The sequence below is a fragment of the Hyaena hyaena genome, unplaced genomic scaffold (assembly GCF_003009895.1).
Source record: "Hyaena hyaena isolate Hyena2069 unplaced genomic scaffold, ASM300989v1 scaffold_114, whole genome shotgun sequence".
Classification (NCBI taxonomy): domain Eukaryota; kingdom Metazoa; phylum Chordata; class Mammalia; order Carnivora; family Hyaenidae; genus Hyaena; species Hyaena hyaena.
Genome location: NW_024080746.1, coordinates 1549270 through 1693448, shown reverse-complemented (window position 1 = coordinate 1693448; position 144179 = coordinate 1549270). Strand labels below are relative to the sequence as shown.

The 144179-nt window shown below is 46.0% G+C and overlaps 1 protein-coding gene across 2 annotated transcripts; it reads left to right on the top strand.

Moving 5' to 3' along the window:
• The first annotated feature begins 38863 nt into the window (after nucleotides 1-38863).
• SEL1L3 (SEL1L family member 3) lies at nucleotides 38864-143734 on the top strand. 2 transcript variants are annotated; one of them, XM_039236671.1, is made up of 24 exons: nucleotides 38864-39067; nucleotides 52633-53203; nucleotides 63757-63883; nucleotides 65540-65661; nucleotides 66014-66129; nucleotides 68902-68960; nucleotides 76791-76923; nucleotides 78715-78847; nucleotides 80362-80502; nucleotides 94099-94310; nucleotides 95517-95696; nucleotides 104097-104216; nucleotides 105950-106090; nucleotides 110046-110108; nucleotides 112160-112336; nucleotides 115919-116046; nucleotides 118366-118449; nucleotides 125674-125764; nucleotides 125897-125981; nucleotides 127129-127238; nucleotides 132774-132901; nucleotides 133515-133617; nucleotides 133708-133780; nucleotides 142566-143734. In XM_039236671.1, the coding sequence occupies exons 1-24, from the start codon at nucleotides 38897-38899 to the stop codon at nucleotides 142703-142705; spliced, it is 3408 nt and encodes a 1135-aa protein (XP_039092602.1). In that variant the 5' UTR covers nucleotides 38864-38896; the 3' UTR covers nucleotides 142706-143734. The 2 variants fall into 2 exon arrangements, with proteins under 2 accessions (XP_039092602.1, XP_039092601.1); XM_039236670.1 differs by having other exon boundaries at nucleotides 63739-63883.
• The last annotated feature ends 445 nt before the right edge of the window (nucleotides 143735-144179 follow it).

Below are 144179 nucleotides of genomic sequence, written 5' to 3'. Positions count from 1 at the left end.
CTGACCATTCCCTGCCCATGTATGCACCATTCTCGAAGGACATCACCTTTGAATGGTGGCCACCGTCTTGGACATAACAGAGCAAGTGTGTCGTCGATACTTCGAAGACGTAATTATAAGGCCTGTACACACCTTGGGAATTATAAATGTATGTGACTGCTCAGCCAACATTCTCAACTCTTTATAGTTGATTCTTCTTGCTTTAGGTACATTCCTGAGCCCCTGGAAGGGTATGACGAAGGCAGGCTGGGTCTAAGGACCCAGAGGAGGTCCTATAGGACTAGCCAAGAGGGTCCTGGGCTTCACACAGGATAGAGATCAGAGGTGAGCCAGGAGGGGATGATAGAGAATAGCCGACGGAGTGTCTGGGAGACTCAGAAAAGCAGTGAGTCTCTCTATCATTCAGGGTTTGGGGTTATGTTGGACCCGAGTGGTCCAGGGTACCTGTTCTTTCAGACCTTCAAGGTAAGGTCCGATCAAAAACAAGTGTCCGCAGTGTGGAGGTTCCTCAAAAGATTAACGATAGAACTCCCCTATGACGCAGCAATAGCACCGCTAGGAATTTACCCAAGGGATATAGAAATGCTGATGCATAGGAGTACATGTACCCCAATGTTCATAGCAGCACTCTCAACAAAAGCTAAAACATGGAAAGAGCCTAAGTGTCCATCAACAGACGAATGGATCAAGAAGATGTGGTTTATCTATACGATAGAATACTACATGGCAATGAGAAAGAATGAAATCTGGCCATGTGTAGCACCATGGATGGACCTTGAGGGTATTATGCTGAGCGAAATAAGTCAGACAGAGAAGGACAAATATCATATGTTTGCACGTATAGGAGGATTGGGAGGAACTTAATGGAGGACCATGGGGGAGAAGAAGGGAGGAAATGGTGGGGGAGAGGGAGAGAGGCAAACCATGAGAGACTCTTGAATGCTGAGAACAAACTGAGGACTCATGGGTGTGGGGGGTAAGGGGGGAAATGGGCATGGAGGAGGGCACTTGTGGGGATGAGCACTGGGTGTTATATGGCAACCAACTTGACAATAAACTATCTGTAAAAAAAGACAAAAACAAAAACAAAAACAGAAAAACCAAGTGTCTGGTGCTATTCCCTGAATCACTGAAGGTAGGGGGTATTGGCAGCAATGTCCACCCAAGTTTGTTTGAAGCCAATGTCCTGGAACATGCCTGGGATCCAGTTCTTCTGAGATGTTATCAGGTGTGTAGGGGCCGAGGACAAAACTCAGAGAATGATGAGCTTTCTTGCCTTCCCCTGGGAATAGGAGTGTAACTTCTTTGGTTTAGTCAGATGCAAGGTGAGACACAGAACACAAGTAAAGGGGGCCTCACAGACAAACAGCAGGAACGGAGCCTTTCTCAAATGGAGTCTCTTCCATCTCCCCATCTCAGGAAACAGGGTACATCAGTCTCTAAAAATGCTGCCTTGAGGCCTTAGAAAGTGTGAAATGATGGAACTCTGCCAAAGAATAGAGGAACCCATTCTGAAAACACCAACAACTTGTGTAGTAAGGTCGATAAATGTCATCGGGTCATATCAAAGGCAATATTATCTATCGTGGAAGTTAGTCCTACTGAATATCTTTTCTCCTCCACTCGCACCATCACCGCATTCCACACCGCAGCCAGGACTAGCCTTTAGAAATTAAAATCAGGTTCTACGTCCCCTTGCTAGGGCACTCCAAATGCTTCCCAGTCACTTGGAATAATATCCAAGACATCCAAACATCTTCCCATGCCCCAGAAAGTTCTAGATTATTTGTGCCTGCCCACCTCTTACACCTCATCTCCCTCCATTCTCCCACATGAACTGGGGTCTTTCCATAATGAGTTTCCAGTTTGTTCTCGAACACATCACATCTGATGTGGCCTCCGGGCCTTTGCACTTGCATCTCCTTCCATCTGAAATGCCTGGAATCCAGCTCTTGGCTTGGCTTTGTTTGTTAACTCAAGTATCTGTTCAGATGGCTCTGCCTCCAAGTGCTCTCTGCAATCATGTAGTTTCCAGTAGCTTTCATTGTCCTTCTCAGCCTCATCTGTCTTCAGCCTCCCTTCCCAGGTTAATCCTCGCTCTCTAGAATGCAAGCACCAGGAGAGCAAGAGCTTTGCCCTCCTTGCTGTGTCTCCAGCCTTCTGGAATATTTGGCACATAGTAAATGCTCAATAAACATTTGTCAACTGACTGGTGATACCAATTTTTTACATTTCCCAGGCATTTTAGAGACACTGTTGCATGGGGAAGATATCTGGAAACCGAATCTCTCTTACGAAGGCAAGGAAAAGCCTTGCTTCTCTTTAATTATTTAATTATCTTCAAAGCTTGGGGTTTCGGGAAGATTTAAAATCTTGCTTATTCCAGTGCTTGGGCCTCAGCATGGCACCTGTGACTGTCACGCCGCTAGCTGGTGTCTGGGCTTGGAGTAAGATCGGCACAGCAAGAAAGCCTCCTCAGACTGCTACCGCTGGCATCTTTTGAGCTTTTAATTAACAGAGTATTTTTTGTTTCTTTCTCATTCACTGTCAGGATTCGGATTAACTTCTAAGTGGGAGCTTTGTTACTTAGAGGAGGCAGGAGGGGGTGCCGAGGGCTGACGGAGGCCGGGGAGGCCCTCAGCCGCTGGCGAATGAATCAGCTGTGTTCTGGCTGCCTGACCCCAGATCTGAGCTGTCCACACCCCGCGTGGGAGGGCAGGGAGGCACCGTGTACGGGCGCCGTGTGTCAGTGCACTTGCTGAGATACTGTGCTTTACCAGACATTGCGGTCTGTCTACAGCATCTTGATGGACTTGAGGGCCCCCAAGTTTTCAGCAGGGGTGGCCAGCAGGCAGCAGCTCAGTGGCGTTTTGTCACTTGGGCACCTTCAGCTCAGCATTTGGGTTGCATCCAGGCTGCCTCAGCACTTCTGAACGACCGAGGTCTGCACATAGTTCATCCACCGAGCTGGCTGGCCAGGCGAAGGCTTCTCAGCCCAGCGGGGGCGCGGCCCTGACTGCCCTCCACTCCGCACCCTGAGGTCCAGCCCTGGCTTCTCGTTGCCACCTGCTCTGGAACTTTCAGAGCCGAGTGAGGTCCGGGGAGATGTTGGGTGTTTAGATGTAGCACTGCAGTGAGACAGGTATGGGTTTGAGTCTTATCCAATGTAGCTAACCCTCCGAGGCTCAATATCTTTACGTAAAACGTTAACCATCATTTTACAGGCTTTCTGAGAGGGTTCAATGAAGCACCGTGTGCAGTGTTCCAACAGTAGATGTCAGCTGTTATTTTTTGGGTCCCAGTCTGTGTATAGCGCCTTACCAAGCTAATTCAACTCTCTGGGCCTCACTTGCCTCATCTATAAAATGGGGGTAATGCCTCATGGTTGTATGACCATGAAATGAGAGTGTGAGATACATCGTCCAGCGCTATGCAGATGTCTGCTAGTTTCATCAATGAGCCGTTTCATTCACATCCACTTCAGCCACGAAGTTAAGTTGACTTTTTCACAAAACCCTCAACATGAATTTGTCATCTGTCTTATCCAATTAAAAAATATGGGGCGCCTGGGTGGCTCCATCACTTGAGCATCCAACTTCAGCTCGGGTCATAATCTCACGGTTCGTGGGTGCAAGCCCCATGTCAGGCTCTGAGCCTGCTTTGGATTCTGTGTCTCCCTCTCTCTCTGCCCCCCCCCCCACACTTGTGCTCTGTCTCTCTGAGTCTCTCATTTAAAAAAATGTAGAAGTATAGGATAGGGAAGCTTGTATGCAAACGGTGGGAAGTTAAAAAGAAGAAAAAAAAAGCAGCAGCAGCAGCAGCAAATAGCATTAAAATAATTATTGCATGAGTGGCTGGACTATTGTTCCTCAGGGGAAAATATTTCCCAGTTTGCTTACAATAGCAAAAAGAGAGGGAAAAAAAGGTTTGATGGTTATTTCTAATCTGTCTCCCCCAGGGAAATTAGACCTGAGTTATGGGGCATTTTTGATAAAGCCAGAGTCCGGTAGAAAACTAGCAAATAAGAAACTACTATGGGGCGCCTGGGTGGCTCAGTCCATTAAGCGTCCGACTCTTGATTCCAGCTCAGGTCATGATCTCACACTTCCTGGGATCCCGTCCCACATCTGGCTCTGCGCTGACAGCGCGGAGCCTGCTTCGGATTCTCTCTCTCCCTCTCTCTCTCTGACCTTCCCCCATTCGGATGCATGCTCTCTCATTCTCAAAATAAAAAAGTAAACTTAAAAAAAAAAAGAAAGAAAGAATACCACTATGAGGTGAGCCAAAGTGGATTCGGATAGGGCTCTCCTTAGCACAGGGATGCCTGGGTTCACCATCAATGGTGCCTTGGAACTTCCTATTCCTCCCGCTCCCCTCCCCCCACCCTGACCTTGGCATGCTTGGGATTAGTTACCCCAGCTGCTGTGTTCTCTCTCCCTTGCAAGAGTCCCAGGTTGACAGGCCCCCTTAGCCCACACCGTTCCCACCGGCGCTCCTCACCCCCAGCAGTGATTCTGGCTGTCACGAGGCCACCAAGGCAGCTGGGCATTTTTGTATTGAAACAGCATGTCTCCAGCACCTCTTCCTGAAGGAGAGTCCTCTTCTCTGTCCAGAGCCTAGTGCACAGGAGGCTACCTCTGCCCTTCCCCATTCACATGTCCCGGAACTGGTCAATCCACGTATCCTATGCTACTGGCTATCGTGACTAGTTCCCATGATCCAGATCAAGCAAACCAGAACCTTCCTTGGATTTTTTTCCCGTGTTGTTATCAGCAGAAGCCATATCTTGTCCTCTGGGGTTGTTAGGCTGGGAGGGTTTCCGTCTGAGCTTGCTGGAGGCCACGGAAGAAGGGCCTGTTTGAGAGGCAGGAGGTCCAAGATAGCACTGTTTGTGCACTGGATCCAGCCATGCCTGAAACCACTCTACTAGGGCATTATGTGAGCTAGTAGGTACCCACCATGCTGCTTCTTTTTGAATGGGCTTCTGTCACTGGCAACCGAAAACATCTTGATTGATACTTAGATAAGCCTTGTGTTTTGAAAATCTTGACGAATTTATATGGTGAAATGAATGTGGTATAAAGTAATGTGAAATAGAGAGTAATGTGTAGGATTAAGTCTGCAATATCCTTTTGAAAATAACACCTCCTGGGGTGCCTGGGTAGCTCAGTCGGTTAGGTGTTCAACTCTTGATTTCGGCTCAGGTCATGATCTCATGTGACTTTGAGCCCCCACTCGGGCTGTGTGCTGATAGTTTTGAGTCTGCTTGGGATTCTCTCTCTACCTTTCTCTCTGACCCTTCCTTGCTCATATGCTCTCTCTCTCTCAAAATAAATAAGTAAATAAAGTTAAGATTTTTTTTAAAAATCATTTAAAATAACACCTCCCATTTACTGAACACCTACTATGTGCCAGGCATTCTAATATACTCTATCTCCTTGGCTTCTTACCACCGTCCTGCATGGCATATTATACCCATTTTAGAGAGAAGAAAATTGAGGCTCAGAGGAACTAAGAGATTTATCAAAGACTACTCAGGGAGGAAAGGAGTAGTGGAGCCAGGGTTTTGCACTCAGGTTTTTGGTCAAATAATCCACCTATACAGATCTAAGACTAAGACTATTGCTTACTCCTTCGTTCAGCACTCATTGGACCTTAGCATTTTGCCAGATATGGGGTAGGCACTGAGGATATGAAATGAATAAGCTAGTGCTCATTTTTCAGCTGTCCAGTGAGGGAGACCTCCACTAAGGTCATTATTATGAGTTGAATTGTATCCCCCTCAAGGATATCTTGAAGTCATAACCTATGGTACCTATGAATGCAAGCTGCTGTGGGAATAGGGTCTATGCAGATATAATCAAGGGAAGGTGAAATCATTAGCACGGAGCCTAATTCAATATGCCTGGTGGCCTTAGGAGAGGGAGATTTATTTATTTATTTATTCTTAAATTGTTTATTGTCAAGTTGGCTTCCATATACTACCCAGAGCTCATCCCCACAAGTGCCCCCCTCCGTGCCCATCACCCCTCTTCCCCTCCCCCCACCCCCATCAGCTCTCAGTTTGTTCTCAGCATTCAAGAGTCTCATGGTTTGCCTCCCTCCTTCTCCCCAACTATTTTCCCCTTCTCCTCCCCCATGGTCCTCTGTTAAGTTCCTCCTAATCCACCTGTACGTGCAAACATATGGCATCTGTCCTCTGCCTGACTTATTTCGAGGAGAGGGAGATTTAGACACAGAGGCACACAGGGAGAGCGCCACGTGAAGACTGAGGCAGAGACTGGAGTCATCCTTCTATAAGCCCCGGAACACTGAGCACCGCCCTCTTCCACCAGAAGCCCAGAGAGCGGCTGGAAAGGTTCTCCCCCCGAGCTCTCGGAAGGAATCCATGTTGCCAACACCTTGATTTAGGCCTTCCAGCCTCCAGACACAGTCACCCAGGGCTCCACTCCCAGGACCCTCTGGTCCTTTGAATCTGGCCTGAGACAGCTCTGCCTGCTGTCCACCCAACAGCCGCCCCGCGACAAGCAGCCAGTGTCCCACCCTCTCCATCACTGCACTGGGACCCACCCTCTAGGACAACTCTGCACCTGCCCTCTAAACAAACTCTGGTCCCAAAGGCTAGCAGGGGCCCAGTGTTTGCTTTGGACAGGAAAGTGCATGGTGGCAGCGGCCAGCTAATCCCAGGCATCACACATCCTTTGTATTTCCAGCCTGTCTGTTTCCAGGATACAGATCTCGTGGTTTCTCCTTTGTGATTAATGCTGAAACCATTTCTTGATGTAGTGTCTTAATAACGTGGTGAAGGCACACAGGCTTTGGTGGTGAAATGCGACAGCACTTTTGTCTGACCAGCCCTCCCCCCAGCCCATTCCTGGGAGTCAGGTAGGCATCAGAGAAGTGAAAGAAGAAAAGATGAGGGGAAATAAAGTGGGAATTAATCAGCGATTTGCCTAGGGTAGTGATTAACTATGATTTGGAACTGCTGTCTAGCATTTTAAGCATTGGCTCAAATTCCTTGGTTTTCAACTTTTTCGCCACCCTGACAGAACTCTTCTAATATCATGCACTCACCTGCTGATGTGTTTGGAGGGCAAAATACCAACTCATTAAAAATGGTGAAGTCCCTATGAGCTAAAGCTTTCCCTGTGGGTAAGCTTAAACTTTCCATACTCGTGAGGAAGGGGGCAATGTCGGTCATAATTGTCTGCAAGTGGGTGTCCTATCAACCCCTCACGGTTCAGGCCCCAGTTTTGCGTTCTTTTTGTACCTTTAAGAATGTCTAGGGGCGCCTGGGTGGCTTAGTCGGTTAGGCGTCCGACTTTCGATTAGGTCGTGATCTCACGGTTCGTGGGTTCGAGCCCCGCGTCGGGCTCTGTGCTGACTGCCAGCTCAGAGCCTGGAGCCTGTTTGAGTGTTTTACCCTCTCTCTCTGACCCTCCCCTGCTCACGCTGTCTCTCTCTCTCCTAGAAATAAATAAAAAACATTAAAAAAAAAAAAAGAATGTCTAATAGGGTGGGTGCTTCTGGCCTGCCAGTAGACTTGGCTAAGTACGGAGACTGAATTCAGGCCATGGTGTCTCTAGTAGGCTTTTATTAGGTACGGTGGTTAAGACTTTAGGCTTTGGGGGTTGGGGGTTAGATTGCCTAGATTAGAATGCTAACTGGCTGTGTGACTTCGGGATGGTCAGTTAACCTCTCTGAGCTCCTTTTAGTCTCTCATCTGTAAAATGAATTGTTAGAATACATCAATGAGATTCTACACCTGAAGTGCTTGGCATTCAGTAAAAAGGCCAGCCATAGTATTAACTGGTGACTGGCGGAGCACTGACCAGCAGGTTCATCTGGCTCCAGAGCCCAGGCCGGTGTCCATCTTGAAAGTTCAGCATGACTTCCATTGGAACTGCTCTCCACCATGGGGTGGTTTGTCACAACCAGATGCAGGACAGGCAGCCACATGCTGTAAGAGCCACACTGGACATGGCTAAATCTTTTCCACAGATGCATGAGCAGAGGGCCCTATGCCCCCCAAACTCACAGCCAAGAGCCCTCATACTCCCAGCCTAGCTCCCAGAAATCTAGGGAATGTCCTTGCCACTTTGGGGGCAGAAATAGTTGCTCACCGGCGATCCATCTGTATTCCTTTCTTAGGGCTGCCTTAACTCACGTACCAAACGCTGGATGGCTTACAACAGGCATGCATTGCCTCATAGATCTAGAAGCTAGAAATCCAAAATCAAGGTGCTGACAGGGCCAGACTCTCTGTGATGGCTCTAGGGGAGAATCTTCCTATGCCTCTTTCAGCTTCGGGCATTGCTGAGAGTCTGTGGCCTTCTTTGGCTTATGCCAACATCAAGGCCAATTGCATGGCCACCTTCTCCCCATGACTCCACATGGTCTTCTCTCTGAGTGTGTCTGTCCACGTGTCCTGGTTTCGTCCTTTTATAGGGACACCAGTCATGTTGGATCAGGGCCCATCTTAATGACCTTATTTTAGGTTGATTACCTCTGAAATGATTCTTTCCCGAAGATGTTCAGATTCTGAGGTCTTGGGGGTTAGGACTTCAATCTAAGTTGGGAGACAGTTCAATTCATAACACCATCTGTGATGGTTAATTTTATATGTCAGCCTAATTAGGCCACTGTAACCAGATATTTGGTCCCACGCCATTCTAGATGTTTCTGTGAAGGCATTTTTTTTAGAAGAGACTAATGTTTAAATCAGTGGACGTTGAGTAAAGCTGATTACTCTCTGTCCAGTCAGTTGAAGGCCTTAAGAGGAAAGGACTGACCTCCCTAGAAGGAGAGGATACTGTGCCTGAAGAGTACCTCTGGACTCCAACAGAAATCCTTCCCCCGATCTTCCAGCCTATCCTGGAAGACTTTGGACTGGTCAACCCTCCACAATCATGTGAGCCAATTCCTTAGAATAAATTCTCTCTCTCTCTCTCTCTCTACACACACACACACACACACACACACACACACACATATACACATCCACACACATATATAAAAATATATACATACATGTGTGTATATAGAGATAAATCTCTGTATATATTTGACATATATACATATATTTGTATATCCATCTGTGTATATATACATATATATATGTGTGTATATATATTATATATATGTATGTATAATATATATATATATAATGAGAGTTGGCTCTGTTTCTCTGCTGGTTCTGTTTCTCTGAAGAAATCTGGAGGACCCTAATAGCCCATCCAAGGATCCCTGTAATCAGAGGTTCTCCTTTCGGCCCCAGGATTTGGCGATGGTACCACAGTTGTGGCAAGGCTGGGAATGCCCTACCCTTGCAGCAGAAAATGCCGGAACTGTCCCTCAACCCACCCCGCTGATAGACAAACTCTCAGTCAACCATTGAAAGAGCATTTCTGAGCCTTCAGTTTTTATTATTCCCTAGTAAAGGAAGGTTGGACAGTTCGGTCTCAGCATGAATTGCTATAAGAGATGATGGGGAAGAAATTAGAAGAAATTTCTTAGCTTTACAAGATAACACTGTGCTGGAAGGCTCCGTTCTATACAGGAACTTAGAGCAGAATCTCCGTTTTAAAATAAGGCACAAAATTTTAAAGTCTATCCCTTGGTTCATTGTTTCATTGCCTATTGCTGAGTAACAAACTGCTCCCGAATTTGGTGGCTTAAAATTGTAACTATGTTATTTGTCTCTGACCCTGAGGTCAGCAGTTCATGCTGGGCTCAGCGGGGTGGCTCTTCTGCCTCATCTCTACAGAAGTCTGTTAGCTCAGGCTGCTAACTGCTGTAGACCTTGTGGCTTAAACCACAGAACTTTATTTCTCACTGTTCTGGAGCCTGGGAAGCCCAAGATTAAGGTGCCAACCAATTCACTTCCTGATGAGTATCCTCTTCCTGGTGGCAGAGGGAACTCCTTCTTGCTGTGTCCTTTCACGGGAGACACAGAGATGATCGTCTCTTTCGTGGTCTTCTTATAAGGGCACTACTCCCATTACAAGGGCCCCACCCTCCTGTCCGAATTACCTCCCAGAGGCCCTACCTCCTAATAGCATCACCCTGGGGGTTAGGACTTGCACATATGAATGGGTGGGAGGCACAAATATTCAGTCTGCAGCACCAAGTCTAGATGTTTCAAGATGGCTTCATTCACACATCTGGCAATTGGGACCAACTGTTGGCAAGGCTTCTCTTCCCCTCGAAACTCTTATTTTCAAGGTCGTTAGCCAGCACTCCTTTATCTAATGGTTCTGTGTTCTATGGTGACAGTGTAGGCTTTAAGGTCCCTTAAGGCCTAGGCTCAGAAGTCACCAGAACATGACTTCCACTGTATTCCTTTGGCCAAAGCAAGTTACAAAGCCTTCCTGTGTTCAAGGCAATTGGGAACAGACGTGTCCCCTTGGCAGAAGGTGGTGCAAAGTGATGTTGCAAAAGGCTGTGTGTGCACCAATGTGAGGTTTCCCTCCGGCCAACTTTGCAAATGACCTCCCACGTTCACTAAACACTTGAAACTGGCGAATGCAAAGGGTGGGTTGTGTCTGGATACATCAGGGAAGGTGAAAGCCTGATAGTGATCAGAACCAGAGATCAGAGGGGCATCTTGGATGTGCAAGGACATTGCCATTTATTATGCCATTTGATTGAGAACCCGGCATGGAAGTTTTCTGGACTCTGCCTGACTTAAAGTCTAGTCTCTAAATTTTTTCCTATGAAATGAGATAGTTGCCTCAGCTCTGCAACTGCACAGCCAGAAGCATCCGGTTGAGCCTGCTAACTTCTGTTCTTAGATTTTCCTTGGAAGAAATTAATTTTTTTCTTAAGAATTTTTTTTCTTTCTCTAGGCTGAGTCTTTGGGTTAATACTGGGATCCACAATTCATAATTTTGTTCCTCTTGGTTCATTGTTTCAAAATGAGACTTTTAATAGATTCCCAAGACTTAATAAAAGTGCTGCCTAGTCACATAATGAAGTTACTGTGCACGTGGCTGATAGGTAGTAATTTATTATTATCTTTGTCCTCGATACGAGTCATGCCATGCACAGTGGGTGCCTAATAAATATTAGCTATAACAACACAAGCGATGGAAGAAAGTTTGTCCCTTTGTATCTCAGCCAACTGTTCATAATGCATCTTTCTCTTGCCACCGTGTCTAATTTCTGTTAATTTTATCAATTATATGTCGAGGGGAACTATAGCCGGGTGTCTTTATTATTGTTACTTTAAATGTCCTAATTTATCCCACCACCGTGTTTTGCTTAGCATAGCAAATCACACTATTTTTCTGTCCCTGCAGTGAATGCCTGCAGTAAGTTCATCTCTCGCTAACAAGAGATAATTATTAGCTTCCTTGAGAACGTTACCACACATGCACTGCTAAGTGTTCCAGAAAGATTCATATTTCTATGAGTTTTGGAGAAGAGGAGGTGGCGGCCAAGAAAGATAGGGCTATTTTAATATTTGTCCTGGCTCCATTTGCATAGCCATCACCGGTAATTTGCTAATGCGTGTATTTCAGTCTGCAGTCACTCGGAGAATTAACACACTTCTCCCAATTCCACAGTGAGAAGTAGACAAGTCAGAACCCTGGACGACTCTGACAGTCACAGGATTTGCATTTGGGAACAACTTCTGCGCAGGGCGATGCTTTTCTGAAAAGTCGGCTGTTGGCACTTTTGCATTCAACGGTTCATCGATGTTCAAGGGTATCTTCCTTCCTCACATTAGCAGAGCTATTCTGGCACTTGGAATTGCATTGGTTTGTTTTTTTTTTTTCTTTTCTTTTTTGGGAGGGGGGTGCTTATTTTTTTGTTTTTATTGTTGTTGGGAGCAGGCAGAGGAAGACGAAGGGGTTTCAAATTCAGCAGAGCATTGTTGATAGAGGTCAGCAGGGCTGGGAAGTTTTTGCCAAGCGAAGGGTCCAGAGGAAATGGAAACCTTCTGAAGTGTTTGAGCCTGCACATAACTCAGTTCCACTAGACACCCTAACCAGACTGCATATTCATATGTATTAAAAACATAGAAATCTTTAAAGGCATTTCTAATTTTTTTAATGTTTTTATTTATTTTTGAGAGCGAGAGCATGAGTAGTGGCGGGGGGGGCGGGGAAGCAGGGGGAGGCAGACACACACACACACACACACACAGAATCTGAAGTAGGCTCCAGACCCCGAGCTGTCAGCCCAGAGCCCGACATGGGGCTTGAACCTGTGAACCATGATATCGTGACCTGACCTAAAGTCCGACACTCAACTGACTGAGCCACCCAGGCACCCCAAAGACATTTCCTGTAAATTCTCCTCTTGGGGATAACTTCAGATAACCTGCAAGTAGGCAAATGTTGATCTCTTCACTTGAAGTTGGAATTTGGCCGTCACGATTAAGCATCTGTGACATACCTAGTTCAGTAACTCACTGGCTCATTTAATCAACTAACAGATCATTGCAGAAGGTCTTCTATGAGTCAGATGCATGATGGGCTTTGGGGATTCTAGAGGGTTTGCAGTCTAGACATGGGGAAAGACAAGCAGATCGGCGGTTTCAATAGGATGGAATTTATGGTCCGGGTCAGCACACAGGGCCGTGTGCGCACAGAGATGCCCGGCCCAATGTAGGGGGTCTGGGTGGGGCTCTCTGGAGGGCATATTCTCTCCGGAGGGGTAAGCAGTGCTAGGTGCGTGGGAATCAGACCCACGTGGCAGGGTGTGGCAGGCTGGAAGCATGGAAAGCTTTAAGAAAGGAAGGGGCAGGACCAGGCTGAGGTGTTCAGGGCTACCCTGCTTGTAGGGAGGAGGGTGGCACAAGCTGTTGCCCAGAGGGGAGGCTTTGAAGGGCTTCTTGGGCACGCGCTTCCCTGAGGGATGCTCACGGGTGAAAACTGGAGAGGTGTGACACACCCCGGCAGAGGGCAGGCAGAGATGTGGCCTAGCCTCAGCCTCATCCCATGGCGGCTCAGCCTCGGGCCTCATTCTCGGCAGGGCTGTGGGCTGTCTGCAGATGGGAGGCAAAACCGCGCAAGGCAAGTCTTGGGACAAGGGAACAGGCGTGAGCCGCTGGCCACCCCGGTCCGGGGACAGGGAGGGGAACCAGAAGCATCTATTTCCAGAGGGACGGTAAGCAGGATCGGGGCCCTCAATTGCCACCCCCTGGGAGAGACTGTGGCATACCTTTGCTGGAAAGGAAAAGGCGAATCCGTTCTTCTAATGGAAAATGCATTAGGCTTTCTAGAGAGAGCCACTGAGTACGAGGCAAGAACTATAGGACATTACCGGCGGTTTGGCTGAGGGCGAGACCTGGGAGTGTGTATCCATCAATCACAAAGAAAAGAGGCCCACAATTCAGAATTAATCGGAAGTAAAGGGAGTGGGATTTGAGTACCGTTGAGGTATATATGTCGGGCAAGGCAGGGATGGGGTCATGCGAACGTTTGAAAATAAATACTTCTCCTGTTTCGATCAGAGACGCTCGAGGTAATTTGCAAACATTTGCAGGCCAGTTTTCACATGGCTGAACTGCAGGCAAAGCTCCCACGGACTTCACAGGGAGCTCTCAGGGGACGCACAGCAACATGAGGCCTTGGTTCTGGGTAATTAAGACTTAGGGCACCCTGGTTGGTGCAGAAACCCGGGTCGCATCATTGAAATGCAGCGGCCCTTCTGCCCGGTAGCTTCTCAGTGGCCAGCGGCTGTGAGAAACCCACTCAGGCCCTCATTAATTTTGCTCTCCTTCACTTTCTGAAATCAGAGGATGATATCACTTTGATTAAGAACAGTCACATTACAATCAGTGGAGTCAGCCTGTGTTAGTCTCAGGGTCATCTACTGATGGTCGGGTCTTCCATGGGATGGCAGGAAATAGGAGTTGGCAGTGATAGACCCAAACTCCACATCGCTTCTGAGCCGGTGAAATTCTCCCCAGACACCCTACCTGCGCTTCTTTCTCACATTACTGTCCCCTTCTCTAAGACACCGAGGTGCTCATAGGTGGTCAGGCCTGGACAGGAAAAAATGTCTCTAGAACATTCTTCCTATCCCTGCTCTAGAGCAGGGTGGAGGAGGGATGGGGTAAATGAATTAGCAGGAGTCTATCAGGTTTCACCATGTGTAAGGGCTGTGCTGACAGCTAGGAAGGGGGCTGAGAATTCAGAAGAGGCACATCTCTACCCGGAGAAAGACACCTACAAACTAGGCTTAGCAGGACAACTTTGGAAACAAAGCCCGAGTTTGAATCCCGGCTCTGCCACACTGGCTCTGTGACCCTAGGCAAGATATATGAACCCTCTGTGCCTTAGTTTTCTCATCTGTAAAATAGGAATAACGATAATACCTGCTTCATAGAATCACTGTGAGGTATAGACATATTAAGGAAAGGGCTCAAAACACGGTCATTACTCAATAAATGTGGACAGAGCAACCAACATTTATAGAGTATTCACTGTGCTGAGTGCTTTATACCCTTGATCTCATCTAATCTCTAAATAGCATATGATGCGCACACCATCATTTTCCCTACTTTACCAACAAGGAAGTAGAGACTCTGAGAAGTTTAGTCACTCGTACAAAGCCACAAAGCTAGAAAGTGACCGAGCTGGGATTTGTACCCAGAACCAAGGCACTTAGCCATCAGTCTAGAATGTGTCTCCTATGAGAAAATCAATGAGGGCCAAATGCTTTCATTACTCACAGAACCAAGAACTCTCTGGAAACCGGGATGGTCAATGGAGGTTACTACCGAGTCTTCCGCTGGGATGCAGGAAGTTAGTTATTTGTTCGGCTGATATTTATTGGGCACCCGATGCAATCAGGCACAAAGCTGGAGACATCGTGTGTAATGCATGGTTCCTACCGGCAGTCTAAAGGGGAAGAAGTAGGGTGCCTGGGCGGCTCAGTCAGTTAAGCATCTGACTCTTGATCTTGGCTCAAAGCATGATCTCACTGTTCATGAGTTCGAGCCCCATGTCAGGCTCTGCACTAATGGCGTGGCCTGCTTGGGAATCTGTCTCTCCCTCTCTCTTCCCCTCCCCCACGCATGTTTTCTCTTTCTCTCTGAATAAATAAATGAACTTTAAAAAAAGATAAAGGGGAAGAAGGAAACCATCAAATGCTACAGCAGCAGGGATGGGCTCTGTAAGGGTCACAGTAGGATCTTAAGGGGGGTGGACAAATCCTCAGGATGAGATAAGAAGGAAGAAGGGAGAGCATAGGAGGGGAGTCCCAAAGAGGTAAAGGCTTATTGTACCCTGGGAGCAGAGGCTCAGAGGGGTGAAACAGCTAAAGGAAACCATTTCCTAAGTGTTTACTTGGCTGAAGGCAAGGGTGAAAGTACGTATGATGGTAAGAAATAATTATAATAACTAACATCCTTTGAATACTCATAGTGTGTTAAGCACATTGAACTTTTCTTTTACTTTTCCCTTGAAGTGGGCAAACTGTGCCCCCTGGGCCATGTGGGCCAAATCCAGCTCACACCTGTGTTTGTTTTCAGTCCACAAGTTGAGACTGATTTTTACAGGTAAACATTTACAGTAGATTTTGTTAATAGGGAACACTAACTTTGAACCTTAATTAACTTTCCCCCTTCAATAATTCCACTGTTCTCATTAGCAGACCTGTATTGTTAAAAATTGTCCTTAATTATTATATTTTGAGCTTCATCAATAATATATATTGTGGAAATGTATTTTCTCTCTAGTTCTAAAAGTACCTATGTAATACCCTTAATTTTGTATTTTGACCTAAGAAACCTGAAATATTCACGACCTTGCCCTTTCTAGGAAAAGCCTGCTAGCCCCTGCTCTTTCCAAATGCCCATGAGGCATCATTTTAAGGATAAGGAGACTGAGGCACAGGGGATCAATTGACAAGACTCATGTCACAGAGCTAAAATGGGGTGCAGGTAGGATTTGAACTCAGGTGATCTTGTCCCCCACACTCTGACTCCTGTCTCCTCCTCCTGCTGGGAGAGTTCTGGGAAAGGAAATTAGCACCTGAACTACCAGCAAAGGGAGAGGGAATGGAGGGGGACAAAGTTGCCCAGGTTTGGGGACCAGGAAGAAGGAGCAGGTGCCCCTGTCTGAGCTGATGTGCATGGGCCTGCACTCAGGCTGTGCGCACGGCAGGAGGTGAAAGCAAGCCTCGGTTCCCAGAAGAAAATTTCTGATCAGGGCATCGGATTTCTCTCCAGAATGACTGGGCTCTCTGGAATGACAATTTGTAGGAAGTGCGGGGGGGGGGGGGGGGGGGGGGGGGGGGGGGGGAAGGCGGCAGAGCAGGATGGGACAGAGGGGGTGTTTGGCTCAGACAAGTGGAGCTGGAGATGGCTGGGAGATAAATGTATGCAGATGCCCAGGAGGAGGGTGGGTCTCAGGGGTCAAGGGTAGAGTTGGGGGTTGTTAGCAATGGGGGTTGAAGCCTCAGAGAATCAGAATTCACATACACAGGGAAGAAATTACTCCCTCTGTTAACAGGAACTGAAAAGTCTGCCTTCTCAAAATGGAAACAAGGACAGAACACTTTTTCATTTTCGAAGCCCTGGGGTGGAGGGGAGTGGGGGTTATGTTTCTGGGTTCAGTGGATCTGGGGGAAGGACATAAGGCTCTTTTTATTTTATTTAAAAATTTTTTAATGTTTTTAATTTATTTCTGAGAAATAGAGTGAACAGGGGTGGGTCAGAGAGAGAGGGAGACACAGAATCTGAAACAGGCTCTAGGCTCTGAGCTAGCTGTCAGCACAGAGCCCGACACGGGGCTCGAACCCATGAGCTGTGGGATCATGACCTGAGCCAAAGTCGGACACCCAACCGACTGAGCCACCCAGGCACTCCCATAAGGCTCTTTTTTAAAAAGATGTTTATTTGTTTGTTTATTTGTTTATAATCCCAAGCAGGCTAGACTCCTTGCTGTCAGTGTGGAGCCCGATGCAGGGCTCAATCCCACGAACTGTGAGATCATGACCTGAGCCAAAATCAAGTTGGTGTTTAACCAACTGAGCCACCCAGACGCCCTGACAAGGCTCTTTCTGAAATAGGTTATCTATGTTACCGTACGATAGCTCAGGTCACATACACACACTCCAAAAGATCTTAAAAGACATATTTAAAAAAAAAAAACTCCAGTGTATATATTCATTTAGATGGAATTATCTGATTAACTTCAGAGGCTGCTGACTTGAGCATGAAGATTTATTTCCAAGTAAAAGCAGAGAGAAAATGCTCAGTGTGATCGAGGACACAAGGAGAATTTCCTTCCAGTGAAGTTTCAAAACACAAAGGAAGGAGCAGCCTCTGATTACATAAAATTCCTACCTGGAAAAGTAAAAATCTTTGATTATCTATTTATGCCCTGCCATACTCAGGGCCCAGAGGAAATCAGGCAAACCTAAGAGAAACTAATTTCCACCCCTTCTCCCTTCCCTCTCTCTTGCTTCGTGGCCTCCGTAACCTTGCCGAGCTGGCACCAGGCTGCTGCTCCTTCACCAAGGGACAGAGCAGGATAAAGGGACCCGGGGCTGGGCTGAGTCTACCTTGCCTGCAGAGGGGGTTCTTACAGACCTAATGTTTCCCCAAGAATTTGGGGGGCAAATAGGGAGAAAACTACGAGGCCGTGTGACGTTTTAGAAGAAGAGGTTTATCGAGGTCAGGATGTGCCCAGATTTTGCGATGTTTGCACTGGTTTGCCTTGAGGTGGGTTCTGGTCTGTAAGGCACCGGGGTGCAAATTGTAAACAGGTAGCCCCGCTGCCCCGGGCCGCTACCCTGGAGCAAGCCCGAGCCTAGGACAAATGCCAGGGAAGGCAGAGGAGGCCCCTCTTGCCTTCTTGCAAGAACATGGAGACAGCACGGGAGCGTGTGTGGCCCCCGGTCCTGTGGGCCGCGTCTATTCATTTGCAGAAAGAGCAGCATCTGGAAAGGGGTGCTGCGGTGACATCTCCAGCACCGATTCGTCCTTTTCCATGGAAAGCCGACCAAGGCACGCCTGGGGGCACCTGTCATTTCTGGAGCCCCATTCGCCCCTGCATTTAACCCTCTGAGGCACCTTGAAAACCTGCAGCCGCACTTGAAGCTGGTGTCCCACTGAATAAATGATCACTCTGGCGTTGTAAATGGAACTGGAGATCAACTCAGCAAATCTAGGAAACGGAGTAAAAGAAAGAAAAAAAATGATGCAACTTGGCGGTCCTTTATCTAACCCAAGAATGAGGTTTTCACAAGGTGTCTTTCAAAGAGAAAATGCATGTGCATAAATACACAACAGCTGTGTGAACTAAAGCCATTACCTCTCCTGATTTGAAGGCAGCATCTAATGTAGGTGGAGAAGGCACTTATATGTTTACTTGCGAACCTGATTTGGTTTTAATATCACTCTGTCATTTATGAATAGTTCTCAAGTGCCTTCAGGAAGAGTCGTTTACGGAGCCACTGAAGGTATCTCAGAAAAATAGCAGACAGCGAAAACTGTGAATCATTCCACGGAACCCCGGTGGCCCACCGCTTTTGGCACTGAGCTGAGTTGTGCAAGTGCGCTTTCCGTGGTGGTCAGTGCTTAACCTCAGGCGAAGGAAGTGACAGCCCAGTGCGGAAGGAGCAATCAGACGTTTAAAATACCATACAAGCTAAAGTTAAACATTAGAGATCAATTAGAAGCAAACTGACGCTGTTTTGATGAAGTATCGGTTTGTCTAGCGTGTGACGGGAACAAAGAGTGAGTCACCCCACCTAAGGGTGCCAGGGAGATGACAAGGCAGAGACACCTGAATGAGGTGTTCAAGGATGAGTGTGGGTTTGAAAGTGGCACGGGGAGTCTCAGCACGGGCAACGGTTTGGAGACGTGACTGCATGCAGCTAACAAGGACGTAGCAAGGAGCGTGCATGGCTGAACGGGTCCATGCATGCGAGAGTGACAAAGAACGACACTGGGAAAGAAAACAGGTGACCGGGCCAGCCCAACTGTGAATGAGCCCCGAAGTTTTCCAGGCTGAGAAAAGCACATGCAGATTGGTGTTGTAGATGGACTCTTTAAAAAATAAAAATTTAATGTTTATTTTTGAGAGAGAGAGAGAACAAGCGAGGGAGAGGCAGAGAGAGAGAGACACAGAATTTGAGGGAGGCTCCAGGCTCTGAGCTGTCAGCACAGAGCCCAAAGCAGGGCTCGAACTCACAAACCGTGAAATCATGATCTGGGCCAAAGTCAGCCACTTAACCAACTGAGCCACCCAGGTGCCGCATAGATGGGCTCTTCTCACAGGCTCCCATCTGCAGAGCAGAGGCTTCCAATGACATCCACCGGGTGGATGGTGTCATTTTTTTTTTAATGTTTTATTTATTTCAGAGAGAGAGAGAGGCAGCATGAGCAGGGGAGAGTCAGAGAGAGAGGGAGATACAGAATCCAAAGTAGGCTCTGGGCTCCGAGCTGTCAGCACAGAGCCCAATACGGGGCTCGAACTCACAAACTGTGAGATCATGACCTGAGCTGCAGTCAGATGTTTAACCGACTGAGCCACCCAGGCACCCCAGATGGTGTCATTTTTAAGGCATTTTATGGCAGAATACCAGGTGATAGTGTCATTTTTCTCATTGACTCAAGCAATTAATTCATTTCCTAAAGTTTTTGGCTCAGTCCCAAGGGATGTGTATACCCTAAAACAGGCTGCAAACCATGGCCTGGGGTTCTTATCCGGCCAGCCACTGCTTTTTATAAATAAAGTTTTATTGGAACACAGCTGCAGCATTTCATTCTGAATTGTCTATGGCTGCCTTTGCATGATGGCTGATTTTGAGGCAGAGCTCAGTGGTTGCAACAGATGACCTATAGGCCTGAAATACTTACGATTTGGTGCTTACAGAGAAAACCTGCTGACCCTTGTCCTGAACGGAGTCTTTCCCATCTCTCCCGTCAGACCAGGAACTTCGGAGATAACCCAAAGGGTTTGCCTTATTACCTTTTGCTCCATTTACCTCTGCCTTTGTCAAGTGGCCAAATTCAATTGCCAGTAGTGGGAAAGGAGTGGAGAATCACATACAGAAGAAGCGGCAAGACAGTGAGCATCAGGAAGCAGGCAAGTCTGGCCAAGCCACTCCATTTCTTCTCTGCATGGTCCCCAAGGATGAGCTCCACCTGCCATTGACACCAGGTATATTGATTGCAGCAGAGTTAGAAAACCTTTCACGATGTCCCTGTGGGCAGGAAAGAACCAGTTTAAGTGCTTGTATTGATGGTCAAAAACTGGTCCCCAATGGCCCCCAAACGTCCAGTCTACTGTGCCGCCATCAATCTTGAGGAGATCTCTTACGTGTTCTGGCAAGACTGGACTTACTCCTGTCCTGTTAAGCATGTTTATAGGTATACATAAATCAGAAGCCATGTTATCAATGTGGAGTCTGCCCAGAACTGGGGGCTGGGGGCCAACCAATAACTGGCACTGATATGTCAGCATCAGGGTTCCAAATAATTCTTGAAACGCTTGAGCAGTGACCAACATGTGCCGTCTGCCATGGAGGCCATTTCTCCTAAGTGAGGAATAGGAGGCTGTAACAGGTCCACCCCTAACATTCATGATGTCGCGGCAAGACTCCAGTGGAGGCCAGCATGCCATATGTCCAAATATTTAGAAGTTATAAATCAAGCTAACAGAGAGCTAGACACAATGTATTCTGTCCTCCTACCTTGATAAATATACCTCCTTCACCACCCAGAAGTCCAGATTCAAATTCAGAATTCTCTGACTCTTCGGGGTTTTAATGCCAGAGCAGGGCAGCCTGGGGAGAAACAGCAAGGGCCCCCAACCCCTCAGTCCTTGACGCATCTTCTCCTCTCTCGCCTGCCCCTGGAGTCGTCCACAACGTGTCTCCGGTGTCTCCTTCTTTGCTGCCTCACCAGTGATATCTGTCACTTGGTGTCATTTATCTGGCTCTGCCCTCTGGCTTCTACACTTAGACCGATTCCTGCCCCCACTGCTGATTAATCTGTTTGCAGTCTCTTCAGGTAACCCTAGTTTAGTGCTTACATTTGGCACAATTCCCAGGCAATAGCGTTCCTTACGGATTTTTTCCCAGGGCTGGGAAACAGAACCTGGCCAACCTTCTCCTGTCTTCCGGCTCCCAGATCTTATATGATAAGATGGGGATCCCCTGCCACCACCCATGCCAATGCCCCTTGAGCTTAATGACGAAGGATGACCATATGCTCCAGCAAATCTGGGACTGCTGGGGGTGGGAGGCAGCCCCTCCCACAAGTAACATATTTATTTGAATGCTAGTGTTTTTATTTTCAAAGGGTCACATGCTTTAAGAACAGGCTTAGGTGTAACATACTTTCCAAAAAGTACACAAAACAAGTATACAGCTTAATGAATTATCACAGGGCATCTGACCACCAGGTAAACAAATGCCCCAGCAGCCCCCACCTCTTTGTGCCTCATTATCTTCTTCCCAATGGAAACCAGCCATTGTTCTGACCACTGATGCTATTTTTCAGTTTGCCTGTTTGGGGAATTTATGTCAATAGAATCAAACACTACTTACCCTTTATGTAGATCTTAGTGCACACAACATGTTTTGGGGGTTCACCAGTGATTCTCCATGTAGCTCTCATGTGCTCATTTTAATTGCCATGTGTCCATTATGTGTGTATACCACACACTGCGGATGGGCATTTCAGCTGCATCCAGTTGGTTATTATGACGGATACTGCCATGAATAGCCTTGTAAATATCTGTTGCTGCACCTGAGCACGAATTTGGGACTGTATGCGTCTAGAAGTGAATTGCTGAATCATGCAGTTTGCATATCTTAGTACCTCCAAACAGTCTTCCAGGGCGGTTGAACCAATCTGTACTCCCACCATCAGTCCACAAGAGCTCTTGCGGATTCACATGTTCATAAGGTTTATTGTTACTGATGGTGTTGTTGCTGTTCTCCTTCTTCTCCATGATATAGCCATGTTGAAAAGTCTTTCCATTTTATGCCCCAAAGGGGGAAATGATGCTTTTGGACAATGTACCACGTTTGTCCTGTGGCTTCACCTGTCCAAGTTGGAGGAGTTAAGCTGTATATTAACCAAGCTGACTTCTTAGAGGTTCTTCACTCAGCGTTTGGACCTTCTGGTCTTTCATTAAATTGTTTCATATTCACAGAACAGCTTCCCCCCTCTGCCCTGCATAGCACCTGAGTCACATTGGCTGAATGTGAAGAGGATTTGCTGCTGACCTTCAATCCATTTTGCCAAGATGGTATTTATCTGAATAATCTTATTTTGATTACAGGTCCATCTATTTGTCACTTAGATTAGCTTCTAAGTCCTTTCAAGGAAATGGACCATATATTTCCTTAATACATACCTTTCTCATCGACAAGAATTCTTGGGACCCCATGGGGAGCAATCAGTATTTGCTAACCGACTGACTGGCTCAGTGTAGCTTAAAATCCATCTTTATTTTTATATGAGAGTTTAAGTGATTTAATGAGTGGCTGTCACTGGCAAGGCACTTGGGGACTGTGCATAAAATGACACAATAATATAAAAATAAAGCTTTGCTCAGAGACTAACACATAGCACTGCCTTCCATGTACACATGGATCTTGATACTAAAGGAGGCAATTTCTCCTTTGGCCAAGTGCAGTAGTTTTCATTGATAAAAGTAAGTAAGTAAATCCACATTCCCTTCTACTGCCTTATTTGAATACCTCCCAAATCAGGAATCATATATAATATTCATTTCAGCAATGAATATGCAGGAAGTGCCGCATCTCTTTATTTAGGGATTTTAAACATTGCAGTCATGTTCATCATGGTGACTGTAGGCTTTTATATCTAAGATGGACTCGTTTCTCAAAGTCATATTTAAATACCTCAAATGGTACTGTTGGCCTCCTGGGTATTGCACAACTTACAACCGAAGAAGGAAGGTTGACTTCACCGAAAAATATGTAAAGAAATGGCACAGCTGTGAGTATTTCACGTTGAAGAAGCAGTGGGATGAGGGAAAAGAAGAAAAGAGAATTCTAGGGAAGCTAAGTTTGCAAGGAGAATCTGGATGTTGGTACCATCTTAGAGCAGGGTGTGGGAGTTGTTCTCTAACTTAATGATGCTCCAAGTGAAGTGTACACTTTTTTTTCTTTCGTTTGCATGTTTTGTAGGCAAGGCTTCTTGTCTGCTCCTTTCAATAATCTGAATACCAAATACTGACGGTCCAGATGCCACATGTACAGTTTCATACCTATGGCTTTGCTCTTAGTTTCAGATCTTAAGATTGTTTCATTCATTCATTCATTCATTCATTCACTTGTTCATTTGTTTAATTAGATGGTCAGGCAAGAAATATCCACCACCTACTATTTGCCAAGTGTTGTGGTTAGTGCTCCGGGTACAGTGATCTGACATCTGGACACTATTCATATAATTGTAAAACTGCGTCAAGTGTGAATACCTTGAAGAAGGAACATGGTACAATGGATGGAAATGTGTATTAGAAGGATTTGACTTAGAGAGGTCCATGAAGCATCCTTGAGAAAGTGAGGCCTAGGCTGATATCTGTTAAATGAGCAGGTGAGTTAATTAGGTGGAGTCAGGGGAGGGGAGAGCAGCTTGAGGAAACGAGAACAGCTTGTGCAAAGGCCCTGTGGTGGGAGAGAATATGACTTACAAAAGGACTTAGAATGAAGGTCAGTGTGGCAGGAGTGGAGTAAGCAAAGAGTGTGGGCAGGACCCTGTGGATCTTAAAGGGGCTTTGCCCTTAAGAGCAAAGCTGATACATGGGGAAGGACAGGTGGAGGAAGGGAAGAGATCCAATGTTACAGTGTGGGCTGTGGGACTCAGAGGTATACGAGGAAGAGGGTTTTAGAAGTTCTTGTTCTTGCCTTTACACAGTCCCCGCTCAGCAGCTTGACTCAATTACAGGTGTCCCCCCACAGCTGTGAGCTGTCAGGCAGACTGGTCTCCCAGGCCTGAGTGGATAACAGGAACGATGCTCAGGGGTGGCAGAGGGACACGCTCCAGTGGTCCGGAGCTGCTCTCTCCTCTGCGCACAATGAGCCATTTGGGCAGGAAGCTTATGCTCGCTGCTCGCAGATCTGAATGTGTTTAACTGTAACGGCCTGACGGGAAGCCTGGTTTCAACTTTAAGAGAACACAAGGCACCCGAACAACTGGCATAATCTCCCCTCGGAAAGGTACTGTGTGGCCTTTGTGTGCTGGGGCTTCAATTTACATCCGAGATGAAATAGAGATAAATTCAAAATAGAGGCGTTTTGACTCCATTTATAAGGCTAATCATAAAATGAATCCCAGTAACATTTGCATAGTCCACGTATTCAACATTTGGAGATTTAAAAGATCTGAGAAAATGTGTTTGGTTCAAGTTATTACAATGCCTAGCAGCCTAAGACAATGATAAATCTTGGAGGGGCGGGATTCTGGGCCGGGGTAAGGAAAGGGAAAGGCAACTAACTACTTCCTGAACTTTGACGGTGACTGTCACAGAGCCGGATTTCTCAACCTTGGCGCTATTGACATTTGGGGCCGGGTCCTTCTTTATTGTGGTGAGCTGTCCCGTGTGTTATGTGTTTGACATCATCCCTGGCCTCTTTCCACATTAGACACCAGCAGCACACCACCCTGTCTCTCTCCCAGTTGTGACCACCAAAAATGTCTTTGGGGACTGTCAAATATCCCCTGGGGAGCAAAGTCCTCCCCCTACTTTGATTCATAGTAATGGAGGACTCATAATGAATACACTTAGTGTAGAGGGTTTTGTGAAATAACCGTAAACGTGGCCCCAAATTTGAAGACTTATATACAATTTCAAAAAATTTTATATACAGTATGGTTAGAGGTTTTTCAACCTAAAAATCGCTTTTATTTCTCAAGTTATTTAGACACACAGGATGACCGCACTCAAGCTCTCCTCACAACTCCCAACGGCGGGGCAGAGCCTTTCTTATTCCTTGAGGGAAGCTGAGCTTGTGATTCTACAAGTCAACTTTTAAAATTTAAGTTTGAGGTGCACAGACGACTTTCCCATTTCTTTCTTTGCAGAGGAATTAAAAAAAAATAAAAAGGAAGCAGTTGTTCGATTTCTGTGTTCTTGAGACCTTAAATCTCTCTCCCCATCTCAGTTTTGGTGGGAGATGGAAAGGTATTAAAAACTATAATATGGGGCGCCTGGGTGGCTCAATCAGTTAAGCATCTGACTTCGAGTTCAGGTCATGATCTCACGGTTCGTGGGTTTGTGCTGACAGCTAGCTCAGAGCCTGGAGCCTGTCTTTGGATTCTGTATCTCCCTCTCTCTCTGACCCTCCCCTACTCACGCTGTCTCTATCTCTCTCAAAAATAAACAAAACATTAAAAAACCTATAATATGATCATTCACATGCTTAACTGTAGTCTAGAAGAATTAGAAAAGCTTGGTAAAATTTCCCAAAAGGATGGCATGTGCTGTCAGGTGCCGGATGCACCCCCCCTCACTGCCCCCTGACACCCCCGGGATACACCCCACTCTGCCGCAGCCGACCATAGGTGTTGGGCTAACAGCCTCTTTACCATGCTGTACACGAGTGACCTTGAAAATGGGCTACATCTCCTTGGATCTCCACTGTCCTTTCTTTGAAAATAAAAGCAGTCACTGAATCCCTCATCCTCATGTTGTAAGGCTTAATGAGATCACAGTTGGGGGACCGGGCGTTATCATTTGAAGGGTGTTACTTCTCACCTTAAGGCTGCCAGGTTTTCTCGGTACTTTGCTACTTCGTTTTCTTAAATTGGGCAGGCAGATGTTTCTTTTATATAATTGGAGATGCAGGATTTAGAAATACCACAGAAGTACCTGTTAACCACCCTAAACTTAAATCTGGTGAGTTGGGATTAGACATACCAAAGTTTAAACTTATTTTGTGTACATAAAAAGTACATAAATTACACAAACTTATATATACAAAAGAAGTTTAAGGTCGTCTCTAACATGTGTCACGGCTCTGTATACATAATATGTAAAACAGATTCAAACCATATAGGTATGTATGTTACAGATACAACTATCCTTGAATAGATTCACAGTATACAATAATGAAATACTACCTAAAAATATCAGTGATGCCATGGCTTACACAATTTGAAAAAGCCTTTGGTATTTTAGATTAGAAGGTATAAGCAATAGGTACGAAACATGTGAATGGAGTTAGAAGAATTTAGTTGGCATGAATAAAGGAAAGCTCTAGATAGAAGTCACTGCAGGCAGCCTGTCTGTTTATCTTGTGGAAGGAGAATTTATCTACAGCCCCTGGAGGAATATGAAGAGAGGGCTTGTTTTCTTGTCTTCTGGTGTGTTTTGTGGTCTCTGCTGCCGGAAGGAGGGGGATCAGGCAGGAAAATGTTAGTTCCTTTACGGGAGAGCTAAAGACTGATCTCTGATTAATGTTGAAACTAAGCAGATAAACTGAGGTTAGTCCAAGGGGGAAAGCGAATAATAAAGTGAGAAAAACATGTCTGAAATGGAGCATGATTTTGGAACATCCCAGGGGCAGCAGCATGGGATGTTTGTCTTGTGGAAGGGGGTGGGAGGCGAGACCTGCGAGTTTTCAACCCTGACTTTGCAAGTGTGTGCCCTGATCAGAAGACTCTTCTCCCTGTCCAAACTGATGCTAATGACCCCACATTTGTGTACTTTGCAAAGCACTTCCCCTGCCGCCATTTCATTTAATCCTCAGGACAATCCTGAGAGTGGCTGTCATCATTTTCAACGACGAAGAGCCCATTTAGGCTCAGGCTGTCAAGGGACTGTCTCAAAGGCCCTTATTTGGACCCACACTCCAAGTTGCTTCTCAGGAAGGGAGGAAGGAAGGGAGGGAGGGAGGGAAGGAGGGAGAAAGAGAGAATGAGAGAAAGGGAGAAAGAGAGAAAGGAAGGGAGGGAGGGAGGAGGGGAGCCTGGGTGGCTCAGTTGGTTAAGCATCTGACTCTTGAGTTCGGCTCAGGTCGTGATCTGACACTTTATGGTCTGTGACTGCACAGAGGTTGGAGTTCTTACTCTCTCCCTCTCTCTGCCCCTGCCCATCTCACATTCTCTCTTTCTCTCTCTCTCTCTCTGTCTCTCTGTCTTTCTCTATCAAAATAAAAATAAACTTAAAAACAAAGGAAAGAAGATGGATGGGAAAGAAGAAAGATAAACTCTCTTTAAAAAGAAGGTAAATTAAAATAAAAATTGAAAGCTATCAGGGCTCCAAGTAGAGTCTGGAATCAATAGAGTGCTTTTGTTCCTCTTTAAAAACGTTTCTTCCTGAAGGGCGGAAATGGTGGGGGAAAGGGAGAGAGGCAAACCATGAGAGACTCTTGAATGCTGACAAAAACTGAGGACTGATGGATGTGGGGGGGAGGGGGGGATGGGCATGGAGGAGGGCACTTTGGGGATGAGCACTGAGTGTTATGTAGAAACTAATTTGACAATAAACTATTTGTAAAAAAAAAAAAAAAAAAAAAAAAAGTTTCTTCCTGAAACCGATTTGACCATAAATTGTATTTTTAAAAAAAGTTTCTTCCCTTAAACTCACCACCTTTCCCTTTGACTCACCACCCTTCCCTTTTTTATTTTAGTATCCTGCCTGCGGTCTTGTAAGCAAGGATCTTTCATTTTAAAAAGGCAAGGAGGCCAGTCTTATTATCACAATCTCTTTCCCACACTGCAACTTCCCACAGATCAGTCGGCCAAATCTCAACCTTGGCTGCCAGGTGCCGCGCTGCCCGGCCATAGGTACATGAACAAATGCATGTTGTGGATTTTAATGACCATGACCTCTCCAAGGACCACGTCTGTTCTCCTGCGCGGGTGTATTCCAATTGACTAGTTTTAAGACGCCATAAACAGAAGTCTGTTTCCTGTCCAGCACCAAGAGTGCTGGACCCGAGAAGGCACGAATCTTCCGGTGCCCCCTCAGCCATGCTCACTGCCTTTGAGCAGCTGCCATTTTCACTTCTTGTTTTGTTCTTTGTGTTTTATAATTCCCTAAGCTTTTTGCTTGTTTTTGCCCTCCCCTGTTCTGGCAGATACATTTATATTTTCCAAAGAAATGTTTAAACCACTTGTGCTAAAGTTTTGTGTTTTTTTTTAATTTTTTTAATAATGTCCTGTCAACGATGCATTGAGGATGTAATTTCAGGAAGACAACATCTGTTTAAACGCAACTTACTCAATGCTACTGTGCTACATTTGGCCTCTGGCTTTTGCGATTTTATTTTACTTAATGCCATGTTCAGTGTTCTTGGTTCAAAATACTTCCTAAGTTTTTTGTCTTGAAGGCAGTCTTTTATTAAAAGATGCATTCCATTGGACTTTTCTTCTAATAGCATCCTTCCTCAAAATATACTGGATTTCTACATATTAGTTTGCGTGTCTGCCTGTTTGTCTTTCTCTGTATCATCATTTATCTGTATAAAAAAATGCTGCTTATTCTGGAAGGGGGGGCAGATCACCATAGTACCCATAGTTAACCCCCAGAAGAGGTCTTTTGTTACATCGTTTCTGTTTGGGGCAGGGGGTGGATCACAGAAGATCACCTCTTCAAAGGGACACACATCCATCACTCAACAACCCGCTGGTCCTTTTCCAGAGTAATTTTGCTCCTTTTTCGCTCAGATTTCAGGAAGTTAATTATTTAATATGTTTGCAAAGCACATTGGTTTCCCTAGAGAAAGTGTGCCACATAAATATATATAAATGAATAATTAATTAAAGTTTAAGCAGATTACTTGGTGAGTTCTTCCTTAACTGCCCCATTTTCCTAACGAGGTGTTTTGAAGTTACAATCTCCTTTCAGTTTCCCGCCCCTCCCCCTCTCTAGCACCTTCTCCTTCTTCCTCTTCTTAATTTCCTTCTGTTTAATTCTTTTTCCCTTTGTCAATTCTATTGGTGCCTACCATATTGTGGGTACTCGGTCAATCACAGCAATTTAGCGCCAGATCCACAGGTAAAAGCCTTCATTAACTTCAACGGGTGTCATAAACTCCTCAGAACTCTAGGGTGAGATTAAGAATTAGATAATGATTCTAATGCACTGTGAAAATGAGAAGCCAGCCTCATGAAATGCTGAGCACGGCCTGGTGATCAGTAGTGGAGAAAACCCTTGTTTACTGACCCCTTTTCCCTGATCTGTTTCAAGTGAAACAAGAGATCCCTGATACTCTAAAAATTAATATAAATCAAATCAAATCCCTCCTGCAATCCCGACTCCTCTCACGGTCTAGAACAAAGCAAGGAGGTTGCAATTGAAGAGCACGGTTTGCAGGTCCCTTGGATTCTATTTGAGGGAACAGCAGACTAATTTAGATTGTGTTTGAAGGAGTGCCACAATTGCTTATTGAACGTCGACGTCCAGATCCTCGTTATTCCTTTACCAGAGATTAAGGGGAATTAGAGAACAGTTCACCTCCATCCTGCTAAACCTGACCCAGTTTATTTACACCATAATCTTACTACAGAGCACGAGAGGTAAAATGAGCTGCTCTTATCAGTTAATAGCTGGAGAAAAATTTAGATTTCAAGTTCAACATAAGAGCTATTTATTCTAAAGCACTACAGAAATGAAGAGGGCCTCCCTGTAATGCAGGAGGGAGGGGCTTTGGGCGGGCGGGAGCTCCGAAGAGAATTTTTTTTCCCCTTTCCTTCTTAAGAGTTTGAATTACTGTGCAATCTTAGATTTTCTAGTGACCCGTGTTAAAGCCCCGGGGCTAGAGCAGACCCATAATGGATCTATTTCTGAATTGTTCAGCAGTATTGGAGTTTAAGACAGCAGTCATGGTACATGCATATAATGAGGCCAGTGCTTCTTCCTGCATCCAGGAGGGCACTGGTCACAGCCCTCCGCTGCCGCTCAAAGTACAGAAGTGAGCAATCTCTTCCTCAGCCCCGTCCAGAAGTCTCCAAGGGAGCCATTCTATCCTGAGCAGACACCGAAGTTGCTTTAAGCATAGCAGATACGAGGTCCATGCAAGACCCTACCCTTGCCCCCAGGTCCCCCTGTCCTGCTTTGCCCCCACCCCCCAAACTTCAGTCCCACACTCCCCGATCAGAAATTCACTCCTCTGGGTTAAGACATTGTTTCACATTCAAATACCTCTGGGAGGTAGAACACATTCTCGTTACCAGTGATTGATAATTTAGTGTTCATTCGACAAACATTTGTTGTTTGTTGAATTTATTCATAACGTGAATTAATCAGAGTCAGAGAGTGAGAAGATGTGTTGGGAGTTCAAAGCTGCCTTTTCCCGGGTAGCGTGACCCCTCCCAACATCAGGTGGTGCACCTGGAACGCCGAGGGGCTGGATCGGGTCTCCCAAGCTGCCTCCAGCCCCAGCGCTGCCTGCCTCTCAGACAGTTGTGGGAATGGGCACAGACCGGACGGTGGTGACGGATGGGCGTGGGGGTGTGGGTGCCTGGGCGTGGGGGTGCTGGGGGAGAGCCTGAGACATAACCGAATGAGCACAGAAACTCATCAGAGGGCTCAGGTCTTTGATTTGCTTTATAACAACCTGTAGCTTCGGGTCTGGGTTCTAGAGCTCAGCACAGAGTCTGGTACACGGTAGGTGTCCAATAACTTTGCATTAAAAAATACAGGAAGGGGCGCCTGGGTGGCTCAGTTGGTTAAGCGTCCAACTTCAGCTCAGGTCATGATCTCACCATTTGTGGGTTCAAGCCCTGCATCGGGCTCTGTACTGACAGCTAGTTCAGAGCCTGGAGCCTGCTTCAGATTCTGTGTCTTCCTCTCTCTCTGACCCTCCCCTGCTCAAGCTTTCTCTCTCTCTCATTCAGAAATAAATAAAGCATTTAAAAAAATACAGGAAAATGACAACACTTATCTATTAGTTTTTGAGAGCTGCTGGAACAAAGTGCCCTAAACTGGGTGGCTTGAAGCCATAGAAATGTGTTGTTTCACAGTTCTAGAAGGTAGAAGTCCAAAATCAAGCCACTGGCAACGTCACGGTCCCTCTGAAGCCACTAGACAAGGATGCTTCCTTGTCTCTTCTCTCTTCTGGTGGCCCCAGACATTCCTTGGCTGTGGCCACGTGGCTCTGAATTCCGCCTCTGTCCTCATATGACTCTTCCTTCTGTGTCTTCACATTGTCACCCCTCAGCGCATGTCTATGAGCAAATTTCCATCTTCTTGTAAGGACACTGGTCATATTGGATGAGGACCCACCCAACGATCTCATCTTCACTTGATTACATCTGCGGAGACCCTATTTGCAAGTAAGGTCATATTTGCAGGTACCGGGGGTTAGGACTCCCAACATATCCCTTTAGAGAACACAACTCAACCCCTGACAAGGTCATCTCATCCCCTAGGATTCCATGGGAATTGTTGAGACAGTGACCTGAAATACGAATGTGAAACATATTGGTGATTTGAAAGTATTTACGCAAATGTGGTATAAGGAACTCAGGTAGGATTTGAGAGTGGTCCCCTCTGCTAACCTGCAGGCTGTCCACAGAGAGGTTCACTATGAGGAGTCGGAAGTCCAGTTTAGGGGTGCGAAGGCAAATGTGGGGGCAGAGTACAGAAAACGAGGTCAAGGACACAAGGTCAAAGTTTCCCTTCACAGGGTTGCCTGGGCCTCATTCAGATTCTAGGCAAGCGAGGTGACCTCACATACCCCATGTGCTAACCATCCTTCCCAGGATGGGACCCACAGGCAGGTAATACCTGTTCGCCAAGGTCACACTAGAGAGAACAGAAATCACTGATTCACACTCAGCTTTATGTGTTTCATTATCGCAGACTCGGAAGGTCACTTAATGAAGACAAGCTTTAATAAGCATCATAAGGCATGAAGCGTTGCACTACCCAGAACACAGATATGGTTCCCGACCTCCCAGAGCATGGGTTCGAAAGGCTGCCATGGAAGTACGTTACGTGTTTGTTTCCTTTCCCTTCTGGGGGTGAGTGTCAGGGAAGCGTTGCATTCTTAGGAACCACAGATCTAATTTCCAATTCTGGGCTGAAGAGTAATTTTTCCTGAAGGTTTGAATAAATCATCCAATCTGCTTCAGTTTCGACTATTTTCAGCATTTCTATTTTAATCATTAATTTTGGCTGCGGAGGACCCCAGAGACGCTGAGCCTGTTTGTGACTTCATTTGGGGTGAGGACGAGGCAGAAGAGGTGCTGAAAACCAAACAGGAGAGAACAGGCTTGAGCTCCCGTCTGCAAGAGTCGGGCCAGATGCAAGGAACATTTTGCTGTTAGTGACAACTGCAATTCTCTGGTTTGCTCTCGCAACGCAGATGATAGAATCTGCACAACCGTGATTTTCGTCAAGACGGGAGAGATTCTAATGTAAAGAAGGTTGTTTAATTTTCATTCTGATTGGACCACAAGGAGATGAGTCAGATGAAATATCCATTCAGGCAAATCATAATACTCAGGATAACAAAAAGTGCATATAATCCATCTGGCTTCCCTTTTCGCTTTGAATGCCAGGAAGCTCAAAGTGAGCTACACTGTTCAGTTAAAACATAATATTAGCCCAGGACACTGTTTCAGTTACCTATTGCTGTCAACAAACTACCCCTAAACTTAGTGGCTTGGAACAATTTATTTTTGCCTTTCATGGGTCGGTGAGTTGACAGCACTTGGCTGGGCAGTTCTTACTTAGAGATTCTGAGGCAGTTTCAGCCAAATGGTGGCTGGGTTCGAGTCCTTTAAAGGCTCAACAGGGGCAAATGTTCAGGATGACTCGCTCATTCGCAGCTCGGGCCCACACGGTGGCCAGGACGTCTGTCTGGAGGCCGGCTGAGCATCTGTCTCCCATCACATGGCTAGCTTGCTGCTGGTGGAAGTTGACACACAGCAGCTGGCACCCCACCCCCACCCCAGTGGGGGGTGGGAGGGAAACAGGGAAATACCTTCCTCTCTCCAGGCTTATAAGGGAAGTGTGCTTCATGGGTGGGGTCATCCTTGACCCCTTGACAGGCGATTTATTTATTTTCCATGTTTCATAAACTTATAAGGGATATACCTTTCTTTGTGAGCCTTTTTTGGAGGTTGGAGACTGAGGTTCAAAAAGGTTTCGTGACCCGGCAAAGGTCACACGGCTAGGGAGTGGTGGGGTGGCCCGGGACAGATGTGTCTGACACGGCAGTGTACGTTCTCAGGCACCATGGAGCCCGGACACACACCTAAGTTTCACACCCAGGTGCAACCCTGGGCATGCCTCACGCACTTGCTTGCCTCCCCACCACCTGCTGTCACTGCGGGAGTTTCGTGTTGTCGTGGAAGCTCCGGTCCCTGAGCAAAGCTGCTTGGAGCCAGGCCAGCTCTGCCGCCGGGCGATGACCCTGGACCTGGGATCTTTCAAATGACTCAGGTCCTTCATCTGTAAAATGACGCTGCTGCTGCTGTTGCTGTCATGAGGATTAAGTGAATTAGTGCATCAAAGTAAGACTTGATAAGAACTTTAAAAAGAAATCTCTCAGCGAAAAACTACAGAGATAAGTAGCTATTAAGAGAACCTGGTCCAGCTTCCTCTTCTCCAGGCTACTCTCGGTTTTGTATGGACCTTACTAAGTGTCCACACAAGTACAGCTCATCTTGACATTTCATTTTACTTGATATTGTTTACTACCGGATACACTAAAAGCCCTAAGTCGATGTTAATGCCTGTCTAAGCATCGCGATTTCAGCTGCAGGATGCAGTTATAAAATACTGTCAGGACTTGCAGATACAATCCGCTTTCCCCAAGGTCTCAGGTGTACTCACTGTCTCTCTTCAATTATTTACACTGACACTGTCTCCCTGGGTGCAGTCGCTATCCCTCCTCGCTGTCTGTCCCGTGTGGATCTGCACACTCACAGCCAACCTCCCTCCACTCAACCCCTTTTCACACATATGTTCTCAACATGCTCCCCCAAAGATATTCTTCTAACTGCATGCCCTTGACCTTCTGCATCCCAGGGTCCTTCCTTCCTCAGACCCTCAGTATATAGATATTTCTGTCCTCGCTGAGCTGAAAATGTCCCTCCTCTGTCCCAGGTCCCCTGAGAATGTTAAGAAAAGTTTTGGCAGCCATGCCCAGTGGGGCAGGTTGCAGACCTATGTCTGTATGAATGAGGAGGCTCCGGATACCTGGCTGCACCTGCCCTGCCCGGGGCTGTTCAGCTCGCAAGGGTCTCCATCAGTCGTCTGGGGGGCCAGGGAGTGGACTTCCCCGCTGCTCCCCTGGCCACAGCATAAACTGCGGCCCTGCGGAACCCTTGTGATATCTGCTGCTTAACAAGGCAACTGCTCCTGACTTGAGAGGAGGCTTGGCTGAGGGAAGCTGCCTGCTTTTTCCCAGCTCAGGGTCGGGGGTGGGGGTGGGGGGTGCAGAATTGAGCTGAATATGCACCTATTCGGAAGGGCAAAGAGCCAAAAATAACTGGGAGCAACAGCATTTCATCTGACAGGCCCAGAAATAGAGCTCGTTTCGGAGCGCGCCAGGGCTACAGACTGGGTGATTCTGAGACCTTCCGCATTCCCACAGAACGACACGGAAGCCTCCCAGCTTTCACAAACCCTTCCATCCTCTCTTCACACGACTTCTCGAAGCGAGGGCCCTGTGGCCCAGGGGAAAGGGGTCTGCAGAGTCAGAGGGACTGGAGGCTCAAAAGATGGGGTCGGGAGACCAGGGGATGAGGATGGTACCTGGTGGAATATTCTAAGGGAGGAAGAAACAGGAAATAATCAGTAAATACGGAGGATTCAAAAAAGGAAGAACAGGGATAGGGAAGGTAAAGCCTAGGCTTTCTCTTTTTTTTTTTTTTTCATGAGAAAAATGGAAGCAGTGCGTGTTAAAAATGGCCTGCAGGATTCAACTGGATCCCGAAGGTCGAAGGTCGTCCTTGGCAGGAAAAAGGTCACAGTTTTCCAACGGGGATTGGAAATGTGTGGTCTGACAGCAATCTTCTCTTCTAGTTTTGTCTTCTTCTCTTGTATTTTGATGTAAAAGGCAAATGTCACAGTTCATTTATCTTTATTCCGCATATCTGAAGTTGCAGAATGGATGGTATAGAATTCCCTGCCCCAGGGTGAAGAGCTGTGTGCTAACAGGAAGGAGATGGAGGAGACGACAATGAATGTAAAAGGTAATAAGGGGGCAAGAAGGAAAAGACAGACGGAAAGGAAAAAATGAAAAAGGAAGGTGATGAAGTCATTTTTATTGAGCGACTATGTCCGAGAACCTTCTATGTACGAGGCATGGGGGCTGGGCCCAGAGCTGAGAGAACAGGTCTACAAACCGACCAGAATATGAAGCAGGATTAGCCAGTTGCCACACGGGGTGACAGGCAATGCTCGCTGGGGACAGAGGGAAACTACCAGTTGATTTTTGACCCGAGGTCACAAGGGATGTTTTTGTAGAGCTGGTGGCATTTGTCTGGGTCCCAGAGGCTTATTAGGAGGGCGCTTTCCGCACTGCTCTGCCGTGCCCTCCCTCCCCCTCCTGTGGCTCAGAGAGCAGGGGCTTATCAGGAGCAGACCTCAAGGCGGGTCCCAACACATCCTCAGCACCTAGACGTGCGGTTTCCCTGCGCGGCCTGGGACAGCCTGAAAAAAATAAGACCGTGACAAGTCTGGAGTTTCTCCCAAATTATATTCAGTTTAAAGAACTGTCTTTTATGATGATATGAGAGCCTTCCTAATTGTTTGATGGTAAAAATCTTTTGGATGAAATAATGTTGATAAAAACAGGATACTGGGGTTTTTTTGGGGGTTTTGTTTTAAATACTCTTACTTGGCAAAGTGGATAGGTAGCCGACTGCATGGGTCCCTTGGGATTGTACAGACGTTAAATCATTTCGGATTCTGAGAACACCCTTCTGCCTCGAACGCCATTCTGTGCTCACAGAGGCAAGCATTTTCAGTGAAGGTTATGCCTTTTTCCTGCGGCCCCCGACCTGACCCCGTCCAGGCCTCTGGATGCTTCTCCTCGTAAGCCTTGCAGAGAGAGGCTACCACCCTGCTGGACTCTTTTTCTGTGTCGAGGTGTGGAATTGTTCTCTCCCTGTCTGTCGGAGGGGATGGGATAAACCGACTCACATGGAGGCAGTGATGAGTGATACCAGACACAGTCCCCGGGGACCTTCACAGTTTAGTGGAGCAGTAAAACTTAATTCGAGCCAATAAATTGTAAAGGTGGGAAAGAGCAGTATTTTAAAATGAAGGGTCCTCTTCTGTAATCAGTCCACACCCTTCAAATTACTGACACAGATGGCAAGAGAGGACGCAAGGGCAGCGACTGATTCTGTCTTCCGGATCAAAATGTCACAGTCCACTGTGAATAGAGATCTTGGCCTTCTCTTTTTCTTCCCCTCGCCGGTAGAGAATTAATCCGTCAATCCTGCCGCGCCGCTGCCCTGGGCCACAGAGCAACCTGAACGTCCCGTTTTGAGGACCAAATAGTCTCATGGTCAATTCTCTGCCTGCCTGTCTGCCAGTCCTAATGGAAAGGGATGCCTTCTCACCTCTGGATTTTGAGGTGTTGTACTGGCACACAGTAGGGGCACAACAGAAGCCTAGGCAATAAGGGATGTGATAAAAATAGCTCCGTGCCCTTATCGGGTGCCTCTGCAATGACTACAGTTAGGTAAATTCAAACTCATAAGGCTTCTCAAGCTTGGATTCCATGAATCCTGATTACAAACAACCTAAGGGAGCCATTTAGTTCCCTGAAGACCAACCGAATCTGTGTGCAATGAAGTGGGAGAGAACTCCAGAGAAAGGCCCGGAAGACAGGTGGAAATTCCAGAAATATTGGGGAGCCCCATTTTCTGGACCGGGACAACAATTTTCCTTCCATATACATTAAAAAGTATAGCCTATACTTTGGCCTGACCAAAAAAATTATATATGTATGTGGACACGATCTGGGACAAAGCCACCAAATCCTTCCTCCCCTTGGACACTCAATAGAATACGTGATTTTCCGCATCACACAGGAATTTTAAGGGCTTTGGGGCTTTGGAAGTGGGGCAGGGTGCTGGAGACATCTGTCAAACAAAGACACTCTCAGATGCTTCAGTGCGGTGCCTGCTGGATGAGACAGGCGCTGAAAGACCCTTTCTACAAGGCACTGGTTTTGGAAATGGGGTCTGTGGGCCAGCAGCAGCAGCACGGCCTGGAAGCTTGCTGGAAAAGCAGCTTCTCAAGCCTCACCCAGGGCCAACTGGACCTGAAATTCCGGTGGGGTTGTCCGGCAAGGTGTGTTTCAGTAAGCCCTCCCAGGGATTCGCGTGCCGGCTGAAGTTTGAGAACCAGTGACAGAAGCCATTACCTTGGAGTGAGTGACTGGGAGCCAAGCACCTGACCCAAGGCCACAGCCCTCAGGTGACCTAAAAAAAGAAAGGGATGACTCAGCTGCATTGCTGAGTGTGGCCAGGCCTGTACTGAGATGGCCGAGGGCACACCCGGGCACAACCCTGGGGACTCCATCTTTACGGCCAGACTCTCCTGCAGCCTGCCACGACTTGACCTACAGGGCAAGGGCCGTGTCCTCCCAGACGCCCAATTATTGTTAGTTCCAATACGCACGATCCACCAGTGCCAAAGGGAAGCTTCTGAGAACTTTCGGAGATGGGTTAACTATTTCAGAGCCGCAGCCACCTGCCCAAGCAGTTGTCTGAGCCGCTAGACACAGCCCAGCGCTTCCCAGAGCACCAGGCCCCGCAAGCTGGAGGTCTCAGAGGGCCAGCCCAGCCCCTCCTAACGCGTATCCTCGAACAGCCAGTCCCAGCCTGGGTCCCCAAGGCCGAGGCTGTGCCCGGATGTATTCTAAAAAGTGTGTGTGCGCTTCACGAGCCTCACCCTTTCGTTTAGGGCTTCAGTACAATTGCATTGACCTAATTAATTCGTTTTCCCTTCGGTCCGAAGTGGAAGCCGGGGCACAGGGCTGCAAATCCGATGCAAACCCGCTTTGGGCGCCGATACTCTGGACAATTAAAACAAAGAGCGCGGCGGCGGCGGCGGCGGCGGCACCGCACAAAACCCTCGGGAAACATCCAGAACGTGCAGCGAACCAGCCGGCAGGGCGGGGCGCAACCGGGTTAAAAATGTGCCGGCAAGGAGGCGGCCCCACCCCTGCAGGTGGACAGGTGGAGGTTGGCAGGGGTCAAAATCCATCCTGAAAGGACTAGAAGCTGGGCCGCTGCGTGGCGCAGCTGCAGGGCGCACGGTCGCCCTGCGCCCGGCGGGAATGGCGCCCTCGCCAAAAAAAAGCCACGAAACAAAACCCATTGCACCGGCGGGAACTGGGCTGCGGGACCCGCGCAGCAGTGGACGGGCGCAGTAGCATGCGGGAGCGGGGAAGCGGGGGCAGGGGAGGGAGGGGAGGCAGAAAGTGGAAGAAAGAGGGGGTCAGGACGAGAAAGGTGCGAGTAGAAGCTGGGAGGCAGGGGAAAGGGGGAGCGGAGGGAGGGGAGACAGGGCTCGCGGACAGGAAGCGCGCCGAAGGGGGGCGGGGGAGGAACGCGGAGAAAGGGAAGGGGGGGTCGGACCGGGCACCGAGGGAACTGGGCGGGGGGCGGCGGCCAGGGGGCGGGCCCGGGTCGGTCCGCACCTGCGGGGGCTCCGGCCGCCGGGAGAGGTGGGAGCCGGGTCGGAGGCAGCCGCTGGGAGGCGGGCTGGGCAGGGAGGCAGAGGGGAGGGAGGGGAGGGAGGGGACGGGCCCTGGGAGGCGGGGAGGAGCCGGCGCGCGGCTGGGGCTGCGGGGGCGGCGACGGCGGGAGCGGCTGTGGCGGCGGCGGCGGGTCCGGCGGCGGCGGCGGCAGGTGGCCCCGCGCGCGGCGGCCGGCCCGGCCGGGGGCGGGCGGGAAGGTGGCGCCTCGGGCGGGGGCCGGTCCCTGCACCAGGTGACCTGTTCCGGCCCGGATCCGGACGGCCTCGCCATGCAGCGGCGTGGCGCGGGGCTCGGGTGGCCGCGGCGGCAGCAGCAGCAGCAGCAGCCCCCGCCGCCCGCGGTCGGTCCCCCGGCCGCAGCCATGGCCCCCCCGAGCGGCGGCGTCCCCCCGGGCCTCGGCGGCCGCCCTGCCTGCGCGCTGCTCCTGTTCTGCTACCTGGTGAGCGCCGGACCCTGCCCGGGTCCTCCCCTCCGCGCGGGGCCCCGGGGACGCGGGCGGGGGCGGCCGGGGACCTCCGCCTGGCGGGGCGGTACGGCGCCGCTAGTTTTCTGGCTTCCGCGCCGCTGCGCCCCGGGCGCGCCCGGCACCTGGGATGGGTACGCGCGGCGCGGAGAGGGGTGCGTGGACCGGACTTGCGGCGCTCTCGCTCGTGTCGCTTCCTCTCCCTGCGAGACGCGCCCCACCCCCGGGCGAGGTTCCCCTGGGGACCCCCTCCTGTGCCCCCACTCCACCCGGGAACCTCGCCGGCCGCGTTTCCACCCTGCCCGTGGCGCGCGGCTCTCCGGCCCCCTCCCTCCCGGTCCTGGGCTCCCCTCACAGTCTCGCAGCTCCGTTCCTTCCCGTGCCCAACTTCGCCTCTTTCTCGCGGCCGACGCCACCCGCCTCGAGCCTCCTTTCGGTTGCCCCCGGGGCCCCCTGGCCCGGACTGCTTTCTGCCAACGCACCGGCGAGGAACCTAGCGTTTGCAGCGCTCGTCAACTCCTCCGTGGTCACTCCGGCCAAGTTGCGGATGCCAGAGAGAGATCTCGTTCTTTGTAACACGCTTACCGCCCGAGTGGGGACTTTAGCTGCGTCTTGAACATTGTCCTTTCAGAGAATACGTTTGGCTCATGCACGTCAGTTTACAGTTTGCACTCGTTTTGGCTTCTGTTTCAGTCATCAACTAAATGGCAGTAACCTATTTTTCAAAACTAGCTCATTTAAAATACCAGGGTAATTTAAACCCTCAGAACAAGGTGGGGGAAATATTCCTCAGTTCCTTTGATGCCTTGCTTGCTTCTCCTTTGAATTCTCCTAAACAATAGTAAATTTACAGAAGGTGACACCCTTCCTGTCCAGCCCACCTGATGTTCCAGGATCTGGCAGAAACCTTGGGTTATCTCGCCATATATTACTGTAAATAAATGAAATTGAAAATGCTGAATCATGAAACTGATGTAATAGGAAATTCACAGAACGCTTAAAATTGAGCAATGTCATTGTCCAAAATTATTTTCATTTACGTTCGATTGCCGTTATTCAGAGTCTGTCTTCTCAGAAACTAAAAACTGCTTAGGAGACGTTGTCAGGCATTAGAATTGGATTCCAAAGAAATTGCCACCCAGCCCAAGTTTCTTTTAACACTCTTTACTTCTTGGCTGTTGCATTTCTTGAAGCAAGAGGGTGTAAAAATGCAAATTGTAATTCTGCTTTAGAATCTACCTGTTGAGCAATCCATGCTTTTCCTCATATTTTAAAGTACCGAATTTCATGGTTGGAGGTACTTGATATTTTCATGAGAAGTTGTCAGTTAACCCGAATGAGGTGTTTTTTTAAAAGATTTTGCACCCGAGAGATACTATTATTTAATATTTATGCCACAGGGTTACAGCACACAAGCTCATAAATAAAACTGCCAAAACAAGTGACAGGGCTTCAGTTTATTTTTTTTATTTATTTTTTAAAATGTTTTATTTATTTCTGAGAGAGAGGGAGGCAGCGTGAGCAGGGGAGGGTCAGAGAGAGAGGGAGACACAGAATCCAAAGCAGGCTCCAGGCTCTGAGCTCGCTGTCAGCACAGAGCCTGACGCGGGGCTCGAACCCACGAACCGTGAGATCATGACCTGAGCCGAAGTCAGACGCCCAACCGACTGCGCCACCCAGGCGACCCCAGGGTTTCAGTATAAACAGATGATCCCCGTCCACAAGGCACTGGTTACCCACAGAGGCAGAAATGATGTAGTAGAGTCGTGTGTGAAACATGAATGTACAGGTGGTCTGGAAAGTTCCGTGTGGAAACCCGAGGACCTGGCGAGGAGAGACCACTTCTTGTCAGTTCCGAGAAATCAGAGGAACAAGAGCAAAGCCTAAAGACCTAGTGGCCTGTGGGAACAGAGGTGGATGATGGAGCAGGTACAGAGTTCTGTTTGGACCCGGGGGGGATGTAAGAGAACAGGTCACAGAGAGGGGAAAGAGACGCTATGCATGGAGTGAGAGAGTGAAGTCATGAGGTAGGGCTCCGAAGAGAGATTATAGAAAATACTGTAATGTGGGAACTAACTGGAGTGTGGATGAGTATCTTGGCAGACAGAAGGATGGGATTTTGGAACGATCACGAAGAGGGAAATGTCAGTGCTTCCAGTCGATGTATGTCTCCTTCAGCTGGGCTTCAGATAGGCTACTGTACAGGAAAGACTCGGAGAGACAAGCAAGCCCTTTTGCAACTGAGTGAGGTTTTGTCAAAACCCAGGAAAGCCAAAGTGTGATTTGGAAGATGGGTTTCCCCTTTTGTTCTAAAGGTCTAGCCGGCTGGCTTGGGATTCTGCTCTAGAGCTATGTGCTCCCTGAGCCACCACTAAAAGGTAAGCCTTCCTGACCTTGGAGAAATTCAGTGCGCAAGGTCGGGGAAAACGTAAACATTTGCGCGGAACACATGAGATCCAGATAAACAACAGAAAACAACAGCGTATTTGTATCCGTTCTGCTTGTCAAGGAATGCTTTGTAGAGGAAGAGATGGGTCAGGGGAGGGGAGGCCAGCCGCAGAGGGTACAAGTGCAGTAGAATAATGAGGCATGATCTCTCAGGAATGTGTAGGCACTAGAGGAGAAAAGCTATCCCATAATGTGGGAGTGTAAATAATAACAATAGTAATAATAATAGTTTGCATTATAGTAAGTCCTTTATGTCCATTATCCAGTATTAATTTTAACAACAACCTGGTGATGTAGGAGCTGTTATGATCCTCATTCAGGTTAGGTGACTGAGACTCAGAGAGGTTAAGTAAGTTGCCCAAGGCCACACAGGTAGTCCAAGAGAGCAACCCAAGTCCGTCTACTTCCAGAGCCTCAGTACTGACCCTGCTGACCTATTGCTTTCTGGATTTTACGCCTTAGAACCCATTCCTCTCACGCATAGACATGTGCATGGGCCATTAGCAAAGCTCTTACAATTAGCAGCCACTGTGCAATTGGCCAGGATGTGAGGTCATGTCTAAAGTAGCCTAAAATATACAAAGCAGGAAGCACAGGCCACAGAATAGAAGCAGGATGTTAAAAAAAAAAATAGGTGAAACCAGAAAATATTTGCCCTCCTTGATGGAGAAGTTAAAGACAGGGTTTTTCTGTGTTCCAGAGGCAACTGGTGGGGTTTAGCACTTGAATTTGAACAAATGTGTGTGTCCAGGTGTAGAGCGAGTGTGCCTTGGAATGCATTCCAAAGCTAAGTCATCCCCACCTCTTCGCTCGTCCGCAAGGACTGGAGGGTGAGAGTGGTTTTCTGAGCAGAAGCCTTTAAGCCCTTGCCCTCGTGGGGAGCATGCTTCCCGGAGCCAGGGTCCTGAGGCAGCCGGTGCCTTTCTTCCCCATTGGCTGGGACAGAGTAACCTTCAGTCGCAGCCCAAGAACAGTACTGTGACTGTAGCTAGGATACTGCCAAAGTATGAATAATTGTGACGAGGCCTGAAAGATAAGTCACGGAACGATGCCAGGCAGATTTCGGAGAAGATGATCCCTGGTTCCAGCAGCTGCCAGAAAATTCTAAGGTTGCCAAAGGTCAAGATGCAAAGAGCCTCCTCAGAGAAGGTGAGGGCCTCAAAGGTAAAAGGTGAGAGCATCGCTTCCACTGAGGTCACTGGTGCCGAGTGGTGTGGTCCATGTAGGACCCGCCAACAGACCCCCTTGCCAGTCCCTTACATCATTACTTTACTAAGGTTACTCTTACCTTCCTCCAGACTTGGCTAGACCAGCTGAGGCTGCCCCAGCCACATCAGTGGCACTTATAGAAGGCATTTCTGTCCATTCCGAACTCTGGTCTCGAATGTATAATTTTTTCTTAAATGAGAAAAACAGAGCTCACAATGGCCAGTATGGATGTCAGCTGTAGAGCCGAAATATTCAGAGTGGACATTTGCACTTGTTAGACAATCCGAGGACAAAGAAATAAGAGGGCATTAGTGGCACAGATGTATGTGGGGATCGTTAGCAGACGGTGGCTGCGACAGAATTCTCCATCAGTGGCCACAGACCATCGGTTATCCCTCTAGAAGTATTCATTAACCCCTTACTCTGTGTGGAACATGGGGCCTGGGAAGATCAAAATGAGGCTCAGAGAACTCTCAATTATCTCGCTTGCCCAAGAGTGAAAATGAATGTCTGAAATAGAGATCACCTTCAATCACCCAATCAGCCAATAGAGTCTACATTCACTGTGACCAGAGCTCCCACGATCTCCCAAGCAATGGTGTTTGCCTCTTTCATTCTCTTCCTTCTATGCCTGTTGGCACGTGTGCGGGAGTCATGAAGTGGCTGATGGAGGCAGCTGGAGGAAAGGTAGACGAGAAGGCTGAAAGAACCCGGGCAGTTCACAAAGATGGATAGACTTGAGTAGACCATAAATGGCCTCAAGTGAATTCCAGTTACCCCATTTCTTGGCTCATCCTATTCCCCTGAGGAAGGAACTGAGGGGCAGGAGGGCTGTGCAGCTTCTGAGGAATTGTTGGAGACACTCTATTTGGACTGCCCTTACTTGTCTGACATCCGCATCCACAGAAGGGCTCACCTTAGTTGGGGAGCTGGCTTGGTTCAGGGTGTGTGTTTGTAAGGCAATACCTCCCCCCCCCCCACAAGCCGTAGTGACGTGGTAGGAATTTAGCCCCCGCGCATCCCCACCCCGACTTCAGGATGAGAGTGAGTTAAGTCTCACCTTTCCCCCACCTGTAGCCAGAAAGTGGTACAGGTGTAGAGGTAAGCTGGTGAGTGGTGGGCCTCATTTTGGGTGTTACTGGAAGGCAAGAAGGATACTATCGCTGGCTTTGGAGTCAGATAGGAATTTGAATTTTGGTTCTGTTTTTTAGTAGCTGGTTGGCCTTGGGCGAGTTACTTACCCTCTCTGAACCCATTCCATTTTCTCAGCTGTAAAACTGGAATGCTGTGGCCCTCCCCAGAGCTGTGGTGAAGGTTAGTTTTGAAGGGAGATGCTCTATGAAGGATGGGGTTAGAAGTGAGTGAGGAGAGGGACTTTCCACACCTGTCCCAATGCCCAGCACAGAGTAGGCACTGAATGAAATCAAACCGAAGCGAACCTCGGTTACCATCTTACGATTTAAGTTAAAAAGAAATAGCATATCAAATAGAAGGAAGGAGGGGGGGCGGTGAGGCAACACAACTAGACGTATTGATCATTGTGATGGTGTTTCTCTAGCCAGCTCTCCATTTTGGGAAGGCATATTAGTAAACTGGGAAGTATTTCCCAGAGTACATCTCGATTTTGGAGTCCATATTGACATCACTGCCCATTCTGTTTAATTGCATGCTTTGTTGATATAAACAGGATTTTTGCTTCTTTCTGGTCAGCAGAAATTGGAAAAGTAGGCATTTTAAGCCAATGCAATTACCTTTTGACTTATGGAAAGTTTGATCTAGCCAGTTTGGAGGGAAAGTGCACTCATGAGCCAAGATTTCCTCGGGTGACTGATGGGATGGAATAGGCAGGAATGAGAAGAACAGACACCTAGTTATTGTTTGTATATCACACGAACCCACATACACGTGTTAGTGTAAATAAACTTCCCATCAACAAGACATGAATGACTGAAGACTTTGCAATCTCTCTGTCCCTTCCTTAAATGACATGTGGACCATATGGAGAAAAGAGCCGAGTTTTCTCAGCTTTTTAGAGCAAGGAAGAGTATTTGAATAGAATTTCTTCTTATTGATTTTGTTTAAAGGCATCAGATGCAGTCATCCTAAAAGAAGTTTAGGCAGAATTGATAGCTTTTTTTTTTTCATCCAGAAGATACATAAATTCATCTGTTTCTCAATTCCCAGGCTGAACCGAATGCATTTTGATCTCCAATTTGGGGTCTTTTATCATGAACACAATGTTAGCTGACCCTTTTCTTTCCTTAAAACAAATTTACAATACATCCTCAATTACAGAAACACAAGGGAATCTATGTTTTGTGAGTGTGTGTGACATTGTCAGATTTGACTTTGATTAAGGCTTACTTCTGGTGTAAACAGATGTTGGAGGGCTCAGCATCTTTCAGAGCCCAGCGCCATTGTGTACAGAACAAATCAGTAGCTTCCGAGATGGAACAGCTCTGTAACTGCCTAAATGGCATAATTTAAGGGGCACAGAAATGCCCCCTCGCCCCCAGAATCTTGCTTATAGCCACAGTGCATTTAGGCTTTGCTTTTAAGGCATTATCTTCACCAGGCTGGCCCAGAACTGTAGATATGTGACATTACTGCAGTACTGTTTTCATTATCACATTAACATGGATGAACTTGCCCAATGAGCAGGGGAATCCAACAGAGAGTAGAGGGATAGGGGATTTTAAAATTTTCATTCGTATTTTAGGTGTGGAGAAATGGAAAGTTCTAGAATGTAGGGAGGTTGTCTGGAGGGACTTGAGAGCTGAGAGAAATCCACCCTAAATGGGTGAGGTAAGTGTCAGAGTGCCACCTCCCCTGACCTCGCAGTCTGCCTTGTCAGCCCTGACCCCCCAGGGGCCCAATGAGATGCTAAAGAGTAAGGGTTCTTTACAAGGAAATAAGTGAGGCTGGATGGGAATGGAGAAGTGTAGAGGGCCCCATCACAAAAGGCCTTGTGAATGTCAGGAATGGGAGGCAGGGACTCAAGACCGGATGAAGTCCTCTCCCTTATATACAGTGTCCCCCCTCCCCCACTGGGACAGACCACAGAGGGTCTTGGCAGAAATAGTCCCGCCCACTACTTTAGTTGAGCAGGAAGCACTTAACCAAAATCCGACTGTCAGCCTCCCTGTATTTCAGAAGCCAGAGACATAACAATGAATAAGACATGGACTCTGACCTCATAATTTCTAAAGAAAGAACGTTGGGGGTAATTTTTTGCTTCTGCTAATGCAAGCTGGCATGTGAAAATACCTATGAAGGTTGGACATGTGTCATGCCTGTAGCTGAAACTCTTCAAGTTAATTGCCTTATTTTCCTGGCAGGAAACAGCTCATAAGCACACACGTGACTTGAGCCAGGAAATCAGCTTCAGCTTAATCAATATTTAGAGTGTGATGTGTTGCTAATCGGTGTTGGTTTTGTACATAGCAGAGGTAGCCACAACTCATGGTGTAGCATCTGCCCACTGGGTCTGCTCCCGGCCACAAAATGCCAGCCTCCTACATTGCAGGGGTGTCCAAAGGACTGGAGACCGTAGCGCCTTCTTGCGTGATTTAGATCTTGCCCCTAAAGCCACATTCGATGATGTCAGGGTCCCCTCTGGGGCCGGCACACCCCCATCCAATGAAGAAAACAATTGTCCAGCCCTGAAACTGTTCTTCCGTTTTACTAATGCTTCTCCCACTTCTCAAATCATCTTTGTCAGTCCATGAAATTTTCCAGTCCTGAAATGTTTAGCCTCGCTCCAACTTCTCATCCTACTTGGATCATTACTGAAAGAAACAATAGGAAGATGTCAGCACCGCCGCCCGGGAACCTTAGCAAAATAACAAATCAAGCGCCATCAACCGCACGTATAAGAAATTATACCTAATTGCCCAGTCTCAGTTCTTTGATATGATCATTCCTTCAAAATACATGTTTTCTGTCATCTTGTGTTTTCCTAAATTCTAAATCTAGGATAAAAGCTTAATAATCTGAGAACAGGAGTCAGCAAACTATGCCCCACGGGCCCAGCCAGCCAGCCAGCCGCCTGTTTTTGTAGACAAAGCTGTGCTGGACCACAGCCGTGCTCATTTGCTTCTGAGTTAGCTGTCTTGATAGCACAGCAGAGCCGAGTAGGTTTCATGGACGCCAAGTGGGCTACCAAACCTAAAATACTCACCATGTGGCCCTTTTTGAGAGGCAGAGTCTGTGCTCACTTCAAATCTAAAATCGCACCATCCAGGAGAAATGTGACGTAAGCCACAGAGGTTAGCCACATTTAGGTAGTTTCAAATTTTCTAAAAGCCACATTTAAAAAGTAAACAGGAACAGGTGAAATTAATTTTAGTAACATAGTCTATTTAGCTCACTGTATCTCAGTATGCTCGTTTCAGTATATAATCGGCATAAGAAATAGTAATGAGATATTTTGGATTAAAAAAAATTGTCTTTGAGACCCAGTGTATATTTTGCACATAGAGCAACAGCTCAGTGTGGACCAGCCACATTACCAGTGCTTCATGTGAGCTGTGGCTACCGTTTCAGGTCGCATGCATCTAGAACCCGTAAACCTTGGATTTCGTTTTACCGCACTTGAGACTTTGAAGTATGTGAAAATAAAATAATCTTCATATGCATATATAGAGATTCCTTTAAAATAGAATTTTGAGGAAAGCGCCTGGAGAGAGTACATCGTCGGGTGTCCTATACCTTCTTCATTTTCATCTGTCACCACTGCCCTCCGCAGTGATGAGCCCGATGTGCGGAAAGTCATGGGTCATCAAGCAAAGCTGAAACCAGTTTCTCCATGCTGTGCTGATTCACCTGGGAAAGTGGACTGTGCATGTTTAGCGCTAAGATGTAGAATAATGGACGTTGTTACTAACTGCACTTTGCGATGAAATCCAGTGGTATCGAATAGTCTTTCCTCCAGAATTTTGTTTAAAAGAAGTATTCACTAGAGTTCAAGGCATCAGCAATAAAAACATGATTAGGGGCGCCTGGGTATCTCAGTCAGTTGAGCGTCTGACTCTTGGTTTCCGCTCATGTCCTGATCTCGTGGTTTGTTGAGTTTGAGCCCTGGGTCAGGCTCTGCACTGACAGCGAGGAGTCTGCTTGGGATTCTCAGTCTCTCTCTCTCTCTCTCTCTCTGCCCCTCCCCCACTCAGTCTCTGCCTCTCAAAGTAAATTTAAAAAATTAAAAAACAAACATGATTCAAAAGAGAAATTGAAGTGGGCCGGGCACCTGGGTGGCTCAGTCAGTTGAGCATCAGACTCTTGATTTCAGCTCAGGTCGTGATCTCACGGTTGCGGGATGGAGCCCAGAGTCGGGCTCTGTACTGACAGCAAGGAGCCTGCTTGGGAGTGTCAGTCTCTCCCTCTCTCTCTGCCCCTCCACCGCTTACGTGCTCTCTTGCTCTCTCTCAAAACAAATACATACTTTAAAAAAAATTGAAGTGGGAGAAGAGGGCTGGGGTGAGTTTTTAAGGACTACAGAAGAGGAATGAGGAAGAGGTTTAAGGTCCTCCTTTGAAAAAGAACACAAGGTAATATTTAATATACCACAGCATGTGCTGGACTTTCCTCTCTGTTGCCTCACTAACTGGGCAGATGTCTTCCTCCCGGGGAACTGAGCGAGGGCCGCGTTAGGGGCACCTGGTATGAGGGGCACCAGCCACCATGGTCTGCAGTGCTGTCCGGCCTCCTTCTGCACCAGCGGCCTCTGTCTTCAGCCGCCCTCTGCTCAACACCTGAGTCCCGTCTTGAGCGGCGGGCCACACCCGCACACACCTGCCAAACCGCTGCGTATGGACAGATGCTGGGGGTATCTCTCATTCACAGGGAAGCGGAGTTCAGCCTGGCAGCTCTGCAGTCTTGCTGTTGTGTGCTGTGGGGTATAGACAGGGGAGAGGCAGTGAAAACGGGGCCCCCGTCTTCAGGGTTTGCCTCTGCTAAGCCACCAGCCAGGCTTTTTGTCGGAGAACATCACCTCTCAGTGACCACTTCTTTGTTGGAAAAATGGGGTGGGCTGGCTCATGGCCAAGGGCTCATCGGCTCTAACAGTCGTCACTTCTCATTATAAGATTATTTTTATATTTGTTTGCCCCCCTGTAATTTGGAAGAATAAATGAGAACATAAAACAATTAAACTTCTCACTGTGGGGGCAGACAGTGTGGACTGTACCTGCCTCTTTACATATTTCTTCCCACACCTTTCCCATGACTAATGAAAAGGAATGGCCATTCTGTTCTCACTGCGCCACTTGGAAAAACTACATTTTTTATTTTCATCTTTAGGACAGTTGTTTTTCTCCCTCTGCCCTACTCTGTTTGGTTTTGTTTTCTGGAATATTCATGGAATACAGAATTCAAGATATAAATAAGAATATGCAGCCAGCGTTCTGCTCTTACCCTGTCTTCCAGTCACTTTATCCTTCTCTGTGCGAGCAACGAGTGCTATGTGGATTAAAGCGAATATGTATATATTTTTCCTTTATAAAGAAAACTCAAATGGTACTTCTGAATCTGTTTTAAAAATAACCTTAAACTTTGGAGATCATTTCACTATCTGTACATGAAGCTCTTTTGAATAGCTGTATAGTACTCCAGGAATGGATGTCCTATCATTTATTGAAACAGAGGTTTCTCTCTCTCTTTGTTTTAATGTTTATTTACTTTTGAGAGAGAAAGAGAGAGAGACAGAGCATGAGCAAGGGAAGGGCAGAGAGAGAAGGAGACAGAATCTGAAGCAGGCTCCAGGCTCCGAGCTGTCAGCACAGAGCCCAACGTGAGGCTTGAACTTGACAACTGCAAGATCATGACCTGGGCTGAAGTTGGATGCTTAGCTGACTGAGCCACCCAGGCACCCCCAAAATTTTTTAATTTATTTATTTTTAACTTAATTATAAACTAAAAATTTTTTAGTTTATTTATTTTTGAAAGAGAGACAGAGTGTGAGCAGAGCCAGAGTTGGACACTCAACAGACTGAGCCACCGACGCACGTGAACCAGTGCTCTCTTGATGGACATTTAGTTTTCCATCTTTTGCTGTTACAAACAGTGCTGCAGAGAAAACATGTACGTACATCATTTTGCACCAATTTTGAGAGTTATGTGTAGGGTAAAATCCTAGAGGAGGAATTACTGGACCGGAGGGTTTTTTTATACTTTTGATGGATATTGCCTGACCACCATCCACAGAGATCATTCTCACCAGCAATACCTAAGAGGCCTGTCTGGCCGCTACGGTGCGTTTATCGGACTTTTTTGATGTCTGTGTACCTAGCAAGTTCAAACTGATATTTTCAGTGTCACTTCCGTGTGCCTTTCCTTTACTATCAGTGGGAATGTACTAATTGATGAATGATGTCATTTTGCTCATTTTTCTTGATTGTTAGCTTCGTCTCTAATTGACTGTCAGTGCTTTTAAAATAGAAACACTATTTCCTTTTACAGAAACTTTCATTGACTCTTCATTGTTAATGGAATGAGATTCCACATTTCCTTGGGCTGCAATTCAGTGTCCTCCCTTCAGAGTGAGAACCCTGTCTTTCCTTTTTCAACCTCATGTCCCTAAGTCCTTTTGTGTCTTTCCCTTTCTTCTGTTCCCTGGTCAAACCAATCTGCCATCTTTCTAGTCCTCATGTACATCTGTGTTTCCCTGCCTTCTTGCCCCTGCTAATGCTGTTCAAACCACTTGCAGTATTTTCCCTTCACCTTTCCACCTACAGAACTTCTCGTCATCCCTCAAAGCCCAACTGAAATACCATTCTTTCCATGTAGGCTGCTCTAGAACTCCCAGGAAGAATGACCCTCACCTGGGATTGTGTGTCTTTAGGGGTTGCTTATAGTTTGACTAGAGCACTGGCACGTTCTGCCTTGTGTCACTGCTGTTTATAAACACGATTTCCTGAGACCCAGCGTTGTGTCTTAGCCCCCTCTGCGTCTCCTACAACCCTCAGCCAGAACTGAAGAAAGGTCCTTATTTCTTCCTCCTTTAGAAAAGACCACAGTGACCTTCTTCTGTAAACTTGTAAAAATATTCACAGCACAAAATTTACCGTCTTAACCACTTTCAAGTGTACAGTGCAGGGCCGTTAAGTGCATTCACACTATTGTGCAGCCATCACCACATCCATCTCTGGGACTCTTTTCATCTTGTAAAACTGCGACTCTGTGCCCATTAAACACTCCCTCCCCGTGGTCTTCTCCCCACAGCCCCTGGCAACTACCATCCTTTCTGTCTCTACGAATCTGACTGCTTGCAGGAACCTCATCCAGGTAGAATCCTGCAGTATTTGTTCCTTGTGACTGGCTTATTTCCCTTTGGATAATGTCCTCAAAGTTCATCCATATTGTCGCATGCGTCAGACTTTCTTTTTCAAGCTGAATCATATTCTGTTATGTGTATATCGCATTTTGCATATCCGTTTATTCATCGAGGTCATTTCTACCTCTCGGCTATTGTAAATAATGCTGCTGCGCACATGGGTGTGTGTCTGTGAACACATCTCTTCGAGCCCCTGTTTTCAACTGTTTGGGGTATATCGCCAGAATCGGCATTGCTGGGTCATGTGGTAATTCCGTGTTTCACTTTTTTGAGGAACTGCTACACTGTTTTCCTCAGTGGCTGTGCCATTTTACCTTCCCACCAGCCACGTACAAGGATTCCAGTTTGTCGGGGTGCCTGGGTGGCTCATGGGGCGCCTGGGTGGCTCAGTCGGTTAAGCGTCCGACTTCAGCTCAGGTCATGATCTCTCAGTTTGTTGGTTCGAGCCCCATGTCGGGCTCTGTGCTGACAGCTCAGAGCCTGGAGCCTGCTTCGGATTCTGTGTCTCCCTCTCTCTCTGACCCTCCCCTGTTCACACTGCCTCTCTCTCTCTCAGAAATAAGTAAAACATTAAAAAATTAAAAAAAAAAAAAAAGGATTTCAGTTGGTCTACGTCCTCTCCAGTGGTTGTTAGTTTTGTTTTGCTTTTTGTTTTTGGATAATGGTCATACGAATGGTGTGAAGCGCTCCAAAGTCATCTTTTTGCTATTGCATCTTGGATGCCTGAATCACAAAGTCATATTCAGAAGAGCTCTTAGCGCCTATCCACCAGCGCCTTATGCCCGAAACATTGCCTTGATCTCGTGACCAGCTTCTGAGATTTCTTCTGGAAGGAATGTCCATTTTAAGAGGTCTTCGTCATTTAAAGGACTAGGTAAATACACACGTGGCTAAAATCCTTCTTGGCACACGGAACACCATCCATGGTGAAAGAATCAGACAACGCAGCCTGTGGTCTGAGCCCGGGCTGTGTGTGATTTGGAGCAGCGAACCCTCCCGCTGGTCCGTCCGTCACGCATGCTTGTCCTGGCTCAGAACTTACGGGGGAAAAAGAGGCCAGGTTGGCATCCCTGTCACGCTCCCTCTCGAGTGCACTTTGAACTCTTCTTCCACCCTTTGATTTGCCTGAGTCTGATCACCATTTGAAGTCAGGACAATAGTTTGGAAATGTGTGAAGCTGGCTCATCCCTTTTTTCCACGCCAAGGCAGGTTCGCACCTACTGGATTTGTTGCAAACTAGCTCCTCCATATGGAAACCAACTCTGGAATGATTGCCACGGAGCTTTGAAAGACACATTTTGATCAGCAGATGCTACTGAGTCCGGGGAGAGAGTTTAATGTGGCCTAATCTTCATTCGTGTGTGTGTGTTGGTTTTTCTCTAATTGTTCAGTAACGGTTTTGCCATCTTTTATGTCCCACGTTCTCTGCTTTATGTAGACGGATATTTTTGTATCCCAGGAAAATGATTCACATATCTGTTAATATGATGATTTTTTAAACTTTCTGTATTTCTTTCTTCTGTTTTTTTTTTTTTTTTTTTTTTTTCCTTTTCAGAACGTTGTGCCGTCTTTGGGCAGGCAGACGTCTCTGACGACATCGGTAACACCCAAAGCTGAACAGAGCTTGGCTTACAAAGACTTTATTTATTTCGCCGCCTTTGAAGGGAACGTCCGCAATGTTTCTGAAGTCTCGGTTGAGTATTTATGCTCTCAGCCTTGTGTTGTGAATCTGGAAGCTGTTGTCTCATCCGAGTTCAGAAGTAGCATCCCCGTGTACAAAAAGAGGTGGAAAAATGAAAAGCATCTTCACACCAGCAGGACACAAATAGTGCATGTGAAATTTCCAAGCATCATGGTTTACAGAGATGATTATTTCATCAGACACTCCATTTCGGTATCCGCGGTGATACTACGCGCCTGGATTACTCACAAATATAGTGGTGGAGACTTGAATGTTAAATGGGAGGAAAATTTGCTACATGCTGTAGCTAAGAATTATACTCTTCTGAAGACGGTCCCGCCTTTCGAACGCCCTTTCAAAGACCATCAAGTGTGCCTTGAGTGGAACATGGATTATATTTGGAACCTTCGGGCAAACAAGATTCCCCAGTGTCCTCTTGAAAACGGTAGGTCATTTGCCTTGCAAGGAACCTAATGCTTGTTTCTTCAGATGGTGTGTATCATGCACAAGAGGATGGCAGGAGAAGGTTCTCATACCAGCAGTGGGGGGAGGCGAGGAAAATGGCGGGCACACTGAGGCTGTAGTTTAGGACTTCGGGGAGAAAGAGGGAGGGAGTAAAACGGTGAAGAGAGGGGATTAGTAGGAGAGAAGAGACTGCACTGGAGGGTCACAGAGGTCATGGAGGGACCTTGAGAGACTTGGGTCTGAAGTTGGAAAGGAACGTTATTACCACCGAAACAGGCTCTGGGAAGGTCTTCCTCCCTCTCTCCCCTCATGAACCCTTCGAGTATCAGTTATTTTTAGGTGGAGTGTTTTCTTCCTGGAGGAGATGAGAACCAAAAGAGCCTTTGTGTCAGGCAAGAAGTCACACGGGAGTTTTCGGCCCAGCGTAACTGGGTTCAACTCCTCACTCTGCCACTTTGTGCCTGAGTAGCCTTGGAATTCTGGGAGCCTCAGTTTTCTTACCTGTAAAACCGGGATAATAAGGAACAATTCCCTCAGAGCAGTGCTGCGAAAGTTAAATGAGACGTAATTGGGTTAACACACAACCAGCCCTCAGCAAAATTAGCCGTCATGATGATACAGTCCAAACTCTGCATTTTATCCTAAATGTTACATGGTCATAGCCACCGAAAGACCAACACAGGAGATTCCCGTGCCTGTCCTTAAGCGCCGGGGTTGGAGATCTCTGGCTCTGGAGAGAACTTAGAAGTTCTCTCCATTGGTAAGAGAGGCACCTTTCTGTGTGGATACTGGCTGCCTGCCAGCCCTTCTGCGCATCCTATAATGGGGAGCCAACCTGGGCATGCCCCCAGCACTCATCTGGAGCCTGGCAGTGCATCCTGAAGTGTGGCCCTAGGACCAGTTGCCACACAGTCACCCAGGGCTCTTGTAAATGCAGATTTCCAGGCCGTATCCATCTCCTGCTCAGTCGGGATCTGTGGGGCGCAGGGCCCTGAAATCAGCATTTTAAACACACTCCCGTGACTCTGATGTATCTTAAAGCTTGGGGGCCTCTAAAGCAGCAGCAGGGCAGTAGGACTTTGATCTAGAGTAACTGTGGCCCAACCCCCAGGTGGGCTTGGAGGGCGAAGAGCACCCATGGGCCTGTGACCACACACCCTTCCTCGGTAGGTGCCTGACCACTCCTTGTCTGGTTGAAGGCAAGATGACTTCAGAACACTGAGAAGACAATGGCCATGAATATGTCCCGGGGCCACCCCCAAACAGCCCTGCATATAATGACAACTTAAAGCATCTATGCAACCATATAGTTGTTCAGAGGCTACTTACCATAGACTGAACACATTAGCCATTAAAAATATCTCTTTCTTTTGAAATAATTCTAGATTTGCAAGAAGTTGCAAAAATGGTAGAGAGTCCTGTGTATCCGGCTTCCCCCTAAGGGTGACGTCTATCCTAACTGTAGCGCGACATCCAGCCCTCGAGACTGATGTGGATCTAGTACTGTTGAACTAGACTGCAGACCTTATTCAGAACCCACCAGTTTTTACATGCGCTTTTGCGTGTATTTAGTTCCATGCAATCTTATCCTGCGTTCTGTCTGATTAGCCTTGTTCTCTGTCTGCCTTATTCCTATTCCATGCCTCGGTGGTGTTTTTAAATACAGATAATGGAGAAGAAGAAGGCAGATTCCTTTTCTGTGCGTATGCGGGTTGGGGGTAGGGCTGGGTGGGTAATTAACCAGTCGAGCTGCCTGCATTTTGATGATCAGTGTGCATCCTTCTTCCAGGCAGAACCCCATGCTAGCATCTTTCTGGAATGCCTTCCGCAGGGACACCTAATTTATTAAGGAGAAGGAAGCACCAGGCGCATACAGCCGGTTTTGATTTGCCTCCGATTTCGTCAGGGCGTAATGATTCCATTTCATGTTTGGCAAATCACATATTTCTCATTGAACAATGACTAAATTGCAAGCTGGAAGTTTTTAAATGAAGTCATTTATGGACTGGCCGAGGTCTTAGGGCGCCCGAACCTACCCTTAACGTGTGAGCTGCCTTTTCTTTCTTTCGTTGTTCCTTCCCACAGTCACGGCGCTTTGGAAGAGCGCAATGGGATTTTTCTCCCCACCTTCTTCCGAGCATTACTTTTGGGGTGAGAACAAATCCAACAGAAGCATAATGCAGAGGAAAATCTTTTCTAATAATTGAAGTCACCAAAAACGGGGGGAAGGGGCTCCAGTCACTCTCAGACCGGCTCTGTGGGCATGGCTGTGATTTCTCCACCAGAAAGGGGAACATTTCCTCTCTCTCTCTTTAAAAGAGGAATCAAAAGAGCCTCTGCGGCAGCCCCGTGGAAAGTGTCCACGACCTTAGTTCTTGATATGGCTGTGCGAGGGAAGGGGGCCAGGCCTCTGGCTCATTCTTAGCAGGGGCTTCTTTATTCGGCTCTGGGTGAACAAGAGTCAAGTCAGAACAACAAGATGGCATTAGGGAGCCGCGGGGGGGCCTTTCATGTCTGTTCCCCTCGCAGTCCGCAGCCAGCACTGGCGTGGGGTGAGGGGGGCCGTTTTCTGTGTCGAGTGCCTGGTGTGCTACACAGGGCTCCATGTCTGAACTGAAGTGCCCCCTGACTTGCTTTCATTTTCTTTCTCCTTTACAAAGAGAGAGCAAGCCAAGGTCCCCATGCACGGCTGCTCTGTGAGTGCAGCTGAGTGCCTCTCCACCTAAGGCTTAGGTTAGGCTCCCGAGGGGAGGGCTGTGTGCACCCAGACATACCTCCCGTCCCGCTCCTCCCTCCCCCCGAAGCTATCTCCTTTGCCAGGACCGTGCCAAGCCAGGCCGGTGATCTGACGTTTGGTGGATGGGCGGGTAGACTTTTGTCCGGCCCTGCCGAGAAAACCTTGCCCGGATCAGGAGTCAGCAGCCTTGCAGCGCACGTGTGTGCCAAGGCTTGGCCACGTGCCCTCCCGGTGCACCTGCTCCAGCTGCATTCTGGGCCTGTGGGCCATAGGTGGCCAGGCTCACCACACCTGCGGCTCTGCTCGCTATTGTCCGTTTCCTGTGGGGAGGAGACCAGGCGTGAGCAGTCATCCCTCAGCAGTTACACGTGTGCCTGACTCATGCATGATCATCGAGAAAAATTTGCAGCACAGGCAGGAACCCTAGGCCCCCTCGGACTTCTCTTCGTTCCCATCCTGCCATGAGAGGTGACGGGTCCGCTGGTCCTGTGACCCCGTCTTCAGACGAGGGTGCAGATTCAATCGCTGCTCGACATGTTTATGGCTGTCCTGCTGGCCTGTGTTACAGCCTGGCTTTGCCCTCATTGCAGCTGGTGCAAGTGGGTCACACCGCCCCCCACAGGCGGTCCCTCCCATTACAGTGAGGAAGAGCCTGCCCAAGACCCTTCCCATGGCCCCTGCAAGGTGTCCCCGACCTCTTCCCGTACCCTTGCTGCCACCTCTCTTGCCACGCCCCCCTCTGTCCACCTGCTTCGGCCACACGAGCCTGATTGCCCTCCTTGAGCTTCCCAAGTTCATTGTCCCTTTGGGACATTTATGTCCCTGCTCCCTTCCCCCACGTGGCTTGCTCCCTTGTGTCAGGCCTCTGTGCTCATGTCATCTCAGAAGAGAAGACTCTCCTGACCACTTTATCTATGATGGCAGCCCTGCCCCTTCCGCTCCCACCCCATCGTCATCTATCTTTATTTTCCTTCTCTGCCTTATCGTCACCAGACATTGTAACTAAATATGCGTCATTGCTTTTTTGCCTGTTGAGTGTCTCTGTCTGGTAGGCAAGCTTCGTAATGCCAAGGTCCTGGCTTGTTTTGTGCGGAGCCCACCGCAGCCCCTACACGCACCGGGCATGCGGTGACTATTTGTGAATTGAGTGATGAATGCTCTTGGCCACGGGGCAAGGACCTTTTTCTCGTCTGGCTGTGTGTGACCATCACACTGTGACATCCTCGCACAGCTGTGTTGTCACATTAGGGAGCATGCAGGGGTAGTGGGCGGCTGTGTGCCGTCCCTAGGCTCACACACACCCTCACACACACCCCACAGCTGCTGGGACAGAGTCCCTCTGGGCGGTGCTGGTTAAGGATGCAACCTCTTGGTCAGTGATGCTTCTTGACGACCACACGTGAGCTCACCTTTGCCCTGCCCTCGTGGTTTGAGTCTGCGATTCCTCACCTCCTGCCTTGACTAAATCAGTTTCTTTTATGGGGGGTGGGGAAGAAGGAATAGCCCTCCCCACTGCCCCCCAATACCTCCTCCCCTCTGCCACACCAGTGGCAAAAATCATACCCATATTTCGGGTAGCCAGCTCAAATTCTCCCTCCTCCCCCGCCCCTGCCCTGAACGTTGTTTTTCTTTTCTTTTTTTCACCCCCGACACCAGACATTAATTCTCCACCCTCTGATTTCCCTAGCCTTCTGTTGGTACTTGTTTCCCCACACAAGGTGCCTCATGTGCAGGTCAGCCAAACAAAGAATGACTGAGCACCTACTGTATATCAATTTCTTTCCTTCCTCAAAGATGCAGACATGGCCCCTCTGTCTATAGGTGCTTAACGGGGCCGGAAAACCAGCTGCCAGTAGTGGCAGCCATTTTCCGTTCCTGAGTACTCACTGTGTGGTAGGCATCGTGCTAAGCACTTTATGTATCTCATTTAATCTGCTCAGCGCCCTCCTGTCACGTTTGCAGAGGAGGCAACTGACTCAGAGACGTAGAGTGACTTGGCTCAGGTCACAGTGCTCCTCACGACGGCGCAGAGATTGGAACGCAGGTAGTCGGGTTCCCAACCCCCACACATAACTATTAGTCTCTACCACGGAGGGACGTCATGAGACTATTGACTTTAAGTCATTCGTTCACTGAAGACGTTACTGAGCCGTCTCCATGCGTGCAGAACGTTGCTTGGCTTCTTCACAGAGGAGGTGCCATTTGAACAGAGACTTGAAGGATGACTGGAGTTTTCATAGTCAGGAAAAGAGGAGAGGGAACGGCCTCCAGGGAGGGCGTGAACGAGGAGTGCAGCCGGGCGGCGGAATGGCTGCGAGCCTGCCTCTCTGGATGTGAGGGCCGGCAAGCAGGTTTTATCTTGCACGCCAGCTCTGAGTGTTGGGGGTGGCCACCTAGGCCTGTGTGTTGGAGGATTCTGAGACCTAGTCTGGGCCTAGTGAGAGGGGCGTGTGGACCGTTACCGGTGTCTGCCAAGGGGTGGCGATGTGGAGTAGCAGCTTCCTGCTCTGTGTCTGTTCACCGAGGTAGAGGAGTCTCAGGTGTGAGTTGGGCAATTCAGGAAATTGCACCAGAATAGCAGGTTGGGGCCACACTCTGAAGGTTCATAAACGCCATGCTAAGGTGTGTTAAGCATTCCGCCCTACTGTCTGTCTGTGTGAACATTTTTCTGATCTTCCCTTTCAGGACAAAGATTGGGGACCGTGGCAGTTTCCTTCTTTTCCATTCTCTTTTCCTTTTGCTAAAGAGTCCAGTCTCATCTTCAGATCCAAAGGATTAGAAGTGTGATTTCTTATAACAAAATTCCATTACAACAAAGTAATGGAAAGACTGAGTCAGATATTGGAGCCAGGCTTTACCTGTCTCTGTGAAAAATACCAGTTTATGCAGTGAGAGTATTTAAGTCAATGACATGATGATAATGTTTATAACTATGAGAACTATGTATTTGGCACTTTTATTAAAAAAAAGAGAGAGAGACTTATTTCTCTCCCCCCCCCCCGCATTAATCATGGTATCTGAATTTCTCAGTAATAATGCTAATTAATGCCTAGCATCTGCCTTGCCCTTTATGATTTTCAGAATACTTTTTCTGTGCACATTGTCTCATTTAATCCTCATAATAGTCCCATGAGAAAGAGTATTATTCTCATGCTTTCTTTTCAGAGGAGAAAACCACAGCTCAGCTGGTTTAACAGGAGCCCAAGCTTCCTGATTCCTTCGACTTTCTATGCCGCCTCTCTGAAATATGCTAATACAGCCCTAACCCAGGTTCTAAATTAGAAGGAATACTCTTTTTTTAAGTTGAATTTTTACTGATGTGAATCATCCTGTTTTCCTCACCCACTGGACTTTGTCTCTTTGAAGCAGATTGAATAGCCGCAGAGGCCCAGGGCGGGGAGGCCTCCGAATGTGTCTGTCCCCCTCTCCCTGCCTGCGTGGAAATGCTCAGACTTTGTTCTCTGCCTTTTTAGCCTAAAAAGGAATACACGCACCTGGTAAAAAATTCATATAGCGTAAAAGGGGTTGGAAGGAGAGCGAGTTCCCACCCACTCTGTGTTCAAGTCCTTTTCCTAAAGGCACACTCACTAACACTGGTTTCTGCATATCCTTCCAGAAATTTTCTCTGCTCTTATGAGCATTAAGTTGATGGCCTGTCTCCTCATACACACATGGGAAGATACTATAAACTCCGTCCTATGCTCATTAACAATACAGCAGAGAATTTTCTATACACTGCATATTACACGACCTCAAGTTTTTCGATAGCTGCTTAGCAAATCCTGTTACCTGACAGCCCATAATTTACTTAATCTGTCCCCTGCCGATGGTCACGCAGGTCATTTCCAGTACTTTACTATTGACAACAAGGTTTCACAGAACATCCCTATACATGTATCTTTGTACACACCTACAAGTATGTTCGGAGGATAAATTCCTGGGAGTGGAACTTATTTTATTCTTAACACTCCTACTATTGAATATTCCAGACTTCCCTACTCGCCCACTTCACTGCCTGGTATCCTTTGGAGGGAAGTTCTGACCTAAATCATACTTGCTAGAAAATTGAGTTTTAGTTCTCAGGCTTTGCTTTTAAAGAAAATGAGACACTTAAACACTCCTGCCTTTTAATGTCCTGTGTTTGGAAAGGACCGTTGACTTAACTGTACTCTAGCTTGCCTTCTCCCGCTCGGAAAATCTTAACTTCTTTTCCTCCTGTTTCCACTTACAGACTTTTAGCTGGTTATTTTTTGCCTCAAGATTATCTCTAACTTCTCCACAAACGGGGTGAGGGCTTCCCTGTGTCACTGTGGTGGTGTTTGAAGTATGTCCTCAGGAGGGTTTTGTTATGTGGAAATGGGACCGTCTCCAGAGCAGGTGTCCATGCCGGGGCTCTGATCACCCTGTTGGACTGGAGAATGGGCTATATGACCAACCCCAGCCACTGCAGTCAGATTAGATGGGGGTCCTGGTCAGTCTCCGCAGGCGCTAGCCGTAGTGCTGAAGAAGGATGGTGCTGGAGGCTTTTGCTGAGCCAAGCTGTACCCTGAAGGAGAGCCTGGGTGGTAGTAGTGGTGAGGCCCTGGAGGGTCAACGCAGCACCCATCCTCTAACCAATATAGGCTTATTTCAGTGTTTTAGCCACTAGTGAGGCTGCATAGGGGCAAGCCAGCTGACCCCCAGCATGAGTTCTCTTTGATAAGGCCTTTGGGATACGATGTGGTGTAATAAGAAGTCCATTGGGTTGGTAGTGGGAGACCAGCTTTGAGTCATACCTGCATCTCTTATTAGCCATAAAGCCTTCAATGAGACACTTAACACTTTCCTTGTCTCCAAATGAAGGATTTTGTTCCATACAAAATCTAATGCTTCTTCTTGCTCTAAAGTTTGAGGAAATAAAACAAGCAAAACAGTCAAGGTGGTGGGTTCCAAACTTGAATTGTTTTCCTGGTATTTTATGTTTATGGGGGAAGGGTCTGCAAACAGAGAGACTGTGATCGGATTTGGGAAATATGGGGCACGTTATAGATTTGTGAAACATGTTGAGCAAGAGAGAGGCAGGTTTAAATCCTGACCTGGCCACACTGTGTTCATCTGTCCATTCATCCATTCATTCATTCACTCCCTCAGCATCTGTGGAGAGTCACGTGGTGGGTGCTGTTCTGGGCTCCAGGGATGGGGTCATGATTGAAGTAATGTCCCTGATCTCTTGGGAGTTATAGTCTAGAGGAAACTGGGCAAGCCACTTACCTCTTTGGACCTAAATTTTCGACTTAAGTTTTTCTACCTGTAAACTTTTTAATGGGGAATGTCACTGGTACTCTTCAGTCTAGTGCCCATGACAGCCATCACCAGTCAAGCATCCCACTCCAAGCAGCCACAACCAGTTCATAGAAAACAAGCCTATATGTTATCCTAGCATCCTAACTCCAGAATTTCATTCTTAGTATCTCTAAGTAAATGGGAAGACAGTATTATACTGAAGAAAAAATTGCAGTAGAATTCCAAAATAGAACTATTGAAGCTGCAGATCTTACAGGAAAACCACGATCGCTTTGGTTTTTGTTGGATACGAAAGGTATGTGTTTTTGTAAAATTATCTTAGATCTTTCAGTCTCAGATTTTTCCATCCACATCTTTTGCTGCAAGTTCTCCTGCTCAGCCCACTTTACTTTGATCCCTGGATAAAGGAGAGGTGCATCAGCATTGACTTTTAACTCCTTTCACTTTGGAAACCTCTTTATGAAGCCTCCTTTTCCTGGAGTCAGGTTGGGCAGAATCAAATCCTGCTCCTTTTGATAAATGTTTCTAGTGCACACAAGGTAGCTCAACGGCAATCACTAGCAGAAGGCCTCCTACGGGCTAACGTGGCCATCTGGCCTTTTATGTTCCACTCCACGTGGTGGAAGCCAAACCAAGGTTGGGCTGACAGCAACGTCTTGGTGATTTTCCCCTCAGATTCCAAAGACAGCTTTGCAGTATTTCCATTTGTATTCCCCACTTCCCGTCCCCATAATCAACCAGCAAGTCCACTGCACCCAAGGGGCTCAAATTGTGAAGAAAAAAAACTTGCATTGTTTCCGTTGGAATTGACACTTTCTGAGTTTTCAGATGCCTCTCTACCTCTCACAAAACAGGGAGGTGTGTACTGGGGACAACTTGGCTCTATTTTACTTAATTCTATTAGATATACTCACAGGGGTCGGAGATTATGAACACTTGGCTCTTGTGATTTCTAAGTTGTTTTTTTTTTAATTTTTAATGTTTGTTTTTTTTTTAATTTTGAGAAAGATAGAGGGGCAGAGCACAAGGGGGGAGGGGCAGAGACAGAGGGAGAAACAGAATCCGAAGCAGGCTCCAGGCTCTGAGCTGTCAGCACAGAGCCCGACATGGGGCTAGAGCTCACGAACTGCGAGATCATGACCTGAGCTGAAGTCGGATGCTTAACCGACTGAGCCACCCAGGAGCCCCTCTAAGTTTTAATGAACCAGAGGTACCTCTCTCTATAATAAAACATTTCTCTCCACTGAGGATTGAGAGCTGGGTCTCCAGTATCCCAGGCTGAGGCTCCCGTAGTCTGTAATCTTTGTCATATAGCCATTTGGTAATCGGCACTGAATTTACCTCTATCCTTTTCAATGTAAGAAACCCAGGAGAATAGGTGGTGTCCACCATTTAATCATGGACCTTTCAACCAAAGAGTGTTTTAAGAAAGAGGACAGGGATCTTTATTCCTCAGCTGAATTCAGTGATATTTTTTTCTTTGAGGGGGGATGGGTATGGAAATTAAAAAAAAAAAAGCATTCTGGCCTTGTTTAAAGCAGTAGGTATTAAATATAGATAAGTCAGTTCTCCTTTTAAGACTTGTTAAGGACATCCCTGTCTTCTCCAGAGCCACGGAATTCTCCCACATTTGCAAAATGAAGTGGAAGGCTCTCTAGTTTTAAGGGCTTTGGTTAGTCACTTTTGCAGAGCGTAATGTGTGGAGTATATTGGAAAGCCTGCACAGACTCAAAAAACCTGTGCGCTCTTGAGGGCCTGGATTCTGAAACCCAACTGCTTGTGTTTGAATCTCAGCTCCCCCTCTTATTATTTAATCCTCTCTAGGGCTCAGTTTTTTCATCTGTTGAATGAGGATAATAATAGAACCCACTTCATAGACTGTTGTGAAATTAAATGAGATTATTCCTGGGACGGTACGCGTGGCACATTGCCTGGCGTATTCTGTGTTATATAAACGTTAGCTAACCATTTTGGCAGTTGCGCCACCATTTCCTCATCTGTAGAATGGGGATAATAATGAGGAGTCGATGAATCTCTCTATATAGTTGGCTGGCTAGGTGAGATGTAGATACATTACAGCAGCGTGGACCCTAGCAAATGCTACTCATGTGATAATTGTCACTGTTGTTACACAAACTCCAAATGCTTTCTGTATCGTTGGAAGGGCGGCATGTAAAATGGTTAAGAACCCAAGCTCTGAGTCTACCACTTATTTATTAGCCGTAACCTTAGGCAAGTCATTTTGCCTCTATGCCTCAGGCTTTTCATCTGTGTATTGGGGCCAGTAATACAATCTCCTTTATAGGGTTTACTATGAAAATGAATTGAGACTGCTCTCTGTCAAGTACTTAGCAAGCGCTCGACATGTAGTCAGCATTCCATAAATGATTGCTCTTATTTTCAGTTGTTTTAACTGTTTGATTGGAGCTAGGAAGAGGGTTCCGGGAAGAATGTGCTTTGGGAAACAGTGCTTTCTGGAGATAATTGAAAGGCAGCCATCTTGCTGTTTGCAGATGTGGTCACCCTCCTGGGCTTTCTCTATGCCTCCAGCGGAGAAAACACAGGCATTGTGAAGAAGTTCCCGAGGTTTCACAACCGAGAGCTGGAGGCCACCCGACGCCAGCGGATAGATTACCCAGTGTAAGAATGGGCAGATGATGGGCCGGGGGAAGGGCGGGGTGGTGTGGAAGGGAGGGGGGGCAGTACCGTTTTTATCCGAGGACCAGTGCAGGCTAGTGGAATCCCTTAGGAGGACATATCTTTCTAACGTATTTTGGAAAACTGTTGCGATCCACACAGCTTAGACAGAATTTGTGGCCCAAAGCGGTCTTGAATTATTCTCGCGATTAGCAGTCCTCAGTTTGCCTTAGACTTTCTGTGTCGGTCCCAGGAATGACATGAGCAGGCGCGCAAGGTGTGGGGGCCTGAGGCCTTCCAAGCTTTCGGGTGCAGCCAGCCGCAGCGGGCACACATTGCCACCTTAGCTTTGCCTTTTCTGTCTTGGAAGATTGGATGAGCCGCTTGAAATCTCACAACTTCTGATCTCCTCCATTGATTTCAGCAAAACCCAGATATATTTTTTTCCTTCTGCTGAATTGAAGATGCTGAAAATGGTTCCTGGTTCACCTCAGACCGGATGGATTTAGCAGAGTGATTTAATTCTTCCCATGCTGCTGGCTGTAGAAAGATCTTGAGTCACTTTACTGAGCGTATGTTCTTGCTAAGCTTCCTTGTAATAACTTATCTTCATGAGCTTGCTCAGCTGGGTGGGTCAGGAGGGAGCTGTGTGGCACCATCTGTTTGCATATCTTACCACTGATTTCCGAGGCCAGATTATAAAGCCCAGAAAATTCTAAAGGACTTGTTTGCATATATCCCCCAAAGAACCCGGGGCCATTGCCACTTCAACCCAAACTGTGAATTGCTTACCGAGGTAATGGCAAGAGCTCTGTACATTGGTTTTGACCTTGGTTCCTGCAAAATGCAGCTGTCCCCAGCTCCTTGTCTTTGAACTGCTGGTCCCCAGCACAGTGCAGGGCATCAAGCAAGTGCTCCGCAAATATTTGCTGAGTGATGGATGGATCACACGTCTTGGCTAAATGTGGCCTAGTTAAGTTGGCTACTCTTATTTTATTCTCACTCCACAAATCACAGATGTACAATACGTGTTTCCAACTAAAATAGCCCCGGTCCAGAAATGGAACAATTAGATTAGTCGTTCCATATGGGTCAGCCAGAACTGTGATCCTGCACAACCTAATGTGTGCATTAAAATAGTGTCGATGTGTCCCAATTAACGCAGAGAGATGCCACTTGCAGATTGTGACATTTTTCTACCTTAAGGCTTTTATCTGGGAAGGAAACAAAATTGCTCAAAAAGCCCTGATTGTGTTTTTTTTCTTTGACTCATTGAAATTAGAATAGCTTCTCATCAAATCACCTCTTATTAAAATCCAGATTTTTATTTTATGTCTGGCTTTCTAAACTCTAATCAAGAATTCAGACGGCAGGCGTGTGAGATTCTCAAAGAGGCACGGGACACAGAGTTTTGGGTGCGAGGCGCACTCTCTGCCCGCTTTGGACAATGACTCTTAACTCCTGTCTTTTGCAGTTACTATAACCACCTACTTTGTCTCAAAAATCAAGCTTTGCAAGCTGATCTCCCATGATGAACATGAAGGCAAATTCATCCCTTCTTTGGAAAGAAAACAATTTACTTGGTCATTGTTAACTGTAATTACCTGTTCGTGGATGATATCAATCTGCAGAATTTTTTATTTCTCCTCACTCTCGTAGGTTCACTGTTTCACTGTGGCTTTATTTACTCCATTATTGCAAGGCCAATCTCTGTGGGATTCTCTACTTTGTTGATTCTAATGAGATGTACGGCACACCATCTGTATTTCTTACCGAAGAGGGTAAGTATGAAGCAGAGCCTTTAAACCGATGTTGTCGTTCTCTTGTGCTCTATTGACAGGTACGTCTGCAATTAAGAAGGTGTTGTCAACGTGGCAGCTCAGCGGAAGTGATGGTTTTCAAACGCGGGCTTCACGGGAAACTCTTTTTTGCTGGCAGCTTAAACAAATGCCTTCCTTACGAAGGAATTCACTTGTGTGTTCTTTTGTTTGCTCTGGTTTTGTTTAAAGGAAGGAGGAGCGCGTTCTAGCTGGGTAGCTGCTTAGGACAGTTGTTTGACAAGGCGCACCCGCTTCCTGCACTTCTAAGTGATAATTTTTTTGTGGTTTTCACGAGCTTTAATTTTCCTTGCAGGCCACTTGCATATTCAGATGCATCTTGTCAAAGGGGAAGATCTTGCTGTAAAAACGAAATTCACCATGCCTTTGAAGGAGTGGTTTCGGCTGGATATCTCTTTTAATGGAGGCCAGGTAACTGCATGCACACCCCATGAACCATCAACATCATCACTGATAACATCAAGTGTTGCTGTAAAGTCAGGGACCAGGATACCCACAACAGCGAATTTGTGGTACATGATAAACTCTTTACAGCTACACACTTTTTCAATCAAACTTTTATAGATGGAAGTTTAAATCATAAGAATCCTGTCCCATTTAATTAACTTTTAAAGTGCTGCTTTCGACCATATTGTGAATGAGTAAATAATATAGCCAGCTATATGACCACAATTATCTGAGCAATTCAGTTTTTCCCTCCCCGAGGGAGATAGGCTTTGTGGAGATAAATGTTAAAAGAGCATCGACCGTGTTTATACAGTGTTATCAGATCTACAACTTTTTTTTTTTTTTACAGGAAATTTATTGGTTAGTTCAGGCAAGAAGTGGTTTCCCTGTTTCTGGCAGTTATACAATTGCTTATGTTGGCATTAAACAGACAAATAATATCCAACAAACGTAAATGATGATTCTGGTGGGACAGAGGGTCTTTATCTACTTTGTACTATAAAACAGTGCACATAACTGCTTCAAACTCTCATAGCCCAGACTTTATGGATTCTGGCAAGTCTGTTGTTATAATTGAAGACTAGTCCCTTTCTTGATATACGTGATGCAATTATCCTTTCTTTTTCTCATCAGCTTTTCTTATTGATTTGTGATTTTCCAGTAACAAAAGTAGAAGAGACATTTTGTTTGTCTTGTGTATTAGAGATAATACACAGGCTTCCCTTGGTGTTTAGGTTTATCACATTTCCTTTTCCTGAAGAGAAAAGAAATCAGGTCACTCCTGTTGCCTTCCTAAGGAGAGTCTGTAAGAGGTTAGCTGGGATTGTGTGTGTGTGTGTGTGTGTGTGTGTGTGTGTGTTTATTTATTTCCTTAACAATGTTAGGTGACAGACTTGTGTTCCATGGTCTGGCTTCCCATTTCCATGAAGATTATGATGGCATTATAGCTTGGTTGCTGCTTTCTCCTAAGGAGGTCAACTCGGCACTTTGTATCCCTTAAATGGGTATCAAATCATCAGAGCAAATCACAGATTTTATTTTGTACCTTATGTATGCAAGGCACTTGGCTCAAGGAGCTAATTGACTATTTATGGAGGAAGCGTTCAGCAGGTGAAGGGATGTCATAAGGAAAGCTTAACTACCAAATGATTCATATTGATTCATGCTGGGATGCTCAGGGAAGGCTTTGTAGAGAAGGCTTCTGCGGATTGGGTGCAACTGAGGTGGAGCAGAGGGGAGGGAAGATTTTAGCGCATCACTGGTGGGGGGGTTTAGCAGATAAGCCATTTTGGAGGAAAAATTTGCGGACTATAGAAACGTACGAGAAGGGGAAATGTCTTTAGGGCTAGATTGTGGACAGTCTTGAATATCAAGGAATTGGGCTTTCTATTTGCAAGGCAGCAGGATGTCATGGAAGGTTTTTGAGTGGAAGAAGAGTAAACCAAAGGAGTCCTTTAATTAAAGAGACAAATTTAATTTAGTAGGGCACATAATGGGGTAAGATTATGAAGACCACATGGGGGTGGGAAAAAAAAGTAGGTCGTTGTTGTTTTGTTTTGTTTTTTGTTTTTTTTTTTGACAGACTTTGTCTTCTGTCCCACTTTCCATCCTATCTGGTCTCCCTGATATCTGTAGGTCCCAAAATGACATTCCTGTTTTTCCACACAGAATCCACCTCTGTGGCGGGACTTACCATACTCATTGCTTTGACTAAATGGACAAGTGACTTGAAGCCAATGGCTGGTTTAGAGGAACAACTGTTTTGAATCCTTTTCTTCTCTGAGCTGACATGTTGCCTATGGCCGAACTGGGTCGGTTTTTATGTGTTAGTTTGTCTTTCACGGGCAATGTTATCGCCACACCTTTGAGACTCTCGTGAGGCCAGCGCATGTTTCCTCAGCACGTGCTCTGTGCCAGCTCTGGGGGAATAGAAGGAGCTCCTTCGCTCCTGGGGCTTATGTTGTCTCAGCAGTCCAAGACTCAAGAAGAACACGGGACCCTTAATGACAGTCTCGACAAAAGCATTGTCACTGTTGAAATGACAGTGACAATTCTCAGTGTTCGGGGAAGAGAGTGGATGAACAGCAAGTTCATCCAGCAAGCTCAGCACCAACTTGTTTCTCCCCTAAGGCTCTCATGGAATCAGAGTGAAATTTCTTTTTTTATTAATAAATTTTTAATGTTTATTTTTGAGAGAGAGAAAGAGAAACAGAGTGCAAGCGAGGGAGGGGCAGAGAGAGAGGGAGAGACAGAATCCAAAGCAGGCTCCAGGCTCCGAACTGTCAGCACGGAGCCCCACACAGAGCTCGAACCCATGGACCGCAAGATCATGACGTGAGCCGAAGTCAGACGTTTAACCGACTGAGCCACCCAGGTGCCCCCAGAGTAAAATTTCATAAATTCCTTGTGTCTCACCCATTTCCTGGTCTTTCTTTGCAAAAAACTTATGAACACAGCTGCACCAAATGAAGCTTTGGCTTGTAGCTTGGAAGTATCTAAAACCTACTGGGGGAAACTCCATGGTGGATATTGTTACCACATGAAGCCACTTGGAGAAATTAAATTTCTTAAATCTTACAATAAACACAGGGCTAGTAAAGTAGTCATTTTGCTCCTGCAGAAGTGGATCAGGTGAGAGACGATGCAGGCCATCTTCTGAGTAATCTGTACCCAGGACTGTATCCATGATGTGAGGTGTTGGAGCATAATTGATCTTGTGTATTCCTTTCAACACAGATAGTAGTGACTACCGGCGTGGGACAGGATCTGAAAAGCTACCGTAATCAGACCATTAGGTAAGTGCAGCGTTTTTCTTTTTATTTGAAATGTTATTGGGGCACCTGGGTGGCTCAGTCGATTAAGCGTCTGACTTCAGCTCAGGTCATGATCTCACGGTTCGTGAGTTTGAGCCCTGGTCAGGCTCTGTGCTGACAACTCAGAGCCTGGAGTCTGCTTCCAATTCTGTGACTCTCTGTCTTTGTCCTTCCCTTGCTCACGTACTCTCTCAAAAATAAATAAACATTAAAATTTTTTTTTTTTAATGTTACTGGTTAAGGGTTAAGAAATCTTTGTATGTGAGCCTTCATCTCCCCTGTTTTCCCCACACCCCCTCATTCACCTTTTGCAAGCACGGACTGTGGCTGGTCTACCCTGTAGCTAGCCTTTGTATTTTCTTTTTCTATTCGCAAGGTCCCCCCACTTCCTTCACAACATTTTTGTTTCCTAAGCAAGAGAAACTATTCCTCTCTCCAGATCTCATTGTAAATTCCTCCTCTCGTGGCACTTGATAATTCATTTTCTTTGAAAATTATCTTCTATGAAGGGTTCTGAAAAATAAATCAAGGTATTAATGTTGCTTATTGAGAATGGTTGGTAACTCTGGCCTGGTATAAACCATGAAAGCAGACAGTCTTCATATTTATGTTTATAATCTAAATTTGAAATGCACGCAACTATTGATATTGCCGTAACTTTTCATCTTTCTGTAACCATTCCCCGCAAGAGTTACAGAAACTGAGAATGGGGTCCTTCGCCTTGCATTTCATAATTTTTTTAATGTGCTTTGACATCTTTGTCTAGTAGTGGGTTTTTAGGAGGGGCAGAGCCATGGGGCAGCCTGCTTTGGGACCTCAGGATGTCTCCGCATTGCTAGACACTGTATGTATATACAATCAAATGCTTAAGAGTGTAGAGAGTAGCAACAAAAATTACCAGCTTTATATGTATAATTTATGTATGCGTGTTTACTACACATGTACCAGCTTTGTCCGTATAATTAAAAAACAATGTATCAGGCACTTTGGCTGAGGGAGGAGGGCTCATTCCTCCTCGCTATTGTCCTACAGCAAGCAGGAAGCTCTCTCCAGAGAGGCTCCTTTGCTCGACTCCTTACACAGCCCGAATGTTCTTGGAAACCAATTGCTAAAGAAATGAAGAGAGGTGGGGACCAGGGAACGGAGGCGGGCGTGCAATACACCCTACTTTCCCCCCACCGTTTACATTGAAGTCACACTGATTGCTTTCAGGCTCTGGGCACATAGAACAATTCTTATTTTCACCGTCGGATTAAAGGATTACCGTTACAAGGAGACGCTAAAGAGGTGTTACTCCTTAGCTTACAAGGAGAAGGTCAGGGGCGACTTGATAGTTGTTTTGAAACAGAGAGGCTGACGCCTAAGAACGGAGGGGAAGTCTGAAAAGGGTACAAGTGGATTGAGAGCAGTCAGAAAGAGTTCAGTTGACACAGTTTTATTGCCTAGCAGGTGGCCGTGGGATCTTCTGGAGGGTTCAGGAATAGGCGAGGCCTGGGAGTTTGTTCACTTTGGCGAAACAAATGATGTGTGGCCCCTTGAGGAGCTCCTTCTAGTGCCCTGCTCTGCAAAGTGAGCCCCAGAAAAGGAGGGTTTGCATTTGGGGATGTGACGAGTGAAATGGCACCTCCTCCTTTCTCTCCTGATGCCCCGCCCACAACCCCAGGATGTTTTTGACAAATGATTGATTTTATAGGCTCTTTTTCATTCACCGTGTAAGGGCTTCCTTTCCTTACATCTCAGAGACGTATATGCTGGCGAGAGTGAATTGTAGGTGGACGGATCACAGGGCGATCCAGAGCTGGGGCCGGGATGCGGGGAGAGAGACATAAGCCTCCCGCATAAAATTTAAGGAGGTGCCATAAACCTCAGTAGTTGTATTAGTTTACTAGCGTTGATGGAGTAAAGTGCCCCGAGCTGAACGGAAAATTATGGTCTTCGAGTTCTAGAGGTGAGAGGTCCAAGATCATGTGTCAGCAGGGCCGTGCTGTCTCTGAAGGGGCTGGGCAAAGAGCTGTTCTAGGCTCCGAGGCTTCTGGGCCTTTCTCTAGCTCTGACAGCTCCTGGGGCTGCGGCTCCCCGTCTTCACAGGACATTTCCCCTGTGACCGGGTGTGTGTGTGTGTGTGTGTGTCCATATTTTCCCTTCAGACAGGGACACCAGTCATACTAGACTAAGGGCCCGTTCTGCCAGTACCGTTTCATCTCAACTACTTACAGCTGCGATGACCCTACTTCCCAGTAAGGTCACCTTCTGAGAGACTGGGGGTTCAGACTTCAACCTGTGAATTTGGGTGGAGACAGTGACACAACTTAACCCATAGCAGGAATCATGATAAATAACACTTAATATAATACGGTGAGAAATAAAAAGTAATGGAAAGAAGGTACCATGAACGAAAACTAAAAGTTTTGAGTAACTACAGAATCCGTGTGATCATAGAAACATCCCGAGGGGAGCACTGATTTCAGGTACCTACCAATTCAACATGCCCCCTTAAAGCATTGAGATGCTTCCTTACCTGGTGGTACAGGCAGTCTCCAGAGCCAGGAATGGCCCTTATCACCTCCTCAGCTTCCCCTGTCTGTATTCCCAGGACCTGACCCATCAATAGGAGAGCTAAAGATTTAAAAAAAATTTTCTTTAATGGTTATTATTTTTTTTTGAGAGAGAGAGACAGAGGATGAGTGGGGGAGGGGCAGAGAGAAGGGGAGACACAGAATCTGAAGCAGCTGCAGGCTCTGAGCTGTCAGCACAGAGCTTGACATGAGGCTTGAACTCATGAACTGTGAGATCATGACCTGAGCTGAAGTCGGCGGCTTAACCGACTGAGCCACCCAGGCACCCCAAGAACTAAAGACTTAATGTTGCATCTCCCCGGATTCCTGTGGTTAGTTAGATATTTAGAATCTCATCCATCAGAGAGATTTCAGCGGGGGCCACACCAGTGAACTAAACATCAGATATTTTATTCCTTCTTGTCATGTAAACGTAATGATAGCTGCTACCCCGCAGAGGTGGTGTAGAAAGATTAGTAATTAAGTCCTCGGAAGTGCAGTGCTATACACGAACGAAAGGCTGGGTGACAGGTAACAACTTCGGTCCTGTACTGTGTTTATCCTTCATTCATTCATTCACCCAGCATATACTCATTCATCCCAATATGTCAGCCACCTACCTGACACCATGCCGGCCTCTGGGACTGAAACGATGAACAAAAAGAATGCAGTCAGTTCCTGCCCTCATGGAGCTAAACATAAAAAATAAAAATAAAAAAATCTAGTGGGGGAAACAGATCTTAAACAAATTCACAAATTAAGACTGCAAATCGTGAGGAATTCTGGGGAAGAGATGACTAGGGTAACTTGAGGAGAGACCAAGGAGGTCAGAATTTACAGCAGGTCCCCAGGGAAGTGACATTTGAGAGCACAGCTAATATGAAGCACTAAGTGTCCCTTCAAAAAAACCCTCAAGTTGGAACTGTTTTCTAATTCTGAGTGAGGTTTATTTAACAACGGTGGAGATTCATTTGGGCTGCTGGCGCCCTGAAGTAATAAACCAAGGCACTCTCCTACATCCAGATAAGAATAAAGATAGTTTGCCAGCATGTCTGAGGTTTCCAAAAGGGATGGTCTGGGCTTTGGGACTGTCTAGCTCAGCTTTTATGTCAGTGAAATGGATGACCGTCAAACAACACGTGCACAGCACAGGGAAGCTCTTGGAATCTTTGTGCAGCCACTGAGAATTTTAGAGGAGAAAAATGTGGAGGCACCAATGTGGATGGAGACTAAGCTAGAGAGATCTCTTATTTAGTTGTTCTTTTGGGGTTCCCAGACCCAGCTCTGGGATTGAGGAGATCTTCCCTCCCCTACTACCACCAAGCATTTCTCAGATACCAGCAAAGTGTTTGAGAATTCAACTCCATTCTGACGCTATGTGGAGATTGAATCAGATGCCACGGGGTAAGGCTCAGTCCTACAAGATGGTCCCTACCCCCACTTTAGATGCCAGTTCCAAGCTCCATCCAACCTGTAGATTGGAGGTTCCAATGACCTCCTCCTTAGGTTCTTTGAATTTGCTACAGCAGCTCCCAGAGCTCAGGGAAACATGTAAATTTACCGTTTTATTAAAGTATTGATATAGGATACTAACCAATGGCCAGGTGAACAGATACATAAGGCAAAGTCTGGGGAAAGAGCACAGAGCTTGCATGCCCTCTCCAGATAAACCACTTTCCCCAGCCTCCATATGGTCACCAACCTTGACGCTCTAGCTCAGTCTTTTTGGGTTTTTATGGAAGCATCATTACATAGTCAGGCTTGACTAAGCCATTGGCCATTGACTGGTTCAACCTGCAGCCCTTCTCCCCTCCCTGGAGGTTGAGGGGGTGAAACCAAAAGTTTTAATCCTCTCATCACATGGTTGGTCAATCTGGCAACCAGTCTCTCTACCTTTGGGTGGAGTCCAAAAACTTTCATTGATAAAAAAGAAACCTTTATCACTTTCAACACGTAGGAGATCCCAAGGGTTTGGGGAGCACTATGAGCCAGGAACGATGGACAAAGACCAAAATATATATTTCTTCTAAATCATGATGTTGCAGTTGTATTGTGATAATGGTTTTAAAAGCCCACAAAATGACAATCCAGTGCCATAGGGACCAAGTTATTTATTAATTGGTTGAAAAATTAAGTTAAAGCAAAGATCCATTTGAAAAGATACTTAACCATAGAGGCGCCTCGGTCACTTAGTCCGTTGAGCATCCGACTCTTGATCCCAGGGTTGTGGGATCACATCAGGCTCCACACTCAGCGTGAGCTTAAGATTCTCACTCTCCACCCTTCTGCCCCTCCCCTGCTTGTGTTCGCTCTCTCTCCTTCTCTAAAAATAATTTTAAAAAGATACTTACCATAAACATTTAATTTTAATTAAAAAATAGAAACGTGTATCCATCCACCATTCTTTCCAGATACAGCCTTTCCTTTGTTACGAATACACTGATTAGAGTTTTTGTGTGGTCTTTCTTATATAGGTGGCACTCAATTTCTATTTCTTACAAAAGAAAAAAACAAAGACACTTGTGAAGCTCTCAGAGTCAAAATACATCTAGATTTCTTCCATTGTTTTCTAATCCTTTACAGTTGTCCTAATTCCACACTTTTTAAGCAGCCATTACCATTCTTTTCTGAGTCTACCCAAAATTCAGGTTATTGTTATAAATGAACCACTCCTTCTTCCTGTTCTTATTTTATTGGATAAGATTATAGTTAGTTGAATTGTATGATTACAATGACCATACAATTGGCACTACCAGATTTGGGAACAAGCACTGTTTATTCTTACTAAGCATGCCAACAAGATGGTAGCCAGAGTCTCCCAGTGGATGGGGTTGATAATACTAACCGTGGTTAACAGTGATGGGGCCTTCTCTGTGCCAGGCACTGTTCTAAATGCTCTCTTCAAATTTTAGTTTATTTAATCTTCACAATGACCCAGTAGGTGGGTAGTGTTATCATCTCTATTTAAGCAGTGAGAAGACGAAGGGTCCCGAGAGTAGGCTCCAGCCGGTGAGCATCTGGCCCATCGCAAGGATGGCCGTCAGGTGAGCTGCTGAGGTGGTCGAACCGAGTGCCAAAAGAGAGCCTCTATTGTAGAAGCAGTGCTCTGTGTCCCTCAAGTGTCAGGCCTTGCGTCATGAGGGAGGCTGGATGTTAAGTCGTTCTATGGTCTCGAAAAACACAATCAATCCACAGTTCTCAGAGACAATAACTTGTTGGTCCCACTGGAAAAGAAAGGGAAGGACCATCTTCTTCTCACAGCCCTTCAAACTTGAGATTCTGAAGAGAAAAATGCCAGGAGACTAAGCCCTTCTTTGCCAGTTTAGCTGCATTCCGTAAAGCTAATTTCCAAGCGTTCACTTTTGCTGCTGTCAGTTGACGTGGTGAGAGTCTCATTCCTTCCCCTTTGGCCTTCCCCTCCAGCCAGGTGAGCCCATGAGGGGTCTGGTTCCTTGCTGACCATCAGCACACCCCTCTCTGGGACAACCCTAGGTGGCTTGGCTTCTGTGCTCCCATTGCTGGTACCTTGCTCCATCTCTGTTGGCGTCACCCTGGCCCATCGCTCCTGACGCTTGCTGGGCTTCTGGAGGCCTGCCTGGCATTTTGATTCCTTTCCGTCTGCTTCCATCTGCCCTCCGCCTTCGCTGGCTCTTTCTGCTTTGCCTGGCTTCTCACTTGATGCCTGTCTTGACCCCCTCCCTAAGCAACCTGCTGTCCACATATGCTCTGGTTGCATCTTGTTCATCTAATCCTATTTTAGTTTTTAGTTTTTAAATTGGTAATAAATGCACATGTTTTAAAAATCAAAACTAAGGATGTTTGGGTGGCTCAGTTGGTTAAGCTTCAGCTCAGGTCACGATCTCATGGCTAGTGGGTTCGAGCCTGGCGTTGGGCTCTCCCCTGTCGGCACGAAGCCCGCCTCAGATCCTCTGTTCCCCTCTCTCTGTCCCTCCCCCACTCACACACTCTCTCTCAAAAATCAACATTAAAAAAATAAAAAATAAATAAATAAAATCAAAACTGTATGCTGTATGAAAAGATTTACAGTTAGATGTCTTCTAGCTCTGCTTTCAGCCAGTTCACCCCTCCTCTCCGTGCCCTGGGGAAATACTATTATTAGTTTCTTGCAGTATATATTTCCAGAGTTTTTAAATGAAAATACAAAAAAAAAAATCCATTCTCCTCTTTCGTGGATAAAAAGTGTACTTTTTGTTCTGAATTTTCGTTTTACCTTTATTTATTTTAAGCTTATTTATTTTGAGAGAGACCGAGACAGCATAAGTGGGGGAGGGGCAGAGAGCAAGAAGGAGATAGAGAATCCCAAGCAGGAGATCATGGCCTGAGCAGAAACCAAGAATCGGACGCTTAACCGACTGAACCTCCCAGGCGGCCCCCTTTTTTAACTTCCTTGTTGAGAGCTCTCTGCAGGTCAGTTCACAGAGCCCTCTGTCCCTTTTGTAAGCTATATATGAAAAAAAGGCTCACATTTAGGGTCCATTGGTTGGGTGTGGGGGGCAGTCTTCATCAACAGACACCTGGGTTTTCTAGTCTTTGGTGAATATAAACAACACTGCAAGGAACAACTTTGTGCACTTGATTCATGCTGGCCCATTTATTCCCTCCATTTCCCTTCCTGCTCTTTTAAGTCTTTTAGAACAAGGTAGACTTGCAGCACATTCCCTGTGCTGACGACCTCTGGTGTGTGGCCACGCCCCTTGACCTTGCTGTGGCCTCTTCCTCCTCACTCTGAATTTTACCTCTGTTCTTACCTATGTTGTTAATTTTCCTTCACAGCCATGTTCTACCTATTCAACAATTAGGGCTTTTTTCACATTAGAGCAACATATTTCCAATTAAGATTAGCGATTCCAAAGAATCCCAATTCTAAACAATTTTACCGATATCAAAAACTGGCAGGTATGAAGTATTTATGGGGGCCAGGCCCTCGGCTAGACGAATGCTTTACACTCCACTTAATCCTCCTAAAAATCTAATTATTGAAGAGCTAATTTCGTAATGAGAAAACTCCATCTCAGAGAAAGTAAGGGACGGGTCCAAGGTCACACAGCTGGTAAGCAGCAGAGTTGGGATCCTAGCGCAAGTGTGCCTGACCCCACCATGGTCTTATCTGCTAGAACACAGGGTAAAGGTCGTGAGGGAATTTGGGGGTTTAAGTCAAGGAGGGTCAGTGAAAGAGTCTCTTTTTAAAATTTCTGATTCAAACCGAGATTTCCCTTAATTCTTTGTTTTTCTCTAGCTTTAGGGAGGATTTCTATTATAATGACACTGCTGGGTACTTCATTATTGGAGGGAGCAGGTATGTGGCTGGTATTGAAGGGTTTTTTGGACCCCTGAAGTACTATCGTCTCCACACTCTGCACCCTGCACAGGTGAGCCCCGGGGCATCGAGAAGTTTCTGGGTGTTCATGAATGATGGGTGTGTGGCTCAGGGACGTGGAACCCAGTGTAAATAAAAGATTTACCCAAGCCGGACCTCTCATCGGCTCTGTCATCAACCATAATTAATATGAAGCCTTTTCCCCCAGCAAACTCAATAATAGATTTCTGTTAAGGTTTGGTTCATTTAGTACTCATAAAATGGAAACCATTTACTTCCTCTGTTTTAATAACTACTAGCTTAATTATAGAGTAGATTTTTATCAGGCTGTTGCCTATCCAGTGATTAAGCTAATGAAAGGAGAGAATCTTAGTTATTTGGTAAAGCTTCTTTTATGTGCTGTTATTTAAACTATCAGAGGAGGAGACACTCCAGCAAATTAAAATCTTGGTTCTGTTCGCTGTTCTCTTCAGAAACGCAGGCCTTGGGCTCCCACTGGGGAGGTTGGCTGTAGTTGTATAGACTGTGGAGGGCTGAATCTACTGTGCCATGACCCTCACATCCCAAACCCACCCACAGATGGGCTAGTCCAGCTCTCCAGGCAGCTCCCTCGGGGCTTGGTACAGGGAGATGGGGACTTTCCGTCTTCACGGTGGCGGCTGCTGTCCGCCTTGGTAAGGAGATTACAGGATACCCGAACAAGAAACATTAATGCACTCCCATGACCCTGCGGGACTTGTTCTGGGAAAAGTAGGAGTCATTAGACAGAGTAAAGGAAGAAAAATGTGATGCCCTACTACCCATGGGTACATCTCAGAGCCCCTGTGGAGAGACCTCTATGAAGAGGAAAACAAAGAAAATTAGTTTACTCATTTTGCAGCAAATACTTCTAGAGCACCTGCTATATGCCAGCCCTGTGCTTGTACTGAGACGTCCGAGATGGTTAAAATGGTAGCTCTCAAACTCTTTTTTGTGAAGGCGGTTCACCCAAGAAATCTACTTAATATCATGAACGTACACAAGCACACACACACATACACACATATAGGTATAAAACGCAAAACCAAAACAAAGATTTTACTAAGAATACGTACCTTTCCAATGTAAAGTGCACTCTGATATTTTGTGTTCCGCTTTATATAAAAATAAATCACTGCTGATTACAACCTGCTGAAATAATTGCATGGCCCTCTAATGGGTCACCATCTGCATTTTGGAAACCAGTAAGTCGAGATAAGGCCTCTGTTTTTGAGAAGCTCCCTGTCTGGGGCTCAAAGTCAAGTTAAGTCAAGAATGCGGTATGTGCTTTAGCTCACTTGCCAGTACAGTGTTATCAGGGAGCTGAGGGGGGAATATCTGCCTCCTTGCATACTTGAGGGTGGACTGTTAAGGAAGCTGCCCTGAAGCAATGACCTTGGATCTGGCTCTTGGGGGTTGAGTAGGAGCCTGCCAAGCAGAAGAAAGTGGGGGGAGGGTTCCCAGGCAGAGCACAGCACAGGGAGACATGGCGTCCTTTGGGAACTGAAGGAGCCATGAACTTAATTGTCTAAGGACAGCGTGTGGCGAGGGGGAAGTAGAGGGTGGAGGCTGGGAAATCCTGAAATTTACGAAGCTCTGTGGAGGAGAAGATACCACGGAAAGCAGCCAGAGGGGACCAGCCTGAGCTGTTGTGTCCTTGAATTATACCCCCCGCCTTGCTGATGCAGAGCGGATGATCTGGGTGCAAGCAAGCCATCTGGTGATACCAGTGGGGGCAGGAAATCCACCCGAACATGGCCTCGTAGGTATCGATGGGCGTTTGATGACAGTTTGTTGTTCATTAGATTCTCTTACCTTCCTGTAGATTTTAAATCCCCTTGTTGAGAAGCAGCTTGCTGAACGGATCAAGTTATATTACGAAAGGTGTGCTGAGGTTCAAGAAATCGTGTCTGTGTACACATCCACGGTACATCAGGGGGGCAGGAGACCAGAAGCATGTAAGTACTGAGCTTCAGTAGGGCAATTTTGAGCTGTGCATTTGTGTCAACACGTTGGATTCTTTCTAACACAGTTAATGTAGAACATACGTGAGTTGAGCATTGGGGGCACATATGACCTCGAGCCCTCCACGGATGGATGCATATGACAGTGTACATTCCACGTGGATTCCAAGCAGACCGATAGCCAACGGGAATTCACACCTGCCTCTTAGCTTCCACCATATGCGATTTAGTTTAAGAGTACAAATGAAAGCGTTTTGAGCCTCGTGTTGCGTCCTTCCCATCCATAATGGGATCTTAGGCCAGTCTAAGAAAATAAAAACGAATTGGAAAATAAATTAATCATTAGAAATGTTTCCCCATCGGTGCACTTTTGTCTTGGACCATTAATATCTGAATATTAGCTTTCAGAAATGTTGAGCAACGACTTTGTTGTTTGAGGCTTGGTTTTATTTTTCTCATCCTTGAAATTGATTCATTCTGGAAGACCCCGGTAATAGCCAACAGAAGGAATGCATTTCAAATAGACTGCTATCACGTCTGCTCATATCCGCATGGACGTCCTTCACTCAGACAAGGTGTCCACTGATTACAAAACTCAGTTCCCGGCTTGTCTGCCAATTCTCTGGCTTGGACCTAGCGCTTCTAAGTGTCTCTGTGCTTAGATCTTCTTGCCTGATATGGTGGCACTAGAGTTAGTCACATATGTTCCTTTGGGAAGAGAAATTCCTATGGGGCCTCTGCCATCAGCAAAAGCGAATTGAGTATCACAGTCCTGCCCACATATCTTAGCATCTCCAGGGCCGCACTTCCGTTCCAGGCCGGGGAGGGACGGGTGCCTCTGGAACAGAGGATAAGGTGCGCATTCAGTGGCCTCAGGGAGTGAGCAGAGATGGCGATAGGTAAGTGTGGAAAGTTGGCCCTTCTGCAATTTAATTTAAGAATAGGCACTACTGGTCCCCAGCTGCTGCTCGTACAGCTGACTCATCCAGAAAATATGATGCTGTCAGAATAGGGAGAAGATATATAGGAATAGTAATATCCCAAACAGGAAAGAAACTGATTTTGATAACTGATGTAATTTCAGGAGCGGTGCTCTGAGCTGGAAGGCCATCCTTGCCTGCTGATCCTGGTGGCCTTGGAAGGTTTTCCTAACATCCACGGCCTTGCCTCCCTGGGGGTCCCTGTGTTTTGCTCCTCAACTCACGCTGCCAACAAAATGGCCTAGATATTGGCCTCCTGGGGAGCAGTCCGAGGCCAGCTGCTCATTCTGTAGAATTATTCAACAGCCATCAGCAACTTTGGCACATTTCCCTTGGATGTGGCTTTGAATGTGTGACCTCGAGGCAAAGGCATCGGGGCCCGTTGTAAATCCCTCATGCACCCACACCAACATCCAGTAACATGAAGTCTGACCGCTTAGTTCTAGTTACTCTTAGGGAGGAGGGATTGAGAAGCATGAGACCTTTCCTGTCCTAAGGGGAGTGCTTTCCTGTGCTTCCCTTCCCCAGGCGACCTCCGGAACTCCTATCTGGACCTGAGGCTCAGGTACGGAAGACCTCCCACGTGCAGAGCCTTCCCCTGGGATCAGGAGCTGAAAGATCGGCACCCCAGCTTGTTCCAGACCTTGCTGGAGATGGGCTTGTCGACAGGTGACTGTGTCTGCGCCTTGGCCTTGGACCCTGGTTAGGAAGGCTCTGTCCCGGCCGCTGTTCGACCCACCCTCTTTGGTGGTCTGTCCCTCAAAGTTATTTGTGACCCTAGTGTTCTAGGTTAACTTCAGATTTAAATTCTGCCCTTGCGTGTCCACAGCCTTCGGGGTGTCTGTGCACGTCTCAAACACGAAACACAGAAACAAGTTTAGAAATCACTCCAGCAATTTTTTTAAAGCGAAGGCTGCAGGTGACAGCCTGTAGCCAGAGCTGGCTACCAAAGACGATTGGTTTGGCACATACGTTAGTGTCCGTTTTTTTAAAAATTAGCTGCTAGTATCTGAAAAATGCAATTTTTTTAGCTTTTCTTGAAAAATCCAAAGATCTGCCAACAGGGAGAATTGTTCCCTTGATTCCTACGTCACAGCAATTCTGGAAGTTGGCACAGGTGAGCTCTGTCTATCCACAGTACCCCCCAACCCTGCTTCTCTTATTCTAGCACCTTCTGCCTGCTTCTTTCATGCATCTTACCTGCCTGGGTCCTTAGGGCACTTGAACTTGCGATCCCTGATTTGAAAGCATACTTTAAGCAGCATCTCCGGAATCTGTACTTCCAGAGTTAGAAGTGGCTGATTCTGGTGAGGGCCCGTCACCATGTGTGTGTGCTTAGCAATTAATACACAATATAAGGCCACAAGAGATCTCGAAACTATGTCTGTTAGGAAGGGAGAGAAGCCAGAGTGTTCAGCCAGGGGAAGGGGTACTTACTGATTAGAGGCATCTCGTGGTATTCCTGGGCATACAACCAGGACCTTGAGTCAAAGTAGTGCAGAAACTAACTTCTAGTTCATGTAAGGACCTCCTAAGAGTGTCAATTTTGAGTTGAATGGATTCCCTACTATAGATCATGCAAAGGGAATCTCTTCTGGGCTGAGAGAATTCAAACCATACAAGATATTTCCTCTTAAGGTTCATTCGATACTTGTTGAGAGCCTGTTCAGTTACTTGGCTAGACTTTAGAGATGATAAGTAAAGTAACTTGAGGTCCCTGCCCTTAAGGGACAGACCTGATGACAAAGAAAAATGGCAATGCATTTTTAATAAAAGTGGTGGGTGGAAGTGATAGAGTTATAAAAAAAAAAAAAGGGAGTTGTCGGGGAAGGCTTCCTGGAAGAGGTGACATTGGGATCGATGCTTGAAGGGTCGGTAGGTATTTGCTAGGTAAGCAAGGTGGGGGTGGGGGTGGGAGGCAGAGTTGAGGTAGAGCATGGGAACAGCACAGCATTTTATTTTTATTTTTGTATATTTTTTCTCTTCTTTCTTTTAAAAAAAATTTTTAAATGTTTTATTTATTTCTAAGAGAGAGAGGGAGAGGAAGAGAGAGAGAGAGAGAGAGAGACAGTGTGAACAGGGGAGGGTCAGAGAGAGAGAGAGACACACAGAATCTGAAGCAGGCTCCAGGCTCTGAGCTAGCTGTCAGCACAGAGCCTGATACGGGGCTCCAACCCACGAACCGTGAAATCATGACCTGAGCCGAAGTCGGACGCTTAACCAAAGGAGCCACCCAGGCACCCCTATTTTTATATTTTAAAAATTTTTTAATGTTTATTCAGTTTTGAGAGAGAAACACACAAAGTGTGAGTGGGAAGGGGCAGAGAGAGAGGGAGACAGAATCTGAAGCAGCTCCAGGCTCTGAGCTGTCAGCACAGAGCCCGCCGTGGGGCTCGAACTCACAAACAGTGAGATTGGACCTGAGCCGAGGTCGGACACTTAACCAACTGAGCACCCAGGTGCCCCCAGCACAGCATTTTAAGTGATATGCAAGGGTTTTGGGAGGCAGGAGAAGCCCTGGAGAGTGAGGATTCTGCGGTCCAGGCACCGTCCTGAGAGTTTGGGCTTCACATTGTAAGTGACAGGGGCCTGGTGAAGGGTTTTAAGCGGTGGGCAGAGGTACGATCAGAATTGGGTTTTGAGGTTATTGTGGCAGCAGCGGGAGGTTGGGGGAAGTGAAGAGAGGGGTGTGGCGTGGACAGCAGGAAGTCCATGGCCATGGCCCAGGAGGAGGCGATGCAGGCCTGAATGGGTCAGAGGGGTGGGGACAGAGCTAAAGGCTGTAAAGGGGTTGACTGCTTGGGTGCCAGCAAGGAGGACAAGGAGCGGGAGGCCGTGTGCAATCATGGGACAGCATAGCCTCCGCAGCCAGGTGGCCTCCATCCAACGTTAGCTTAGCACTTACTAGCTGTGTGATCTTGGGCGAGTTACTTCACTTCTCTGAGCCCCAGTTTCCTCATCTGCAAATGGGGATGATAATAGTAGCCCTGTCCCAGTGTCACGTTAAATGAACTGATGTGTATAAAATAGAACAGAATCGGCACAGGGTAAGCTCCATGTAAGCAGTGTTTCTCAACCTTGGCTCTACTGACATTTTGGACGGGATCATCCTTTGTTGGGGACGGAAGGAGGGGCCCCTCCTGTGTATCGTATGAAGTTTAACTACGTTTCTGGCCTCAACTCATTGGATACTAGTAGTACTCCCTCCCCTCCCATGACCCTCCTCTTGAGCTGTGACAACTAGGAACGTCTCCGTGGTTTGCCAGATGTCCCCAAGGAGGCCAGATGCTCCACCTTGCTAACCCCGGCTGCATACGTGTTATGGCTGTTGTCACCCGGCAGAGACAGTCCCCAGGTTTTGGCTGGTCAGCTGGAAGGTAACCAGCCCAAGACAGGTAAACAGGAGAGAGACATGCAGGTTGAATAGTTTAGACTCAATGGGCCAGGCCACATCCACATCAGATTCGCTTTTATGAGATTTCTGATCAAATTTAAATATAGTTTTGCTGATTGAGAACAGGAGTGAATCATTTTCACAAAACGTTCTTTTTAAAGTAAATACTCTCAAGAAGAACGTTTTCATGTTATTTTTATAGCTCAGAAGTTTTGTTTATAAGAATTTAGAATTGTTATTTTCTCTGTGGAGGCCTGGGAAAAAAAAATCTAATTAAAAACCCAAATCATGGGGCTCCCGGGTGGCTCAGTCGGGTAAGCGTCTGACTCTTGGTTTCTGCTCAGGTTGTGGTCTCATGGGTCGTGGGTTTGAGCCCCATGTCGGGCTCTGCACTGATAGCCTGGAGCCTGCTTGGGATTCTCTCTACTTTTCTCTCTGCCCCTCCCTGGCTCTCTCTCTCTCTCTCAAAATAAATAAGAAAACATAAAAAATAATCATGAGCTCCTGAACCTCAGGATGTCCTGGGCTGGCTGTGGCGTGGGGACTGTCACATTGCGGTACATCTGTGTGTTCTGCTGACACCCTGTTAGGCCTCCGGGGCCCCTATCCTGGTGGGATAGGGACCCCCAAAGCTGGATTTGCCACTTCAGAGCCCACTGCTGGTGCCAAACCAGCCAGTTGAGTCCTTCTGTTGCCAAGTCTGCTTGGAACAGCACCGAGGAGAGTCTCCGAGGGGCCGTGCCTGCCACCGTGCATGGCCTCTGTCTCCATCCGGCACACAGCCACCTCGTTCCTTCCCTTCCTGCCGTTTCCTGGCACCAGCAGGCAGGGAGGGAGGTGGGGGGAAGGGCAGGCGGATCTCCAGAATGAACCTCAAGCCCCCGTTCTGCCTTCAGCCCCTGTTTTTCTAGGTTACACCGTCCTGTCCATGAGGACTGGGGCGCCTTCTGCAGAGGTACACTTCTTCCGCACACACTTCTGCACACACTCCCCATTAAAATGCATCTCTCTGCCTGGCACAGTGTCCTTGCTCGGGGCCTTCACAGTGTCCTCCTGCTGGCCCTGGAGAGAGACTGCCATCGCCCACAGTGCCCGGGTTCTGGCAAGGCTGAGCGAAATGCGGAAAATTTGGTTTTGTAAATCGAGGTTAAAAAAACAACTTTACATTCTTAATATGTCTTCACTCTGCTCTCCTATAAAAGGCACGGTTGTAGAGCAGTACAGCTGGTCCATTCCTGGTTCCTCCCTTGCCCTTCCTCCCAAAGGCGTCCTTGCTTGCTGTTAAGTGTCCAGCTGGCTCAGGTGTGCTGCGGATGACTCCGAGCAGTAGGGACTATGTCTATGTTAGGTTTTCTGCTGCTTCCCTGAGCTGTCCCGTCCTGGGGGCGAGTGGACTGTATTAGAACATCCTCACCATAGTACATTTTTCGTATCTGAGATAAAGTCCGAGAATGGAGTCAAGTATCAGATGTCTTTGGTGTGTGGAATTCTTGCTGCAGGAACTGAATGGGTGGTAAGAGAGACCAGGAATTTAACAGTGTGGGAAACTTAGGTTGCTCACGGCACGGCCTTCATTCATTCATTCATTCAGTAGATGTTGGCTAAGTGCCCCCTGTGAGCCAGAACAGAACAAAAATAGTGCTGTGTTTTGAATAAGAGTTATTTAGGGGCGCCTGGGTGGCTCGGTCGGTTAAGCATCCGACCTCGGCTCAGTCATGATCTCGCGGTTTGTGGGTTCGAGCCCCGTGTCAGGCTCTGTGCTGACAGCTGGGAGCCTGGAGCTTGTTTCAGATTCTGTGTCTCCCTCTTTCTCTGACCCTCCCCTGCTCACACTGTCTCTCTCTCTCTCTCTCTCTCTCTCAGAAAGAAATAAAAACATTTTTAAAAAAATTAAAAAAAAAAGAACAAGAGTTATTTAGATAATAGAAAGACAGGTATCGGCTCCCATCGTTCCTACAAAGGGAGTTAATTTGTGAAATTATTTTTCTCCTGGCATTTTGAAGAAAAAAATAAGACCGCGTAAGACAGTGGCCTGTGATTTCTGGTTCTTTGCGACAGACTCATTTCTTTTTCCTCGGCAGCGTCTCCTCACATCCACGGCTGAGTCCACTTCCAGGCCGCTTCCCATGCACGTTTCAGACTGAAGAGTGTATTTTCCCCCACACTGTGTGATTTCAGGCGCTTCATCTGCTCTCTCTCTAAGCCAACAACACACTTCAAAGGAGCGAGGAGAACATTGCAGGGGGTGGGCAGCCGGGAGCATTGGCCTCATCCACAGCTAGGAGGGAGCATATCACAGTGTTTCCTGTCTCCGGGCCGGTGATGTCAGGAGTGGTCACCACCTTTCAGATGTTCTGAGCGGTATTTTCTTAACAAAAGACAATCACCAAATATTTATACCCTCACTCTTTAAGGACTGTAATGAAAACTTTAAAAAAATTGTTTTAAATGTTTATTTCTGAGACAGAGAGATAGAGTGGGAGCGGGGGAGGGTCAGAGAGAGAGGGAGACACCGAATCTGAAGCAGGCTCCAGGCTCCCAGCTGTCAGCACAGAGCCCAATGCGGGGCTCAAACCTATGAACTGTGAGACCATGACCTGAGCCAAAGTCAGACGTTTAACCGACTGAGCCACCCAAGTGTCCCAAAGCATTTTTTTATGGTAATATACGTGTAAAATAAAATTCTCCATCATAGCCATCTTTAATGTACACTATTCATTCGTGTTGAGTATAGCCACGTTGTTGCACAGAACTCTAGAAGTTTCTCATCTTGTAAAACTGAAACTGCACCCATTGAACAACTCCCTGTTTCCCCTCCCCACAGCTCCTGATGACCACTATTCTACTTTCTGTCTCTATGAACTTGCCTATCCTAGATACCTCAGCTAGGTGGAATGTTATAGTATTGGTCTACTTATGACTGGCTTATTTGACTTGGCACACTGTCCTCAAGATTTATCCATGTCGTGGCATGTGTCAGAATCTCCTTCCTTTTGAAGACCGGATAAAACTCCATCATATGTATAGATGACATTTTGCTCGTCCATTTATCTGTCAGAGGACACTGGGATTGCTTCCCCCTGTTGGCTATTGTGAATAACGCTGCTGTGAACGTGGATGTGCAAATACCTTTTCCAAATTCAGCTTTTAGTTCTTTTGGGTATAGATTCAGAGGTGGGATTACTGGATCCTATGGTAATTCCATGTTTCATTTTTTGATGAATCTTCATACAGTTTTTCAGTGCAGCTATACCATTTTACATTCCCACCGACAGTGCACAAGTGTTCCGATTTCTCCATATCCATGCCAGCCCGTGTTTATTTTCCATTTTCTTGATAAGTGGCCAGACTCATGGGTGTGCGATGTGATTTATGTTTGTAATTTATGTACAGGGGAACATTTGGTTGAAGAGCAGTTGAGAACAATGCTCTCATTAAGTGACATAATGCTATGAAAGAGCTCCCGGGACAGAGAGGCACCATTCGGATGAGGGATAGGGTCGCCTGAATAGAGTGCATCTCACTCTGCCTTGAGTTACAGCTATTTGATCCTGTTTGTGTCTCTTTCACTCACACAACTGCGAGCTTGCTGAGGGTAGCTCAAGAAGTAGGAGTACCCCACTTAGGGGCGCCTGGGTGGCTCAGTCAGTTAAGCATCCAACTTAGGCTCAGGTCATGATCTCATGGTTCATGGGTTGGAGCCCCACATCAGGCTCTGTGCTGACAACTCAGAGCCTGGAGCCTGCCCAGAGTCTGTGTCTCCCTCTCTTTCTGCCCCTCCTCTGCTTGTGCTCTCTCTCTCTCAAAAATAAATAAACATTAAAAAAAAAAAAGCAAAGTACCCCACTTACACCTCCAGGTCTCCACAGAGCCTATAATGGTACTCGCCATATGTTATCGATCCTTCTTCTTCTCTATGACCCTTCACAGCACATTTCTGTACCGTTCCCCTCCAAGAGCATATTTCATCCACCCATGCTCCTCAGCTGGCCTACAAATAGTCTTCAAGTCCCAACTCTAACTCTGCCCCCTCACATTGCCTGTTCTGTGCCCTCAGCAGATGGCTTTTTCTCTTATGCTCCCCTTGCCATTTTGTGGGTAGCCTCTTCATAGTACCTGTCCTGTTGCATTATTATTATTGATTTGCCTGTGGGACTCCACAGTGTATGTCTTCAAAGACAGGAATGGGGTCTAGGTTTTCTTTAAAGTCCCCCAGTTAAGTATTTGCTGAGTAACTGAATGCTCTCCGAATGAATAAATGATACCATTTTAAGTACTAAAAATGTCTTTGTTGGGTCAGTGAATCACTGAAGGAACGAGGAATTTGACAACCAGTAGACACAGGTTCAAGGTCTGCACGAGCCAACCCATGACACCAATCCAGACTGATAGATAGAGGTCTGTGGGCTCATTTGCCTCCTTTTCTACATTTTTCTCACTCCCTGCATACTTCGTCAGCCCGTTCCCTCTCAGGAGCTGCTGTCCTGGCTCTGAGACACCTCTGCAAACACAGCTCTGTTTCCCTGGTCTGCCAGCAAACTGTTTTCCAACCCCTTCCGTCAACAGAAGTAGACCAGGATCCTTCATATGCGTACCCTTGTAAAAGAATTCTACCCAAAATGTAGCCCTCATGGTTCTTGCTTTCATATGTCAGTTATCTGCTTGCGGAAGTATACAGATGTGAAACAGCCCCAAGGTTCGTGCAGACCCCATTTGGCACCCAGGGATCGCATCCCTCCAGCACTGTGCTGGGCCCTGGGGCGACCGTAAAGAAAAGGCACACAGAACTCTGCCAAGTGCCAGGGGTTTGGGAGGAGGGAGGCTTCTTAAATGTTGACAGCTGATGTGCTAACCTGGTATAAAATGCAGCTGTCCCCACTGGCGGTCGTTCCCACTCTGAAGTATCACAGGCCGAGTCTCCCAGAGTAGGCATGCCTTTGAATTAAAGATGGCAGCGCCCCTCAGGCTCTCAGCTGCAGTGTGTGTAGAAGAGGCGGATACCCTTCCTGCCTCCCGGCTTTCCAGACCCACTGCTCCGCATCTTGATTTCCTTGCTTGGCACGGGAATTCTCCTGTGCTGCTCTGTCCCAAAGTCCACGACAGTCCGGGCTCTGGGTGGCATCCAGCACCGGACCCCCTGTTCACGGCTTCAGGGGGACCCTTCTGATTGGTCACCGTCAGTGTTGTTTCCTGGGGAACCTCCAATTCTCTAGGAAAATGGCTCCTGTCAGAGCATAGAAATTGCCCTATTAGCATTTGGGCTTTTTCTAATGCTAGGATGGTAGTGTTCTAGTATGCAAGCTTTTTCATTATTTAAGAGGTGTGCTGGCTATTTCTTTTACTCTCCTGTTGCAACTTCCTTGTCAAAACAGACCGCTTGGAATTCAAAAATCCTTTGAATGGGGGTGGGGGCTAGGCATCCGGGGAAGAGAGGTGGTGGGGATGGGGCGGGGCGAGGGGGAGCTGGTAAGAGGCAGTGAAGGAGGGGCTGGTTTGGGTAGGAAAGGGTGAGGAGAGCTGCTCTGGTGCACATGGGCCACAAAGGCAGGGAGGGACAGGTGCATGGGACAGGTGAGCGGGGCCAGCGCGCCTCTGTGGACTTCTGCCCTGGGGCCAGAACTGACCACTCCCTTCCCTCTGCACTTCCCTCTCCCTTCATTCTGCACTTGGGCCCCTCTGAGCCATGGGAGTAGGAGTAGGCGACTCTGGCTACAGGAAGTCCGAGGTCTGCCCGCCAACAGTCCCGGAGGACTGCAGTGGGCTGGTCCCCCTGGGCTGACACCATCTGCCTCTTGACGCTCTTCTTTGTTCGGGGCCAGCCTGACTTGCCCCAGGCTTAGGAGCCGCTGAGTGTGGGGGGAGGGAGCCTCCACACAATCTGCTGAGGGGTTGCTGGCCCCCCTGGCATCACCCTAGTTTGCCTTTAACTGTTCTTATTTTTGCCAACAATTGCAATGCTTATTTGGAAACACGAAAATGCAGAGCATGGAGAGGCTAGAAACACAGTAATGTTCTTTATTGACTCCGAGATACCGTGTCCTTTAAGAGCTATTTTCAGTGATGTTCATTGAAAAACCATCATCTTTATTTTTGTTATTTACGAACGCATACACTCTAGTTTTCTTTTCTTTTTTTACAAAAATACACAGAAGCACAAAGAAGAACACAGGGAGGGGGATACTTTTGCTGCCCAGAGCATCCCTGGTGACCGTCCTGAGTGGCAGAGAGAGGGTGGAGAAAGGGAGAGAAATCTGTGCACAAACACAGAAAACTTACATACAGAAAAGCATGAACCCGTTTACTTTTGAGAAAGAAGCCACCGCCTTCCGTCTCTGGGGCTCACGGGATCCGAATGCAAAAAAGGAATCTGCTGTGGGTTTTTTCTTTTTTTTTTAAAGTAGTAAACCTGGTGAGAGCTTCCTTTTCTGGTTAAATGACATTTTCTCCTTTCGCTTTTTTTTCCCTTTCCAGCTTGTACTTTGGATGCATTCCACCTTTTGGAAGCTTGAAACTAAAAATGACTTTCCTGGTGATACCCCCGTCCCTCTCCCAAGGAATGAATCTGCGTCTCCCCTGAATTCTCAGGCAGATGCCCACTCCGGTTCCCCAGCAGGGTCCACCTTCTCATTTTCTGCTCTTTGCCTCTGTTAATGATGAGCCCGCAAATGGCTACCTTCTGGTATTGCTGTGGAAAAGAAAAAAGAGCAAAACAGTGCTGTGCTCTTTGGAAAATAGCGAGGGTTAATTAGTGGGGGCTCTGGCCTTTTGCTTCCTTAGCTTTGGGGACAGGAAGAAAGAAAATAGGAAAATGGCTCCTTCTATAATGTTTGTTTGTTTTCTTCATTACCCCATTAATCTCCATAAACAAGGCATGTGTTTTAGTTACAGATCGACTAGAAAAAAATGCATATGCTAAACCAGATGGATGAAATTAACAGTTTCATTAAACTAATTTTAAAATTGCCAGTCTTCCAATATCACCAGCGGTACAATGGCTTTGATTTTCTGCGGCAGTTGGAATTTGAACTTTAAAGAATGTGCAAAAAAGAGCAGTTTTACTTTCGAATTATTCTTATTTTTTATTATATTCACCAGTGCAGAAAATTGTTTAGATTCTTTGGCAGAGAAAATACTGATCGGTAATATTTTGAAGGGAGTTAGGAATTTTAACATGTAAAAGAAATAATGAAGCCTTTTCAATCTGCCTCTGTTGCAGTCCGCAGGGGTTGTGTGTGTGTGTGTGTGTGTGTGTGTGTGTGTGTGTGTGCGCGCGTGTGCGTGTGAGCGAAGGCTTTGAGCTTTGTGAAGGATTCCCTTCTTCTCCTTGTTCTCCAGCAATCCTGGCTACCTGGGCCCTCTTGCTAATGATTTCTGGGGTTCTGTGCCAGAGGTCAGGAGGGCAAGTGTTTCATTTGGAGCTTCATTTGGTTTGGAGTTTCCTCTCTCCTCTGAGCCCACAAAGCCCACGTCTGCGGGCACTCAGGCAAAACCCATCCCCTTAGTCAAGTGTTTGTCAGAGCAGGTGAGGTGGGGGTGAATCGTTAACAAAATGTTCATATTGCTTTGCTCAGAATGGGCACAGGGGGCATCAGAGATGAGTCCATATTTAAAAGTAAATCTGGGGCGCCTGGGTGGCTCAGTCGGTTAAGCGTCTGACTTTCGCTTAGGTCATGATCTCGCGGTTTGTGGGTTCGAGCCCTGCGTCGGGCTCTGTGCTGACTGCCAGCTCAGAGCCTGGAGCCTGTTTCAGTCTGTGACTCCCTCTCTCTCTGGCCCTCCCCTGCTCACGCTGTCTCTCTCTCTCTCTCCTAGAAATAAATAAAACATTAAAAAAAATTAAAAAAATAAAAGTAAATCTATGAATACGTAGGAGGAGGATTTGCTTTGCATCTCCATTGGAGATGGAGAAGGTTCTTACCTGTCTAATGGTTGGGTAGGGTGGACTTCTCTCAGCTACTCAGAGGGAAAATCCAAGATGAGATGCCCAGACTCCTGGTGGAAAAGGGTGTTATTATTCAGATATATCCTAACAGATGAGGAGAGGGAAATGTTCAAGGATGTTCATTGCTACGTTGTTGGTTACAGCAAAATCACTGGAACCAACCCAAGAGTCTAAAAATAGAGACCTGGTTGGGGAAACAGTACTGCCATAGCATGAGACACTATGGAAGCTTTAGAAGGAACGGGCCGCAGACAGCCACAGACAAATATTGGGGATACGTGGTTAATTTAAACAGGAAAAGTTGAGGGTCAGAATTCTAGGACCTTCTTGGAAAGAAAATGCATATGTATCAATACAGAGAGATGTGTATATGAATTATCTTCTGTGGAAAGGGAAAAGTCTGGAAGCATGCACACCAAGCTTTTAACAATGTTGATCTTCACTATTAAAGAAGGATTGAGAGAGAGGGCACTCCTGGTTTTATTTTATACAAATCTGCTTTGTTTGGTTTTCTTCTTCTTCTTCTTCTTCTTTTTTTGAAACAAGCAGCTGTTTCTTTAGGGATTAAAAAAATACAGAAAGAGAAGCAAATTCCATTTGTTCAGTGAGGTGATTTTTTCTTTTAGCACCTATTGCTTCAGACCGAGAGAGCAAAAGCAGACCCAGCTGTTGCCTGTTGGGATCAGGAAAAGGCTGGGGTAAGGAGTTCCAGGAGTCAGAAGAAGAGATGCCTTAGATCCAGGCAGCCATGGACTCCTTCCCGACAGCCCAGCAAGTGGAGGCATGTGTCTTCCACTCAGGGGCCAGCCAGTTCGCCTGTGTGCCCAGAAGGACTGGCAGTAGCTCATAACCAATGCCTGGGCTCTTACAATTTCCTCCTTGGATCCCACTGGCCTCTGTTTTTAGCATGAGCTCTGCAAGGGAATTGCCTTTAAATAAATCCAATCTCAGACCTGCCATTTCAGTTGTCCCACATTGGAAAGTCACCTCTGTTCATTCCTTAACGGAGTGCTCATAGAATGAATCTCTTGTTGCCTCCTCAAAGCCGTTGGTAACATTCTGATTTTGGATAGAATGAAGATAACGAAAGAAAGGCATTGGCCATAACAATTTTTAGGCAGATAAAATTTTAGTCTTAAATAAGATGACCATGGGGACGCGTGGATGGCTCAATCAGTTAAGCGTTCTACTCTTGGTTTTGGCTCAGGTCATGATCTCACTGTTTTGTGAGTTTGAGCCCAGCGTCTGGCTCTGGGCTGGCAGTGCGGAACCTGCTTGGGATTCCCTCTCTGTTCTTTCCCTCTGCCTCTGCCCCCACTCAAGCTGTCTCTGTCTCTCTCAAAATAAATAAATAAAATTTAAAAACGTGAACATCTGGGGCGCCTGGGTGGCTCAGTCGGTTAAGCGTCCGACTTCGGCTCAGGTCATGATCTCATGGTTCGTGGGTTCGAGCCCCGCATCGGGCTCTGTGCTGGCAGCTAGCTCACAGCCTGGAACCTGCTTCAGATTCTGTGTCTCCCTCTCTCTCTGACCCTCCCCTGCTCACTCTGTCTCTCTCGCTCTCAGAAATAAAACATTAAAAAAAAAAAATGTGAGCATCTTTGGCCATATTTTCAAAAAAAATTAATAAGATGACCATAGCTCTTTGAATGCAAATAATATCTATGCAATCCTTTTTTGTAACATAACATTTAATAGACGCACAGGATAGAAAATAAACATTTGTTGCCTGAATTAATGAACAGCGGAGATGAAAAATGTAGACAGGCTTTGGAAGACCATAAAATTTACATTATAAAGACACATAACTTGCTAGTTTGGGCTTAAATGTTGATCAGATTTATGGGACGATTAGGTAAAAAGAGGTATCAGACAGCTTAAAGCAGTTGCACAGAGATGGGTCTTCTGATAGTGGTGAGGTACTTATTTAAGACATCTGGTTGCAGGGCTCCTGGGTGGCTCGGTTGGTTAAACTTCTGACTTTGGCTCAGGTCATGATCTTACTGTTTGTGGGTTCAAGCCCCGCATCGGGCTCTGTGCTGAGCCCGGAGCCTGCTTTGGATTCTGTGTCTCCCTCTCTCTGCCCCTCCCCTGTTCACGCTCTGTCTCTCTCTGTCCCTCAAAAATAAAAAAAAAATTTAAAAAAGGAAAGACATCTGGTTGCCTATTAATGAGCAGGTAGGTGCGGAATTGTAAGTCAAATGGCTTTCGTGACCCGCAGAACTGAATTCAAAACTGGGCTCAGCCACTTGTCAGCTTTTGTAACTTTGGACAGGATAGTTGACTTCTCGAGGCTTCAGACAATTCATTGGAAAAATGAGGACACTAATAATAGTACCTATCTCATAAAGTACTTCGAATTACATGCCATAATTTGCATAAGGCACCTAATGCAGTATTTTTCATTTTGTAAGCCCTCTATAAAAGTTGACTCATTCTTTTTATTGTATTTAGAATCCCTCAAGTAAAACTGGAGGAAAAAGATAAGAAAGCATCTCAAAATAGGGTTCCTTTGCTCAACTTTTTAGAGCAGCACCTAGAAACTATTTCTGAGATAAAACACATTCTTCTTCCGAGAATCTTAGGGGGAAAAACGTCTCTTTGGAACTTTCGGTGGTCCTGATTTGGCGGTGAGTTACACTCAGTAAATTACTCTCTGGAGGCACTTTCTCAGCTATATAAGGCACATCCTTTTTCCCAGGATACTAGGCTGTCATTTAGTGCCAAAGAAAAAGCTATTTGCAGAATGACACCGTGGCATCCTCGAAGGGTTTAATTTACCTCCCTGGAAGGTAGTATATTTCAAGGCAGTGCAGAACCAACCATATTAATAACTCAGGTGGTTTAATTGGCTTTTCCCTCTTCTCTTTAAGCCACGTCGATCCCATGGTAATTAATTGTGTGTCCTGTGAACTGTGGTTATTTACAGTGCTAAGGAACCAAAATGAATCTGTATTAGAAATCGGTGGGAGGCTATTTGAGAAGGCTGTAAAGAGACTCTCCAGTGTTGATGGTCTTCACCAAATTAGCTCGGTCGTCCCCTTTCTGATGGATTCCAGCTGCTGTGGATACCATAAAGCATCCTACTACCTCGCAGTCTTCTATGAAACTGGATTAAATGTACCTCAGGATCAGCTGCAGGTGAGGATTTTGGGGTTCCAGGAACATCATTCACTTGCATTATATTTGCAGAGTAACGGTCTCATGCCCCAGGTGGAAACTGGACATGTTCATGTGGCTCCTCTCTGGACACAAGCTGGGGGATCCGATCGGTATATTCTAAGGAAGAGTTTGGGCAGGCTTACCAGAATCCTACTCCTTTGAGAACAGGTGCCTCTTACTCAATTCTTATAACGACTCTGGCTGGAGGACCATTATCCCACATGACTGTGTAGCTAAGTGAAGTCATTTGGACCCCAAAGCAAAGTATTGTCACATCCAGCCTTCTACCATCAATATAAAAGCCATACCAGATGGTTTTGTTTGTGGTTTTTGAAACCCAATTAATCATGCAACTTGCCAAACATTTGGAATCCCATTTTTCTAAGTGCTACGAGTGGTTCTTGACCACTTCTCATTTTCTGATCTGCCCAGAGAGTTGTTCATCCTGGATTTGAAGAACTCAGTTTGTTTAAAATTGCCCACACATTCCTTTTAAATGACTTCTCTGTGTATATCTCTGGCTTATTGAAAGTCATGACTGACGGCCTGTTCCCCTGAAGTCCCCAAGGCGATCCTCACAAAGGTGGACTAGTGAAGAAGGTTCTAGCCCTGTCTCTGTCACAAAGTGGCTGGTTGGTCATAGATACACGACTTCAAGTCTCTGGGCCTCTCTTTCCTCAACTGTGAAAGGAGGCTGTTGGACCAACTAAGTTCCAAAAACCCTTATAAACACTAACACTCTGAGAGCATAAGGTTAGGACGTGGACACTATTCATATTATCTGCCATAAATGGTGTCCTGAAGCAGACCAGGGATCCTTTGAATGAGTGGCAGATACACAAAAAGACTCTATGAAAGAAATCAGGGAACGACCCCTACTTCTACTGAGTAAAGGGCAGAAGTCAAGGAATTGTAAGCTACTAGACATTGAGGACAGAGGTCTAGACATTATGGACAGAGGTCTAGACATTAAGGACAGAAGTCTAGGTCTGAAAACCGTTAGGGGGCTGTGGTGGCTTCTTCTCTAAAGCATTTTTTTAAATGGCATGTTAACATGTTTCTGGAATGACTAGGTTCATGCATAGGGATGGGGCCAGATGACCTTCCAACGTTAGGATTTTATGACCTTTTTCTACAATCTTATAAACACTTTGTAAATTTCTCCCTTTTCTCACTTTGTAACAGGGCATGTTGTATAGTTTGGTGGGAGGCCAGGGCAGTGAGAGGCTGTCTTCAATGAATCTTGGATACAAGCACTACCAGGGAGTCGATAACTACCCCCTCGACTGGGAGCTGTCTTATGCATACTATAGCAACATTGCCACGAAGACACCCCTTGACCAGCATACGCTACAGGGAGATCAGGTAAGATGAAGAAATGGGTGGAGATCGTCATGGCCCTGTTTACACGGGCTTCTGGAAAAATTTCATACAGCGTCTGCACCTGTGGCTGGCTCATTTTCAGGCCTTCAGACGATGAGTATAATCAAATGGAGAGAAAAGCTATCTTGCACTCTCCAGTTCATATTTCCTGTGTTCTCAGGCTGAATGCGGGAACGATCCGACATCTTTGCATGAAAAACTTTTCATGAGTGGGAGGGCTGACTCGGGAAGGGTAGATTTGGCCCTGGACAGAATTTGATTTTGCAAAAGATATGTACCAGAAAGAAAGCCACCTTGTCTTTGTTCCAAGACCATGTGAGGGGGTGGAGCCTGGAGATGTTAGGGATTGGGTCATATTGAGTGGAGGCCGTAAGCCAAGGGGTCCTATCAACTCATAGCCGGCAAGCAGGGTCTGTGGTATAAGGAAGCAGGCTCCTCCCTAGCTACGTTCCCAAAGCTGGACACCTCGAGGAGTATCTGTCCCCATGACGTGAGCCTTGCTAGCCCAGGTCTTCCAAGTGACTGATGGGTGACGTTTGAAGACTTTGCCCTATCCCAGATTAAGGACTGGATGAGGGGCACTATGTCCAGCCTCTCATTTTGTGGGGTTCCAAATCCTATTGACTCATTGGGCACTGATTGACTCTGTGGCTCACATCTGCCAAAAAATACATAACATGTTACATTGGATCAACTGACAGTTTGCTTTGAGGACCGTGAACAAACGGGTATACGTAGATGTGATAGAGTAAGAATTCAAGGAAGATGTCACCAGATGATGCAAGTCTGTGTTCAGTGGGAGTGGTTGGCTTCTTGGAAGTTATTTGTATATGACCTCTTTATCCAGGAAGAACTTAAGAGGCTGTGATGGTCGCAGCCCTTGAGGCAGTAAGGTTGAGAGGAAATGCAAGTGGTCTCTACCAGGAGTCGGTAGGTTTTTTTCTGTAAAGGGCCAGATAGTAAATATTTTAGCCTTTGCTCATACAGCCTCTACTGTAGCTACTCGCCTCTGCCAAAGACAATATATAAGCAAACAGGGAACCTGCGTTTGTACAGCCATAAATAGTACATAAACTGCATGGTCGGATTTGGCCCTGGTTTAGGCCATAAACTCTTGATGTTCCCTGCTTTGGCTCCGTAAGCCCAGAGGATGCGCCTGGCTAAGTCAGGACTGGAGACTGTTAGCCTGAGCAGCTACGTGACCAGACCACTCGCTTGTCCCCAGTGCCACTCCTCGGTTGCACTCAGAAACCCACAGTGCAGAAAACTTGTGCCTTGATGGCTGACAATGGATGGTGTCTGGAAATGAACTCGACAGCGGCCACCGTACGGTTATGAAATAAATAAGTCAAAGATGCATGCTGTCAGTGAACATTAAACATGAGTCGAACTATAAAAACACCAAATGGCTACCTATATAGACATTCAGGTTCCTTCAGAAAATAATTATTTCCCCCGAATAAACTTCCACGATCTCCTCATTATTGTTTGTATTCTCTCAGTGGAAATATAAGCTATGTGCAAAATTTGACCTCAGTTTGACAGGAATCAATTTATGAATTGATAAAAATTTTTTTAATAAAGGAATTATTCTGGAAAAGGCATTCATACCAAAAGCAAGCCACGAAGTAGTATCTTTGTGGTTCAACTAAGCCTGAATGTGTTAATAATGTCCCCTATGTATATATTATACTTTTGAGAATTCTAATTCAGCATAAATTAGCAATGGGAAATAGTATGTTGCTAACAAGCTCCTTTTCTTTTGAAGATTTGGCACATGAAATGTTATGATTATGAAAGAAAATGTTTAATTGGTCAGAACCAAAAAAGATGAATAGAAGAAATCCATCTTGCAGCTGAAAGTCGTATGATTAAGAATCACAGATACGAATTATACAGTTAGAAGAGTTGTATCATCGCTCATTTTCTTAAGAATGTGTAATTAATGGCTTCTTGAGAACTTAAGCAGGTGTCATACATTGATTTAAATGTCCTTTTGTTGAGAAATCTATTAATTCACCAGCAGCACGAAACAAATGAGGAGATATCGAAAGCCAGACCTCTAATTAACAAACCAAGGATCTGTCAGTAACTCCTTCCTTGATTCTCGCTTCATTCTCTCTTTTATGTAACCCGCACTTCAAATCATTTCATCTTCTTTATTCGTACTCTGCTCCATGTCACTTCTTCATGATTTAGCAGGTCTCTGGCTCAGGTGAAAGAGAAAGAAGATGCTGGCTGTTGTTTGTTTTTGTGGCTTAATCGTAGATGAGCTGCTTTCATTCGCTCCTGTCCTCGGAATGTGCTTTTCCACATGGGCGGTTTGGTCCCCAGCCTTGTCTCTGTGCACCTTCCAGAGGGGCAGGGGTCCCGTCCACACCCTTGGTTTCAGCTGCCCTCCACATTCTGATGACGCTCAGACCTTCCTCTCCACCTGAGATTTTCTTACGCACCCCCACCTGGATTCATAACACAGTGTGGGGGAGACTCCCGGCTCCATCCCCTGAGACTCCTCCGCTCATGGCCCCACTGTCCCTCCTAGAAGCCAAGGAGGCATCCCTCTATCATCCTGTCCATTATAGCACCCCCACCAGCTGCCCATTTCTCTCTCCTCTGGTCTCCATCCCTGGAGCCTTAGGTGTCATTTGTCCCATGTCATCTCTGCCCCCAGCTACTGGACTGCTCTGTACTGAATTGTTCCCCCACCCCAAAGAGGACAGTAGATGCAAACAGACAGCAGGATGACTATGTGGGGGCACAGTGAGAAGGCAGCCACCTGCATGCTAAGGAGGGGGGCCTTCGAAGAAACGAAACCCACTAGCATCTTGATCTTGGATTTCTAGCCTCTAGAGCTTCGAGAGAATAAATGTCTGTGGTTCAAGCCACCCAATCTGTAGTGTTTTGTTACGGCGGCCATAGCAAACCAATAACACTTCCTAACTAGTCTTTCTGTCCCTAAACCTTGTCCCTTCCATTTCTTCTCACTACTTCTTCCAAAGTAGGCTGTCCACAGTCAAGGCTCTCAACCTGGCTGCACATCACAATCACCTGGGAGTTTAAAGAGCAGCGCTGCGCAGCTCCACCCTGTAGTCTTGAAGTCACAGTGTGGGGGGCCTGGGCACGTGTGTATGCGTGTATGTGTATACAGTTGACCTTTGAACAAGAGAGTTAGGGGCACCCATCCCCCACACAGTTAAAAATCCACATATAACTTTTGACTCCCCCAGACTTTATTAGAAATAGCCTACTGTTCACCAGAAGCCTTATTGGTAGCATAAACAGTGAATTAACACGTATTTATTTTGTTATATGTATTATATACTGTATTCTTATGACAAAGGAAGCCAGAGAAAAAACGTTATAAAGAAAATCATAAAGAAATATAGTACCGTATTTATTGAAAAAAATCCGCATTAGGTGGGCCTGTGCAATTCAAACCTGTGTGGTTCAAGTGTTTTTAAAAAGCTCAGATGTTCATAATGTGCAGCCGTGTTGAGAAGTACTGACCCACAGCACCGAAGCTCAGCTCATCGCTTGGCGTAGGAGGAATTCCTTGATCTGGTTTCTGTTTCTCCAGCCTCAGCTCTCGATGATCCCTGCCCTGCCTGTCCACTCTGGTGACACCATACTTTCGGCCACACCCTGCTGTTCCCGCCTCCTGGCCCTCTTTGGTCTCCTCTGCCTGGTCTGTTACTCCCTTTTCCTGCCCTCTGAGCCTCCTACTTGAGCGCTGGGCTCAGACCTCACCTTCTCCTCCATATCTACTGGTGGTGGGGCCAGAGCACCTGAGTATATGCCTGTCACTGCCCTTGGGAAGGGACCCATGTACAACATCACAGAGCTGGCTTCTCCAGGAGACATAGGCTCCCTGGTATAGGCTCCTTGTTGACACTAGTGAACTTCAGTGCCCAGCACTGTGCATGACATACAGTGTTTACCACTGGGCTGCTGGACGGGGTAAGAGTGCAGAGAATCTAGTGATGGACATGAAGTTATTACACTATCTTGTTGACTCCTGGTGCTTTAAAAAAAAAAAAGTTTATTTATTTATTTTGAAAGAGACAGACAGACAAAGTACAAGCAGGGGAGGGGCAGAGAGAGAGGGAAAGAGAGAATCCCAATAGGCTAGTCAGTGCAGAGCCCTGCATGGGGCTCGAACTCACAAACTGTGAGATCATGACCTGAGCCAAAATCAAGAGTCAGACGCTTAACTGACGCAACCGTCCAGGCGCCCCAGACTCTCTGGTGCTTTTTGATGTGACCAGTGTTTGTTGTTGACTGCAAGCACCCAAAGCACTTGGCTTTAAATCCCGTCCCTCTGACAGTTAGTCTTTCTGTGTGGCATCCCGCCCTTGAGAATCGTGGATACTTATCCTTACAACTCGTATTTCCCCATTCTTACTTTAATAAAATCCCTAAAATGTTAAATTTCAACAAAGACACCCCCCCCCCCACCATTGGGAGCCAAGTGTTACAGCTGATTTTAAACACACTGAGAGGCAGGTTCCCAATGGCGGTTCCCACAGGCCTCACAGGAAGTTAGCGGAGCTAGGCGGTTAAGTGTAGGCTTTGAAATTGCCCTGCTCCTGAGTTCCCAGGGGCGCTGGCTGAACCATCATATTTCACAACTCCAGAGGACGCAGATGCTCTGGAGAATGTGAAGGCCCCAGTTGCCAAGTCAGAGGGGTTTTCGAATTCCTGCCCTTTCTGCTTTCCTTCCTCTATCTCTGTTTCTGTCTTTGTCTCTCCCCCCACTTCTCTCTCATGCTTTTCTCTCGCTCCCTTTGTCTCTTTTCTTTCTCCTCATCCTCTCTTCCTGTCCCCACCCCTTCCCCTGCCCTCCCTACCCCCTCCACTCTGCCCTGCCCTGTGATCAATGGCAGATACCTGGTATGGTGGTGTGAACACCGCCCCTGTAGCCTGCAGGCTGAGCAGAGGGAAAGGTGGTGACACAGCATCTCTGGGACGGTGTGGGGGCTGTAAGGACTGTCCAGTCTCCAGACGTTGGACCACCTCCGACCTGGTCAGCAGATTGTAACCTGGCAGCACAGGATATGAGCTCATTCTAAAGACCTTGATTTTATAACACAGCAACAAAAAGAACTCCTCAGAAGTCCCAGCACTGGTCAAGGTGGGGCCCCTGGGTCCCTGCCAGGGTCTATTCAGCTCTGCCCCCCAACCACCCCCACTGTTGCTTCTCCACGCCACCTTCTGCCTGGTTGGGTCATATTTCCATCCGAAGCATCATCCTCTGGTCACACAGTGTTGTTTGAATGAATGAACAACCAAACGTTTCTCCCTTTGAGGGGTTGTTCCTTCATCAGATGTCTTTGTAGGCGGTCGGCTTTCACAGAGGGCCCAGGCCTATGGCTCCGACATGGTGTTAGCTGCTGCTGTAGTGACCTCAGGACCGTGGAGAAGCCACCAGCTGCCTGGGCGTGGCATACAGTTCAGGTGTGGCTCCAGGGCCACCTTTCCCCGGGTTTAGGTCCCAGGTCTGTGGTTCATTGGGTGTGAAATCCTGGGTGATTCTCTCACCCCTGTCTCTGTACAGCTTTGCACCAGTAAAATGGGTGCCCTGATGATGTGTACTTCACACAGCTGTTACAGCTTGAATGAGTTAATCCACAGTACCTCGTGGAGCCAGCACATGGTACGTGCTCTCTAAAGCGTTTCTGACCCCACAACTCCCCCTTTCACATTCTATGATTTCCATCTTCTAACACATAAAATTCTCTTAGATAGACCATCCCCACCACGGAGGGCTGTGAGCTGCACAAAACTGCAAAACCTATAGGAGGGCTAGTGTTCTAAACTGCTCTCAGCCTTTTACATGTCAGAGCGAAGTAAGGACGTACCAAATGATGGGTTCCATTACTGAGAGCTTACCATGCACCTCACACTCTGCTAAGCGCTCTTATAAATAATCTCATGGAATCTTCACGCAACCCTATGAGATCAGTTCCCATTTTACAAGTGAGGCAACTGAGCCTCAGAGAAGCTGAAGCACTGCCCCAAAGTCACACAACAATTGAGTAGCGGACCCTCGATTTGAACCTAGCCCTTTTTGACTCTTCGTACTTTGAAAAATAATGGCTGCTAGGTTGGGTGCTTTTGATCTAGCAAGTACCATGCTAAGCTTCATTTTATGGATGCAGAGACTGAATCTCAGATAAATAAAGTTAGTGGCCCAAGGCCCACGGGTAGTTAGTGGTGAGGTAGAACTCTCCTTGGTCTGATATGAAAGATTGTGCTCTTCATGGCCCTGCCCTGCTGCAAAACTTGATTGCACTACCCAGGAGAGCTAGACCAGGGGACAATACAAAGGACAAATGTGTCCCTTCTTCAGAATTATGCACAGCTGCCCAGTTCCCTCAGAAATCTGGCCTTTGCCAAGCCCCCACCCATGACACTGAATTCTCTATGTATCAGGGAAGACAAGGAAGCAGTGCACCATTTGCTTTCTCTTAAATGCATGAGCCCTTCACGGGGTGGTAAGGCCTATAGACCCCACAGCCAGCCAGCCCGAATTTGACTCCTAAGCTTGAAGAACTAAATATATGATCTTGGATAAGCTACTTCACTTCTGAGCCTCAGTTTTTACATCAGTGAAATGGAGATATTGACACAGATAATCTTATAAGGTTGCAAAGATTCAAGAAGTTAATCTTGGGCAAAGCAATGAGAACAATGACATATTATCAGTGGTATATCATCGATCATTGATATGTCAGTGATATATCATCACTGCCAGAGAGCGGCAGAAACATCTAAGAGTGTAAATTCCGCGGGGTAGGACCTGTGTCTCCATGTGTCATGTTTTTCGTTCAAGCCCCGTAACAAAGTTAAAGAGAAGGAAGCAAAATAAGAAAAACAACCAAAGCTCAGAACACCTGAACTCTCCAGCTGAAAATAAAATTCTAGCTGAGAATTCCATTATTTGAACTGCTCCAGCTTCAGCCCAATTCCAGGTTACCACAGACGGTAGAAGTGCCTGCTCATTGGTCATACCCTTGTCAGAGTCAACAGGATAGAGTGGATTCTAGGGCTTTCTCGCTAGAGGGTGACACTGTGGGGAGCTGGAGAGAGCCTTTTCCTTCCTTCCAGGGCCAGCTCTTCAAGGTGACCATGAATTCATGGCCTCAGTTTCTCTGCCTATGAACTGAGGACAGTGATATTTGGATCGCAGTCCTGTTGTGAGGATGAAGTGAAAAAAAGCTGTGTTAAACACTTGGCACAAAAATGGTTTCAATAAAAGATGGTGGGTGGCCTTATTCTCATTGTTGCTCTTTCCGTGGTGGCCTCCCCAGGTTAGACATTGAGCAAGATGGGATGCCTGCTGGGTTCCCAACACAGTCCCCACTTCTCAGCAGGACCCATGGTGCCATGCAGCCATAGCAGAGAAAATGGCTGCCAGACCAGCTCAGGAATGGGGCTGCAGGCTAGAGTTTGTGAATCTAGGAACTCTTCCTCACTAACAAACAAAGGGGGTCAGAAGGGAAATCAGGCCTTGCTCCTTGTTCTCTGAGGCATCTTTCCCAAACTCATGCAAACCTTTTTTTTTTTTTAAACCATCTGCCTGTGGCATGTGCTGGGCGTGGGAAGCCCTTCCCAGTACCCCTCATGGCATTGTTAAATCTAGTTCATTATGTATAAGGGGAGACTGTGAAACAACATCACTGGTCTCTTGATAAACGGCCAACATTTACACATCAAAATGAGTCTGATTTTCTGTAGAGGAGTCAGATACCTCAGAGGCTGTGCGCAAAATTCAAAACATTTTGTGAACTTCCCCTTTGGGTTCCTCCTTAGAGCCTCTAGCACATTCTTCCTCGCATCCTCAGAGTTAACATGCCCTCTTTTTTTCAGGGTAGATTTAATTTTTGGAAATAGCCAAAAGATATTTGAAGCTGAGCCTGCTAAATAAAAAGGGTTAGTCATGCAGGATAATAACACTTTGGGATAAAAAAAAAACCCAACAAGGTTATACTTAGAAAATATTGATTTACCTTTTTTGATGCTGTGTGTAATCTGGCTCTGAAATCAGTGGCATGAAAGTGGTCTTCTGAACAAGGTTGAGCAATAGAAGTGGGAGTGGAATAAATTGTGTCCTCCCAAGGCAAAGGCTTTGATAGGAACAAATAGGCCCATTTAGATACAGGAGATGTAATACATTCACTTGAAAAGAATTTGATCTTATGGCACTGTGAACACACCTTGTATTTCAATCTATTCATATAGTTTTTACTTGAGCAAGTGCTAGTTTAAGAATAATGTCAAGGCTTTTGCGTGCCCAAGTCATTTGGACATTTCCCTTCTCCCCCTCCTTTTTCTCTTCCTTCTTCCCGCCCTCTCCCACTCCTCTCCTTCTTTCCTTTTCAGGCGTACGTTGAGACAATTAGACTAAAGGATGATGAAACGCTCAAGGTACAAACCAAAGAGGATGGAGATGTCTTCATGTGGTTGAAGCATGAGGCCACCCGAGGCAATGCGGCAGCTCAGGTAAAAATGCGGTCCTCTGTTTTGGAAATTCTAGCAGCTATACTAGACCAGGTTATGCCATAGTAACAGATTATCCCGAACCTCAGTGGCTTGAAACAACATAAGTTAGTTTCTGGCTTCCAGTACCCATGGGGTTGGCATGTACTGTGCTCTCTTGGGCCCCTGCGAACCAAGCCAATAATGGCTTTGTTGCAAGACAGACTCCCACAGCCACTGCAGTGGGGCTCTGCACAGAAGTGGGAGAAGCCACTTCCCACATTTCGCTGGCCAGTGCATCACCTGGACTCTCTTGACTTCAGGTGGGCCGGAAGTGTAGTCCTATCCGGCATCCAGAAGGAGAGCTGCAATGTTTGTGATCTGTCCTAAAGACTACTGTCAGACATTTTAGTGCATTGGATAGAAATAAAAAAGAAGCATCTTGGGGTGCAGGAGAGCTTAGATGGATATCAAGAAGAAGGGCCATGAATTCAGCTAAGAGAATATCAGAAAATCACGTGCAGTATGTTAGACCAGAGGACCAACTTTGTCTCTTGAACTGGTCTTGTGTTTTTGGATTGACTTCTCAGAGGTACCAGGAAAGGCAGAAAGCTGGGAGAATGTTCTCTATCTGACTTCTTGCCTTGATTTCACTATGAAGAGAAGCCCTTGATGGGAGCCAGCTTAGGCTGATTGCACTGGTTGGGAGAAAGCCTCTTTCCCAAAGAATGGATTTATAGCTTTTGCTCTGTGCTCCTGGTGAGCACACGGTATGGGAAGAGCCTCTGGGTCTGTGAAGCAGGCAGAAACTCAGAAATGGGAAAAAGAAAGAGAACAGAAAAGAACAAATGTATCGACAAGCAAATAGTTCAATAGATCCTTTAGTGATGAATGGGCCTCTCACCCGTAAGTAGAGGTCTTCCTAGCATTTCAGGAGATACTTTGAGGGATGTTATAAGTATTTGAAGGGTGGGGGGAAGGAAGAGAAGAAGATGAGAGAAGCAGCAGAAAGAAAGACCACAAGAGGCCAGATTGGGCCGGAATGTTAACAAACATTGCTCTGGCTCCCTCGTTGGACATCTATCCCTAGTTAGCAGTCTTTCTAGTGCAGGAGGGAATTCTGGTACATAGTTCTGGAAATCCCACTTGCCAGAGCCATTTCCTGGGTACTCCAGAGCTGGCATGAACTTTCCTTCCTTCATTTAGCAAATCTTTGTTGAGTGGCTTCCATGGGCTTCTACTGAGCTTTGCTGAATGGGGGCAGAGGGGATAAAGGCAGACAGAAACCATCTAGAGGTTTCTATCCCCAGAGAGCTCTCAGCCTTGAGTGTCATGGTGGTCAGTCGTGTGGACAAATGCTGGAGTGGGAAGAGATAAGTGCCCTTCTGATCTAATACAGATGTGCACAGGCCTCCATGTCATTCCCTAGGCTAAGGGCCAGGCAGTACCTCCCAAAGGAAAAGGGCTTTGAGGAGAAGACACAGTCATGATTATCGACCAAGTTTCATGCAGCTCTGGCCCTGGGTGCAACAGATTCACTCACATACACATGCATACGTGCCTTGTTTCCAGCTGGTGCTGAGGACTTGTATTTACACAAGTGCACCTTTCAGGGCTCCCAGTTGGAAGATAACATGTGTCTACCTAATTCCTGGTGTTCGTATGAAAACAAACTAGGTTTGTCCTGCCACCTTTTAAAGTCTTACATTAAGCATTACACAGGAAAGTCATTCTTTTAAATTGCTACTGTCTTGAAGCAACGATTGGCCCAGATGCTGTTTTGGGGCCAGCAAGGTGTGGCCAAGAATCCTGAAGCGGCAATCGAGTGGTATGCCAAAGGTGCCCTAGAGACCGAGGACCCCGCGTTAATATATGACTATGCCATTGTGTTATTCAAGGTAAGACTCCCTCAGTTTGTGCTAAAATTATGCAATTCTTATCAGACTTCCGAGCAGTTTCCTGTAGGCGTGCTGGCAAACAAGGAATCTGTAACTGAAGAAACCTAGTTTGTGCTTCCATCACTCTTGATGGAAAGGGATATTTGCTGAAAAAGTAGAATCAGAAACGGTGCCCTGGTCTCATTTTTAATCATTAGCCTTATGTTTGGCACCTGGGTTCTCTTTGCTTTTGCAAGAACTGGAGCATTCTGGAGAAGGGACCATGTTTTATAGATTGGAAAACGGCCATCCGCCCCCAAAGGTACTGCAAGTTCTCCACCAGGCAGAGTTGTCATTGAATTACAACCAAAGTGTGTGTTTGGGCTGGATACCAACAGTCTGGTTGGTCAAAACAAAGATCTTGCTTTAAGCCAACAGGAGAATGGGGGATGGGTTGAAAGAGTATTAGTACAGGAGTCAGAGGATGGAGTTCAAGTCCCTCTGCAATCATCAGCTATGTGTTCTTGGAGTTATTTAATCTCACGGGACAACGGTAATGACCATAGATTGAATGAGATAGTATAATGAATGGGCTTTAAGAAATGTAAAATACTGTATCTCATATGAAATCTTAGTAGTTCTCACTGATTGAGCATTTATTACCTGATTTACATGTATTAATGCATTTAATCCTCACAACAATCTTGCAGAGGTAGGCACAGGGGTGCATTATGCTCGCTGGTTATATATGTGGTAACAGAGGCAGAAAAAGGTTTTTTAACTTGCCCAAGGTCACACAACTGGTACATGGTAGAGATCTGGGACTGAGCTCCAGGCACTTTGGCTTCAGAGTCTGTGTTCTTCATCCCCAAACAACACAGAGACATTAACTCACCAATCTTAGAAAAGTGCAAAGCTGTGGGCTCTGGTAAGGAAACCCTTAGATCCTATGTCATGCCCAAAGAAAGCGGCTGTCCTCAAATAGTCTTTTCAGACATGGATGTGGATTCTTGTGGCCAGGTCTGACTTCGGAACCACAGCTGTGGCTACGCACCTTTAACAACCATGACTTTGCTACATCTCTGACCCTCCAAAGCCTTAAAACCTATTAGTCAATATGGTTTCCAAATTTAGAGTCCAGACTTTCCTTTCTCAGTTGTCAAGTCAACACAGAGACGGCTTGACTCCTAGCCATATGCCCATGCATCCATGTGTTTATTCAATAAACACCCATTCAGGGCTGACAAAATGCCAGACTCTGCTCTAGACAGAGCGGCAGATGGATGCGTGCACCATGTCCCCAACCTCGAGGGGCTCACGCACTTGTGGAGAGGACAGGCACAGAGAGGCACCCGTCTGCCAGAGTTGGGGCTGGCCACTGTCAAAGTGCAAAGAAGACAACGGCACACATCAGACATTACTTCTGCCCACCGGGAGCTCGCCGTCTACAGGGAGAGGCAAATACATAAATAAATGACTCTGGAGGGGACACACTGTCTACTTTCCCAACCTTAATGACTTTGGGCTTTCCTGCATTCTAACTAAGAATCGCTCAGTGGGATGAAGGAAGCCACTTATTAGCATAGCAAAGATTTTACCTCTGGTCCAAAGGTCACTTGAAGTGGATTCCGCGTGAAAAGACCCCATGCGGAACATGAGCTTCCCAAATGTGAACAGCGGTACTGTGCTCTGGGCTTTGTGTGGGCATTGGGGGTACTGTGTGATGACATCATGGCCACGGCAGCTTGTCCGAGACAGTCCAGGCCACCCCGTCGGGCATCCACATGAGGACAGAGCTTTGACCTTTCCTGGAGCAGCAGCTGTTTTTGATTAATTCACTCAGTGGATATTATTGAGCACATACTAGGTACCAGGACTTTCCATTTCTCTCACTTAACAACTTCCGGTACTACTCAGATCTGTGTATTGTGCATAGCCCTTGTGCAAGAAGTTACCCCACTTAGGATTAAATAACAAGTATCCTGGAAAATGTGCGGCAGCTAGAAATCAGTCTCTGAGTTCTAGTCATCGATCCGACTGTAAGACTTTGGATGAGTCATCCTCTCTGGGCCCCAGTATTACTCCTTCAAAGCAAAGAAGTTGGAGAAGATAACATTTGAGTTCAACCAGGTTCTAACGTTCTGTGCTCTTGGTGTTTCTAACACTTTTCCAGAAGTCCAAAAATGTCGTCTCATTGCCCTATCCAGTTATTCCGAGTAGCTTTCTTGTTTCTTCTCTCTTCTTCTCTAATTAAATGAAGTAATGGTGCATTTCTGAAAAATATTTTCATCTTCAACTTTGCTTCAGCTCATTGGTTTTATTAAATAGGTAAGTTAAAGTCTGGTAGAAAACTTGGTGCAAATAATTTCACGTTTAGTTGGAGTCACAGCTCTATTTTGGGTCCTGAAAAAGTAGAGACAAACATATCCTGCAAGTTTTCTGGGTCCTGCAAGGAGGTTACAAATCATGATATGTTCTCAGCACAGAACTGGAATGTACAGGAGAAAATAGAGCGTGGTAGTTGTACGCTCGGACTCTGGAGCCTGCCTGCCTGGGTTCAAATCCTGCCTCCACGTCTCACTCTCTGTTAGTCTGGGCAAGGGCTCGGATGGAAATGCTCGCAGCGCGTCCGCAGGCTTGTGGTGAGGATTAGGTGTGACAGCACAGTGTGGGGCACACTAACATTAACACGGGAATGTTTGCTAGTGTTGTCTTCATTTACTATAAGTGCTAAGTATTCCAACAGAGTTAAAAGCTATATTTAACTATATTTAACTATATTTAACTATATTCATTGCAAAGCCTTACGCGTTATATCACATGTGACTCCATCAACTGACTGCTGTGTCTGAGGCCAGGAAGAGTCCATAGGACACTGTGGTGTATGTGTCAATCACAGACTCTAGTTGAGTTTGGTAGCAGCGACGGTTTTCATCTGGCTCCCGTTGCCCGCCATCTTTATTGTCAGTCCTGTGTTGAGAGAGACCTCAGGGACCTCTCCAGCTTCCCCCTCAGACCTGCCACTTCCTCACATAGTCCTGCAGACACCTCAGTGTGGTCCCACAAAGTTCCTCTCTTGTAGCAAGAACCCCAAGGGGCGCCTGGGTGGCTCAGTCAGTTGAGTGTCTGACTTTGGCTCAGGTCATGTTCAGCTCAGGTTCATGAGTTCGAGCCCTGCGTCAGGCTCCATGATGACAGCTCAGAGCCTGGAGCCTGCTTCGGATTCTGTGTGTGTGTCTCTCTCTGCCCCTCCCCTGCTCACACTCTGTCTCTTTCTCTCTCTCAAAAATAAATAAATATTTTTTTAAAAAAAAAGAACCCCAAAGCCATTTCTCTCTGTGGTGGTGCTCAAACCACATCCACTGGAAACACTTGCTTTTGCCAGAGGAACCTTGTCAATTTCTGTCCGTATTTGAGGCCGTGGCTTCCAAGGGGTCCTGTCTCCTTCACGACTAGCCCTCAAGCTTGTTCTGAAACCATTGTGTTCCACCTTGGGGACTCCTAAGAGGACCTGGGAAGGCTACAAATGACAGGTCTGATAGCTTTTGACTGTCCAGTGCAGATAAAGTGCTATATCTGGTTCACAGATAAGTCCATCCCCAGAGGACCACATCCCAGATGACCAAACTCATTTAGCCCTGTTCTTCAGGGCTTCTCCGAGTGGTACCTGTGGATAGACAGGAATGTGATTCACTCCATGGTAATGGGGGATTTTGTATGGATGTTGAGCTGGGAAGGTCAGACGGTCTGCTGCCTCCGCTCCACAAACATAAGCAAAATAATGGTGATGGTGGTGGTGGTGATGATGATATAATGACTCTGTATATAGAAATCTTTAAGATAAATCTTCTAATTAAGAACGCTTGGCTTTTATTTTTTAAATATTTTACACGGACCAGTGACATACCCGCGTGATGTTTTTGAGTGCACTCTGGGTTTATTTTCTTCGTACTCATCGCTGTTTATCATTGTTTAGGGTCAAGGAGTGAAAAAGAACAGACGGCTTGCCTTAGAGCTGATGAAGAAAGCAGCTTCCAAGGTAACACTTTTGCATATTGTCAGAGGGAAACATTTCTACCGCACACACACACACACACACACACACACACACACACACGCTCGCAAGTCTGCCAGAGTGAATGGCCAGCCTTTGGCCCTGGTCAAAACCAGAGTAGGGAGGGAGGGTCACTGGCATTGCGGTGATTAGTCACTTTGGAGCTACAACACATACAGAAACCTGTCACAATGGGGACGGCCAGATTCAAAGGCTGAATTTACGTTCCAGTCAATAGAATTCAGGCCGATTTTGTTTGAAGGCTAAAATTATAATCACCGGCTGCCCTGATAACAAGCAAATGGCGGGAGCAGGGCTCCTTGGAATTGAACGGGTATGTATTAATGCCATTGAATTCGGAAAACCAAAAGCTTAATTCCCTTGAAGTTTAACCCTGTCACGTCCAATGCTCATTTCCTTCCTGTGCTTTAATAATGGAGACGTTTATCAAGTTTATTGCCAGGGTTAGAAATCTCTTTGCTTTTGTCACTATTTAGCCTTCAATGTTATTGTCAAGTCAGCTGGTTTCACTCTGACATTACAAAATGGAGGTTAGCTATCATTTGTGAGGGGATGCATACACAATGCACGCACCCCCATACAAGCACACTCAAGGGTGCATGCCTGCAGATTTGCAAATAAATACATTTGGAGAAACCCCTGTAATTCTACAGCCTTGACAAGGTCCTTTGGTTATTTTGGGAGTCCACTATCTAGGGGGCCTGCAGATCGGAATCCTACTCTCCATCCTCGGAGTATATGGCTTGGATTCCGTTTTGTTTAACACCAACATTCAGAAGGCAGCTTTCATTCATTTGTCAAATATTTATTGAGCACCTACTCTGTGGCAAACACAAATATAAGGACTTGGGAAATAAAATTAAGATTCTTGCCCTCATGGATCTTCTCTTTTAATGAGCTTTGTTAGTTTCCTTCCCCTGGCCTTCCTGACACCTGGAGTCCAACAGAGAACCTAGCAATTATAGCCTTTTAGGATCTGTCACAGACTGAAAAGGCTCAGACTGGGATCTTGGCATCTATTCTTAAGGGGCACTTGTCCTTCAGTTGTGAAAGGAGGTGAAAGAGATTTGGTTCCCTACTGAGACTAACTTACCAAGCCTCACAGATGCAAGGGCACTGTTAGACCCTTGGATCTTTTTCCCCATGCTTCTTCGTGGTTTGGTGGGGCCGGTAGGGGAGAGGAATGAGAACACTGGGTGCCCAGATTACACACAGGTGTCTCACTGCGGGTCGGAGGCTCTATTGGAAGCCCTCACACCCCCCAGGGCTTAGGAGCTCTTAACGTACAAGCCGCACGCTACCCTGTGGATACAAGTGGAAGCCTTTGCGGGAGCACCTCATCACACGCATCAGCAAACACAAGGAGGCTCCAGACTAGATTCGCGTGAAGCGCTTCCTTGGTACCAGCCCCAGGTTTAGACACAGTTTAAAACCCTCCTCTCGTCTCCACTCCCCTCCCCCCCGCCTCAGCCCGCCCCAGACTCTACCTGTCAAAACTGGGCTGCTAAGTGGCCCCAAAGCACCTGTGTTTTACCCGCTGCTTCCCTTGGAGGATTTGTTGGTGTTAAGGGCAGAGGAATCAACAGATGGGCAGGCGGGTCACCTAGAAACTGTCCCAGCCAGGGATGGGGGCGTGCCTGGCCTCCTCTCGCAGGTGAGCACTCATGAGTTTCAAGGTCACTGTTGACACCGCAGGGCAGTAAGAGGCCTTTTGTAGACAAGGGCATTGCGTAAGAGCCCACAGGAGCTGAGTGATGATTTGGGGGTCAGCATCACCGTTGAGCCAGGAGGTAAGGATTCCAGCAGCAGCCAGATGGAATCCACCTGGGAAGGCTCTGAGGCAGGCTCGTGTGTTCCAACACTTAGCTTTTCTTTAATGCCATCTGCCCACAAAAAGAGATAGGAAAGGTTTTGCTTAGACCCAGGCAGACAGGGTGCTTTCACAATTGATTCTCTTTAGGTTGCATTAAAAAAAAAAAAAAAACTAATTTCTTTTTTGTTGTTCTATAATCCAGGGATTGCATCAGGCAGTCAATGGCTTGGGATGGTATTACCACAAATTCAAGAAAAATTATGCTAAAGCGGCAAAGTACTGGCTAAAAGCAGAAGAAATGGGGAACCCGGATGCATCGTACAATCTTGGAGTTCTGTATTTGGATGGCATTTTCCCAGGAATACCTGAAAGGAATCAAGTAAGACTTGAGACCGGCTGTGCAGCTGGCCACTGGATCATGAGGCCTTGAAGGTCTATGTGCCCTTCCTAGACGAGGCCCCCGGGGTATGCAGAGGCCAGCCAAGACCCCAACCCTGTCCTCAAGAAACTCAAGGTCCAGTTAGGAAGATAAGATAGCCAAAAACCAAGGCTGGCATCTAGCCAGGTGTCAAGTGTGTGCTAATTGCTATGACCCAGAGAGTTCTTAGCAGGGGAAACCGTGAAGACCAAAGCAGTCAGGAAGGCCTCCTGGAGGAGGGAGGCCTGAACTAGGGAGGAAGGAGGAGATGATACGAGATGAGAATGAGTAAGAGGCAGTGCCTAGATTGATATCAGTAGAAGGAAAGAGAGCTGGTCCAGATAGGTTTACCGGAAATGAGACCAGATTTAATGATAATGAAAACAGGGGCGCCTGGGTGGCTCAGTCGGTTAAGTGGCCCTCTTGACTTTGGCTCAGATCATGATCTCACAGTTTGTGAGATCGAGCCCCATATCAGGCTCTGTGGTGACAGCTCTGAGCCTGCTTGGGATTCTTTCCCCCAGTCTCGCTGCTTCTCCCCTGCTCTCACTCTCTCTTTCTCCAAATAAAAAATAAACAGTTTCTTAAAAAAAATGATAGTGAAAATAACAGTGAAAGTCTTCAGTGTTTGTGAAGCGCTTTCTCTGTGACAGACACTCACAAATGCTTGACATGCATCCAGCATCCTTCCAAACACTTCACGAGCTGCTATCATACCCATTTTACAGAATGAACAATCAGTGCTCTGAGAGGTTATGTAACTTACCCAGCATCATGCACTTTAGTGGAGGCAGGGCCTGGATCCCTGCACAAAGTGGAACCCCCTCATTATTAATAACAATATTGATGATGGTAATTATAATCACTGCACCATTATCTTCTCCAAATTTCATCAAATGCCACCCCAGGCACTCTTCCAGGCCCTGAGGTTACAGCAGCAGACAAAAACAGTCCCTGTTCTTGGGAAGCTTACATTCCAGTGGGGAGGAAAGACAAAGAAATATAAAACATGAGAACAGGTGGAGATATGGGTTATGGAGCAACAAAGCAGGAAATCAGAGAAGGCCTTTCTGATAATGGGACATTATATAGACTCCGAAAGGGGTCTGAGGAAAGAACATTCCAGAAGGAGGGAACAGCCAGGGCAAAAGGCCTAGGGGAGAGCAAGCTTAGCCGGCTCAAGGAATGACAGGAGAGCCCGAGCTGCAGGAGCAGAAAGCAGGGGGGGCGCGTATAAGGTCAGGGAGGCAGGGGCACAGGTCATTGTAAGGACTTGGCTGCTGTGAGGAAGATAGGAAACCTCTGGACAGCTTTGGACGGCAGTGATGTGCTGTTTTTTTATTTATTTATTTATTTTTTATTTTTTATTTATTTCTAGGAGAGAGAGAGAGACAGCGTGAGCAGGGGAGGGTCAGAGAGAGAGGGAGTCACAGACTGAAACAGGCTCCAGGCTCTGAGCTGGCAGTCAGCACAGAGCCCGACGCGGGGCTCGAACCCACGAACCGTGAGATCATGACCTAAGAGAAAGTTGGACGCTTAACCGACTAAGCCACCCAGGCGCCCCAGTGATGTGCTGTTTTAAAAGCCTCCCATGGACCCTAGCAGAGACTAGAATTAAAGAAGACAAGTGGAAACCAGGGGTTAATGTGTTAAATCCAAGTGAGAAAAGATGGGTGACCCCAGGAGGGGTCGGAAATGTGGCTGGACTATGTATGTACATTGAAGGTCCAGGTGACAGGGCTTGATAATGGATCGGATGTGAGGTGTGACAGGGGAGAGGAGTCAGATGACTTCGGAGTGCCCGGCTTTTTTTTTTTTTTAATGTTTTTTATTTATTTTTGAGACAGAGACAGAGCATGAGCAAGGCAGGAGTAGAGAGAGAAACAGAATCCGAAACAGGATTCAGGCTCTGAGCTGTCAGAACAGAGCCCTACGCGGGGCTTGAACTCATGAACCATGACTTCATGACCTGAGCCGAAGTCAGACACTCAACCGACTGAGCCAACCAGGCACACCTGCTTGGCAGGTAGAAGATGCAAGGGGCATTTAGTGGCATGGGCAGGACCGGGGCAGTGGCAGATTTGGGGAGTAGGGGACGGAAGATTATCTTTTGTGAAGCATCGTGCTAAGCCTTGAGAATACATCACATTTATTTCTTGAAACAGCCTTGAGATGCCTGGGAGGCCCACAGGTGAGTGTCTGACTTTGTCTCAGGTCATGATCTCACAGTTTGTGGGTTCAAGCCTCGCGCTGGGCTCTGTGCTGACAGCTCAGAGCCTGAAGTCTGCTTCGGATACTGTGTCTCCCTCTCTGCCTCTCCCCCACTCGCTCTCTCTCTCTTTCAAAAATAAATAACCATTTGGGGCTCCTGTGTGGCTCAGTCAGTTAAGCATCTGACTTCGGCTCAGGTCACGATCTCGGGGTCTGTGGGCTTGAACCCCACGTTGGGCTCTGTGCTGACAGCTCAGAGCCTGGAGCCTGCTTCAGATTCTGCGTCTCCCTCTCTCCCTGCCCCTCCCCCACTCGTGCTCTGTCTTTCTCTGTCTCAAAAATAAATAAAACAAACACAAAAATAAATAAATAAAATTAAATTTAAAAAATTTTTTAAATGTTTATTTATTTATTTATTTTTGAGACAGAGAGAGACGGAGCACGAGTGGGGGAGGGGCAGGGAGAGAGGGAGATGCAGAATCTGAAGCAGGCTCCAGGCTCTGAGCTGTCAGCACAGAGCCCAATGCAGGGCTCAAACCCATGAACTGTTAGATCATGACCTGAGCCGAAGTCAGACGCTTAACCGACTGAGCCACCCAGGTGCACCCCCCCTCAAATTTTTTTTTAAAAATCCTTAAAATAGCCTTTCCTGCTTGGTACTATCAGAAGCCACATTTTTCAGGAGAAGGAACTGAGTTACACCTGAGTCAGTTGGAGAGATTAACTAACACGCCCGCAGGCACACGGCTAGTAAGGAACAGAACTGGGATTCACACCCAAGCCTGTCTGATGAACGACAGCTAACTGCCCTGGAAAAATAATAGTACCCAGTGGAACATACACCCTTCTAAGTGTTTGTCTTCTGCATTGCCGATGTCTGCTAACCCACCCACATATCTGCAAGTGTGGATTTTTTATTGTCAGGTTCTAATTCTCACCTTCCTACTGGAAATGCAGTTTTTGCACGGGGGTTTGAAGGAAGGTATTAAGCAAGGTTAGGAAAGCAAATGCCTGAATTTTCACCTGGTGTAACTTCTGCTACATCCTCCGGTCTAGCGTGCAGGGGTTATCTGATTTGTAGCCATATGCTGTCATGTTTACTGGGTAAACTTAACAGACTAGTTTACTGTTAAAGTAATCGCATCCAGAGGCCAGCTTCTGTGATTGGCTGTCTTCCTGAAGCTTGGCTTGGTCTTCCTAAAGATATCAGAAGTTATAAGCCGATGAAGATATCAGGCTCTAAGTGTCTGTCCCACCATGTTGGCTCTGGTAAAACCAGCCCAGCTGGAAGAACGCCTCACCAATGAGATGACTTTGCTTCTCTCTCTACAGACGTTAGCCGGCGAGTATTTCCATAAGGCTGCACAAGGCGGACACATCGAAGGAACCTTGTGGTGTTCTCTCTATTATATCACGGGCAACCTGGAGACCTTCCCTAGAGATCCCGAAAAGGCTGTTGTGTAAGCGTCTGTCAGATGTTGTGTGCGAAGGGAAGGCCGTGTACTTTATTCATTTGCGTGCCTGACAGTCGAGTTCCATTTCCTTCTCTTTGCCTTGCAATTTTTAATTTAATTTTTATTTGTATCCATTATACACGCCCATAGTTTAAAGAGCCTCATAACTTGACAAGGCAAAACTAAATTTTAAATCAAACTAAAAAAAAAATTATAATTTGACAAGGGAAAACAGGAAATCTGCTACCCCACCTAGACTATTTCCTGCTCTCAAGAATAAGTCACTTTCAATCTTTTAATTATTTCTTTATGATTTGCCTCTGTCTTTAAATGACATGTTTACACCACTGTTCCTTGTTATTTTCATTATAGGCTTTGTCTAATGATGTCTCACTTTGGCAGACAGAGATACAGTTCTTTCTCATTCTGCTACCAACTGCTATCGCACACATCCACACTTCTCTCCCTGCCCCATTTTCCCAATAGGTATATCATTATTTTGGTTAGATTAGTATCACGGTTGCCATTATGACGACGATGTGAATGCTGTGCACAGCCGAGCCGTGTAGTGTACTAAGTACCTTTTCTTTCTTACACGGCTTTTTGTTTTCTGTGGAGTAATAATTACATTTAATTGTTCTTTAGTTGCTTAGCTTTCTGCATACTTATCATTTTTCAAGTGCTTGATCTCCACATTCTCCCACGGTCTTTGTCTAAGTCTCTCCTCTGAATGTCCAGACCCACCAGGTATCCTATTAGCTTAATCTTCTTGGGGACATGCCTCCCGGACTCTGTTCAGGACATAGCTACCCTCTGCAGTTAACTTTGTCCTCATTGTGAGGGTTCTCTTCCCCTTCATCTCCATCTCTTTTGGGTTCTCTTTGCTGGACCCTATTTCTTCCTCTTTCTTACTCTTCTCCTACACTTTTGTAGAGCACATTTACAGTAGCTTCCTAAAGAATGGTGAACAGGAGGCACATTTTTGAGTCGCACATATCTGAAAACATTTTATAGAGGTTGGCAAACTGTGGCCCATAAATACCATGTGTCCCACCATCTGTTTTGTATGGCCCCAAGAGCTAAGAATACTTTTTACATCTTAAAGCGTTGTAAAACAAACACACACACAACAATGAATGTCAACAGAGACTATAAAAACATTTACTGTCTTGCCTTTTACAGAAAAAAAGAAAACAAACTTTGCAGGCCTCTGCTTTAGACTACTCTCACACCAAAAGTCTGGCTTTTCAAAAGGTGGTTTTTCATCAGAGATTTGAGAGTAAATCACTGATCTGGAACTCAGTGATTAAACTTGACCTAGACAGACTTGAAGCTTTATCATTGCTATTTAGGATGTTTGGTGTGAACATTCATATGTCTCATAAATTGTCTTGTTATCCTTTTGTCATTGATTTCTAGATTAATCCCACTGCAGTCAAAAAACATATTCTGAATGATTTTCAATCCCTTGGAATTTGTTGAAGATTGCTTTATGACCAGCATATGGTCAATTTTGCTACACTTCCTTTTTTTGTTGTTGTTAGAGTTTGCATGTTATATATTTTTCCAGCCTTTACTTTCAGTCTTTTCTATCTTTTATTTTAATGTGTGTTTCTTCTAAGCAGCATATAATTGGGTTCTTGTGTGCTCTTTATTCGGTCTGACAAGTTTAGTTTTTCATTGGTGTATTTCGACCATTTACATTTAATGCAATGTATTGATATATTTGGCTTCAAATCTACCATTTTACTATTCATTTCTTATTTGTCCCATCTGTTCTTTGTGCTTTTCTCCCCTTTTCTGACCCTTTCTTTATAGTAATCAAGTATTTTTAAAAATTATTTTATTTCCCCCTTCCATTAGCTTGTTAGTTATGTACCTTCATAATATTCTTTTAGTGGTTGCAAATCTAAAGATTACAACAAGCCAATTCATTATTAATAAAATTCCCCAGGATAAATTAGAGAACAGAAAAAAATGAGAAACTGTATAATGAATCAGTAAATACATTTTAATGAAGAGAGTACTAGAACTCTTGGTGAAGATTATCTTTGTTCATACTGGTGGTTATTTTTCATTAGGTACCTTTCATGTCTTTGTTTCCATGCATGATAACTCCTAAGCATTCATAAGAAAAGGCACTGAATGCGAAGCTCTCAAAATGCATCTTGTTTTGCCTTCTTAATGTTTAGTTCTGATCTGTTGCTGTATAAAAATTTTAGCAAGAAAAATATTCCCCAAGTGAGATTTATTGAGATGATATGAAGAAAAAGCAATTATTTAATTTGCCACAGTTTGGATATTTTCTTGTTCCTTTCTTTTCAGATGGGCAAAGCACGTAGCTGAGAAAAATGGCTACTTGGGCCACGTCATTCGCAAAGGCCTCAATGCCTACCTGGAGGGCTCGTGGTAAGCTGGGAACTTATGTTAGAATGAACTTTCTGAGCTCTCACCTTTCAATTTGTCCGTGTAGTCTTATGAGATGGAGGCTTAAAATACAACTGAAAATGCAATTTGCAGGGAAATCACGGCCTCCCACTAATGGTATTCAGAGTATCACAGACTGATTGGCTGTTGATTGGAAAACATAGCATTTCCATGTTTAATTATACACAAAAATTAGTTCTCTGGGGGAAGCGCCCACATTCATCAAGTTGAGAGACACATGAATGTATTGACGTCTCTTCCCTTCAAGCTTGTTCCTCTGGGTTTCAGAGTGGAGACAGCACAGGAGGGTCTTAGCTGAACCTCTCTCTCTCCGACAGGCCACACAGTTCATGGGAAGAAGAGACAGCACTGTTTAGGGCTTAGGCTACATCCTTCCACTGATATTTTGCTGCATCTTCCATGGCCAAGAGCCTGGGGTTCTTGGAACTCACTCACCAGACCTCTGATGTCATAGTCAAACAGTCTCCCCCTTTTAACTTTCTTCTGATGAAGTTAGCAAGTCTCATCCTGGACCTTACGGGATGAGATGCTGCACGGGAAGACTTGCAAATGCTCCCCGTTTGCCATGCCTTCATTTTACAAATAAGGGCACACCTTTCCAAATGGCACACTCACCTGATTCCATCATTTTGTTCTCTTCTGCCAGTCCCACCATTCTGTCTTACTTTCCCATTGGGCCATATTTTCTTGGTTGGTTTATTGCCTAAATGATCTGCATATTTCAGTAGTAACTAACAAGGACATGCAAATCAGCACATATCTCATCAGCCTATGGGCTCAAAGACATTAGACTAGACCTATTGTAGGTCACACTCTGAGCTGAACCTTAATTAAAAATTAAAATATAAGTCCAAAAGAGCATGGTTTTCTCCTTTCGTCCGTGGGTGCCCGCATAATCAGCAGATAGCATTTGGTGAGTGAGAATCTTAAAGAAAGCAGGGCAAGTGAATCCAATGAAAACAGCACCGAAAGAAATGCTTGTTATTATCATCCCGTGAAAGCTTATTATCTATAACCTCACGCTACACAATCAGAAAAAAAAATTAATGAAAGTATTATTTTGCCATTGATACAGCTTACAATTTTTCTGGTGTTTTATCTTGTCTCCCAAGTGAGCTTTCAGTTCATAAAACTCCCAAATTTGACTTTAATTTATTCTCTACTTCTCACCCTCCAAACTTCCCACCCCCACAAGCTTCTTTGGGGAAAAAGAGCATTCAGATACCAAACTGTGTATGCGAGGGGTTTTCCCACAGAGATAGCACATCTGTAAACTCCCCCACACCGACACACACACACACACACACACACACACACACACAAATGCGCGCGACTGCCAACATGTTTGACACTGTTTTTCCCATAAAGAGAGTGCCTATTAATAGCTGACATTACTTGCCTGCTTTTGAATTTAACATCAGAAAGCGTTTCAGGTAGCACATTTAAAAATTTGCTGTGAAGGTCAAGATGAATTAATTTTTGTGACCTGTTGTTCTCCTTACAATATTCAGCCACCAACCATGAGATTGATTTCTTTTCTTTCTTTCCTTTATTTATTTATTTATTTATTTTTTTTTGGTAGCGGGGAGGGGGAAGTGTATTCTACGCTGTGAGTTTGGGTTGAGTTCAGCAGACTTTACGGACTAGACTTACATGCAGGGCGCCTCAGCTTGTCCGAAGCTGCAAGGTAGCGGAAGTTTGCTGCCTGGTTTCTTCCCCATGCTGAACTATCTGCAGTTTCTCACATGGCCTATATTCTGTCTGACCTCTGGATCTTTGAACATGCTGTTTCCTCTGCCCGGAAGTCCTACCTAACTCCTTACCCCCTTGGGGCTTGCGATTGCTCTTGCTGATGGCCCTGTGACTCACCCCAGGGCCCAGCACCTAGTGGTACCTGGGAAGTTCTCAAAAACAAATGAATGCATGAACTAAGGGAAATAGAACAACCGTAACTCGAGGCACATGGGCAGCTTATAAAGAGCGTGAAGGTATTCTGAGGAAGAAAAATGCCATCTGGTTTGTGGGACTGAGGTCAGCCTTCATGACAGAGGTAGCAGATGATATGGCCTTGAGGGGTGGGTGGAATTTCCACTTAGCCATGCAGGGAATGGCATTTCTGGTGAAGGGAACGCCAGGAACAAAATCACAGAGATAGGGAAATTCTGGATGAGTCTAGAAAATTTTAAGCCACCAGTTTGTCTTCAGGTAAGATTAGTAAAAGAGAGTGATATTATAACAAAACCAAAGCAGTGCTGCTCTAGGGAACTTTAAATGGTGGGTCATACACTTTTTACCTGATTTGTGAAGAGTGGGGAGCTATTGACAGTTTTGGGAGAGAGCAGTGACATGACAGAGCTGGGTTCTGCGATGTTTCACCAGACAACGGTGTTTGATGGTAAAGAGAAGGGAGATTCTGAAGGCGAATGCTAATTCAGAATCCGGGGGACAGGGGCTGAGCATTTGAGCTGGAGATGCAGCACAAGCCACTTCAGTTGTTTTTCTCTTCTTCTGTTGTATGATAGTTAATAGTTGATACGTATGAAGTAATATGTGATATATATGTAGGTTCTCAAGGGTAATGATAAAATGAACACCTATAACCCTACCTAAGAAAATGAACAGTTGAAGCCTGCATTTCCCTCCCACATTAAACCCACCCCCGCCCCCTCTACCCAGAAGTACCCATCATCCTGAGCCTTATTGTTTTTTGTTTTCTGTGTGTGTGTGTGTGTGTGTGTGTGTGTGTGTGTGTGTGTTTAACATTTATTCATTTTTGAGAGACAGAGTACAAGTGGCAGAGGGGCAGAGAGAGAGGGAGACACAGAATCAGAAGGAGGCTCCAGGCTCTGAGCCTAGCAGGCTCCAGCACAGAGCCCGTTGTGGGGTTCGAACTCACAAATCGTGAGATCGTGACCTGAGCCAAAGTGAAGAGCCGGACACTTAACCAACTCGGCCACCCAGGCGGTCCCCATTTTTTATTTTAACACACATTTGCATTTCCCTGCTTTGTTGTTTTTAAGAACAATGTGGCCATGAACATTTTTTACGTGTGTTGTGGCATACATCAGAAAAGTTTCTCTACAACATAAATTTAGGGGTGGGGTCATATGGGAGGCATATATTCACCTTTATGAGATGATGCTGTTTTCCCAAAAGATCTTACCAGTTTGCTCTGCTGCCAACCATGTATATATTTTTGCTTCTCCGTATCCTTACCAATCTTGATGCCGATGCTAAGTATTATCAAAGATAAGTCTCAATCTGGATTTGAAACCTTTTTTCTATCAATAGGAAGGGACATCTAGTATCCCTGTTACAACGGGAAAATCTTTGTCGAAATATGCTTGAGGCCGAGCGCTTGTATCTCGTCCCACTCTCCAAGCCTTGAAACCTGCCCTGGGGTTAAACAGGAAATATATGAGCGTTGGCCTTCCCACACCACAGTGTGGCTTTTTTGGTAGCCTCTATTTGGCTGTAATGGACCTAATCATCCATCAATGTCCCGAGTCCATCCCCCCTTTTCATTTTCTGTGAGTGAATTTATTCTGGACGTTATTTTCAAATTACATGCGTCAGTTTGATGAGCTTGTGTTTTTCTGTGTTGTTCCAAGATTTATATGGGATAGTTTAAAAGAGGAGCATGATTGAGAAAAGGGCTTTTTGCTGTATAGGCATAATACGGAAGATAATGTTGGCATGCCTGGGGCTGTCCTCGGACACCAGGAGAAGTCAGCTAAGGAGAGGCTGGCTGTCATGTTTCATTTCTCTCCGCCTTACCCGTCTGTGTGCTTTATCTGTGAGCTAGGTGTTTTATTGTCCTCTGTCTTAAATATGCCCCAAATATTTAACCCAGGAGGTCAGCCAGATGATGGCAGGCTTAGGGCAAGACAGGTAGGCAATGCCAAGTTCCAGTTGAAAGGGACTCACCTTTCTGCAATAGACTAGGGGTCCTGAGTTCCACTGAGATCCCAGGATTTTTTTCCTACCTGCCCAGTAGGAGCTGCTTCAGGCATCGACAGGAAGAGAACACAAAGAAAATAATATTAATTGTTTGAGACGCTGCTCAGAGGTACCCAGATTCAGAGTTCACAGCAAGCAGCGAAAGGATTGATTATTAATATGTATCATTATAAAAGTTCTTTAAATGTATATGCTGAGTCAGAAGCGGGGAGATAGCAAATGTGCCCCTAAATTCACTCTTTACTATAAATCCCTCCTCTCTGCATCCACCCCCCCCCCCCCCCCCCCCCCCCCCCCCCCCCCCGCCCAGTCCCTGTCAGAATGACTGTCTGGGGGACAATTTCACCTTAGTGCATTGGAAATAAAGCTTGAAGCTCTGGCTAGCTTCCTAAACCTTGAAGAAATCCCTGCAAGGGCAGTTCAGTTCTGTGGCTTGTCTTTGGGCTCCCTGCCCCTAGCACGTGCTGCCTACATGTTTGTTGTTGACTATAAATATAGAAATATCTGTAATTAATACTTCCGGGCAATTTGTGTTGAAACACAATTAAGTAAGAACAAAGCACGGAGGCTAAATGTGGGCAGGATTTCTGCAGAGGTGTCGTTTCTCAGAAGTCTTGAGTGTTCTAACCTTCGCCTTTGGATGGTGGCGATACAGGAGCGCACCAGCCTCCAATGATCACTTTTGCAGGATGGAAGACAGGAGTGGATTTCCATTCCGTATTTCTACTGACATCAATGTTTTTTAGACCTCTCTTTTCGATGGATTTCAGTTCTTCCTCAAAGGGAACGCTTGAGAATTCTATGAAATTTCCTCTTGGCTTACACATTTAATTGGACAGTGGAAGTTCTTTAAAACTCTCCTCTCCGTCTCCTCTCCACCACCAAGGTAGCTTTAAAAACAAGATATTGACTTTATAAACTTTATCATAGTGACTCAGTTCTTACAGGAAGCATCAGCCTCGCGCCTCCCCTGCAAATTCTAACAGTCTGCCCAACCACTGTCGAAGAAACGGTCATTTTATTACATTTTAATAATAAGGTGAGCCGCATTCCATCCGGCTATGGCAGCAGAGGGACCCGGCCCAATATTTGACCTTGGGCCAGTGAGTCTACACCGTCTCCTTCCCTAATCTCATCCCCAGGGGTGGGGGTTGGAGAACAGGCACTGACTCGCACTCAAGCGTCTCCAAAGAAACGTGAACTGGTGAGACCTTGGGAATGGATCCCTGTTGCAGATTGATGGGGGCCTTGCAATGGGCCACCTTTGCAGACCCTCCATCTGGGGTCTGCTCTGAGTATTCTCATCACAAAACGTGAATTTTGCAAGTTGTGTAAGAATATGCCGAGGCATCTTCTGTGTTGTGGGCTCGTTTTCTGCTCGTGATGCAGGGGACACTGAGCCAGCCTCGTCTCTCTTTAGCATGAGTCATGGCTAATTGGTCTGCTGCCTTGGGTGTCTGGGAGGCCGAGAATTGGCTCATTCAGCAGCTACGTGGCCCGTGACCTGCACTGTGCCTGACGGAAGGTCTGACCGTCCTAATTTGACCCTTAGTCACCTCTCCCTGTCCCAGGGGTTGGGCCGCCAGAAGCTGCTTTCGCAGAGTAGAAAAGACAATTTCAGAATCTGTCTCCTTTATTTCCCCAACCCCACCATAAACCAGTTTCTAGGTAGGGTTGCGATTAAGAAAGAGTTCTTATGAAAAATGAAAGCTTTAGAAGAAGAATGAAAAATAAGCTTTAGAAACAACTATATGTGGTTAAAGTAAAATTTTGCTCATAAACTGGGAAACACAAAGAAAATGGAGGACATCATAGAAGTAAAAAGATGAAAATAAAATGATTTGAGTCTCATCACCTAGGGATAAGTGCTGTTCGCCTTTTTTAAATATTTTTTTTAACATTTTCTTTATTTTCGAGAGACTTAGAGAGACAGAGTGTGAATGGGGGGAGGGGCAGAGAGAGAAGGAGACACAGAATACGAGGCAAGCTCCAGGCTCAGCTGTCAGCACAGAGCCCAAAGCAGGGCTCAAACCCACGAACCGTGAGATCATGACCAGAGCCAAAATCGGCTGTCCAGCCAACTAGCCACCCAGGCGCCCCAGTGCTGTTAGCATTTTGATAGATAAGTTTTAGGTTTTATTTTTTTCCTCTCCATACATGCATCTGCGTGTGTGTGTGTGAATGTATACGTTCGGTTTTATTTCTGTTTTACAAAAATGGAATTGCTCTGTTTTTCATCCTGCCCTCTTTTTTCTTTAACTGAAAGGAAAATTTTGCATAAACATCTTTCTATGGTTTTGAATCTTCTTCTACAACATCATTTTCGATGGCCTCATCTGAAAGCGGCTGCACTGTGGGGTAATTTAAGTAATCACTGATTTTCAGATACTTAAGTTGTTTCCAGTGTTTTTTGTTCATATAAACAGGTCTCCCATGAACTCTGTTGTTACCGAATCTTTGCACATGTCTCTGTTTTTTTAGAATAAAGCTTCACAAGGGAAAACTGTTGGCTTAATGGTGTGTGCACTCTTTAGACTTCCCGCATTTACCCGTTGGGTTAACTGGTCTTCTCACAACAAGTGGCTGTAGGAATATGTCCGTTTCCCCAAACCCATGCTGCTGCTCTGCACTGTGAATCTTGTGACAATCTTTCGACAGGTGAACAGCCATCTCTCGTTGTCTTGGCGATCATTCAATTAACTAGCAGTACCGAGCATTTATTTTTTTCCTCTGTGTTTTTGGCCATTGGTCTCAAGCCTCTTGTAAACTGCCTCTCCCCTGCCAAACGTCTCATGCATCACAAAGGCTCAGCTTTAATTAAGCTTGCTGAGAATCCTAAGCCCCATGAAGCCTTTCACAAAACAGGGCTTTTTCTACGTACCACTTATCTCCTCTAAGCGGGGATGGACGGATTCAAGGACCAAAGGCAAGAATCAACCCAGCCAGCATACCATATACCATTTGGCCAGTAGAGGTAGCTGTTGCATCAACTAGCTCTCCAACCTTATCTGTGAGTTCAGCCTTTGAGATAGAAAATAAATCAGTGCCTGCAGTATTTTTAACAACAGTATTTATTTAAAAACACACACACACACACCGAACTCATGATTTTGTGGTTTTAAAAAAACTGCTTATTTTATGCCCTCTTATGCTCGAATATAAAGCTCTCTGTGAATATTAGTAAGAGCCACTATATGAAATTTATTATTAATCATCTATTTTTAGGCACGAAGCTTTGCTGTATTATGTTTTAGCAGCAGAAACTGGAATTGAAGTGTCACAGACAAATTTAGCGCACATCTGTGAGGAGAGGCCAGTAAGTAAATGTATTCTTCTCAGAATGGAAGCTCTAAGGTTCAGGATAATGAATTGGGTCGTACGAAGGCAAAATTAGTCACTTGGCTGAAATATCGATGAATTAACTTTTTCTCCCCTTTCACCCCTTTAGGATCTGGCCAAGAGATATTTGAGTGTGAATTGTGTTTGGAGATACTATAATTTCTCTGTTTTTCAAATCGGTGCTCCTTCATTTGGTATGTATAGAAAAATGGGTGTAAGTTGAAGCATTGGGAGCTTTTAGTCTTTAGTCACAGGGAACATCTAACAGCTTTGTGTGAAGTATGATATTTCTAAACAATTAGAAAAGAGTGTGAAAAATCTCTGCTGTTAAGATCATAGTACACCGCTGTCGGCCTCAAGCAATGCGCTTCTCCTTCTCGTGGTCCACCGAATACTTGAACTTGCCATTTCTTCAGAGTTGGCGAGAAGTCCAAAGGGAAAGTTATTTTGGAGAGATTCTCTGGGCCAGTCGTTTGCCTTTTTGCCCTCAGATGCATCCCTGTCTTCCCGTGCTTTGCTCTGTAGAGTAGCGGGCGGATCCCCGGGAACTGCAGTTCCCAGACTCCTTTGCTCTGGGGCGTCTGATTAGTTTCAGCCAATGAGAGGTGCTGGTCCCCGGGAACTACAGTTCCCAGACTCCTTTGCTCTGGGGCGTCTGATTAGTTTCAGCCAATGAGAGGTGCTGGTGAGATGCCCAAGTATTTTCTCCTCTTCTCTCTCTACTTTGGACTGTGTCTCCAGCAATGGCTGCGCGTTTATGGTTTCAGCTCCTGACTGCTGTTCTCTGGATTGTGGGTTGTTTGCCTTGTCAGCTCTTCCAGCACGCTGGTAACTAATCCCAGTGCTGAAATCCATCTTTGGAACTACTTGACATAGATTCTGTTTTTCTGACTAGACATTGAATGATACATACACTGTTAAGCAAAACTTTTTTCCGGAGGGGCAAAAATAAAATATATGGCTTAAACACAGAAAAGAAATACCCATCAGTCATCAGACCCAGGCAGCAAAATTTCAGATGTGAAATAAAGCGCCCAGAGCAATCTTGGCCATTTGGGCTGCAGGGTTGTAGATGGGGATTTTCACAGACCCGTTTGGGAGAGCCGCCTGGCAAAGCACGAAAATGTGCCTAAAAATGGTGATGCCCAATACGGAAGCTTTTTCCCCTCCCTTTCCTGCCACACCAAGGAAGCAATGATGTTATGTATTCAGATTCTGGTAGGAAAAATCTTCGTCACGCAACTGGGAATGTTGAAATGTCGCTCTGAAATAAAAACCGTCGGAAATGTCGCTCTGAAATAAGACCACTTTACAAACCGGCCCGTGCTTTCTGTCCTGCAGCGTATTTGAAAATGGGAGACCTTTACTACTATGGCCACCAAAACCAGTCACAAGACCTTGAGTTGTCTGTGCAGATGTACGCCCAAGCCGCACTGGATGGAGACTCACAGGTGAACAACGGAAACGAGCTCTCGGTGCTGTTGTTTGTGAGGTTGCAAGGCCTCAAGCCCTCACAAGTCCTCCCATCATTCTCTGCTTCCCAGTTCACAAAATCATCCCTCATCCATTTTCACAGCTCTGTGAGGACATGAATTGTAATGGTGAACCTTCATGGAGCGCCTACTATGGCTCCCATGCCATTCTGACAGGAGTCTCATGAAGTGGGGATTATTATAACCACTTCATTTGGAGGGTAAGACTGCAACAAGGTGATAAATTGCTCAACGTCAAACAATCAGGTAGCAGGCGAAGCATCCCGATCCTAAACCCAAATCTTCTGGCTCTAAATCCAAGAATCTTTCTTTGAGATCCCATCAAACCTACTGCATAGAAACTGAAGAAATTGGAAGTGTGGCCAAAATAAGAAGTGGTTTGCTTGTCTGGTTGGGCCACCAGTTCAGTGATAGGAATTTGCTCTTGGGGGGAAACTTCTTATTTTGGAATGTTTTTCCATTTATAGAGAAGTTTCAACAAGAGTACAGAGAGTTCCTAATGCCAATCATCCAGCTTCCCCCTAATGTGAATATCTTGCATAACCACAATACCATTATTATCAAACTAAGAAGCTGGTGATGGTTCAGGACCATTAAGTCCACTTCAGGCTTTACCTAGATTTCAGTCACTTTTTCACTAATGCCCTTTTTCTATTCCAGGATCCCATCCAGAGCCCCCACCCCCACCTTGCATTTATTTGTCATACATTTTTCAATCTTCTTCAGTCTATAATAGTTACTCAAGTCTTGCTCTGTCTTCCATGACCTTGAGAACATGGTTGGGTATTAAGTAGAATGTGCCCCGATTTGGCTCTGTCTTCTGTTTCCTCATGAATAGAATGAAGTCCTGCATTTTGAGCAAGGAAAGCACAGAAGTGATGTGTCCTCAGTGTATCAGCTGAGGCGTACATGATGCCAGTATGTCTCATTATGGGTGAGGCTGATCTCAGTCGCTTGGTTAAAGTAGTTTCTACTGGGGTGCTCCCTGGTAAAGTTAGTATTTTTCTTTCTAATTTATCTATATCTTGGGGAGATAGTTTGCAACTCTGCAACTATTCTATTTCTCTTCAAATCTCTGCTTACGAATCTTAGCACCCTTTAGTAGAGCTTGCCTACAACAGTGATTAATGTGGCTGATGTGCTAATGGTGATCCTCTGTCTCACTCCTTCGATATTTGCTGATCAGAATTCTCCTGTGAGGATCTCAGGATCATTTTCACAGTGGAAGCTGCAATAGCTGTTACCTTTTTATACACCAGTTTTCTGGTATTGTGCTTTGTAATCTGATTACAGAGAAAAAGCTGGAAACTTATGCCTATCTTAATTTTTTTTTAAAGGAGGTACTACATCAAGTGTTTCTTTCTCCCTTCTCCTCTCCTTCTTCTCCCTTTATTCCCCTCCTCCTTCCTGTTTTTACAGAGAGAGAGCGCTAGTGCAGGCTGGGGAGAAGGGCAGAGGAAGGGAGAGAAAGAGGGAAAGAGAAAGAGAGAGAGAGAGAGAGAGAGAGAGAATCCCAAGCAGGCTTCACGTTCCGCATGGAGCCCAACATGGAGTTTGATCCCACAACCCTGGGATCATGACCTGAGCTGAAACCAAGAGTTGGACACTCAACCACCTGAGCCATCCAGGTGCTCCCGAGTGTTTCTTTATTTCGGTTAAAACACCACAACTGTATCACTTCATAGCTATTCGTACATGTCAAGTCACTCAATCACTGAGTCTGTTTTCTCATTTGGAAGGTGGGGATAATAATAGTATTTACCTCACAGGTTATGAGGATTAAATGTTCAATAGAGGGACACCTGGGTGGCTTAGTCAATTACGCGTCTGAGTTCGGTTCAGGTCATGATCTCACAGTTCGTGGGTTGGATCCCCGCATCCAGCTCTGTGCTGACAGCTCAGAGCCTGGAGCCTGCTTCAGATTCTGTGTCTCACACTCTGCCCCTCCTCTGCTCACACTCTGTCTCTCTCTCTCTCTCTCTCAAAAATAAATAAACATTAAAAAATGTTTAACATAAAGCACTGAGCGCAGCACTGAGTGTACTCAGTACACATCACCTTTTCTATTATTTCTTCCGGAATGAACTAGGAGTTGGTGTTAAAAGGCCTCGCTATAGAGCCAAACTCCCATAGATGATGTCTGTTGTCACTCAAATTTAGGGGACTTCTTTTTCTCCCCAATTCTGATTTTGGTTTTTTGGAAAAATAATGTTATACAAACATTAAAGGACAATTCTAAAGGAAAATAAACATTAAAGGATGCAGCCACAGTTCTGTGGCAGGGACTTTACTTCTTCTTACTTCGTGTTCCTTTCCAGCCCACAGGAAAGTGTATCTCTGTAACATTAACAAGAGTGTCCATGCTGCTTCAAAACCCCGTCTCTTTTCACATATTGTAGGAATGCATGCATTTTTTTTTGCATAGTCTCTATAATTATTAATTACTCTTAACCACAGCCCTCTATTCTGTTGAGCTAAATTGGTGAAACTTTATTCTTGTTTGCTAATTTATTCATTGATTTGCCACATACTTATTCTGTCCTGCCATGACTTAGACACCTCTCAGTGATGGGGACATAAGATAAAAAGATAGACAATATCCTTGCCTTCGTGGGATTTATAGTCTATTAAGGAAGACAAAGAATAATTTCTTTATAATCTGAGAGCTAGTATTACTGAGAAACAGTCAAAATGGTTTTATGGCTACATAATAAGAACTTACTGTTGATTTGTTTTCTGAAGGGGTTTTTCTTTTTTTTTTTTTTTAACGTTTATTTATTTTTGAGAGACAGAGCATGAGCAGGGAAGGGACAGAGAGAGAGGGGGACACAGAATGTGAAGCAGGCTCCAGGCTCTGAGCTGTCAGCACAGAGCCCAATGTGGGGCTCAAACTCACAAAATGCGAGATCATGACCTGAGCCGAAGTTGGCTGCTTAACTAACCAAGCCTCCCAGGTGCCCCTGAAAGGGTTTTTCTTTCTTTTTTTTTTTTTAATTTTTTTTCCTGTTTTTTAAAAATTTATTTCAGAGAGAGAGAGACAGAGACAGAGACAGCATGAGCAGGGGAGGGTCAGAGAAAAAGGGAGATACAGAATCTGAAGACAGGCTCCAGGCTCTGAGCTGGCTGTCAGCACAGAACCCAATGCGGGGCTTGAACCCATGAACCATGAGATCATGACCTGAGCCGAAGTCGGATGCTTAACCGACTGAGCCACCCAGGTGCCCCTGAAAGGGTTTTTCAAATGAATACCTTACCAAGCAGTGGTTGAGTGTGTAGGAAAGGAATTGAAATCTTGTCAGCACTGGATATTTTCATGACTTCATTTTTAATTATTCTAATTAAATAATTATAAGTTGATAACATCCTTCTTGTTTTACATTGCATGTATTTGGTTACTAGTGGCGATGGACACTTTTACGTATGCTTTATGACCATTTACTCTTGATAGTTATGTGAATTCTCTATTCGTATTCTTTGCCTATGTATCGATGGGAGTTTTGATGCTGTTTTTTCAAATTTATATAATAATTAGTTCTTTTTACATTTGCCCAGTAGATAATGAACCTTAAGCTGTTTTACTAAATACACATATTCTCTGGGCTATTTTCCCATTTATTTTAATTTTGTTATTTTTCCAAGAGACATTAAAATTATATAAAGTGATTTTTTTTCTTCTAATGTCTCAAGATTTGAGAGTACCTTCCTTTTAGCAGTGCCTGGGTGGCTCAGTCAGTTGAACGTCTGACTCTTGATTTCAGCTCAGGTCATGAACCCAGGGTCATGGGATGGAGCCCTGGACGTGGAGCCTGCTTAGGATTCTCCCTCTCTCCCTCCCTCTCTCTCTCTCTCTCTCCCCCTCTCTCCCTGCCTCCCTCTCTCTCTCCCCCTCTCTCTCCCCCTCTGTCCCCTCCCCTTCTTGCACTCTCTTTCTCTATAAAATAATAATTTAAAAAGAGTACCTTCTTTTAAAGAATGGAGAAATATTCTATATTCTGCTTGTGTGTGAGTGTGTTGTGTGTACATCTTAAAGACACAACACTTTCTTCTATGTAGGGGTTATTGAGCAGCATAATGGAGGCTAAGATTCGAGATTTGGACCCTGTCTGCTTGTATCTGAATTCCAATTCTTGCCCCTGTCTAGCTGTGTTACCTTGGGCAAGTCCCTTAACCTCTCTGCACCCCAGTTTTCCCACCTATAAAGTTGAGAAGTAATAGTACCTATCCCAATTTGTTGTTATGAACATCAAGTAAATATATATAAAACAGAACAATGTCTCACACATAACAGCACCTGACAGATGATAGCTGGGGGCGCCTGGGTGGCCTAGTCAGTTAGGCGTCCGACTCTTGATTTCGGTTCAGGTCATGATCTCACGGTTCGTGAATTTGAGCCCCATGTTGGACTCTGCCCTGGCATCAGGGGATTCTCTCTCTCTCCTCTCTCTGCCCCTCCCTCCTCTCAAAATTTTTTTTAAAACTTAAAAAAGAAGAAAAAATGTTAGCTACTATTATTTATATCAGGATTATCACATGGGATGGTCACGAGAGGCCTAGTGTGTACACCAGCCTACGTGTTGGCTGATTTTCACTGAGATCCTTATCAATGGCAACTGAAAGGAAAGGCTGAAGGGAAGGTGTAAGTCATTAAAACATGACCATGAATTCTTTGAAGGGCTACAGTCCAGTCCCATCCGTAAATCCCTAATGCTACATCGCACATTGTTTTCTGTTTATTTCTTGCTCCGGCCACATGCTCAGCTCACGGTCAGTGCTTCTCCCCCAGTCACTGTGGTAGTCTCCTTCTTTTATGAAGCGCCTCTACTGTCAGCCTCTTAACTCTGCTGGGTTTTTTCATTGGATCTGCACAGCCCAAAAAGCAGGTCCTGCCTCAGAGAGTCAAGACCAAGGCGTATAAGGAAGAGGTAGGGAAATATACTTGGGAGGAGCTGGTCCGAGAGGATCATGAGAGAAGGTTCCCCATGCGGGTTTAAGAAGGCAGAGACAAACCCCCGTATCTGACTGTGTGCCTGAGAGAGACTCTCTACATTAGCATGTCAGTCGGGAGTAGCACCCGCAGCCACAGAAGCATTCTTGTAGATTTCCAACATGGTGTCCGTGTCCCAGGGCGTGATCTGTAAGAGACAGACATTGCCTTCAACTTGGCATTTTGGCTTGTGGATGACACAAGGGCATGTTTATCAGTGAGGTCTGTCTTGAGAGAATGAACAGGGAAGGACAGATTCCCCTGGTTAACTGGCTTCTGAGCAGATGGGACACAGCATTCCCTGAAAACCTCCCAGTTCCTCTGCAAATAAATTTCTCAGATGCATATATTTAGGGAAACAATCTATCAATGAAAATGACAAAACCATCTGGCTTGAGGGACTGAAAAAAAAAATCTAGAGGTTGTAAAAGTTTACATTCTGATGAAGGGCGTGTGGCTGGGGTTTTATTATAAGGAGTTGATGAGTTTGGTTTGTGGCTTGTTTTCAGGGATTTTTTAACCTGGCTCTGCTAATTGAGGAAGGTGCTATAATCCCACATCATATTTTGGATTTCTTGGAAATCGACCCAACTATCCAGTCTAATAACATCTCCATCCTTCAGGAACTGTATGAAAGGTGAGTTCAGAGCCTCTAATCCTGTGGCATCTGGGGGACCCCAACTGGGTGGCGTTTACTTCTGGGTAAAAGTTCACTTTCTTTTATTATGTAACGGCAGTTGTTCCAGAAAAGCGCTCAGGACTTGTTTCGATTAGAGAGCACTCAGGTGGACCCAAGCGATTTCCCTGGTTTAGTGTGTGAGGCTGACCATACAGAATGTGCTTGATCTGAAGTTAAAGTGCTGACCGAGGCTTTCCACGAGAGGGGAAAGAGTAACGTGTCTGATTAGACCATGTCTTAATGCAAATAGGGAAGCATTCCAACGTCCAGACTTTGGACAGACACTCCGATGGAAGTATTGCTGACGGCTCGGTGCTTCAGGGTCCTCCTTGACCCATTAGCTTTTTATTAAGGACAGGACTTCTCTTTTTCTGAGATTTCTGCCAGGATCCTGGAATTTCAGGGCAGGCCCGAACTCTTTAGAACTGACTGCATTTCGTTGTCTCGCATCTCAGGGGTGCCCATTTGCCCAAAGCAGGGGGTGGGTGTGAGGATCTGACCATGCGGGTCCTAAGTACTGCCACCAAAGTGTGCCAGTACATCCGGATGCCCCGTGCCTTTTGTCTTACAGGTGCTGGAGCCAAAGTAGTGAGGAGTCCTTCAGCCCCTGTTCCCTGGCCTGGCTTTACCTTCACCTGAGGCTCATCTGGGGTGCCGCCCTGCACTCTGCCCTGGTAGGCGCCGTCTCCCCCCCACCCCTCAGCCCTGCCCACGTGGGTCCCTGCCGTTTGTCAGTCATCTGATTCATGCTTTGGATTTTGCAGATCTACTTTCTGGGAACCTTCATGCTGTCTGTATTGATCGCCTGGACTGTGCAGTATTTCCAGTCTGTTTCAGGTAAAGATTTATAAGAAGCCAGGGCAATATAAAAACGTAGGGATTCTTTTTACCTACCAAAAAGATGACATTCTTCCTCCTCACGCCTTTGGTGATGCTATTTCCTTTCATTAGGTTGGCTATTCACAGGGTAGAGGTTCCCCCCCAGGGGTTTGCTGTAATCTCTGGCTGATGGAAGGTCCCCATTATTGTCATATTTGTCAGAGTAAGCAAGGATTTTTTTTTTTAAGTAAGAAGCCTAAGATACCGGACTAAAATGTCTTCTCCCATCTAAAATACATCCACTATAGATCTTCTGTTTCTGTGGCCTTAAATCCAAATCTGAAGCCCCTCCAGTATGAATTCTTCCTATTTACCCCCGTCAAGGAATCTAATGTGTGAGATGATAAGCAAACACTCATGGTGAATAAAAATACCCAGCCAGCCACATGGATTCAGAAGGTGGGGGCCGAAGAGGAATATGAAATGAGTGTTTAGGTTAGCGTGATTTCCCCTGGTCACTATTACTTTTCTGAGCTGGCGTAGGGCAGTAGTTAGAGATGGATACCGCTATGATGTCTCTTTGGGCTTGGAGTCCAGGCTTGGCTACTCATTAGCTCTGTGATTTATGGTGACTTAGTTCACCTTCCTGATCTCCTGATTTCTCAACAATAAAATTAGGTTATAATAGTAGCGACTTCCCAGGGATGTTAGAAGGGTTCAGTGAAAAACATATACATGACACTTACCAAAATGACTACTATAGTTCCTCTTAGCTATTATATTTATTTGGCATATAAAACCCTCTCAGTAAATGTGAGCTATTACGTTCATCTGCCCTGTCAAACCATAAGAGGAGTCAGAGGCAGGCTTTTGTACATCATTTAGGATATGGCACACTTAGTAGGTGCTCAAATTCGCAAACATCTGACAGTGGAGAATTACAATTTCCCGCCATCTTGAATGACCACAGGAGGACATAATGTCTCATGAAGACCAAGAGGGACACTTACGAATGGGTAAATTAGGACTGGACAAGGCATTTGAGCATTTGCTCTGCCATTATTCATGTAGCAGATAATGAAAAGCGAAAGGAGTGCATTCTACCACAGATTCAGCGGTGGGAAGGAAGTCACTGTCGCGAGAGGCTAACGCAGAATCACTTCCCTCTGATTTACCTGAGGAGGTTAACAAGGAGCCATCAAAAGCCCATCCAGATTTGATGCCCCGTTGTATGCCGGCTTATAAATTTTCCTCATGCAAATTCTGTCCCGTCCCTAAATTTGTTACCAGGTAGAGCACATTTATTTTGCATCTTGTCAGTGTTTTCCATTTCAAATTATCTTTGTCAGTTTTACTCCGTAGAAATATTGTTATGATTATTACAAATGCAATTCCGTTAGAGGAGCTGAAAATTGTCTTTATGATTTTATGCCAGCTGGTAGCCATGAAAATTCATGGGCTGGTGGAATTGCTTTTATCAGAAGTTGTCTCTTTTTCCTGTCTTCCTGTCTACATTATCAGTCTCTCTACATTCTCGCCTCTCTGTCCCTCCTGCCCTTTGATATTTTTTCCCCTTTGCTATGTACCCTTTGCTCTTTTGCACATTCCTTCATTTATTTCAAAACTCTTTCACTTCCTGTGCATGCCTCCCTCCCTGTTGCTGGTCTTGGACAAGTCCGGATGGGCTCTTCAAGTTCATTTAATTCTGTGCCCTTCATTTGACAGATGAGGAGACTGAGGCCAAATAGATGAGTGGTCTACCCCAAATCACAAAATAGAGTCCAAGAAAGGACAGACGGCAGAAAGGATTTCACACTTTTTCAGACTCGCAATGCAGTTGACCCATAAGCAACAGAGAGGGTTAGGAACAGCGACCTACCCTGAGCTGAAATTCTGCAGATAGCTTTGATTCCCCCAAAACTTCACTACTGCCTGCTGCTGGCCAGAAGCCTTACCAATAACATAGTCAATTAACACATATTTTATATGTTATTTATACACGATTTGCTGTATTCTTCCATTAAAGTAAGTTAGAGAAAAGAAATTTTATTCAGAAAATCATATGGAAGAGAAAGTACATTCATGGTGCTGTAGTGTATTTATTTAAAACAAGCTTGTGTATGTGGGTCTATACAGTCCAAACCTGTGCTATTCAAGGGTCAATAGTATTTTAAAACGGTGGTTACTATTGTGTCTCTGACCTCTTGTTGCCTTATATAAAAAATATTTTGTAGCACATTTTTTGGTACCTTGAAATGAATGATAATTAACCTGCCTACACATGTATTTTTCAAAATAATACCCCACAGCAATATAAAGAAGAAATAAAAAGAAGCCAATTATAATAAAATGATACATATTTCAAAGTGTAAATTCTAGCCCCATACTTCTTTATTGTAATGTGCACATGAATCACCCAGGGTCTTGTTTAATGCAGATTCTGAGTCAGCAGGCCAGGGGTAGGATTCCACATTTCTAACAAGATTTCAGGTGATGTCCATACTCTTGTTCCAAAAAAAAAAAAAAAAAAAAAAAAAAAAAAAAAAAAAAAAAAAAAAAAAAAAAAAAAAAAAGTCTCCACATATTTCCAAAATATGCCCCCAAGTAATACCTACTAGCCCTGTTAGAACTAGTGTTAAGTAGTAAATTATTTTCATATTTAAAATTTTTTTTAACATTTATTCACTTTTGAGAGACAGAGAGAGATAAAGTGTGAGTGGAGGAGGGGCAGAGAGAGAGAAGCACAGAATCCAAAGCAGTGTCCAGGCTCTGAGCTGTCAGCACAGACCCCAATGCGGGGCCTGAACCCACAAACTGTGAGATCGTGACCTGAGCCGGAGTCAGACGCTCAACCAACTGAGCCACCCAGGCGCCCCTATTTTCCTATTTTTAATGTCCTCGACATCAGGGCAAATCTGTCAATAGCTTTGAAATAGGAAGGTACTCTGTCAGGGATTAGGCAGTGGGCAGGGGACGAATTGGCACACAGGGGCAGGCGGAGAAAAATGCTCAGAGGACAGATCTGTCTCCCCAGTGACCCGGGGCCTGAGCTCTCATGACCTGCCCCGTGGGAAGGGGGCGCCCTCCTGCAGAGGCTGGTCACCATGGTGTGGTGAAGCAGGCACAGGAGTGAAGCCTGGGTACTGACTGACAGCGAGGAGAGACCAGATTCGGAAGTCAGGAGCCTCCCTGAAGTAGCCTCGTGTAAGGATTGTGCTGTGAGTTAGGGATCTTTGTCATTTTGTGATTTGCATTTTTCCAGTTAGTTGTTTTTAAACATTAGTGATTTATGGTCAGACTTTTAAATTGAGCTGTCCATCCGTTTTGCTTTCAGCTCCAACTACCTTCATTTTCCTCCTGAGTTTATGTGCTCTGTGATATATAGTCCACACTCCGCCGCGTTTTCCACACTAAATTGTCCGGTGTTGGGAAGGTTAGCAGTGTGGGACAGTAGCTAACAACACGGGCTCCGGAGTCATGCGCTAAGATTCTGGCCCTGCCACTGACTTGCGTGACCTTGGGCAAGGGAGGGAGCCCATGCGTGCCTCAGTTTCCCTTTCTGTAAAGTAGCCGAAATACGGTACATCTACCTCCTGTTGTAGTTGAGGGAAGCCAACAACCAGATAATACGATGTAAAGTGCTTAGAAGTGAACAAACGGTAGCTCGTGGCTCCCTGAGGGGTAATATCCTCCGGGATTCCACCCTCAATTCGAGCTTGACATCAGGTAGCGCCTGCACTTACACATCGTGATTTAATCTCAGTGACAGACACAATTCCCAGAGCCTACTGGGTTTTTCTACGTTGTTAGACTCTTTCTCAAACACTAAACTCTTTTTTAAAGTATCTGAAAGATATTGACCAGGCTGTCAAGAGAACCGAAACAGTACATGAAAAATATCACGTGTCTCTCATTTCCTTGAACTTGATTTTGCCTCCTAGCTTGTGTTCTACCAAGTGGCTCAGTCTTTCTTGAGGGCAGTGCCTCCTGGGGTAGTGCAACGGTCCCCGAGTCCCTGGACTCAGACTAAGTCCACTCGGTCCACGCAGACTGACTGTCGCCAGTCTGATAGCTGCACACACACTGCCCTGCGCCTACTCTGTCTGTCCAAGTCCATGGGCTTTTGCAGCTTCTGGTCACCTCGGGCTCCCGCCAGCTTTGCCAGGCTGAGTGCTCTTCGCCTTTTTTCTCCCCGGTCTTCCTTTCTGAGATTGCTGAAGGGGCAAGGTGAGGGCTTAGCAGCCAGTACAACCCGCAGCCGGGCTCAGCCACTTTCCTAGGCCCCAGCCCCTCCTTTTCCCGCCCCCCCCTGCATCTCTTTAGTGCTCTGCCTCTCCCCTGTCAGGGACGCCAAGCGTAATTGCCTTAATGGACTCAGGCTTTTGAAAAAACAAAAAAATCCCCAAGCAAAGTATGTCTAGAGCCATTTCCATTTCTGCCCTGCTAGTGGCTCCCTCTGAGACAGAGAAGGCCTGGAGGTTGGCTGGCTGCCAGAAGGAAGGTAAGGAGAGAACAGAGGGGCAAAATGGAAGGAACCATTTCAGAGAGTCCTGCCTTACCAGTGTTACCATGAACTTCATGTCCCAGTAGAATGCCCAGTGTAGAGCACGACGTGCAGAACAAACTAGCAGCTCCCGGGTGTGATGGGCTAACCTCTCACTCCAGTGTCATTCTATTGCAAACATTCTTAATTCAAGCCAACTCCTTTCTGCCTACATGGTTAGCCCAGTGGTCTTTGAAAAAGAGTAAGATGATGTGAACGAGATTAATTAAACCATTTCTACTTTTCTGTCCTCTACATTTCCAGTTAATGAGGTTGCTACTAAACCTGCAGTGAAATGTCAGAAAGCAGTGCTCATGGAAAAACTAGTAGCTTTAAAGTCAGAGCAATTTAATGGTGAGAATTCCCTTTTCTTCGATCTCCATTCCCTTGGTGCTGATCTAGTAGCTTTACTCGTAAGAAATGTTTAAATGACAAAGAATCTTATACTTGTCCCGGGCCTCGATCTATAGAGCTGGAGACCCAGATAAAGTAGGCTGTGTCTTATTCATAACATAGGATTTCCAGAGCTTGCTTGTCCCTCTCTTTACTCCCCAGCTTTGTAAGCTTTATTTTACTATCTCAGGACGGACCCAATATATTTTCTCAGATTCTCCTTTCTCTTATTTTCCCAACTGGTCAACCGACAAGCAGACATTTTTCCTACAATAGTCCACAACAGGGGTCGGCACATTTTTTTTTATAAAGGCCAAATAATAAGCATTTGGGGCTCTGAGGGCCATCTCAACTACTCAACTTTCATTATAACACCAAGGCAGCCATTGACAATACATGAACACAAATGGGTATGGCCCGTTTCCAGTAAAACTTTATTGTGGACGTGAACATTTGAATCTCCTTTGTTTTTCACATGTCATGAAATATTACTCCTCTCTTGATTTTTGCTCAACCACTGAAAATCATAAAAAACCATTCTTAGATTGCAAGCCATATGAAAACAGGTGGTGAGCCCCCTTTGGCCTGTGGGCTGCTGTGTACCAATCCCTGGTCTATACCGCTCAGGAGCGGCTTTTGATTACTCTCACTAATGTATAGAACACGGTCCCCCAAGCAACAAGTAATACGCAAATCACTTCTATTTGGCTCTGGAATAGTCTCTGTAATATTTGAAACAGCCCACTACTTTCCTGGTTACCCTGATTCCAGTCCGGTAATCAAATTAGCACACATTTCAGGTGAGTGGAGACAAAGAGGCCACTTTAAAATTATGATGGGCTGTGGGGGGCTTGTCCAGTGATTGCAAACCCCTGATGGAAGGTTGGGGGGGTAGTTCTTACATGGATAATAACAAATTTACTGTAGAAACATCGAGCATTTTTATGATGCTCTTACAAGAAGATTCAAAGTGTGCCAATGCTAATTATGCATTCCTTTTACATTTACACATTGGCACTTTTTTGTTTTAATCAGAAAACTGATTGCCGATTTATCTTGTTACCATGGTGAGTTAAACATTTTTTTCCCCCAGAGCTTGAAAAGGAAAAAATGCCTGCTTTAGTACTTTGTTAACTTCCTCAGAGATGATCAGAAAGATAAATCTCTGGGCCTAAGGGGATCTGGGACACCATCTGATCTAGGCCCTTCAATTCACAGATGAGGAAACTGAGGCCTATGAGAGTCAAGCATTTTAGGACTGAAATAGCTGCCACTCAGTACCTTTGATAAAGTCACCTGTTAATGACAGATAAATGAGACTCGCCCGGGCCAGGTCTTCTGACTCCAGCAGATGGTCTTTGTACCATGCCGCTGGGCCTCAGGCTCCCAGCCATGGTTAGATCATCTACCGGAGTTTCGGCTGTAACTTAGAAACGTCGTATCATTATGTAATACCCTGGGTCCTCCCCACCCCACCAACCACCACCACTGTCCTGTTCTTTCAAAACCGTCTATGGATTCACAAGATCTTCTGTAGGTGTTGGGAAGGGTCCCTAGGAGAATTCCTTTCCATATGCAAAAAAGCCAGAGGGTTTGGATCTCGTTCCTGAAGTTTATGGAATGGCCTCTTGGAGGTGAAGCTCTTGGATGAGTTTATCTACAAGTCACACCGTCAGTGTGGTGGCACCTTTTTAAAGTTGATACATTTCAGGAGGGACACAAGGAACCTCTAAAAATGGTCCCACTTACTGAAAAATTGTATAAGACTCCAGGATTGCTGAGCTTGATTAAGATCACTACTTAAAGGGGCACCTGGGTGGTTCAGTTGGTTGAAACATCTGACTTCAGCTCAGGTCATGATCTCGAGCCCCATGTCAGGCTTTGTGCTGACAGCTCAGAGCCTGGAGCCTGCTTTAGATTCTGTGTCTCCTCCTCTTTCTGCCCCTCCCTGACTTGTGCCCTGTCTCTATGTCTTTCAAAAATAATAAATAAATGCTAAAATTTTTTTTTAAAGATCACTACTTAAAGACAAGCTAGCAGTTTGCACAAACAATGGCCACTATATTAGCTATATGTCACACATGCCTACAAAGTGCTACCCTCATATCACAGATGAAGAAACCACAGCTCAGAGAAGTTAAATAACTAGTCTAAGATCACTCATCTGGTACATGTGAGTCGTGTGACTCTTGATCTTTCTGGCTTCAAAGTGTCTGCTGTTTTCGAGGCCTCCTGGGGAGGGAGCCTGGAAACAAATACACCAACTCTTTTATCAATCCTTTAAGACATGTCCCTGACATTAGTACATCTTAAAACACATTACGAGGGTACAACAGGTATGCTATCACCTGTATTAGTAGCTAACATTTGTTGAGTCCCTCTGAGTACCAGACCCTGTCTGAGCACGTTATATACACTAACTCATTTCATCTTGTAACAACTTAGCCTGGTATAGGTCCTTTTATTTTCCCCATTGTTTAGAGGCAGAAGGAGAGTAGATGATTTGCCCAACAGATAAAGGAGAGTGCCAGAGTAGCCCATGGCCAGAGCCCACAATCTCAGTAACCAGGACACCTCTCAACCTCAGTACGTAAAGCAACGTATGCCAGCCTCAGCACTGCTGATATGTGGAGCTGGATCGTTCTTCATTGGAGACGGGCTCTCCTGTGCATTGCAGGACGCCTAGCAGTACCCCTGGCCTCTACCCACGGTCTACTGGCCACAGCCTGCCCTCCAGTTCTGACAACCAAAAACGTTTATTGACATAACCAGCTGCCCTCGGGGAACCACAATTGCCCTCTGTGAGGAGCAGTTGGGTGGTTCAGTTGGTTAAGCGTTCATCTGTTGATTTAGGCTCAGGTCATGATCTCACAGTCGTGAGATCAGACTCTGCGCTGATGACATGGAGCTTGCTTGGGATTCTCTCTCTCTCTCTCTCTCTCTCTCTCTCTCTGTCTCTTTCTGAAAAATAAACAAACTTAAAAAATCGCTCTAGGGGCACCTGGGTGGCTCAGTCGATTAGCGTCCAACTTCGGCTCAGGTCATGATCTCACGGTTCCTGGGTTTGAGCCCCACGTCGGTCTCTATGCTGACAGCTCAGAGCCTGGAGCCTGCTTTCAATTCTATGTCACCCTCTCTCTCTGACCCTCCCTTGCTCACATCATCTCTCTCTCCCTCAGAAATAAATAAAACATTAAAAAATTTTAAAAAAGAAAAAGAAAAAATATCGCCCTATATAAAAAGCACTGACATAAAGTACAAAACTTCATAAAGCTTCCCTAATCTTTATGGTGGGTTAGCCTTCTTACTAAAGGTAGGTTGATAAATAATTAAACCAAGTAATTATGATTTCCAACACTTATACACATTTTATCTAAATAACATAATTAAAAACAAATTTGGCACATCATCCAACTGGAATAAGAACGTGAGTAAAACAAACACTCCTTTCTGATCGGCTGGTATAATTCATGGCTCGCATGACATCAGCACCATAAAATAAAAAAAAGAGAGAGAGAGGTGACCACAGGAAAGATAGACCAGGAAACATAGACAGAGAGAGTTGTTTTTTCTTTCTTTCTTTTTTGATTAAAATATTTGCGTGGAAGTCACAGCATAAATGCAGAACTTAGCCTCCCAGGATGTCAAAACCAGCAGAGATCTCTGCACATCTCTTCCAATCCGCTGTGTTATAGAAGGGGACACCAAAGTCCGACGAACTTAGATAACAGTATAAAGTTACTTAGTTAGTGTCAGGGCCGCTGGACTAGAAGCATCTCTCCTGGCGTGCTAGGATCTAGGTGTGGTTGTGTGTCCTGCACGCACTGGTTTGACCGTTCAGCACCTGTCGTGCCTGTGTCTCCGCAGCCAGCAGTTCTGGTCCCACACCAGCCCGGACCCCCTCAGACCCCACGGCTCCGTCCGCAAGTCCGGCGGTGACTCCAGCAGCAGATGCCTCCGCTCAGGACCAGCCCACCGTCACTAACAACGCAGAGCCTGGGGAGTGAATTGTGTGCTCCAGGTCCCTCCAGATGAGAGGTGGTCCTTCCGGCAGTGGGTACCAGAAAGCTGGGACTCGGGCATTATACTGATAAACACCTTAGTACTTGTCTTGTCAACTGGATGCGAATTTTGCACTTGGTGTCTTTTTATTATTTTTTAAAAATCGAATTATAAGGAAGTACCCAGAGCAGGCAGTGGCTAAACCAAAGTTATTAGACAGAATCAAGGAAACTCCTGATCAAAGGGGCCCATTGGGGAGGTTAATTGGGTCTTGGGTCCCTGCAGATGTGTGTACGGGGGGTCTTAGTTTGCCCTGTGGCATATATGAATCCTTATACACTGAGATGCATTTTAAAAATCAGTCCCTTGTTCATTCCCTTTTATTAAGCAACGGAAAATTGTGATTTCTCTACCAGTTAGAGAATATTTTGATATGTTTGCCACAGTCCTGCTCCTCAGAGTCCAAAAGACGGGTTTCAATTTGACTTTCAAGACCCAGCGTCTCTAAGGCACCTTGAAATAAATAGGTTATGGCCAGACATGCAGGGAAGGCGATGGCTTTGTAAATGGGTTTACATTTTCTCCTTGGATTTTTCTAGGGTCGTGCTTCCAAATCATTTAATGACATTGTTGGATATCGTTTACTTTTCAATCGAATCCATAAAATAACATTTAGAAAATTCTTAGTATTTAACTGTAGTCTTCTCCATGAATTACCCATTAGAATAGACTAGCAGCAGTGGGATATGCAGGAAATAAGCCTTTAGCTCATAGTTCCATCCTTACCCCTGTGCCTGCTTGAGTTTGTGTGAGGGTACGTGTGTGTGCACTTGTGTGTGTGTGTGTGTGTGTGTGTGTGTGTGTGATTGAGAGAGAGAGAGAGAGACTGAGAGAGAGGGGAAGAGGAAGAGCAGACTGTACACTGTATGCTGCTAAGGTAGTAAATAAATCAGTAATGCAATATTGTGGGTCCAAACTACTCTTTGCACTACTTTATTTACAGTAGTAAATAAAAATTATTTTTCTACCGTTGACTTCTTGGAAATGGCTTTTTTTCTCTTTTTCGTCGTTACTGTTGTCCTCATACAAAGCCCTAAGGTCCATTCTCCCCCAGGAGAAAATAAAAAAGAGTCCTCCTCATTTAATGGTAACCCATTAATATTTACAGACACCAAGGTGGAAGGAAGGTCTTCTCCAAGGATTTCATGCCCATAGTTTGGTCCCTGTGGTATTTGCATGGTACCAAACATTGTTTTAGGGCTTCTGACTACTCTGGGGCTATATTCATATCAGTTCTGGGTAACGTCTGCAGTCCATGCTCTTTCTCCTATGTGTCCTGTGTTGAATGTTCTTGTTTTGTTAAAGGTTGTCTTTCCTGTTTGCGAGAGAACCAGACTTTGGAGTTCGACAGCCCTGGATTCAAATTCTGGTTCTATACCTTACCAGCTCAATAACCTTGGATGAGGCATTAACCCTGTA

What these genes read in the sequence shown, in the direction of transcription:
- SEL1L3 (XM_039236670.1), top strand. Translation starts at nt 38,897, where the DNA reads ATGCAGCGGCGTGGCGCGGGGCTCGGGTGGCCGCGGCGGCAGCAGCAG. An exon ending in TCTCTTTTAATGGAGGCCAG is followed by an intron (nt 66,130 to 68,901) that starts GTAACTGCATGC and finishes CTTTCAACACAG; the next exon opens with ATAGTAGTGACTACCGGCGT. An exon ending in TACCTCAGGATCAGCTGCAG is followed by an intron (nt 94,311 to 95,516) that starts GTGAGGATTTTG and finishes ACTTTGTAACAG; the next exon opens with GGCATGTTGTATAGTTTGGT.